This window comes from Amblyraja radiata, chromosome 22, assembly GCF_010909765.2.
Source record: "Amblyraja radiata isolate CabotCenter1 chromosome 22, sAmbRad1.1.pri, whole genome shotgun sequence".
In the NCBI taxonomy this organism is placed as follows: Eukaryota; Metazoa; Chordata; class Chondrichthyes; order Rajiformes; family Rajidae; genus Amblyraja; species Amblyraja radiata.
In genome coordinates this window covers 38,985,448-39,092,660 of record NC_045977.1, presented here as the reverse complement: position 1 = coordinate 39,092,660, position 107,213 = coordinate 38,985,448, and the positions used below count along the sequence as shown (strand labels likewise).

Sequence of the window (107,213 nt, the reverse complement as noted above, 5' to 3'; positions counted from 1 at the left end):
ACTGTGGGACCTCACATCGCGGGTAAGTCATCTGATTTCGCCACCTGATGGTAGATGTGATTGCTGTGCCAAAAAACTGATGAAACTAATAAGAAAGTTGCACTGGTAATGAATGATATCAAGTTGGATTAGTGAAAAATGAACATGCTTATTGCCATTAAGTTGAGTGAAATGCTTAATGATTTGACATTAATAGTTATCCAGCTGGTTCATATGATATTTCTGTACAAATGAGAGAAAGATCACCAGTTTTCATTAGACGATGACAAAGACAAATTGTGAATGGTTTTTATTTGAACAGTTAAGGTGGGAGTGGGGAAATAATAAGAATTGAAACTGGTGCCATCACATTTCTGTTGATCATTGAGAATATTTCCAGCAGAGATTTTTTTTTGGGGGGGGGGGGGAGGGGAGCAGTTAGATAAATACACAGTTAGATAGATACATGGTTGTGTAGCTGATAGGGTGTGGGTAATTTGATGGAAGTGTGGGGGATATAGAATGGGCCAAGTGTAAACTGGTGGTTTATGGCTCGTGTGGACACTGGCCTTGCTTCTGCACCGTATTGTCCTGACTCTGCTACTCTATCAGGGCCAGTGGTCGTTTGGCTTCAACACTGGTGAAGAAATTGCATAGAACAGTACAGCACAGGAACAGGCCCTTCAGCCCACAGTGTCTGTGCCGAACATGCCAAGACCAACTCTTGCCTGCCTGCCTGCCTGCATATAATCATTACCCCTCCATTCTCTGCATATCCAAGTCTCTTCAATTGTATGGTTGCCCGCAGGCATCAACTGTTTTAAAAAAAAAAAACGCCCTGCACATGTTTACATTTTGCCCCTCTCACCTTTAAGTTCTACCCTTTAGTACTTGATATTCCTTAAATCTAAAGACTCTCCACAGATGCTGCCTGACCCACTTAATATTTTTACTGCCCTCACACATTATAAGAAGCCCCCAACATCCCCCTCCAAACTACAGATACCAGGGTACTCATTGGGGCACATGACCACTGTATATTCCTCAAACAGAGCCCAAAGTGCTGGAGGAACTCAGTGGATCAGGCAATGTCTGGATATTTAATCTGAAGAAGATCCTGACTGGAAACGTTAATTGCCCATTCCTTCCACGAATGCTGCCAGACCTACTGAATTCTTCCAGCACTTTGTGTTTTGCGCAATGATCCAGCAACTGCAGTTACTTGTGCCTCCGCTGTATATCGCTTGCTGCTTTTGACACCCCAACCCCTGTAGCTCCACCCTGCAGGCAACCATGCAGTGTAGCACATTGCCATCCTTGAGAAGATATGTTTGCAGATGGCCCTCTGTGTCTCATTGAAATGACAGAAAGAAAATGGAATCTGAATCACGGGCAGGCAGATGAGATTAGTTGATGTTGGCGTCATGTTTCGCACAAACATTATGGGCTGAAGGGCCTGTTCCTTTTAGTATCTCGTGTTCTATTCCAATGGGGTGGTTGGTGGTAAATTGTCGATAGGATGAGTCTAGGATTAGTACAAATGAGTGCCTGGTAGTTGTCACCTGTGGGCCAAAGGCTCTTTTTCTACACTGCATTCCATTTGATTTTACAGTTCTATTGCCACAAGGTGGTGCAGTAACCTCAGATTATGGAGAATTACAATCATGAATGAAAACTGTACAATGGCCTCCAACATCTGAAAAATATTAGCAAAACAGTTTGTGGTTTAGACCCCTTGGTAGAATCAATAAATAAATATAAGGTCATTCAGTCATAGGAGCAGAATTAGGCCATTCAGCCCATCAAGTCTACACCGCCATTCAATCATGGCTGAGCTATCTCCCCCATTCTCCTGCCTCCTCCCCATAACCCCTGACACCCGTACCAATCTTCTTTCAAATATCTTTAAAAGATACAACTCAAAAAGCATGGATATGAGAACAAAAGGGAATACAGTTAATAATTTGATGCCCAGGGAAGGCTGATTGACTCTGGAGAATATTGGTTGCACTTTAAGTGAACTAGATAACTAAAGCAACACCTTGTTCTTTGCCTGTGGACCTGCAGTTAATCTGTGGGGAAACGGTACATAATGTCACCGCATAATCTGCCTCCACCACTCTAAAGGGCCTGTCCCACTGTACGAGCTAATTCAAGAGTTCTCCCGAGTTTCCCCTGATTCGAACTCAGAGAATTACGGTAATAGCCGCTCGTAGGTACTCGGGGCTCTCGTGGACATTTTTCAGCATGTCAGGGGGTATGGAGAGAAGGCAGGTACAGGATACCGAGTTGGATGATTAGCCATGATCATATTGAATGGCAGTGCAGGCTCGAAGGGCCGAATGGCCTACTCCTACACCTATTTTCTATGCTTCTATGTTGAAAAATCTTCACGAGCTTACCGCGTTTCCCGAGTACCTGCCGTTAGCGTTACGAGCCGCTAAGAGACGCCACGAGCTCCGACGTACCCGCTACGTACATTCTACGTGCTTACGTTTGATTTTTGTTTTAACTCGGGAGAGCTCTTGAATTACCTCGTACAGTGGGACAGGCAATGCATTCCAGACCATCATAGCTCATTGCATTAAGGAAGAAGTCCTTTCTGTCTATTAAATGCTGTGTTTCTTAATGTAAATTGATGATGTCTTCAGTCAGGCCACAAGAAGGCTTCACGAAGAAGGGACTGTGAACATTTAATGGGGTGGGCTGACACCACAGAATATAGACTGAATGTTCTTGGTACTTTGTCAAATGTGAACTTTCCTCCCAGTTCTCACTGCAGATGGCAAGATATTTTGTTTTTATCAACTTACAGAAAAGATAAAAGCCTCATCTGTTCAATGAAATGATTGCACAAATATTTTAAATTAGATTTAAGTAGAATTTAGACTATTAAGCTACTGAAAGTTAAAATTTCATTGTTCCATTGTCAGTACTTGTGATACTTGGGCAGCTTACAGTCCAGTGGTATGAATATTGATTTAAGTAACGCTAGCATTCTCTCTCTCTTTATCCCTCCCCCACCCAAGTCGCACCAGCTTCTCATTCTCACCCAACAAACAGCTAATAATGGCCTGTTTCCTTTATCATCATTACTTTTTTGTAGACGAAAAATGTTGGAGAAACTCAGCGGGTGAGGCAGCATCTCTGGAGAAAAGTAGTAGGTGACCTACTCATTTTCTCCATAGATGCTATGCTGCCTCACCCGCTGAGTTTACCCAGCATTTTTTGTCTACTTTCGATATTTCCAGCATCTGCAGTTCCTTCTTAAACATAACTTTTTTTGTATATCTTTCATTCATTGTTCTCTATCTCTCATTTCCCTTTCCAATGACGTCGGAAAGGGCCTCGACCCGAAACATTACCCTTTCCTTCTCTCCAGAGATGCTGCCTGAGTTACTCCAGCTTTTTGTGTCTATCTGACACTTAAATACTTGCCTCTCAACTTAAAAGGGAAAAAAAATACACATTTTGTTTAATGTTTTTTTTTATTATCCCAAGAGCTTTGAAACAGGTTTCATCTTATGACCAGCAAAGATAGCTTGAAAATGACTAAATAGCACAACTTTTTTGCTCCATTTGCTTTTCAGTTAAAAGGATAACATTGAGTTTAAACTGACAAACCCCTGAGGACAGTAACTGGGACTTGCCCAAGGCACCTAACGCAGCATTCAAATACAAGAGCACGGAGTCACTGCAAAGCAATTTGGTGGAATGTGAGATTTCTGTACCTTTTAGAGAGTACCAGGTTACACTTAGTAAAATTGTTAGGTAACAATTCCTAGAAGAGTGATCATCATTTCAACACAATTGGCCTTAACTTGGAAATAGTTGCATTGGTTTAAGCGGTAATTAAAGGCGTTGCAGATTGCTAGGATATTGGTCCCTTGATTCAGGCAATCTTCAGGCCTTTCAACTCTGCATCCAGGCTCTGGGGAAAAACAGAGGCGATAAATACACCCATTCAACAAAAGGTTGAGTTAAGGGCCTGTCCCACTTACGCGATTTTTTCTGGCGACTTGCCGGCACCCGTCATAGTCGCAGCAGGAGGCAGAAAATTTTCAGCATGTTGAAAATCCAGCGGCGACCAGAAAAAAGGTAGTCGCCCAAAGAGTCGTACTCACATCCATACAGGCGTCACTCACCCCGCAAAATGACGGCTGTAGGGTCGTGAGTAGTCGCTGCTGGAATTTCAACAAGTCGCCGAAAAAAATCGCGCAAGTGGGGCAGGTTCTTAATTGTAACAAAAACCCGTCACGGTGATGGGGCAAGATACAGTCTCTTTCAACAAAGAACCAGCGGAGCAAAGTTTCTTCACACGATATCTGACAAAGCCAACCCCACTGGTGAAATTCCTTCAACCCCGGACAAGTGTACAAGTATCTCCACTTTCCACCCACACTAAGGTTTTTGACCTTTTGATTTCAACAAGCTATTGGCAAGTAGCTGCTACTCGGACTAGGTGGGTTGCAGACTTGAGATCAGTACTTTTTTTCTAGACATTCTTTTGCCTTAGTACACCCCCCCCCCCCCTGCTTTGATTGTGTGACCAACTTCAAATTTAATAATTTCATAACTATAGATTAGATTTTAATGTTTTATGTGTACTCACTAACTGTCTAAATGTATTCCTAACTCTCACTGTATGTCATGCTGTCACTTGCGGGCAGAGCACCAAGGCAATTTCCTTGTATGTGAATACTTGGCCAATAAACCTCTTCATTCATTCATTACACATTTTTAGAATTTTAACTTTTCAGAGGTGCCAGTATTCCTCTAAATAAAGAATTGGTTGAGATTATCATCATATCTTCCACAACCGTAGCAAATGCTTGCGTTTACTTAAAGGGCTGTGTATTCTGCTCTTAATTCACAAGTCTGGGTTGTGGACTTATCCCCACGATGTAGTGACCTGATGGGGTCACTGAAGCTGGCCCTGGGTGCAGAATCTGCTCTTTCAATTGTGAATGTGAAAGAGACTCTGCTACCTCCTGGTGACCAGATGGTTGAAATCAGAACATTGGAAGATGGCTGAGTTGGTATTCTGGGGAAAAGAATCACAAGGTTCTCCCTCAACTACATGAATGAACCAGAAAATAAATGATATAGCCTGCATAACTGACAACAATATGATATGTAGTACCTGTAACCTTGGGACCTCCATCCACACTCACTCTGCATGGGAATCTTGCTGTATGTTCTTCCATCTTTCTGGACTTAAACCATTAATAGTGGGCACCAACAGTTTCCCACCACCTTGCTCTGCATTAAGAACCAACTGGTCTATATGGCCCCATTGTTACTGGGGAGTGCACTTGCATCTTGAGGCCGTAGTTTCCGAGCAAGGAAGTTGTTCCTGAACTTAATTAATTGATATGTGTTGGGGGCTAGTGGAGTTGGGAGGGGCATGGCCAGTGCAACAATTAAAAGGAGATGGTCGTACCTTTAAATCCCAGATTGCCATCCCACCATCCATGCCCGTGGTGCAGAAGCTGGTACAATTCTTCTTCCTCCATCAAGATTGGTGATTTGGCTGCAATGGAAATGTTACAGTAAAGTCTCCATCTTCCCTCCGCGTCTCCGAAACTACAGAATCAGATAGCTTTGTTCAGTGTCAGTTCAACATAATTGACGGAGTGCAGCGTAGGCTCATGAGTTTAATTCCCAGGATGGCGGGACTGTCATATGCTGAGAGAATCGAGCGGCTGTGCTTGTACACTCCGGAATTTGGAAGGATGAGAGGATATCTTATTGAAACATATAATATTAAGGGTTTGGACACGCTAGAGGCAGGAAACATGTTCCTGGTGTTGGGGGAGTTCAGAACCAGGGGCCACAGTTTAAGAATAAAGGGTAGGCCATTTAGAACAGAGACGAGGAAAAACTTTTTCACACCGAGGGTTATGAATTTGAGAAATTCTCTGCCTCAAAAGGCAGTGGAGGCCAATTCTCTGGATGCTTTCAAGAGAGAGTTAGAGCTCTTAAAGGTAGCGGAGTCAGGGGATTATGGGGAGAAGGCAGGAACGGGGTATTAATTGTGAATGATCAGCCAATTCTCCAGCATTTTTGTGTACCCAATGAAAGGTCATGGACGCAAAACATCTAGCAGGGGACTCCAGAAATATTCACTGTAACATGATCAGGAATGAGTTCCCTGGAAATATACATGAGTTAAACAGGAATTTGGACAGATATTGAAGATGAAGAACTTAGAGGATTCTGGGCAAAGTTCACAGGGCCATAGAATTCAACACGTATTTAGAAGATCTACAGGATTCAGATTTCCAGCTGCAGCTTTCACCCTAATTCATTATCACAAGGGGTCAGGAGGATCTCTTCCTCGGTCTTGGGTAATGGTCTGATGCAAGGATACAATTTTAATTCACTGCCAATGATGGAACAACGAGCATTTTTTTTGTGTTGTTCCCTCCCAGGGAGTGGAGAGCCTCCGGCATACGTTGCCACCTAGTGCACTAAATTATAATAGTGCACAATTTAACTCCTCGTGTAAATTGATTCAAGAGGAAGCTGCATGGGTGGTGGTTCAGTCTGAAGAAGGGTTCAGACATGAAACGTTGCCTAACCATGAGCTCTGGAGTTGCTGCGTTACTCCAGCACTTTTGAGTATCTTTTTGCACGGGTTTTGAGTGGGAAAGGGCTGCATCTTCTGCCACCTGGATGGTCTTCAATTGTTTGGTGATAGACAATAAGTGCAGGAGTAGGCCATTCGGCCCAGCACCACCATTCAATGTGATCATGGCTGATTATCCCCAATCAGTACCACGTCCCTGCCTTCTCCCCATATCCCCTGACTCCGCTATCTTTAAGAGCCCTATCTAGCTCTCTTGAAAGCATCCAGAGAACCCGCCTCCACCGCCCTCGGAGGCAGAGAATTCCACAGACTCGCCATTCTCTGTGAGAAAAAGTGTTTTCTCGTCTCCGTTTTAAATGGCTTACTCTTTATTCTTAAACTGTGGCCCCTGGTTCTGGACTCCCCCAACATCGGGAACATGTTTCCTGCCTCAACCGTGTCCAAACCCTTAACAATCTTATATGTTTCAATGAGATTCCTTCTAAACTCCAGAGTGTGGAAGCCCAGCTGCTCCATTCTCTCAGCATATGACAGTCCTGCCATCCCGGGAATTAACCCTGTAAACCTACGCTGCACTCCCTCAATAGCAAGAATAGCAATGATGCAGGAGAGGTCCCCCCCCCACCCAGTGTGTGACACAAAACTCTACACTGCTGCATTTGGAGGGTGGGTGCCATTCTCTGTACCTGATGCTGTTTTTGTGGATAGTGTCCAGCGTGACATTGTCATCGGCCTTGGCATGTTTGTCCAGGTTTTTGAACTTGTCCCGAGCGGTCATCCCACGTTGTACGTTCTGCTTCGGAATGTCCAGCTTCCGGCCAAACGTCACCTTGTCACCGTCATAGGTAAACAGCACCGGGTAGCAATCATGACCCTGTCCGAACAAGATGGACACTAGCTGAATTCTCTGTCCTATTAAATTGTTATTATTAAATTGCCATTTCATCCAAGCTGTAGAGAAAGACTATGCAGTGAGATACATGCAAAATGCTGGAGTAACACAGCATCTCTGGAGAGAAAAATAAAAAATAGGTGACGTTTCAGGTTCTCCAGAGATGCTGCCTGACCCACTGAGTTACTCCAAAATGTTGTCTATCTTCGGTGTAAACTAGCGTCTGCAGTTCCTTCCTACACAATACTTTACAGTAACACATGCTCTGTACTTTGAAAACTATATAAAAATAGAAAAAAAAAATGTGTCTCTCTAATATCCTCCTTTAAGTGGGGATCCCAGGGTTGTAGACCTTGGGTGGCCGTCCCTCCCAGTGGAGTTTGTTGTCCTCCAGTAACTGGAATCAACAGACAGTAATGTGGAGTGAGAACAGTTATACAGCCCAGAATTATGTCCTTCAGCCCAACGCGCCAGTGCTGACTAAGATGCCCACCTATGCTAGTCCCATTCTAAACCTTTCCTCTCCATGTGTACCTGTCTAAATGTCATGTAAATGCATATTCCACCAGGGGGCGCCGCAGGATGGCAGACTCACCAACAATCTGTCTGTCTTTGTTTTGTTATTTTTAGTGTGTTTTAAAAGTTTGTGTTAATGTCCTCTGGTTTGTTTCATGTGGGCGGTGGGGTCGGGGGAAACTTTTTTCCAATTTCTTACCTTGCCGGAGATGCGATTGTTTTCCGGATCGTATCTCCGATCGCTCTGCGGCCAAATATCGTGGAGCTGGAGGCCTTGCACGGGACTGACTTTGAGCCCCAACGCGGGGATGTGGATTTACCATCAGAGCCGATTCCTTGCCTGGGATCGACGCTCCAATATCGAGGAGCTGGCAGTCTCGGGTAGAGACCGATGTTGGGAAGCTCCAAACGACGCAGAAGGTTCGAACAGCCCCGACCCGGGATCGATCGCCCGGCACAGGGGAGCTGAGACCCCCCCCCACCCCCGAACGAGGAGGGCCCGAACGCCGCTGGCTACGGGAGCCAAGATCGTCCCGTCAACGGAAGGTTCGAGGCCCCCGACCGTGGGAGAACAAAGAAGGGAAGAGATTGAACTTTTTTTCGCCTTCCATCACTGTGAAGAATGTGGAGGAGTCACTGTGGTGGATGTTTATGTTAAAATGTGTTTTGTTGCTTTTTAATGGTACGACTGTACGGCAAATTAAATTCCTCATATGTTGCATAATAAAGTATGATTATGATTATAGCATCTACACACTATAATCCTACACGCCAGGGACAATGTACATTTTTTTTAAAACCAAAGCCAATTAACCTACAAACATGTACGTCTTTGGAGTGTGGGAGGACACAGAGAGAACGTGCAAACTCTGTACAGACAGCAACCGTTGTCAAGATGGAACCTGGGTCCCTGGCAGTCAGGCAGCAACTCTACCGCTGTGCTGCACCTATAGACTAACATTGGTTGCACTAAGGTGTGGTTTATTTGCACTAGTAGTGTGGTTATTCATTTACTGAATTTACTGTATTATCTACCCATATTGTGTTTACAATCCTGTTATGCTGCTGCAAGTAAGAATTTCATTGTTCTGTTGTTGGTATATAAAGCTCTCTTGAGAAACCAGTGTGTTTCTGCCAAGTTACTTACCGCTGCCACTAAACTGTTCTCTGTGATGAAGGTAACAGTCAGGAGAGGTAGAGACTCTGAATTGAGCGACGCAGTCCTGTAAAGAGAAAAGCAAGTGAAGATAAATGGAAAGGCTCACGTATTCGAGGAGATACAGAATTGCATTCTCCAGAAATAGTTTACTCTCCTTCCAAAAGAACCTTGTTCACTTTAAAATAAACTCTTGTGTTTCCACTCTTTGAAAATGGCGAGAGGTGGGAGGTGGGAGTTCAAGACCTGGGTCCAGCGACCCCGGTATAAACGTCTCGGAGACGTGGTGGGAGGGGCAACATTACTTTCACATTGCCGCTTGTGGGAACCTTGCTGTGTACCATCTGACATTACAACAGTGACCTTCAACAAGTACCTGTGGCAGGGCAGCACAGTGGAGCGACTGGATCACAGCACTAGAGACCAAGGTTCCGTCCTGACCTTAGGCGTTGTGTGCGTGTGCAAGAACGGAACTCACTATCAAAACATGGAAGGGACACAATTGTTTGGCGGCAGCGCGCGCACTCACAAATGCGCGCGCGCGCGAGGCTTCGGAGGCTCAACCCAGCGCTAAATGCAGCCCATCTCTGCCTGTCTCACCAGGTTAACTACAGCCCTGTCTGGACTGACGGGATACCAGCGCTGCTTCTCCACGCTGGCCATATTTCCCAGGCAGGTTAACCTGGCGGGGATGTCGCCCACCTCTCAAAACATGGGGGGGACGTGTCCCCTCTGGCCCCCCCGGGTTTTCCGCCCCTGCGCATGTGCATGTGTGGAGTTTTCACGATCTCTCTGTAGCTGCAGGGGTTTCCTCTGGGTGCACCAGTTTCAATAGACAATAGCCAATAGGTGCAGGAGTAGGCCATTCGGCCCTTTGAGCCAGCACCGCCATTCAATGTGATCATGGCTGATCGTCCCCAATCAGTACCCCGTTCCTGCCTTCTCCCCATATCCCCTGACTCTGCTATTTTTAAGAGCCCTATCTAGCTCTCTCTTGAAAGCATCCAGAGAACCTGCCTCCACCGCCCTCTGAGGCAGAGAATTCCACAGACTCACCACTCTCTGTGAGAAAAAGTGTTTCCTCGTCTCCTTACTCCTTATTCTTTCCTCTCCCGTCCGAACGACATGACAGTTTGTAGGTTAAGTGGCCTCTGTACATTGCCCCTACTGTGTAGGGATAACACAGAACTAGTGTGAATAGGTGATCCATGGTCAGTGTGGATCAGGTGGGCTGAAGAGCCTGTTTCCATGTTGTACCCTTTAACTCAGTTAATACTCGGGCAGTAAAGTGCTTCAGGATATTCTACCGATATGGAAAGGTACAATGTAAAAGCAATGCCTACTATGTTCAGTGTGCTGAAGCAAAGCAAGAATTTCATTGTCCTATCAGGGGCACATGACAATAAACTCACTTGAACTTGAACTTGAAGCGAGGGAGGACGGATACTTACACCGTCTTCTTGTTGGAGTCCGTCACGCTCACGGTGCTGTCATGGCTGACCCAGCCCACGCGGTCCCCACTGTCAGAGAAACAGACCCCGTGAACCCAGCCTCCTGTCCCGCTGGACTCGAACATCATCTCTCCAAACGGCATCTTCGAGCCCCAGGGCGTAGGCGAGGGCTTCTCCTCCACCTCTTTGATGTAGGCCGAGAATATCCTGGCAGAGAGAGAGAGAGAAAGTGCAAATATGCAATTAGACTACTTACAACATGATGAAGGGTCTCGACCCGAAACGTCACCTATTCCTTTTCTCCGGAGATGCTGCCTGACCCATTGAGTTACTCCAGTATCCGGTGTCTATCTTCCACCACTTACACTGACAGGCTGCTCACTCAAACTCAGCATTTGCAAAACTCCAACCTTCTAGTTTTAACACCAGAACCAGCAAAGGGACTAGGGCCAGAAGGACAGCATTACTGACGTGGACCAGAGAACAGTACAGCACAAGAACAGGCCCTTCTCTCCCCCTCCCCCGACCCTCAGTCTGAAGAAGGGTCTTGACCCGAAACATCACCCATTCTTTCTCTCCAGAGATGCTGCCTGTCCTGCTGAGATACTCGAGCATTTTGTGTCTGTCTTTGGTTTGCACCAGCAGCTGCAGTTCCTTCCTACACACAAGAACAGGCCCGTCAGACTAAAGGGCCCCGACCTGAAATGTCACCCATCTTTTTTTCTCCAGAGACACTGCCTGACCCACTGAGTTAAGGGCCTGTCCCACTGTACGAGGTAATTCAAGAGTTTAAAAAAAAAAATCAAACTTGTGGTAAGCGTGTAGACTTTGTGTCCTTTTCTGTGGATTTAATCTGGTTTCTCCAGTTCCTCTCACACACATGGAGGTGGGCTACTGACCAGCAGAAATCATTGTCGGCCAAAGCAGAAATGGATAATGTTGTCTGGTTGTATCACCCATCATCGTACTCTTAAAGCCTCAAACTAGTTTTAGTGACTCTAATAATGTCTTGGATAAAACAATATTAACCTGGTATAAACATTATTGTATTGAAAGCTTGATCACCAAACCTGATGCAAAACAACTCTCGAGGGAACAAATTACTGCTTAGTCTGGGTAAGTGGCAAAAAAAAAAACCAAAGAGAAGCTGATGAGAAGCATAAAGGAGATACAACGCAGAAACAGGCCCGTCGGCCCACCGAGTCTGCACCGATCAACGATCTCCGCACATTAACACTATCCTACACACCCACAGGGCAGTTTTACATTTACACTAATCCAATTAACCTCCAAACCTGCACGTCTTTGGAGTGCGGGAGGAAACCGATGATCTTGGAGAAAACCCACGTAGGTCACGGGGAGAATGTACAAACTCCTTACAGACAAGGACCCATAGTCGAGATCTCTGGCATCGTAGGACCCTAGCTCAATCGCTGCGCCACCGTGACACACACGTGTACGAGTGAGAGCAAGTTGCAAGGATACAAGAAAAGGGAGAAGTGGTAACTGATGGAATTGCACTAAGAGCGAGCTAGCATGGACCTAATGGGAGGATTGCCATCTGGTGTAGTGATGTTTGGGCATCGTTGAGGCAGATGCATAATCCTCGTGTACACATGGACTATTTTACAAGTCAATGGCCAATGGCAGGTGTGGTAACCTGGGTTCTGTTCAGTGAAACTCATAAAACAGAAACACAGTAGTGAGTCACCAAATAAGTGTGTACAGTGTTACTGATGTGGAGCACAGAACAGTACAACACAAGAACAAGCCCCTTAATGTTTTGAGGGCAGTGATAATTTCTGCACATCTTAAATGATGAATGAATGAAAGCTTGCGTACATTACCTGCACTTGAAGTCAGAAGATCCAGCAGCCAACAGGATGTTATTGTGATGCCAGTCCAGATTCAGTATAGTGGAGCGAATCGGTTTCTTAATATGTTTACAAACCCACCTGCAGGAGTACACATGGAAGGTTAAAGGTGCTGTGCTGTGCAGGCAACACAACTTTTCACATTCAACTCGTGATTTCCCTTCCTGACATTCACTGCCAAATCTGCCCCAATCAATGAGCTTTGTGTTAATGCCAACTCATGCGGTCAGTATCAATGTATGTACATGTTGTAAGAATACATTTCTGCTCAACAGCAAAATGGAGCATGGTTGCCGGGCTTGGTGGATCCTGCCATCCTTTGCCGAGGATCGCCCGTGAAAGCGTGGGGCCTGTGGACTTTAACACCGTGAAGCCCGCGGTCTCCGGTAAGAAGAGGCCGACTCGGGAGCTCCATGCCACGGAGTGTTCCGCTCCGTCCCGACGCCGGAGTTTCCATCATCCCGACGCGATGTCGTCAGACATCGGACCGTCGGCAGCGGCGAATGTGGAGGGTTCAACAGCCCCGACCATCACGGGTGAACGAAGGAGGAAGATGACTGAACTTTATTGCCTTCCATCACAGTGGGGAATGTGGATTCTGCTGTGGTGGATGTTTATGTTAAATTTGATTTTATGTGGCTGTGTGTCTTGTTGCTTTTCACATGGTCTGGCTGTATGCTAACTCAAATATCACTGCACCTTAATTGGTGCATGTGACAATACAAACTCCAACTTGATGCTGGACAAAGCCCCTTCTCTTCAAATGGCCCCAATCGCAACTATTAAACCATGGTGGCATTTCCCATTTTTACCCCCATGCACCCGTGCTCTGTCCGATTCACGAGACTATAAAGGGCCTGTCCCACTTGGCGATTTTTTCGGCGACTGCCGGCGTCATATCCGTGTCGCCAAAAGATTTTGAACATTTCAAAATCCAGCGGTGCCAAAAAATGTTGAGACCCTTGAAAAAACACCGCGCGTCGATATACGTCATCACGCCGAGTCACCGCCGCAACTTTTTCGGTGACTTGATACGTCAGTCGATGATGCCGGCAATCGCCGAAAAAATCGGCAAGTGGGACAGGCCCTTAAGCGAAATAGAAGCGTTGTTCAACCTGCCCCAGCAGCTCGCTACGTCAGCCATGGGGCTTTTCTCAGCTCATGATTCCAGCATCTGCAGTGCCTTGTATCTCCTCAGTAACACTGAGCTGAGCCTGTACAGGCTTTACTGTCCTCTATTTCCAATTTACTGCCCTCTTTCACCTTGAGCAATTTCTTCTACAGGAAGCATCCTATCAGGCAGCATCACAGCTTGGTTTGAGAACAGCTCTGACCAAGGCAGCAAGACATTGCAAAAAGTTCAGTTTAGTTTAAATATAGCACGAAAACAGGCCTTTCGGCCCAACGAGTCCGTGCCGCCCAGCGGTCACCCTGCACACCAGCACTATTCTACGCACTAGGGACAATTTTGCCAAAGTCAATTAACCTACAAACCTGTTCAAGAAGGAACTGCAGGTGCTGGAAAATCGAAGGTACACAAAAAAGCTGGAGAAACTCAGCGGGTGCAGCAGCATCTATGGAGCGAAGGAAATAGGCAACGTTTCAGGACGAAACCCGGAAGGGTTTCGTCCCGAAACGTTGCCTATTTCCTTCAGGGTTTTGACCTGAAACGTTGCCTATTTCCTTCAGGGTTTCGACCTGAAACGTTGCCTATTTCCTTCGCTCCATAGATGCTGCTGCACCCGCTGAGTTTCTCCAGCTTTTTTGTGTACCTGACCTACAAACCTGTTTGTCTTTTTTAATGTGGGGGGGAAACCACTCAGAGAAAACCCGTGCAGGTCACGGGGAGAACGTACAAACTCTATACAGACAGCCAGCCCCACCCGTAGTCAGGATCGAAACCGGCTCTCTGGCGCTGTGAGGCAGCTACTCTCCCACCGTGTCGCCCAAGTCAACGAGAGTGGTCTCATGCCATGAGCCATGGACAGTCCAATCATAATTGTGGGTGGTGATCGAACGCCTGTCACTGTAAACTCACCAATCATTCTCCTTCTCAAAGTAGCAGATCGAAATCAGCCGCGACCCACTGCCCACCGCAAACTTGTTCTCCTTTGGAGACCACTTGACACATCTGGCGGCTCGGTTGATTCTCAGGATGACCAGGGTTGGCTTCCAAACGTTGCTCTTCAGTGACCAGACGTAGGCATTACGATCGGTTCCACAGGTCACGATTCGGTTGCTCTCCGGAGCCCAGCTAATCCCTAATTCAAGACAAACAGCAATGGACTGAATCGATCATCATTTAGAAAGGAAGACAGAATCGTGAAAGTGTCCCACAGTCCCTCCTAATGTTTGCAACCAATTTATAGATGGCAACCTTGGCCTGCTGCAGGCAAGAACAATAATGGCTGAATGCTAAAGCGAAAGCCACTAATAAATCAGAAGAGGGGTCTCGACCCGAAACGTCACCTAGGTATTCCTTTTCTCCAGAAATGCTGCCTGACCCACCTGATCCATGCAGCACTTACTTCCGTTAGATGTGACCCTTTCCCACTCATGAACCAGTGCAAAACGGTGGACTCAAAGTGCTGGAGTAACTCAGCGGGTCAGGCAGCTACTATGGAGTACATTGATGGACGATGTTTCAGGTCAGGACCCTTCTTCAGACTGAAGAACCAGTACAGCTTCCTCACAAAATGGTGGAGTAACTCCGCGGGTCAGGCAGTATCTCTGGAGAGAAGGAATGGGTGGCATTTTCGGATCGAGCCCCTTCTTCAGACTAGGGTCTCAACCTGAACTGTCACCCATTCCTTCACTCCAGAGATGCTGCCTGTCCCGCTGAGTTACACCAGCGGCACAGCACCGACTTAGCCCCCCTATACATCAACGGCGAGTGTGTGGAGAGGGTCTACACCTTCCGGTTTCTCGGCGTCCTCATCTCCGCTGACATCTCCTGGACAGACAACATCACAGCGGTCATCAAGAAGGCTCAGCAGCGGCTGCACTTCCTGAGGGTCCTCAGGAAGCACAACCTGGACTCCAACCTGCTGCTGACCTTCTACCGCTCGTCCATTGAGAGCCTGCTGACATACTGCATTACAGCATGGTACGGCAGGTGCACCATGGCAGACAGGGAGAGGCTTCAGAGGGTAGTTAGGGCAGCACAGAAGATCATTGGCTGCCCTCTCCCCTCCCTGATGGACATTTACACCTCCCTCTGCCTCAGCAGGGTGAAGAACATCATCAAGGACAGCTCCCATCCTGCGTTTGGCCTGTTCGACCTGCTGCCCTCAGGGAGGCGCTATAGGTGCATCAGAACAAGGACAAACAGACTCAAGAACAGTTGCTTTCCAAAAGCCATAACCTCCCTGAACTCACACATGCACTGACTTCACAGCCTAACCCCCGGACTTCCATCTATCCACCTACTGTAATTTGTACTGTAACTGTAATTTTTTTTAATATGTGCAATAACCCATACTGTATATAGGAATCCTATTTATTCACTCTATTCACCCATTGTCTTTTTATAGATATGTATATAGCGCTGCAGAACTGTGCACCTTATCCCCCCCCCCCCCCCCCCCCCCCTTTGTTTTGTTTTTTGTTTTTTGCACTAATTACATGTCTGCACTGAGTAGGAGCTGCTTTTAATCTCATTGTACATGTGTATAGTGACAATAAAATGGCATTCTATTCTACTCCAGCATTTTGTGTCTATCTTTGGCATAAACCAGCACCTTCCAACACATAATAAATCAGGTAACAACTTAGGGGGGGGGAAACTTATCAAGGATTGAAGAACAGAACATGTTATCGCTAGGAGTGGTGAAGGAGAGTTGTACAGCTATTATTCATTAGGGTACAATCATTATGTTGTGTGGAGGATAAAGCCACCAGAGTTTGGATAACTAATGCTGAAAGTACATTTCTGTATCATCCTGAGCATCTGAAAAAAACAAACCACATTGCTAATCTACATTCACCAACAGTCTGAAGAAGGGTCCCGACCCGAAACGTCACCTATCCACGTTCTCCAGATATTCTGCCTGATCCGCTGAGTTATTACAGCACTTTGTGCCTTTTCTTCGATTAACTTTTGGAGCTCAACTTGATTAACTTACCAATAAAGGGCCTGTGACTGTTCAGTTCTTTAAAGCTATTGTATTAGAACAGAGAACAGAGTACAGCACAGGAACAGGCCCTTCGGCCCACAATGTTTGTGCAGAACATGACGGCAGATTTTAGGAAGAAAGGTCTCAACCCGAAACATCACCCATTCCTTCCCTCCTGAGATGCTGCCTGTCCCACTGAGTTACTCCAACATTTTGTGTCTATCTTCGATTTAAACCAGCATCTGCAGTTCTTTCCCACACATATGAAGCCAGATTAAATTAATCTCATCTATATGGTCCATATCTCTCGCTATTCCCTGCACTTACAAATGTACTTCTTCAACGCCACTATTGTATCTGCCGTCACCACCACCCGTGGAACCGCATTCCAGGCCCCAAATACTGTGTAAAAAAACAACCTGCCCCGCACATCTCATTTAAACTTCGCCCCTCTCACCTTATCGCTATGTCCTCTAATATTGGACATCTCCACCCTGGGGAAAATGGCTCTGACTCTCTATCACACAATATTAGAAGAACAGAACAGGGAAGAGAAAATACTTTTGCCTTCCATCACAGTGAGGAGGTGTTTGGAGATTCACTGTGATGGATGTTTGTGTGGAATTGTGTTAATTGTGTGTATGTGTTTTTTGTTGCTGTTATGACTGCAGGGAACAAAATTTCATTCAAACCTTTGTTTGTTTGAATGACAATAAAGGCATTCTAATTAAACCATACAAATATCATTAGAAGGTAGACAAAAATGCTGGAGAAACTCAGCGGGTGAGGCAGCATCTATGGAGCGAAGGAATAGGTGACGTTTTGGTCTGAATAGGTCTGATGAAGGGTCTCGACCCGAAACATCACCTATTCCTTCGCTCCATAGATGCTGCCTCACCCGCTGAGTTTCTCCAGCATTTTTGTCTACCTTCAATATTTCCAGCATCTGCAGTTCGGTCTTAAAAATATTAGAATGTACCCGTTTAAAATCCATTATATTTTGGAGTATATTCTTCATATTGTATACTTGTCTGCATCTTGCAATAAAGACATGTCTGTTTGTTGTAGAAGTAAATGACTTCATCTTGAAGTAAATTCTGCAAAACTCACATTTTATGCATCTAATATGTATGTGTTTTTTTTTACAGAAGTTAAATAAACCACATCTGAAGGAGACTGAAACGCTATCTGTCCATTCCCTCCATAGATGCTGTGTGAGTCACTCCAGCACTTTGTGTTTTGATGTATGTGTGTTACACCTGAGCCCCCAGAGGAAACCCACGCAGTCACATGCAGAACGTGCAAACTCCGTACAGACAGCACCCACAGTCAAAATCGAACAGGGGTCTCTGGCGCTGTGCGGCAGGAACTCTTTGCTGCCCACTTACTTCATAAGTAATGAGCCGTGACGATGCGTTTCTGCCCCAGAGATGGTACTTCAGTGTAACCGTGTGTGGCTAAACACCAGAGTGACGTCTGATCGCTCACCTGTCACATGTCCACTGTGCTCTTTCAGCTCGTGAATCCTACTCCACTTGGCGCCCTCCTTCTTGTAGATGTGAACCTCATGGCTGTTGGGGCACAGTGCAATTTCTGAGAAAACAATTAGAACATGTGAACCACAAGCCTGAGGCACAAACCAAACTAAAGAACCATATGTGCCTGGTTTTTATATATTTATCTAGGTGAAGTGTTCAAAACCCATGAGGATAAAGTGAGAAGAGAAGATTTTGGACACAAAAGGCAACAAGTGAAATGGGGAGGGAATGCAAATCATCGGATCCAAAATGTCATCAAAACACCTACTTAGTTTTAGACACATCGTGGAAACAGGCCCGTCAGCGCTCCAAATGTGAGGCAGCAGCTATCTCTGTACTTGTAGTTCATGAGGTTATAAGTCAAAGGTTCCCAACCTGGGGGTAAATTTCACCTCCCCAGGGGCTAAAATTGTTGATTCTGGATGCGTAATATTTGTTTTCACTGACTGACTGTGTTTGGTTCTGGTGTAGCGTTATAATATCTGTTCATCATTAGATGTTCATAAATAAGTGAAATAACATTGTTATGTGCTATTAATGTTGCCAGGGGTAAACGGGACGGAAAAGGTTGGGAACCTCTGCCATAATTGATAGGATCAGTATTAGGCCAATCGGCCCATCTAGTCTACTCCACCATTAGTTCATGGTTGATCTATCTCCCCCTCATAACCCCACTCTCTTGCCTTCTCCCCATAGCCCCCGACACCCACACTAATCAAGAATCTATCAATCTCTGCCTTAAATATATCCACTGACTTGGCCTCCACGGCCTTCTGTGGCAATGAGTTCCACAGATTCACCACCCTCTGACTAAAGAAATTCCTCCTCATATTCTTCCTAAAGGAACGTCCTTTAATTCTGAGGCTACGTCCTCTAGTCCTAGACTCTCCCAATAGTGGAAACATCCTCTCCACATCCACTCTATCCAAGCTTTTCACTATACTGTATGTTTCAATGAGGTCCCCCCTCATTCTTCTAAACTCCAGTGAATACAGGCCCAATGCTGAAAAATGCTCATCATTTGTTAACCCATGTATTTCAGGAGGTTTTATTACTATCACTCAGACCCCAAATCTCCAGACAATCATACTACCTTTAGTTTCCATCTGTAATAATTTACAACTAAAAGCAAATGGTTTACATATGTGAATCTCGCTACTTTTCTTGTACTCTCTCCCTTCCAGTGTTTCTGGAGACAGTGATTTGTGAATGGTTTGAGAGAACCTGGCAGCTTTCCTAATAACTATTCATGTTGTGTCCTGAAATAACGAGGAGAATTCACAGGGAGAATGCAGTCTTTTACCCGCAGAGTAGGGGGATCAAGAACCAGATGACATGGGTTTAAGGTGAGAGGGGAAAGATGTTAAACACTTTAACTCCCCCTCCTATTCCCACACTGACATTTCTGTCCTGGGCCCCCTCCACTGTCTGAGTAAGGCCCAGCACAAATTGGGGGAACAACACCTTATACCCAAGCAGTATGAATATTGAAGGTACACAAAAAAGCTGGAGAAACTCAGCGGGTGCAGCAGCATCTATGGAGTGAAGGTAATTGGCAACGTTTCGGGCCAAAACCCTTCTCCAGACTGATCATTCAGAATAGATCATCCTTCCCTCCAGCTCTACGACCACATCCTTACCCAGACTTGATACCACAGCCACATTTGCTTCCACGGGGCATGCCTGCGCCTCCATCTCATACCTCATGGCTTCCAGCTCCAGTTCCCTACCTCCCAGTTCGGGCCCAAGCCGGACTATCGATACCGACTGCCTATCTACCAGCATACACAACAATTCTCCAACTGGACAAAAAGGGTCTGAAGAAGGGTTTTGGCCCGAAACGTTGCCTATTTCCTTCGCTCCATAGATGCTGCTGCACCCGCTGAGTTTCTCCAGCACTTTTGTTTACGATCTATTCTACATGTTCCTCGATCTCCATCCCCTTTGTCTTATTTTCACACCTTACACTTCCTTATCTCTGTATCACCTTTTCCCCCGATTCAGTCTGAAGAAGGGTCTCGACCCGAAACTTCACCCAATTCCTTCTCACCAGAGATGCTGCCTGAGTTACTCCAGCATTTTGTGTCTATCTTCTGTCTCTGCAGAACATGGACAGGTGACGTTTTGGTAAAACTCCATTTTGACTGTGTGTTGTGACTTGCTAAATAAATATGTCTAAATCCCTGTGTTGGTTCAATATCATTAATCTGCTACCAATGACCGAGGAATGAGCATTCTCCCATTTTGGGATAAAGGACATGATCTTCCCCCTCGACCAAGGATGTTGTTGTGTTATTCATCAACATCCTGGTCGACATCCCCCTGTGCACAGAGCCTTGAGATAAGAATTCACATCCACCCTCTAATAGGAGGAAAGTTCATTCTCAAGCCCATTAACTCAGCCTATTCAATCAGACTACTTCCTCTTCCATTGCTGTCACTGATGGTTTTATGCCAATGCACACAACTCTGGAATAACCTTTTCTCTGGTGTGTTACTAATGACTTCCGGCTGTTTCAAACACAATGTGCAAAAAGACGAGCTCTGTAAACTTGGTCAAGAGTCTCCAGTAACTTATTAAAACTACCAGGGTTGTGAGGATGCTGCAACAAACTCTGGCTCACTGGGGTTTCAAAGACTTGTGTTCACCACTCCAGCTCCACCACTTGTTTACCAGGATGTGCCTTTTTAGTTGAGGCTTATTTGACACATCTATCAAGTACAGCTAAAAACTTTGTTTTGCATGTTCCCCCACTGAATCAGATATCTATACTAATACTATACATAAATAGAATAAAGCCAAACCCAATACAATAGGGGAATAGCAGAGTGCAGAATATAGTTCTCAGCATCACAGCACAGTAGCTCCAGAGACAAAGTGCAATGTCCACACTGGGGGTAGAAGTGTATTGGACAGTACCCTAGTTTATGGAAGGGCCATTCAGAAGCTTGATGACAGAGAGGAAGAAGCTGTTCCCGAGTCTAGTGGTGAGCATTTTCGAGCTTCTGCCTAATGGGAGTCAAGAGAGGGGATAGGGAGAGGCCAAATACAGGTTAAGTGACCATTATTTGGCAGTTGAAAAAGGAAGACAGAAGAGATTCTGGCAACCAAGAGAAAACAGAATATGCGGCCACTGTTTGACAGATGAGGTTGAAACAGAGGTGCACTTCCTCCTAAAATGCAAAAAATTTGACAAAACAAGGAAAGCATACTTTGACAAACTCAGTGTGGCAACCCCTGATTTTAAAGAACTAGATGATACATCAAAACTAAGAATAATCCTTGGCGAAGGAAATACGGCACAGCTTGGTGCACAATACGTAACAGCATGCCATAACCTGAGAGACGGTGAATGACCAACATGCACATATGTACGCACACACTAATTGACATTAACTAACACTAAGAAATTAATATAGAATTGCTAAACTTGCTATTGTGTTGTACTGCTTACAGCTGCAAGAACGTGTAGCATCAATAAAGGGCTATCGGCCTATTGCGAGTTTATGTACAGGGACATATCTATCCATGCACTGTATACTTGTATTTATACTTATGCGTTTTAAACATGTATGTCATGTTTTATACTTTGGCAATATAACAATGTTTTTTATCATGCCAATAAAGTTTTTTAATTGAATTGAGGGGGAGGGAGAGAGGGAGAGGGAGAGGGAGAGAATGAATCTGTGAGAATGTGAGAAGGGGAATGGGGCTGTGAATTGTTCTGCTGAGAGCCAGCATAGACACAATGGGCTGAATGGCCTCCTCCTGTGTCGCAGGCAAGCACAGTTAGTGGAATTCTGAAGTTTAAACCGCACAGACCATTTTATAGTGTAACATTTTGCCAGAGATTAGTCTGTACTTAGAACAAACGTTCTTCAATGATCGTTAGAGCCAGTTTTTGCGGTTATTTTACTGGCCGCGGGCCAGAATACAAATGGGGTTGTAATTAGTCAAATTGTGCAGTGTTCTGACATGTCGACTTGATCCAAAGACTGGAGTGCTTCAGACTGGCTGGCTGCTGATGTTCGAGGGAGATAACCAAGACTCCTTATGTCTTGCCTATCTCATGGTTGGTTGATCCCAGGGACATGTCTGATCCCAGTGTCCGAGTTATGAAGGAAAGCATTGCTTTAGTCCTTAAAGATGGAGGTTAAGAGATCTTCCCGATATAGATACAGAATATCACAGTTTTCACCCCAACTATATTCAGTCTGAAGAAGGGTCCTGACCTGATACATCTCCAATGTCCTCCAGGGACGCTGCCTAACCCACAGTTACTCAAGCACCACATGTTCTGCTCCAGATTCCAGCATCTGAAATTCCTTGCACCCAGTTGAATGTGTAATGGTCCACGTTTTCCATTACACAGAGGGTGGTGGATGCCGGGAACACGCTGCCAGGGTTGGCGGTGGAGGCAGCAACGATAATGGTGTTTAGGCACATGGTAATGCAAGGAATGGAGGGATATGGATTACGTGTAGATAGATGAGATAGACATTGAACATGGACATTGTGGGCCGAAGGGCATGTTCCTGAGATTAATAGATTCTTTATGAGTAAGGGTGACAGAGTTTATGGGGAGAAGACAGGAGAATGAGTTAGGAAGGAGAGATACATCAGCCATGATTGAACAGCGGAGAAGACTTGATGGGCCGAATGTCCAAATTCTACTATTCCTTATGACCTTCATGTGCTGTACTGATCCATGTTTGATGTTCTATCTGTGATATGGCAAGGACTGGGTTGGAGAGGTGAAACGTTGTTGGTGAGGCCACCTGTTTGGAGAGAGGGAGAGAGGGAGAGAGGGAGAGAGGGAGAGAGGGAGAGAGGGAGAGAGGGAGCGAGGGAGAGAGGGAGAGAGGGAGAGAGGGAGAGAGGGAGAGATGGAGAGAGAGAGAGGGAGAGAGGGAGAGGGAGAGATGGAGAGATGGAGAGAGGGAGAGAGGGAGAGAGGGAGAGAGGAGAGAGGGAGAGAGGGAGAGAGGGACAGAGGGAGAGAGGGAGAGAGGGGGAGAGGGGGAGAGGGGGGAGAGGGGGAGAGGGGAAGAGGGGGAGAGGGGGAGAGGGGGAGAGAGGGAGAGAGGGAGAGAGGGAGAGAGAGAAAAAGAAAAAGGAAAAGGAAACTGCAAAACACTACAAATAAAATTGTGACATCAGCTTCAGAAAGGGAACAGAAATCCAGTCAATCATTTCCAAATATGGTCAAGTAATCAGCGGTGAAACAGGAACACAAGCCCGAGCAAAGATAGAAGTTTAAACAGCGGCTGTTAATAAAAAATAAATAAAACTTGCATTCTAACCCTTTACACAACTTGCAGACATCCCAAAATATTGCACCTTTTGAAATGTAGTTTTAATGATTCCATGAAGTAAATCTGCAGCCAAACGCAGCAAACTTCCACTAACATAATTATTTAAATGATCTGGAGAAACTCAGCGGGTGGGGCAGCATCTATGGAGCGAAGGAAATAGGCAGAGAAATAGGAAATAGGCAACGTTTCGGGCCGAAACCCTTCCGGGTTTCGGCCCGAAACGTTGCCTATTTCCTTCGCTCCATAGATGCTGCCCCACCCGCTGAGTTTCTCCCGCACTTTTGTCTCCCTCTGATTTTCCAGCATCTGCAGTTCCTTCTTAAACAAATAATTAAATGATCTGCTGCTTTGATGGTTTTCATTGAGCAATATATGTTGGGCCAGGTCATCGGTGTTAACTTCCTTGGGCTTCTACTATCCATGTCACAAGTTATGGGAGTAGAATTAGGCCATTCGGCCCTACGAGTCCACTCCGCAATTCAATCATGGCTGATCCCCGCCTCCTAACCCCACTTTCCTGCCTTCTCCCCATCACCCCTGACACCCGTTCTAATCTATAAATTATCTATCTCCCCCTTAAAAATATCTACTGACTTGGCCTCCACAGCCCTCTGTAGCAATGAGTTCCACAGATTAGCTACCCTCTGACTAAAGAAGTTCCTCCTCACCTCCTTTCTAAAAGAGCGCCCTTTAATTCTGAGGCTGTGACCTCTGGTCCTAGACTCTCCCACCAGTGGAAACATCCTCGAATCAATGGATCATGAATGTCATTGAACCAACTACAGCATCTTGGTTATCAACTGTTTTTCGAATAACACTAACAAAAAAACACCGGCAAAAGGTCTATTTCTTTACATTCAATTCAGTTTCAGAGATGGAGCATGGAAACAGCCCCTTTGGCTCAGCGGGTCCGCGCTGACCAATGATCACCTGTTCACACTCGTTCTATGCCATCCCACCTTCTCATCCACTCGCTAGGGGCAACTTTTCAGAGGCCCATTAACCTACAAAACCCGCACATCTTTGGGATGTGGGAGGTAACCGGAGCACCCGGAAAAAAACCAGGTGGCGGCAGGGAGAACGTGCAAACTCCACACAGAAAGCACCCAAAGTCGGGGTTGAACCCAGGTCCCTGGCGTTTTAAGGCAGCAGCTTGACCAGCTGCACCACTGTTACAGAAACAACACCAGCAGTTTTTTTTACTAGATATTTGATCGCCTGTCTTACTAGAGAAAACTGATAAAATATTTGGCAACTTATTAAAATATCTAAATGTTTGGATTTATGGAGGTGTGAGGGGGGCAATGGGATGGAAGTATTTGAAAAACAGAGGGAACATTTGTTAAACCCCTGGGTGGAAAAATAAACTCCATGCGAAGTTGATAAGGTGAGGACATTATTCCTCGGAGTGCAGGAGGATGAGGAGTGATCTTATAGAGGTACAAAATCATGAGGAATAGATTGGGTAAATGCAGAGTCTTTTACCCAGAGTAGGGGAATCAAGAAAAAGAGGACATAGGTTTAAATTGAGGGGGGAAAGATTTAATAGGAACCCGAGGGTCAAATTTACTTTTACACAAACTAAGGGTGGTGGGTGTACGGAACAAGCTGCCAGAGGAGGTGGTTGAGGCAGGGTCTATCACTCAACATTTAAAACACATTTGGACAGGTACATGGATAGGACAGGTTTAGAGGGATGTGAGCCAAATGCCTCCTTCCACGCTGTATGACGAGGAAACAAAGTACACGAGAAAGAGAATTGTTTAACAAAGAACTGCAGATGCTGGAAAAATCGAAGGTAGACAAAAATGCTGGAGAAACTCAGCAGATCAGGCATTTAGATGCTGCCTCACCCGCTGAGTTTCCCCAGCATTTTTGACAAAGAGAACTGATCAGTATAAATGTTTAAGAAGGAACTGCAGATGCTGGTTTAAAATCAAAGATATACATAAAATGCTGGAGTAACTAACTCAGCGAGACAGGCAGCATCTTCGGACAGAAGGAATGGATGAGGTTTCAGGTCGAGACCCTTCTTCAGATCAGAATAAAACTCTAACAAGAGTGAAAATAGTTGTAGGAAGTAACTTCAGATGCAAAGATAGACACAAAATAGTGGAGTGACTCAGTGGGTCAGGCAGCATCTGTGCGGAGAGGGAACGGGTGATGTTTCGGGTCGAGACCCTGCTTCAGACAAAACAAAGTGGTGGCTCGGCAACTGTTGGGAGCGTGTGGAGAGCTGGTTCTGCAGCTTCCTCAGCCAGCCAGCCCCGAGACCTCGCCCCCATGTCACTACACTGCGGTTTCTGCAGAAAACATTTCCCCAACATCCTCTCAACGGCTGCAGACTGCTATCTGCAGAGGCAAGCACATTTGTACTTCACTGCTAGTAAAATACTAACGGCCTGCAGGCACGGTTAGCAGACAGGAAACCTTAAGTTACTGGAGGAGGTCACAACTAGGTCTAGTTTAGCTTAGCGATACAGCGCGGAAACAGGCCCTCCGGCCCACCGAGTCCGCACCGACCAGCGATCCCCGCACATTAACACTATCCTACACACACTAGGGACAATTTACATTTACACCAAGCCAATTAACCTACACACCTGTACGTCTTTGGAGTGTGGGAGGGAAACGAAGATCTCAGAGAAAGCCCACATGGTCACAGAGAGAACGTATAAAATCTGTACAGACAGCTCCCGTGGTCGGGATCGAACCCGGGTCTCTGGTGCTGTAAGCACTGTAAGGCAGCAACTCTACCATTGTGCTGCCCTAGAACCCACAAATAGCATTGTAATAAATGGCAAATGGTCCATGCCAACCAACGTGCCCCAACTGTACTAGTTCCATCTGCCTGCTTTTGGCCCAGATCCTTCAATACTTCCCTTCATGTACCTGTCTACATGTTCCTTAAACGTTGCAATAGTCCCTGCCTCAACTACCTCCTCCGGCAGCTCCTTCCCCACACCCTCCTCCCTCTGCATAAAAGAGTTACCCCTCGGGCTCCTGTTCAATATCCCCCCCCACCCCCCCTCACCTTAAATCTATGTCCTCTGGTTCTCGATTCCCCTTCTCTGGGCAAGAGACTCTGTGTACCGTTCTACGTTAAATGTAAAAAAGAAATAGGAGGAAGGAGCCTGGATGTTCAGCTCCCAGCAAGAGAGTTCACCCAGTAGCCAGTATCAGACGTCGGTCGGATTGTGCCTGTCAGAGATGATCATCTCTGGAGGAGAACCTTCTGCTTGTTTAATTTGGTTTGTGTTCAAGTCTAACTGGCCAGAAACTAAAAGACCAGGGAACTAAATCCATCCATCCATACATCACTTCATTCTCCATCTGCCAGCAGTTCTCACTCACACACAGTTTATTTTCTCACTACTACATGTTTAGTTTGACTGCAGAGTTTTTTTTTGCTGATGATTGATAAAAGACATCCTCAAATTTATTTCTGTTACTTCCTTATTTTTCTGACCATTGCCCCTTGAAAGAGCTAGGTAGGGCTCTGAAAGATAGCTGAGAGGGGATATGGGGAGAAGGCAGGAACGGGGTACCGATTAGGGATGATCAGCCATGATCACTTTGAATGGCGGTGCTGGCTCGAAGGGACGAATGGCCTCTACTCCTGCACCTATCTATCTATCTTTCTATATTATATATTATATATCTACTATCTATAAAACTCTGGTGCTATCCGTCCGGCTGCCGTCCGACTCCCTTTCTGCCTTTTGATTCGTGCCCGATACTCGCAGATGTCCAATCGGAATGGCCGATGCTCGCAGATGTCCAATCGGAATGGATCCATTTACATGTACGGCTGCCGGCTGCATTTCTTCCTTTGATTCATTGCCACGCCCAATCCAGACGCTCAATCTCCGACATCTTTTCCATTTCGGTAGAGATCTCGCTTTTCTTTCTAAGTATCTGCTCCTCATTACATTTCGTCGTGTTGAAGTACACGTTTTTAATCAAATCCTTCTCCCCCCCCCCCCCCACCCCCCAGAATTTCAACAATAAACTGGCTTCTCCATTTACATGTCAGCTTCCAACACACTTCGAGACAATCTTGCAAGACAGGAACACTCTGAACCTTTCACTGCTGCAGCAGGCAGGGGAGGTGCAATTGGATTTTTTTTTAAATCCACTGCTGAGGGAGGCAGGGGAGTGCTGGAATCTTACTTTTGGGGACGGCTTCAGTTCCATTGGAGGTGACGGGTGCATGGTGGAATATTGAGTTGGGGGATCACACCATTGGGGGAGCAGACCCAACGGGTCTGCACTTGGTCTAGTTGTCTATAAAAGTCACATATTCTCACTGTGACACTTTGCCAGGAGAGATGCCAGACAAAATTCAATGCCGAGGCACAGAAGGCGATGGATGGGAAGAGACGCCAACTGGACAAATAAGTTGTAAGGAAGGAAGGAAAGGAGGAGAAGACACAAAGTGCTGGAGTAACTCAGCGGGTCGGGCAGCATCTCTGGAGACAACGATGGCTGAAAGCGTGAAGAGGGATCCCGACCTGAAACGTCACCCATCCTTTCTCTCCACAGATGCTGCCTGACCCGCGGAGTTACTCCAGCACTTTGTGTCTATTTCTGGCATAAACCAGCACCTGCAGTTTTTTTTTTGTTTCTGGGATAGGAGGAGGGCTTGATGAAGAGAGATTCCAGAGGTCTCTGCTCGGCCTGCTGAGTTACTCCAGCACTTTGAGTGTTTGTGTATACCAGGATCTGCAGTTCCTTGTTTCTGCAGGGGTTAGCTGGCATCGTTAACGATATATGCGGCTTGCATGGTGAAGAGTTGAAAGATGAGAACGTAAGCCAATATGGGTGGGGAAAAGTGAAAAGGGAGGACAGGTTCCAACCCAACTTTACATGACCTGATCTCAACATGCCCAAACTAATTGCCAAATACGTGTTTTTCCTGAAGCAGCATTTTGTGAGCTGTACAAGTCTCAGCGAGACCTGGTGCTAATGGTTGAGCAATCCTTCAGCATACCAGCGCCTTGCACAACAGCCTGCTTTCAAACATGCCGCAACATCACCAAGTCATTCTGTACCCAGCAATTTGCATTGAAATGTCAGGAGGTACATTATGAAATGTGGACGTTCTTCATAATATCCCTTTAATCGTTCAACTCTCTCGTTAAAGCCGCTTTGGGACAATTTTCCCCCATTAACAATGATAAACACACATTTGCACCACAGTGTAATGGCCCTGTCCCACGGTACGAGTTAATTCCAAGAGCTCTCCTGAGTTAAAAGATAAAATCAAACTCGTGGTAAGCACGGAGAATGAACGTAGCGGGTACGTCGGAGCTCGGGGACGTCTCTTTGCGCTAACAGCAGGTACTCGGGAAGACTCGCTAACGGCAGGTACTCGGGAAGACTCGCTAACGGCAGGTACTCGGGAAGACTCGCTAACGCCAGGTACTCGGGAAGACTCGCTAACGGCAGGTACTCGGGAAGACTCGTGAAGATTTTTCAACATGATGAAAAATGTCCACGAGAGCCCCGAGTACAGACGAGTGGCCATTACCGTAAATCTCAGAGTTCGAGTCAGGGCAAACCCGGGAGAGCTCTTGGAATGAACTCGTACCGTGGCACAGGGGTTTTAGTCTTTGCCAAGGGTTGGTATCTCAAAAATAAAAAGTCACTGAAACTTTACGACTGAAACGAGAAGAAAATGCTTCTCTCAATGGAGACTTCTTAAAATTCACTTCCTCAAGAGTCCTTGGAGGTCCAGACATTAGTTGCATTCAATGCAGAGACTGATAGATTTCCAGATTTTCGAGGGAATCAATGGATATGATGCTACAATACTGAGAATAATAAGTATATTATTATTGCACTACATTTGTTATTTATTGAACTTTTTCTTTTTTTTTTCTCTTCCCCCGGTTATATACTATGTTTACATATTGACATATTCTGTCGTGCTGCAGCAAGTAAGAATTTCATTGTCCCATCCGGGACATATGGCAATAAAACACTTGAACTATATTCTGCACTCTGTATCTTCCCCTTTGCTCTGCCCATTGTACTTGATTGTACATGATCTGCCTGTATAGCGTGCATCACAAAACTATTCACTGCACCTTGGTACACATGACAATAATAAAACCACACCTAAATACTTGGGGGGAAAAAAAAGACACAAGATCCTCCCATGTCCTCATGAATAAAGTTGCCTGGGGTGTTCGGGATGGATACTTCATTCACTGCACTGTGACAGAAACGCCGCAGTAATCCCTGGAATCGAGCCGGTGGGGGGGATTCTGTCAAGAGACTGAGTTTAGAGACACAGCGTCGGTACAGGTCCTTCGGCCCGCCGAGTCTGTGCCGACCAGCGATCATCATCCCGTACACTAGCACTATTCCACATACACACCCCCCCCACACACACACACCCCCCCCACACACACACACCCCCCCCACACACACACACCCCCCCCACACACACACACCCCCCACCCCACACACACACCCCCCCCACACACACACACACCCCGCACACACACACACCCCCCCCACACACACACACACCCCCCCCACACACACCCACCCCACACACACCCCCCACCCACACACACACACACCCCGCACACACACACACACCCCGCACACACACACACACCCCGCACACCCACACACCCCCCCCCCCACACACCCCCACACCCCCCGCCCCACACACACCCCCCCCCCCACACATGCACACACACCCCCCACACACACACCCCCCACACACACACACCACCACACACACACACCATCTCACACACACACACACCCACCCACACCCCCACACACACACACACACACACACAACTTTACAAATAATATTGCTGTGGACTGCGGTTCTGTACAACTGCTGAAGCCAGTCACTCTGGATTAAGAGGAAGCAGGGTTTGATGGAGCAGTGAAGGGCATCGAGTGCCAAAGTGAACCTTGATCCATCTGCATTCGATTCACTTTATGCTCTCTCTCATCTTTTGCCCATCTGGGTTACACATCGCTGCACAGTCAGTTCCAATGAATCTCAGCTAAATACATACATTCCTGGGACCGTGAACTATAACTGGCACGCACCATAGGGTTCTTTTTGTTGGGACTTTTCAAATAGTCTCCAGGAAATAGAACAAAGCAGGTCTTTGAATTCTGTGTGGAAGCTGCTGCACGAGAATATACAGCTCACCCAAGTCAGGGCAGTGGGATCAAGAGTCAGTTACCATCCCAGGAGGCGCACTTTGATTAGTCAGTGTTGTTCTTATTACGTTGGCATGCACAGCAAGGAAGCCAACCAGAACACACATAGAAACATAGAAAATAGGTGCAGGAGTAGGCCATTCGGCCCTTCGAGCCTGCACCGCCATTCATTGTGATCATGGCTGATCATCCCCAATCTGTACCCTGTACCTGCCTTCTCTCCATACCCCCTGATCCCTTTAGTCACAAGGGCCACATCTAACTCCCTCTTAAATATAGCCAATGAACTGGCCTCAACTACCTTCTGTGGCAGAGAGTTCCACAGATTCACCACTCTCTGTGTGAAAAATGTTTTTCTCATCTCGGTCCTAAAAGATTTCCCCCTTATCCTTAAACTGTGACCCCTTGTTCTGGACTTCCCCAACATCGGGAACAATCTTCCTGCATCTAGCCTGTCCAACCCCTTAAGAATTTTGTAAGTTTCTATAAGATCCCCCCTCAATCTTCTAAATTCTAGCGAGTACAAGCCAAGTCTATCCAGTCTTTCTTCATATGAAAGTCCTGCCATCCCAAGAATCAGTCTGGTGAACCTTCTCTACACTCCCTCTATGGACTCCCTTTGCAAACAGGCGGCAGTGGTTGTGTTGGGATTTATATATAATTTCTGCCTTTCTTGTCAGAAGAAGCAGACTGAATGCAAACAGTTAGTTGCGATGCATTATGTGCCTGGCAACTCAATCAGTCACAGAGCACAGAGACAGGCCCTTCAGCCCAACTTGCCCATGCCGACCAAGATGCCTCAAGATTACGCAATTAAAAATCAATTCTTTCCTCCGACTCCCTCCAACAAATAAAATGCGTTCATTCCCGTTTCAGGGTGGTTAAGAAAAGAAGGGCCTCGACCCGAAACCTCACCCATGCCTTCTTCTCCAGAGATGCTGCTGCCTATCCCCGCTGAGTTACTTCAGCTTTTTGTGTCTATCTCAGGACGGTTAATGTTACTCTGAGGCTTCTATAGACAATAGACAATAGACAATAGGTGCAGGAGTAGGCCATTCGGCCCTTCGAGCCAGCACCGCCATACAATGTGATCATGGCTGATCATCCCCAATCAGTGCCCCGTTCCTGCCTTCTCCCCATATCCCCTGACTCCACTATTTTTAAAGAGCCCTATCTTCAGCAGGGACTTCACGACGTCAGTGCCCCCCAGCAACCCCGATAACATTCCAACTTGGCCACACGGAATGACGTCACTCACGTGCTAGATATTGTACATATTGTCCCGGGTGACATCGTTGGGCATTCCTTGGGCAACCTGGTCAGTATGGGTGTTTAAGAAGGAACTGCAGATGCTGGAAAATCGAAGGAAGACAAAAGTGCTGAAGAAACTCAGAGGGTGCAGCAGCATCTATGGAGCGAAGGAAATAGGCAACGTTTCAGGCCAAAACCCTGAAGGAAATAGGCAACGTTTCGGGACGAAACCCGGAAGGGTTTCGGCCTGAAACGTTGCCTATTTCCTTCGCTCCATAGATGCTGCTGCACCCGCTGAGTTTCTCCAGCATTTTTGTCTACCTTGTCAGTATGGGACAGATTGGGATGCGTGTCGGAACAGTCAATAATTAGCTCCACCCTTCAATCAATCTTGTTCCCCCCCACCCACCCACCCACCCCCGCTCTGCCCCAAGTCCAGTCAGACTCCCATCGGCTGCTGTATGATGTCGAGACCAGGGTCCCGGATTTATGTCACGCATTTCTGATCGTTCAATCCCCCCGACCGCTATCACTTCAACCTAATGACTCTCATCTCTCCCATCTTCTGCCCAACAATCTTCGAAACGCACGGATCAAATTCCAAAAACATGCTCTGGTTTAGTTTAGTTCAGAAACACAGCGTGGAAACCCGTGGAAAAAAGTCACTTTTGGGCCTACCTCCGACGAACAATTTTATCCATACTTCCCCTTTCCCTCAACTCTGCTCATCCAAAGTTCCAATCCTCATAATTTGAGGAAGGACATCCTTGCGATTGAGGCAGTGCAGCGTAGGTTCACGAGATTGATCCCTGGGATGGCGGGACTGTCGCATGAGGAAAGATTGAAAAGACTAGGCTTGTATTCACTGGAGTTTAGAAGGACGAGGGGTAGCTCTTATAGAAACATATAAAATTATAAAAGGACTGTACAAGCTAGATGCAGGAAAAATGTTCCCAATGTTGGGCGAGTCCAGAACCAGGGGCCACAGTCTTAGAATAAAGGGGAGGTCATTTAAGACTGAGGTGAGAAAAAACCTTTTCACCCAGAGAGTTGTGAATTTATGGAATTCCCTGCCACAGAGGGCAGTGGAAGCCAAGTCACTGGATGGATTTAAGAGAGAGTTAGATAGAGCTCTAGGGGCTAGTGGAGTCAAGGGATATGCAGGCACGGGTTATTGATAGGGGACGATCAGCCATGATCACAATGAATGGCGGTGCTGGCTCGAAGGGCCGAATGGCCTCCTCCTGCATCTATTTTCTATGTTTCTATGTAAAGCACGGCTGGCAAGAACGCTACCAGACCGAGAACACTCAACTTGAGAGCTTCGCAGGAAGCAAAGTACGAGGCAGAACTACATCAGAGGACATTCTCATTATGTGCTCTGACTTAAGGAAGTGAATAACAGTGCCAGAAATAGACACAAAGTTGTGGAGTGACTCAGTGGGTCAGGCAACATCTCTGGAGGACATGGACAGGCGACATCTGGGGCCAGGAACCTTCTTCAGGCTGATTGGAGTAAGAGGGCACCTGGAGGAATCGTCCTACCACAATCAGAGAGCAGTCCTGAACTACCATCTTCCTCATTGGTGACCCTCGGACTATCCTTGATGGCTTTACCTTGCACTAAATGTAATTGCTTATCATAGAAACATAGAAAATAGGTGCAGAAGGAGACCATTCGGCCCTTCGAGCCAGCACCGCCATTCATTGTGATCATGGCTGATCGTCCCCTATCAATAACCCGTGCCAGCTTTCTCCCTATATCCCTTGATTCCACCAGCCCCTAGAGCTCTATCTAACTCTCTCTTAAATCCATCCAGTCACTTGGCCTCCACTGCCCTCTGTGACAGGGAATTCCATAAATCTGTATCTATATAGATATAGATCATGTATCTATACACTGTAAATGGCTTGATTGTAATCATGTACTGTCTTTCTGCTGACCGGATAACACGCAGCAATGGCTTTTCTCTGTACCTCGGTACACGTGACAATAAACTGAACCTAGACTGGATGGCACCTGGTTCTCCCATTCCACTTCCACCTGTATTCCTTCCTCTGACTTCACTGTTCCTGCCTCTTCTATCCTTATCTCATATTTTTTGTCTTTTCATCTCCAGCCTTTGTCTAACTATCTTCCAATCAATCAAACTACCCCCCCCCCCCCCCTCACCTGCATCCACCTATCACTTGCCAGGCTTTGTCCCACCCTCACCTCTCTTCCAGCTTTAGCTCCCGCCAACTGTACAATCTGCTTGAAGAAGGGTCTCAGCCTGAAACGTCACCTGTCCATGTCCTCCAGAGATGCTGCCTGACCTGCTGAGCTACTCCAACACTTTGAGTTCCAATCCCACTGAGCTCCTTTTCCAGCTAAACCCCAATAAACCTGCAACTTATTCATTATCCAACCCAGAGTACAGACTTATTTCTGCCTCTAAGATCTGTTTTCTGTGCTGCACGATCTAAGTGGAGCAGTCTTTAGAGCTGATCTACTTTTTCTATTAGCAATGTGGGAAGTGTTCTGTTTCTTTGTCATCTATTAGATATTTTAAATGTAAACAACAGAAATCATAATTGCCAAATTGTCGGACCAAGCTGGAGGCTGGCATCCAAAGCTGGAACAAATATTGCAACTTGTGCAGCGATGATTCACAAGTTCCATTCAAGTAGTGAAGTAGTGACTGTGATGTGGCTCGTTGAAGAAAGATCAGCGTAAAATCTGTGGCGTTGGTTACCAGTGGACATGAAGACCGGCGGTCTGCCCAAAGTGTTTGATCTGCGGTGTGTTTGAAATACTCACGGGTCCTGTCTTTATTCCAGGCATGGCAGCTAATAGGTTCGAGCAAGAAGCTGTGGTAAGACATGGCTGATCTTCTGCAACTAAAACAGATGGAAACAATTAACATCGGACAGAGACAGAGACAGAGACAGAGACAGAGACACACACACAGTTACTGAACAACTGCGGCTCACACCAATGGACTTCCCACAGCCCCGGATGAAACACATTTATATCTATCCTTGCAAAGTCCATAAGTCAAAGGAGCAGAATTAGGCCATTCGGCCCATCGAGTCTACGCAGCCATTCAATCATGGCTGATCTACCTTTCCCTCTCAACCTCATTCTCCTGCCTTCTCCCCATAACCCTTGACACCCGTACTAATCAAGAATTCACACAAAATAAAACACCACGTCCTCTGCTGACATGGAGACACAAAGAACTGTAGATGCAGGAATCTTGAACAAAATACAAAGTGCTGGAGGAACTCAGCGGGTCAGGCAGCATCTGTGGAGGGAATGGACGGGTGATGTTTCAGATCAGTTTAGTTTAGTTTATGGTTACTTGTACCGAGGTACAGTGAAAAGCCTTTGCTGCGTGCTAACCAGTCAGCAGAAAGACAATACATGATTACAATCAATCCACTTACAATGTACAGATACATGATAAAGGGAATAACGTTGAGTGCAAGGTAAAGCCAGCAAAGTCCGATCAAGTATAGTCCGAGGGACACCAAAGAGGTAGATAGTAGTTCAGCACTGCTCTCTGGTTGTGGTAGGATAATTCAGAAGCCTGATAACAGGTGGGAAGAAACTGTCCCTGAATCTGGAGGTGTGCGTTTTCACACTTCTGTACCTTTTGCCTGATGGGAGAGGAGAGAAGAGGGAGTGGCCAGGGTGCGACTCATCCTTGATTATGCTCCTGGCCTCGAGGTATAATGAGTGATAGAGCGAGCTATAGACATTTTGGTTTGTAGGAAGGAGGCACACCAGCCACAAAAAAACTCACTTCACTTCCTGAAATACCTGGAGCATTTTTCATTAGTTTCTGGTTACAGATATGAGCCATTTAGTGAACGCTGAATTCAATATTCCACCTCCTCCCACACGCAATCCTCTGCCTACGATGTCTTTGAGCTTCACTTTCAATGAACACAGTGTTAATATTTCTCAAGCTGATGAATCCAAGAGAACTCATTCGGATTCTAGATGGATTCATGAACGGTCCCTCCTACGGCACCCAAGCCTTGTTAGCTCAGTTGTTATTTTCTGCATCCATGGTTGTATCGTTGTATCCTGTATTAGTTTCAGCCCAACAGCTCCACAGAGTGACACAGCATGAAAACATGCCCTTCGACCCAACCCATCTATGCCAACCAAGATGCCCCATCTACACTAGTCCCACGTGCCAGCATTTGGTCCATATACCCCTCTAAACCTTTCCTATCCATGTACCTGTCCAAGTGTCTTTTAAATGTTGTTATAGTTCCTGCCTCAATTACCCCCTCTGGCAGCTCATCCAAATATATCCACCGCCCTCTGTGTGAAAAATACCTAGTCCATAACAAAGCAACAACACTTTCAACATCTCTCAGTGGTGCAGCTGGTAGAGCCGCGGTCTCACGGCGTCAGAGACCCAAGTTCAATCCCGACCTCAGGTGATGACTGGGGTGGGAGGTTGCAAACTTCACGTGGTCCGCCCTGTTTCGACGAATGCAATCAACCTGGCGTGCACAATCAAACAAGATCAAATAGAACAAAGGTACACAAAAATGCTGGAGAAACTCAGCGGGTGCAGCAGCATCTATGGAGCGAAGGAAATAGGCGACGTTTCGGGCCGAAACCCTTCTTCAGACTGATGGGGGGTGGGGGGGGGGAGAAGGAAGGAAAAAGGGAGGAGGAGGAGACCGAGGGCGGGGGAATGGGAGGAGACAGCTCGAGGGTTAAGGAAGGGGAGGTGACAGCAAGGGCTAGCAAAACTGGGAGAATTCAACGTTCATGCCATCCGGACGCAAGCAACCCAGGCGGAATATGAGGTGCTGTTCCTCCAATTTCCGGTGTTGCTCACTCTGGCAATGGAGGAGACCCAGGACAGAGAGGTCGGATTGGGAATGGGAGGGGGAGTTGAAGTGCTGAGCCACCGGGAGTTCAGGTAGGTTATTGCGGACTGAGCGGAGGTGTTCGGCGAAACGATCGCCCAACCTCCGCTTAGTCTCCCCGATGTAAATCAGCTGACATCTAGAGCAGCGGATGCAGTAGATGAGGTTGGAGGAGATACAGGTGAACGTTTGTCGCACCTGGAACGACTGCTTGGGTCCTTGAATGGAGTCGAGGGGGGAGGTGAAGGGGCAGGTGTTGCATTTCTTGCGGTTGCAACGGAAAGTGCCCGGGGAGGGGGTGGTACGGGAGGGAAGGGAAGAATTGACAAGGGAGTTGCGGAGGGAGCGGTCTTTGCGGAAGGTAGACATGGGGGGAGATGGGAAGATGTGGCGAGTGGTGGGGTCACGTTGGAGGTGGCGGAAATGGCGGAGGATTATTTGTTGTATTTGCCGGCTGGTGGGGTGAAAGGTGAGGACTAGGGGGACTCTGCCCTTGTTGTGAGTGCAGGGATGGGGAGAGAGAGCAGTGTTGCGGGGTATGGGTAAAGCAGAACTAGTGTGAAAGGGTGATCGGTGGTTGGTGTGGACTTGGTGGGCTGAAGGGCCTGTTTCCCTGCTGTATCTCTAAACCAAGCTGCACAAATTAACCCTTCTTTACTCTACTTTTCCACCACATTTTCCAAATAAATCCTACCTACCCTTATTATACTGCTTAATCACCCTACCCACCCTTATTACACTGCTTAATCATCCTACCCTAATGCTTCTGTACAACGAGTCTCAACATTCACCTTCAAACACACAAACACAAAAATAAAATGCCTTTAACCTAAAAATTAAAAAAGACACAATTGACAGATTCAACCACATCTCTGGAACAATCTGGGGCTGACATCAAACTTTCAGCACACAAATGGCATGTTTCTTGGTTGAGACTAGCACAGAAAGCCGGACAAAGTAAAACAAAAAAACTATCTTCATTGTGCTCCAAATAATTGTTTAGTCCCCATCATTGTATTCGGGGCATTCTGTGGGACTCTGCCCTGCTTGTGGAGTACAAGACTCTGTTCCTTCGCACCCTAGACTCCCACAATACTAATTGCACAGAGAACTCTACAAAACGGCCCACTTTTCTCTCGCGATTTGGCATTTTCCAAGCACAAATTACATCATTTATCAGCACAAAAAGTTGCACAGACCTTGACAAGCTCTGCCCTATGAGTCAAGATCGAGAGGTTCCGCTTAAAAGGGAAGGGAAAAAAATCAGAAAGGGAACTTGCTAATCATTCTTTTTTTTAAGGGGGAAACATCTGAAATTTTGAACCTACCTGTAAACAATTAAAAGGCAAAAGATCCCAGTTAAAAAGTTGAGGGTTTTATTCTTTTTGGTGGAGAGGAGTTGCCTCTGTTCATGGACTCTGTTCCGTCAACATGAACGGCGGTGCAGTTGTAAGAGAGAAAAGGGGCTGAGTGCCTGATTCGCCCTCTCCTACTTCCCTTTCCTCTTGCAGAGATCCGACCACTTCCTGATGTGGGCGGTTGACTCGTTCACCAGCTGCCTCTCAGCTCTCAGCTCTCCACTAGTCCCCTCCCTCCTCGCGTCAACACCAAACAAGGTTAACACCGCTCCCACAGCCACTCTGACGAACAAGTTCAGTTGGAATAAATGGATTAACCCTCTGTTGGCCGTAGAATAGTTGAGAGTCAAGATTCAACAGAGTTTATTGTCATGTGTCCCAGATAGGACAATGAAATTCTTGCTTTGCTTCAGCACAATCTATGAGTAGGCATTAGTACAGAACATATCAGTGTGTCCATATACCATTATATAAATATATACACACATCAATAAATAAGCAGATAAAGTGCAAATAAACAGATAATGGTCTATTAATGTTCAGAGTTTTGTTCCAGTTGAGTTTAATAGCCTGATGGCTTTGGGGAAGTAGCTATTCCTGAACCTGGACGTTGCAGTCTTCAGGCTCCTGTACCTTCTACCTGAAGGTAGCAGGGAGATGAGTGTGTGGCCAGGATGGTGTGGGTCCTTGATGATGCTGCCAGCCTTTTTGAGGCAGCGACTGCGATAGATCCCCTCGATGGAAGGAAGGTCAGAGCCGATGATGGACTGGGCAGTGTTGAGCCAAACTGTGTCATGGAAACATTCATTTAAACCAGTCATTAATGGTTTATCTAAAGAGTTGTGCAGGGAGGAACTGCAGATGCTGGTCTAAACCAAAGGTAGACATATAAAGCTGGAGTAACTCAGCCGGTTCAACTCTTTCTTGAAAACATCCAGTGAATTGGCCTCCACTGCCTTCTGTGGCAGTGAATCCCTCAGATTCACAACTCTCTGCGTGAATATGATTTTCCTCATCTCAGTCCTAAATGGCCTACCCCATATTCTTAAACTGTGACCCCTGGTTCTGGACTCCGCCAACATCAGGAACATTTTTTCTGCATCTGGACTGTACAATCCCCTAAGAATTTTATGTTTAGATTCCCTCTCATCCTTCCCAGTAAATATAAGCCCAGCTATATAACATTGTGTGCTAAGGGCTGTTTTGAGTCCTGCATGCTAAGACAAAGCTCATCTACTGCTGGAAGTTCATCAACAGTGCAAAAACCTGTTTTCAAAGGCTGAAACTTGTTTCAAATTCTTCCTTCACTAGAATTAGGTATTGCACTCAAAGATCCAAGATCGTAGCTGAAGCTTGGGCAGATATCACAAAGGCTCAATTGGATAAGGCTACAGTTTAGAGACCTCACATCATTACACTGATAAGTTAGGAATCCGTAAGACAACTCCCACATGGGCCTTTGATCAAGGAATGTATGGAACGGAAACATTAATGTAATTCGGAGAATAATAGCATGAACACAATGTAGTATATATTTGTAAGTATTATGAACATGGATGGGGAAGGTTTGGAGGGGTATGGACCAAACACAGGCAGGCGGGAATGGTGTAGATGGGACATCTTTGTGTGTTTGGGCAAGTTGGGTCGAAGGGCCTGTTTCAAAGCTGTATGACTATGAATAAAAGTATATTTTGGGGAACATTTTTAAATTCATCCAATGTAAAATGGGCTCACTTAGCAACCATACTTGTTGTTAGTTCAAATTCCACTCCAGCCAAAATTGACATCATACCTGTGTACTGCCCAAGGTTGTTTTTAAGCAATTAGATACGATCTCAAGCAGTTTTAAGATACTTGCAAAAGATCCAAGAGTATACTTTAGCAAGGGTATTTTTCTAATGGCCTGCAATAGATTTGACCACGAACCAACATTATTAGAGACAATTTCCAATTTCTGAAGAAGGGTTTCAACCCGAAACGTCACAGTTTTTTTTTGTTTTGCTGTACAGGATTGGGAAGTCTTGTGCTTGTGGAAATGTATAGGTGTAAATCTTTTTCTTTTATCTCGAAATGTTCCTAAATATGAATTAATGACTGCAGGAAATGTCACGGAGCGAATCTGAATGATAGAACCTGGAAGACTTTCATCTGGTCTAAACATGCTGGAGGGCATTTGTTGAATATTTCCCTTTTCAAAGATGGTATATGGTACACAATTGGTTTCACATCAAGAGGAACGTTAGATCATTAGAAGAGCGCAAACAGGAAGCTGGAGAGAATTTAATGAAGATTGATGACCCAGGTTCAAGGGTTTTGAAGATGGCCACATAACTGGCTTGGCAGCAGCATTTGAGAGAGATTTAGAGTATACGACAGCAACTCTGTGGGGAAAATAAGTCATCATAGGACATTAGCATCAGAGTGAGATTGCAGGGGTGAAATTGAGTAAGTTCTATGGAAGACTCAAGGGATAGGGAGTCAATGAAAGTCAACAAGGTCATCTTTGTAGATAGGATTAACATCTTATTTTAAATCCATTTGAATTTATAAAAGGTAGACACAAAATGCTGAGGAACTCAGCGGATAAGGCAACATCTCTGGAGAAAAGGAATAGATTACGTTTTGGGTCAAGACCCTTCTTCAGACTCTCAGAATTTGTAATGGGTAAAGTTTAAATCATACAATAATGTAGGGATGGGTATGGGCTTCTGGGGCAGTAAAAATAAGATGGGGGAAACACCCAATTTAGCTGAAGTGGACGCAGGTAGCTGTTGGTAATGCAAGGTGGAATGTTCAAGAAGGTACAAAATCTGATTATTTGTGTAAAACTACTAGTCATGCTCCTTCCTGTAATTTTACTTCGGAGTCACATGAGTGACTACGTGAAGAACCCGCTCAGCGCGCATGCGCGGCATTAACGCCAGCAGTGCAACAGCGGCTGCAACGGGAGTTAGGCGCTCCCGCTACAGAATGAAACGGACCGTCAGGTGAGTACCCTGAGGTCGGGTTTCTATTACAGGGGAGCCTTTTTTTGCTTGTGTTTTACAGGCAGAGAAAAAGGCTCTGGAACAAAACTGTCCCCCGTTCGAGGAGGAACGTTTTCCGTCGGGGAGGGGGGCAGCAACAGGCGGTAGGAGCGTTTACCCGGTGTTCCGCTATTCCCCGACACCGTGCCGAGCCCAGCCCGCTAGTACCTGAGCGGGCTGGATGCATAGCCACCCAAAGAGGCATCCGGCAGGTGTTTTCCCGATTTCGGACGGGACGTCTCTCCACCCGCACGGGGGGAGAGAGAGCCGCCTGAGCCGCTGGAGCGGCTCTCGGAGCAGGTGCCTGCGAGACGCGCTGCTTGAGGGGCGCTCTCGCTTCTACAAGGCACAAAAGCTCTAGAAGAATCTGTCCCCCGCTCGACTCCAGCGGAGGAGCGTTCCATTGCAGGGGGGGCAGCAACAGGCGGTAGGAACAATTACCGGGCGCTCCGCTATCCCCATCACCGCGCCGAGTCCAATCCCGCTAGTGCCCGAGCTGCAGGCTGGATGTTTAGCCATCCGAAGAGGCATCCGGCCGGTGGCTTCCGACTTGTCGGAGGGGACGTCTTTCCACCCGCATGGGAGAGAGACAGCCGCCTGAGCCGCTGGAGCGGCTCCTGGAGCAGGAGCTCCTGCGAGACACGCTACGTGAGGGGCAGTCTCGCTGGAGGGTTCAGGCATACCCTCCACAGTGCCTAGGCACTGCCCATCGCTTCCTCCTTAGTATGGTTAGCTTTGGGGTGACCAGGGCTGGGCTGGTCATGAAGAGGGGGTCGCTGGCTGAAGAATTCGGGAGTATGCCAGGGGTGCAGGAACAGGAAGAGCTGCTGGGTGTGTGTGGACCGCTACGTGGCTACCCCACGTGCAGGAAGGCCATTAGAGCCTAAAAACTAACGGCCAGCGTTGACCACCTCTCCGACAGGCACCTACAGGAGCAGGTGGTTAATGAGGCTTTAAAATGTACAGCTCCAATAAATTATAGTCCTTCAAAGTGCCGGCAGTCAACAGCCAAATCTGGGGGCACGTCGGGACAAATACTCGGACCAGGAGCTGATTCTGCAGCGGATCCTCAGGCTCCTGACGTCAGCCATCACACCATTTGCTCGTTTTCTGTGGACAATACGGAGATGACCACTAACTAACAAATCACTCTCGCACTGTTGTGCAACACGCAGAGCGAGATAAATTACCTCTGTATATAAATCATAAGACCTGCCCTAAATCCCGAATTTGGGTTGTGCTAAACCCCAGCCACTGAGTCAGCCTCACTGCTCTTTGGCAAAAAACCTCATGGGAATAAAAACTTTCGGCCTCATGAGGGCAGGCCCCAGGACGAGCAAACCCCAAAAATACTATACCCAAGCGGCAGCACCCCATCGCGTCCACCAGTCGACGTCTACCATATGGGACTGGTGAAAGCTCGGGGACCGCATTTTGTTATGCCCGGGAGTCTTTTAGACCACGGCCCAGAGCAGGACCCCATGGAAAATGCGCCACCCCCCAACATCACCGCCACGTCAGACAACGCGCCAGACTCGCTGGTCTGGGAAGAGACAGAAGAAATGCCCATATCCATGGAGGTAGGTGGGTCTGGTGCCTACAAGAATATGTAAAATAAGGAATCTAATTTCAAAGGATACTTTATGGCAAGCATTGGCCTCAAATATGCTTACTATTCAGTACCCATTCAAAAGGATCTACGCAGATACCTAAAATTTACCTAAATAGAGCAACTATGACAGTTAAAGCAATACCCCATGGGGTAACGTCAGCTCAAGGTTATTCATCAAGATACTAAAACCAGCCCTGGCAAAACTAATAAGAAGACCATGGAATTGGCTATGTCAGCTGTTTTTCAGCTACAAAACAGTTTTCGAAACCCTGGGGTTTGTTTTACATCCAGATAAATCAAAGTTGAAGCCATCCACTATCATGGACTACTTAGACTTCACAATTAATTCAGTCCATATGACTGTAACTTTGCCAAAAGACAGAACGGTTGAATTGGCACAATTATGCCACAATTTAATGGTCAACGAGCAACCAACTATTCGACAAGTAGCAAGAGTAATTGGGAAAATGGTAGCAGCATTCCTGGCTACACAATTCGGACCATTGCATTATAAAATCTACAAAGAGCAAAGGTACAGGCATTAAAATATCATGCAGGTCATTATGATCGGGTCATGAAATTACCCACTGAAACTATATCAAAACAGTTGGCATAGTTTCAGCCCTATCATTATCTAACAGGTGGTAGATGGACTAACTAGGTATGTTGCAAAGCGTACCTGAAGCGTCGCTGAAAATCTGTCGCTGCGGGTGTGCGCGATTTTGGCGCCGTTTAGAGGGGGGCAGGTTTAAAACGCGATTTTCTCTAGGCTGTTCAAATCGAAGATGTTCAGCCTAGTTAATTATTAACGAAAAATCGCTGGAAGACCCCGTCGCAAAAGCTATTATTAGTTTTAAAGGCCTTGTATAATAGTTATAGCAGTTTAAAAATCAATTTCTAAACCCGCGACCACCGGCAGCTGTCAGGGTCGCATAGAGCAAATAATAGAAGGTATGCTGCTTATTTTTACATTAAAAAGGGCTTCTTAAGATCCCTTTATACAAAGTTTAATATTGCGAGTAGCTCATTTTGGGCCCATTATATCCCGCAGTATTTTTCTGGGCATTTGAGGGCACAAATCTAGCGCAATGTGAACGTTCTAAACCAGCGCGTTCACAGGATCCCACTAGAAAGCTGATTTAAAATGGACTTTAATTTACAGCAATTGAACACTAAATTCCTTCCATTTGGCCTATAAATTAATGTAAATGAGATTTAAAAATCATGTTTTATTGTGAATTATTTATGAATATTATTTGGACACTTAGGCTATTTAAAAATGTTAATCATTTATTAAGAAATGGATAGATGTTTAGATCTAGTAATTGAAGTTTGAAATTAGCTACACTTGGGTAACTAACTAATTATATGCTTTAATTTCAGGTCATCCAAGTAAGATTATTTTATATTTGTTTCAGAATGGTTCAATCTACGATAACTGAAAATTTCATTCAGTTCTCTTAATTTTTAAGAAGGTTATGGGCTTTTGACTGCACACGATCACAGCTTTTTTGTTATGTCCATAGAAAATCAATAGGGAACAAGATGCTAATTTCCGAGTATGAAAATGGCCATAACTTTTTAAATACTTGAGATATGAAAGTGAATTAGGTGTCTAAACTTATTTTTATGCTTTATCTGATGGGATAAATTACAGACTTGATTTTTTAAATCTCAAAATTTTGTGACATTGCTAGACTAACCTAAAGTCATCATTACTACTTACACGGGGCATTAATTATTTAGCGATGTTGGGTGCCTTTTATGGATTAAAAGCATATACATCAAATATGCATCACTGCATGTACGGTTACAAATGGATAATACTACGGTGGTGGCCTACATTAACCATATGGGAGGCATAAAATCGTTATCATGCGACAAATTGGTCAAAACAATTTGGCAATGGTGTGTCAAAAAGACATATTTGGCTGTCAGCAACTTACCTATCAGGTAAGCTAAATACAGTGGCAGACACCAGGTCACGCAAATTCAATGACAACATCGAATGGATGTAAAACCCAAAGTATTTGCAAAAATTATCAAGCTATATGGCACGCCAGATATCGATTTATTTGCATCAAGGCTAAATCACCAGATACCTATGCATGTCGTTTGGGAACCAGACCCAGAGGCAGCAGCGGTAGTAGATGCCTTCACGCTGGATTGGGGAAATTCCTTCTTCTATGTTTTCCCTCCCTTCTGCCTCATCAGTCAGGTACTACGAAAAATACAGATGGACTCTGCATCAGGGTTTGATAGTACCCGACTGGCCTACACAGCCATGGTTCCCAGTACTGCATGACATGTTTGTTGAAACACCGATGGTATTCCCCAGTGACCCAGAGTTGTTAACTCACCCGGTATCAGGCATAAGCCACCCATGCCATGAGAAAATCAAACTCATGAGTTGCAGGGTTTTAAACAGACCTTATCTGGAACTGGGATTGTCAGAACAAACCATCAACACCATGTCAGCATCCCTTTCGAACATCCACTAAGAAGCAGTACTTAACCAGCATCAAGAAATGGGAGAAGTACTGCCAGGAAACAGGGACCACGTACACAACAGCAAGTCACCAGGACAACAGCCGATGGGATCCCATCCACTGGTGGTCAAATTAATGAAGGGCATCTATAACATCAAACCCCTAGACCAAGGTATACCCATTTATGGGATGTCAGTGTGGTCCTCACGTACCTCAGGGGATGGCCACCAGCCAGATCCCTCAGCCTTGAACAAACTACTCTGAAAACGCTCATGTTCATGGCACTTGTATCCACTCAGAGGGTCCAGTCACTACATCGATTGCGACTGGACAACATGGTGACCACCCCAGACCAGATATCGTTCATCATCCAGGGTCTGATAGAACAGAGCAGGCCAGGTATAGCCAATCCAGTTGTGGTGTTCCGGGCTTACCCGCCAGAGCCGCGGTTGTGTGTCATGACCTATCTACTATATTATATAGACACAACCTATAACATCAGAGGGAGTGAAAAAGCCTTATGGGTCAGCCACAAAAAACCTCATGGCCGGGTAACGAGCCAAACCATTGCAAGATGGCTCAAGCAGGTACTAAAGGCTGCCGGAATAGACACTAACTTTTTTCAAATCTCATTCCACCAGGGCAGCGTCTACATCAACGGCCGAAAGAATGGACGTACCGGTTGACCATATTCTGACGACAGCAGAATGGTCGACGGAAACGACATTCAGAAATTTTTACAATAAGCCGTTGACGAAACCTGACTTGTTTGCAGAAATTTTTTACAAACTGCAAATATTTAATTTAAACCCGGGGGAGCAATTTAATTTGTTATTGTTACTAAATACCATTTTTGTTTCTCGAAAAACAGATTCATTGGTTGGTTACGATAACACACTTCCTCCCTCAAGAACTTCGGCAGTGAGTGAAATAAAACTTTTACACGGTTTGAAATCACAGAGCTTTGAAGTCTTCACGTAGTCACTCATGTGACTCCGAAGTAAAATAGTAAGATTAAACGAGAACTTATCAGTTTGAAGTTTGATCTGTATTTTATGAGGAGTTACGATGAGGGATTACGTGCCCTCCGCTCCCATCCTCATAATATAGGTCAAACTGATAACTGATGTCTCCTTTTCTTTACTATGTTTACTTCAATAACTGTGTCTATCTGTGATTCCACACCGCTGCTTGGAAGTATGCCGCGCATGCGCGCTGAGCGGGTTCTTCACGTAATCCCTCATCGTAACTCCTCATAAAATACAGATCAAACTTCAAACTGGTAAGTTCTTGTTTAATCTTACTATTTTATACAGTCGCATCTGATCGTAGCAATGTGAGACCCAAACGCTTCACGGCCTCGTTATAAACTTCAACTTTAATAACTTGAACTTAAACATAAGGGTTAGCACTACACGCTACGAATCCCAGCTGTGGAGACACTGGTATCGTTGTCTCGTTGTAGGACATTGATCATTCTTTTAATCTGGATATTTAAGTCATGTATTGTGTTTTGTTTTTTAATATATAATTTATGATGTTTTTATAAGTGATATACTAAGATTTTAGAAACATAGAAAATAGGTGCAGGAGTAGGCCATTCGGCCCTTCGAGCCTGCACCGCCATTCAATATGATCATCCAACTCAGTATCCTGTACATGCCTTCTCTCCATACCCCGATACCTTTAGCCACAAGGGCCACATCTAAAGGTACGTTTTATACGTATTTTATGATATTTGATATGCAATGCATTTTTATGTAATGTTGCCCCTTGTCTGGACCTTGAGTCCGCAATAAAGTTTATTATTATTATTAATAATAAGATTTTTTTTGACAAGAAGACCCGATCATACTGGCTGGTTGCAGAAGCGAGAGGCTCAAACCATTTTCTGCCAACACTCGACGCACATGAGAAACACAGTGGTTCCTCAATATAGTTGAGCCGGAAGTAAGAATGAACAGGGTGAGAGTGGAACAAGTTGCAGACAGGAAGCTAACATGTTGTTTCGGCAGACCAGAACCATCGTTTTGACAGCTTAACCGGCAGAGCAGCTGAGTGCAACAGCAAAATCCATTACAAGTTCTCATGCAAGGTGTGAGTTGCTCATCGAAAATAGGCATTGTATATACTTCAGTTGGGACTTGGTGCAATGGTTCCATTATTATAACGTATACCATAGTACAATGGATTTCTTTTTCCATACAGATCAGCGAGATTATTGCTTTACACAAGTACAATCCCCCGGATAGCACATCATGAGAAGAAACAGCCCACTAAGTCTAAATGCACTCAAATAATTTCTTCAGATATCTACAAATTAGAGATTATGTTAAATCTAATACACAAGTCTACAGGCATAGGGAATCAGAAATTCTTGATGAATGTCTGAACAAGCATCCTAATACTGAAAAACTAATAGCTTATATTTATAACACCCTACTAAATAACGAGGTACCACCGACCGAACCATATAGATACAAATGGGAAAATGAAATAGGTCATCCTATCACGAAAGATATGTGGGACGAAAGTTTACAACAAATACATCAATGTTCATTAAATGCCAGACATACTTTAATACAATTCAAGGTCTTACATAGACTATACTTCTCTAAAATAAAACTAAATAGAATCTTCCCACAAATCTCTCCTATTTGTGATAAATGTCTACATTTAGAGGCTAATTTAACACATACGTTTGCAAACTGTATAAAACTTAAACATTTCTGGACTGATATTTTTGAAATAACTTCAGAAGTTATTAATACAAAACTGGACCCAGACACAAAATTAATAATACTTGGAATATCAGAACAAAGCTTAACACTCACAACAAACCAAAGAAATTTCCTCAATTACAGTATAATAACCGGAAAAAAATTAATATTAAAATTTTGGAAAGGCCCTACAACCCCCACAATTAAAATGTGGATTACGGAAATGTCGGAGACCCTATACTTAGAAAGAATTAGACTTGTCTTAATGGACAAACAAGATCTTTTCCATAAAATTTGGGCTCCATTCATTAACTATCTGAAGGGATAGATTGGCACAGCACGAGGACCTGGCTGAAACTTGAACTCAGGAATAGATGAAAAGCTATACTTTATAACCTACGAACCTATCTCCATTGATGTATTACAGGTAACCCATTCCACCTCCCTTGTTTTTCTGTTGTGTTTTTTTTTTTTTGCTTTCTTTTTTATTTGTATCTTTCTACCCTCTCTTTTTCCCTCTTTCTATAAAAAATAAAAACACTAGAAGCAGAAGTAATTGATAATGGAAAATTTTAATAATGTATGACTGATGTATATGAATTTTTTTTTTACTATAATATGTAACTACATTTTATAATATGTCTACTTCTAATAAAAAAATTAAAAAATAAATAAATAAATGCAAGTTTTGGCGCAATTTCACATTCCCAACTGAACACGGGTTTTCTCTATTTTCTCTATTTAAGAAGGAACTGCAGATGCTGGAAAAATCAAAGGTAGACCAAAATGCTGGAGAAACGCAGCATCTATGGAGCAAAGGAAATAGGTGACGTTTCAGGTCTCAACCCGAAATGTCACCCATTCCTTCGCTCCATACATACTGCCATGCCTCACCCGCTGAGTTTCTCCAGCATTTTTGTCTACTGTGGGTTTTCTCTGGGTGCTCCGGTTTCCTCCCACACGCCAAAGACTTACAGGTTTGTAGATTAATCGGCCTGGTATCATTGCAAATTGTCTCTCGTGTGTGTAGGATAGTGTTAATGTTCGGGGATCGCTGGTTGGCACAGTCACGGTGGTCCGAAGGGCCTGTTTCCGTGCTGTATCTCTAAACTAAACTAAACGCAAGAGTCACCAGATTTTGGCACCATTTCACAGTCCCAATGGCAGCTGGCCATAAAGGCGAATTGTCGGCCCTCTCCTCGCCCAGTGATCTACAGCCTTCATGCCGCGAAACACCTCCCGCAGCCGACCTAGAGGGCGCGGAAGGTTAGACCTTAGTTCTTCTTACCGGTCCTCTGTCCAGCATCTGCAGCGTCGCCTACTCCTACCACCTCCACGCTGGTTCCCAGTCTACAGGTTTAGTTTAGAGATACAGCAGGCCCTTCGGCCCACCGAGTCCACACCGACCAGCGATCTCCGCATATTAAGACTATCCTATACACACTGGGGACAATTTACAGTTATACCAAGCCTATCGGCCTACGAACCTGTACATCTTTGGAGTGTGGAATGAAACCGAAGATCTCGGAGAAAACCCACGCAGTCTCGGGAAGAATGTACAAACTCCGTATAGACAGCGCCCGTAGTCGGGATCGAACCTGGGTCTCCGGCGCTGTAAATGCTGTAAGGCGGCAACTCTACCGCTGCGCCACCCTCACCATCACTGCTCCGGTTTCGGGGACTAATGAACGGGACATTCGCAAATCTCCATTTGAGGATGAATGGGGGCAGCGTGACGATGAAAATGCTTCTTCCCCGACTAATCTCCTCAGCCGGACAAATTCAACCAAGCGAATCTGTGCTTCTTTTAATTTATTTCACTCCTCACATTTTTCTTAGTGCCCTCCTCTTAATTAAAGGGGGTACTGTTAAAATGGTTTTACAGTCATCAAATAAACAGAGGTCTCGTTTATTTTGCCAGCACAGGAAAACAAGGGGAAAGAAAAAACAGCAAAATGTTTAGGAACTTGGATTGGTGGCTGCCTTAATAACTAGCTGTGGAGACAGTGATGAAGGTCTACTCCTGTAGGTTTCTAACCTGCCCACACCCTGTGGTTCACATTCCTCAGTCAAAATACAGACATACATTTCATGTTATGCTTGGTCATACTTCAGGAATGTCACAGGCGTATTTCCTCCACATCCCACAAGGCAACGCTAGATTGGTCTTGTGGTTCATGATGCAAAAACATTTGCAACAGCCATGGTCTGTAAAGTATTTGCTGCAAATAGGTTGCTTCTTGGGAAGTGACACAAACAAAGGGTTAAATCCATTAATCCACACAAGCCCCTGGAGAAGTTCACCAGAATGCTGCCTGGATTGGAGGGTTCTAGCTACAAGGAGAGGTTGGACAAACTTGGATTATTTTCTCTGGAACGTCCAAGGCCTTGGAGTCTCCCTCCCTGATAGACGCTTTAAAGATGAGAGGAGGAATAATCGGGTAAGACAGTCAGAAATGTCAACGTTTAATTTAGTTAAGATACTGCCCAAGAAACTGGCCCCTTTGGCCCACCAAGTACACGACAACCAGCGCACACTAACGCTATCCGACAAACTAGGGACAATTTAACCAAAGCAAATTAACTTACAAACCTGCCCGTCTTTGGAGTGTGGGAGGAAACGGGAGCATCCATCGAAAAGCACAAGGTCACAGAGATAATGTACAAACTCCGTACAAACAGCACCCATAGTCAGGATCGAACCGGGGTCTCTGGTGCTGAAGGGCAGCAACTCTACCGCTGCGCCACCTTGGTGCCAGAATGCTGCTTGGATTAGAGGGCACTAACTACATGGAGAGGCTGGACAAACTTGGATTGCTTTCTCTGGGACCACGATATACAGACAATAATAAACAGGAACCTTTGAAACTCTGAATGCATCTATTGAGTTTCCACTGAAGGTATTTAGTTTAGAGATACAACCTTTGGGCAGATCAATGATCACCTGTACACCAGTTCTCTCCTGCACAACAGGGACAATTTGCAGAAGGCAATTAACCTACAAACCTGCACGACTTTGGAATGTGGGAGGCAACCAGAGCACCTGGAGAAAACCAACACGGACATAGGGAGTTAAAGGAGGAACTGCAGATGCTGGAAAATCAAAGGTATACAAAAATGCTGGAGAAACTCAGCGGGTGCAGCAGCATCTATGGAGCGAAGGAAATAGGCAACGTTTCGGGCCGAAACGTTGCCTATTTCCTTCGCTCCATAGATGCAGCTGCACCCTCTGAGTTTCTCCAGCATTTTTGTGTATCTACGGACATAGGGAGAATGTACAAACTCCGTACAGACACCACCCACAATCCGGATCGAATCCACACGAACCTCCAGAATGATGAACATCTATACACTGTTTATGAAGGAACTGCAGATGCTGGAATAACCGAAGGTTCGCGACCCGAAACGTCACCTATTCCTTCGCTCCATAGATGCTGCCTCACCCGCTGAGTTTCTCCAGCAATTTTGTCTAACATCTAAACACTAACACTTTTTAAATGTTATAAGCTCTGTTGAGATTAACTTTTTTGATATTTGTTACTGTTCAGTACCTATTTACACATCAGTGGCCTTCTTAATTCTGTTTGTTAATATTTTGCCTTTACTATCATTCATTTATACAACAGCTAAATACCAACCCAAAATGCGTGCTATTTTCATGATATTTATTTTAGTTGTTTATCTTTTTTAATATTTTACCTTGTATGTATCGTTAGCTTTTAGAAATGTTTGAATGGTGCACTGACTGGCTGACATTTTTAAATTTTGTTGTACATGGTTCATGTTACAATGACAAAAAAGAAACTATTCTATTCTATTCTAAAATGTTTCTTTGGTTTGGTCAGAATATTTCCACCAATTCCTGTAATATTTCAGCAATTGTACGCTACTTTAAATATCTTTCTTTATCCCTTTAATTACCTCAGATTCAAATACTATCACTATTGTGCATGTGCCTTGACAAATAACTAATAGTAATATTAAGAAACCACAATTTTAGACACATTAAATATCACCAATTAAATGTTATATAGTAAAGTCACGTTATGCTTTAAAATATTCCGAAGTGCCTAGTCAGTAGCTTTGCAAAACATTGTAAAAGTTACCAGTCATAGATGCCACAAGGAAACAGGCTCTTCGGTCCACCAAGACTGCACCAGCCATCAACCACCTATTTACACTAATCCTATGTTAATTCAACATTTTATGCACCACACATTCTCTCACACTCGCCTACGTACTTTGGACAAGTTGCAGTCATTAATTAATCTATCAACCTGCACGATTGCGAAGCAGTGGAATTGCTGCCTTACAGCACCAGAGACCCGGGTTTGATCCTGACGACGGGTGCTGTTTGTATGGAGTTTGTACGTTCTCCCTCTGACTGCGTGGGTTTTCTACGGGTGTTCCGGTTTCCTCCCACACACCAAAGACGTACAGATTTGTAGGTTAATGACTTCGGTAAAAATTGAAAATGGTCACTGTGTAAGATGGTGCTGGTCAGCGTGGACTCGGTGGGCTGAAGCCCGTTTCCATGCGATATCTCTAAAGTCTTGAGAATGAGGGAGAAAACCAATGCACCCAGAGGAAACCCACCTGGCCACGGGAAGGTGGAAACATCACACAGACAGCAGGAGGCAAAGTATGAAATGGGGTTTCCAGCACAGAGACGGCATCTCCACCAGTTGTGCCATGTGGTGCCCTGCAGCCCACTTGAATGTAAATGATCAAATCTGCTTTAATTATTAAAAGATGCCAAACCCAGGTGGAAATATGCAAGGAGCTAAATTAATTCTCCTTATCAGCATCCACATAGCGTCAGAGACATACAGCAGGGAAATAGGCCCTTTGTCCTAACTTGCCCATGTTGACTAACACATCCCTTCTACACTAGTTCCACCTGTCCACATTTGGCCCATATCACTCTTACCTGTCCTATCCAGGTACCTGTCCAAATGTCTTTCAAATGTGGAGGGATTTGAAAAAAAAAACCCTGTTCAATGGAAAGGGAAAGTAGAGAAAATTGAAACAGATTACGTAACCCCAAGTAAGTTTCAAATGATCTAATGCACCATGCTAAAAATAAAAAATTATGGGATTGGGGGTAATATATTAGCATGGGTAGAGGATTGGCTAACAAATAGGAAGCAGAGAGTGGGGATAAATGGTTCATACTCGGGATGGCAACCGGTAACTAGCGGGGTTCCGCAAGGGTCGGTGCTGGGACCCCAGTTGTTCACAATTTATATAAATGATTTGGAGGAGGGAACCAAGTGTAATATATCAAAATTTGCGGATACAAAAATGGGAGGAAAAGTAGGGGATGAGGAGGATAGGAAGAGTCTGCAAAAGGATATAGATAAGCTAGGTGAGTGGGCAACAACTTGGCAGATGAAATTTAATACTAATAAATGTGAAGTCATTCACTTTGGGAAAAAAAATGATAGGGCAAGTTATTTTCTAAATGAGGAGGAGCTGCGTTGTAATGCAACGCAAAGGGATCTAGGGGTATTAGTACATGAATCACTAAAAGTTAGTATGCAGGTGCAGCAAGCAATCAGGAAGGCCAATGGAGTTTTGGCCTTTATTGCTAGGGGGATTGAGTATAAAAACACGGAGGTCTTGCTGCAGCTGTACACAGTATTAGTGAGACCACATTTGGAATACTGTGTACAGTTCTGGGGTCCATACTTAAGAAAGGATGTACTAGCCCTGGAGGCAGTGCAGCGAAGGTTTACAAGATTAATTCCTGCAATGAGGGGATTGACATATGAGGAAAGGTTAAGTAGGCTGGAACTCTACTCTTTGGAGTTTAGAAGAATGAGAGGCGATCTCATTGAAACATATAAGATCGTGAGGGGCCTTGATCGGGTGGATGCACCGAGGATGTTCCCAATGATCGGGGAAACTAGAACTAGGGGACATAGTTGCAGAATAAGGGGGGGCTCTTTTAAAACTGAGATGAGGAAGAACTTCTTCACCCAGAGGGTGGTTAATTTATGGAATTCACTGCCCCAGGGAGCAGTGGAAGCAGAAACGTTAAATATATTTAAGACTAAAATAGATGGTTTTTTAGCTGCCAAGGGGATAAGGGGCTACGGGGAGAGGGAAGGGATATGGACCTAGGTATGGTTAGTATAGTAAGACCTGAGTGATCTCCTGGACAAGTGTCGATCGCCTGGATTGGGGTCGGAGAGGAATTTCCCGGATTTTTTTCCCGAATTGGACCTGGGTTTTTATCCGGTTTTTTGCCTCCCCCAGGAGATCACGAGGTTCTTGGGGTGGAGAGGGGTGATAGCGGTATAAAGGGGAGGGTAGTGTCTTGTGTTCTGTGTCTTGTGTCTACTGTTTGTGGGTAAGTGTGTCTGTTTAGTGTTCAGCCATGAGCGAATGGCGGTGCGGGCTCGACGGACCTGGTGGTCTACTCTCGCACCTACTTTCTATGTTTCTATGTTTCTATGTCTTCCGGAAGGTATCACATTGTCCAAATGGGTTTATTTGGCCTTGATCTGCTCTGTAACAGATTGGAAATCCATCACTAATTCTTACAAATTAAACACAGAAAAGTCTGCATTACCATTTGATTGATACGAAACACCATTTGAACACTTTAGTGTTGTTGAGACCCACCGTAATTATTCAATGTTGAGCTCCGAGATGCCAAAAGGTTAGAAAGCTTTTGATAAGTATTGCTGAAAATTAAGGACGTAACATCAAGCCGTTCAACAACATCGAACAAGGGAAACCTCTCTGCTGTGTTGCGTACCTCTAATTAGGACATTAGCTTGTGGGTACTGAGGCATTGTAGAGGATGAGCAATTCCCAGCCACGGGCCACTTCTCCAGCACACGTTAATCAGCCATACTGACAGATTGAATCAGATTTTCTGCAGATCTGTGTATTGTAGATACAGGTACTGGATTAGTGAATCTGTCACAGAAGATTAATTTGGTTCTTGTTTATTACTCAGCGTGCCTTCTTTGTACAGCTGTAATCCAAGAAGAATGGCTATTAACTGTCCATAAGGATTGTGAACAACAAAGGATGAATGGAGAGAAACATATTGCATTGAAACACAAAGGACTATTTCTGCAGTACATCTGTACATTCTGTTCAGAACAGATTAAGGCTATAAAAACACAGGAGCAGAATTAGGCCATTCAGCCCATCGAGTCTCTTCTGCCATTCGATTGTGGCCGATCCATTTTCCCCTCTCAACCCCATTTTCCCGCCAAAGCACACACTTGGATTTTTTTCACTGCAATCAAAAAATGTAAACGAACAACAAAGAGGCGAGATAAGAGTGAAGTTTTGTAGTGTTTATTTTCTAGCAGACACACTACATAAAAGTCCCTTTAAATTAGTGTACATTATTACCCTCATTAGGGCAAAGCCCTCAGGGTGCTGCAGAAACTGTTTTGAAGGGAGCTTTAGCTAAGAAAAAAAAAGAAAAAACCCCACTTCAAAGCAATTCCTTTAAAATCAAATCAAAATTCCCAGAATGAAGTGGCGGAGCGTTGATTTCCGAATGTTGTCAGTGCTTTTCCTTGTGTTTGTTTTGAAGATTTGCTGCCCAGCTTCTAGCCGGTTGCATTTGGAGGTGGAGGTGGAGAGAGAGGGGGAGGGAGCAGGGCTCTTCCTTTCTCACGGTTTCATCGGCCTAGATTGCAGAGTTTCGTGTTCACATGATACGCATGCCTTGGATTGAGGATTCCAGAGTCTGAAAGCAAATTGAGAATGCTTAAGTGCTTGGTGGCCATGAAGAAAGTTAAAAGTTCTGGTGAAATAAATGTTGGCAACAGGTCAGACAGCAGCTTTGAAGAAAGAAAGAGTTAGTGTTTCAGTTTGATAAATGTTCGTCCTTCTCATCAACTTCTGCAATATTTTGGGCCGGCACTGCGGTAGAGTTGCTGCCTTACAGCGCAAGCGAACCCTGGTTCGATCCTGACTACGGGTGCTGTCTGTATGGAGTTTGTACGCTCTCTCTGTGACCATGTGGGTTTTCTCCGGGTACTCCGGTTTCATCCCACACTCCAAAGACGTGCAGGTCTGAGGGTTATTGGCTCCTGTAAATTGTCCCTAGTGTGTAGGATAGTGCTAGTGTACGGGGGCGATCGCTGGTCAGCTCAGACTCGGTGGGTTGAAGGATCTGTTTCGATGCTGCAACTCTAAAGTCCAAGGTTTTTCCTTCATATACTTCTGGAAAAATGTTGGAATAAAGCTTCATGTAGATTTTTCAGACAAAATTGAGAATCCTTTTTTTCGGATGGGTGGGAAGTGGGAGCTGGTGGGTGGTTAGCAGAGAACAGTAGATAATGTTGGGAAAGAATATAGTCACTTGGACTTGAAAGTAAATCATTTCCAATTAACTTGCTACACGGAAACAGGCCTTTCAGCCCACCCAGCCCATGCCAACCATCGATCACCCGGTTACACTAGTTCTGTGTTATCCCACATTCACATCCACTCCCGATACACTAGGGTCAATTTTACACAGGCTAATTAACCTACAAACCCACATTTTTTTGGACGTGGGCGGAAACATGAGCAACCGGAGGAAACGCACGTGGTTACAGGGAGAACGTGTAAACTCAACACTGACAGCACCCGGGGTCAGGATCAAACCCGGGTCTCTGGCACTGGGAGGCAACAGCTCTACCAACTGTACCACCTTGTTATTTAAATAACAACATGTTCAACAAAGACTGGATACTTAACATGCGGATGTGAACACAAATTTTAGAAACACTGATCCTTCCTAAAACAAGTACTTGAAGTTCCCTAAAGTTGTGAAGAAACTGAACACCAATTTAGACTGGTTATTGTTTAAAATATCATTAGACTGCAGTTTGTGTCAATGTACACAATTATAAATATGAATGAGAAAACACTTAAAAACATTCCATGCATTGTTGAAAACAGTCAACGTTCCCAGAATATTACTTCACCTTCAAATCCCAAATTGTCATTGCACCGTCAATCCCAGTAGTGCAAAACTTCCAACAATCTCTCTTATCGCCTTCATATATGGAGACTTGGCTTGAGAGAGAGAGAGAGAGAAAGAGAAAACACATGTTATATTACAGAATACAGTGTGCTTATGATTTCAAGCAGGTTGGGTGGGAGGGGGAGTTTGCAGAATAGAAATGAATCCAAGCTACATTAATATTCCACATGAGCCTCCTAACAGATTGCTTAACCCTGTCAGCATTTCAATACGGCAGTCTGGTCTGTATAGGAATTTTATTGTGGAATCTACGAATAAATACACAGCCCCCCTTCTGAAAGACCTCCCTTTATTAAACAATCTTGGTTATCGTTTTTTCTATATTGTAGATTGACCATTTAATTATAAGTGACATTGTCAGCCACAGTGCTAAGAAAGCGCTGCAGATGCTGGAAAAATCGAACAATCGATGCCTACTACACCCCAAAGCCGCGGCCTCCGGTAGGAAAGCACCGATTTGGGAGCTCCAAGCCGCGAAGTGTGTTAGACCGTCCCGACGTCGGATATTCAACCCTCCCGATGAGAGGGCCTGTACATCGGGCCGTCCGTAGTGGCGACTACGGAGGTTTATGGCCCCGACCACGGGTGAACAATGGAGTAGGACTGACTGTACTTTGTGCCTTCCACCACAGTGAAGAATGCTGTGGTGGATGTTTGTGATTAATTTTATTGTGTTCTTTTTTGATTGTACCACTGCTGGCAAATTCATTTCACTGCACTTATGTGTGTATGTGATGAATAAAACTGATTGATTGAGGTAGACAAAAATGCTGGAGAAACTCAGCGGGTGAGGCAGCATCTATGGAGCGAAGGAATAGGTGACGTTTCGGGTCGAGACCCTTCTTCAGACAGCCACAGAGACGGCAATATATTCTCAGGGTCTCTGTTGAAATCCCAAGTTGCAGTTAACGTTTAGTACCAAAATGTACTATTATACAGAATCCATTCTGTATCCTGTACACTGTGGCCAGCTTGATTGTAATCATTTTTAGTCATTTCACTGACTGGATAGAACACAACAAAAAAAGCTATTCACTGTACCTTGGTACAATAATAATAAACTAAACTCAACCATTCTGGATTCTGGCAGATTATATGGTTGAATTGAGTTTAGCATGGAATGGAATGCTTTATTGTCACATATGACAAGGCAGTTAAATTCTTTGCTCGCATATCCAAGATCCTCCATTGTTCTCCCCTGCCCCTCCCTCCTCCCTGTGGTCCCCCCACACCAGGTCCTCCATGGTTCATTGCTCTTCCCCCCCCCCCCCATGCCGGGTCCCCCTTTGTTCTCCCCCTTCCCCTCCTTCACAGCGCCCCCCCCCTCCCCTTACGGTAGTTTTGTGTCACATTTTTTTGAGCTAGAGCGAAAAGCTTTTGTTGCGTGCTAACCAGTCAGCTATGGCTAACCTTGAGTTTCCAATCTATCGATTTTCAGGATTTCTTCCTGAAGCAAGCAGGCAGGCTGCATGCTTCGTGAAGGTAGACACAAAATGCTGGAGTAACTCAGCGGGTGAGGCAGCATCTCTGGAGAGAAGGAACGGGCGACGTCGCCCGTTCCTTCTCTCCAGAGAAGCTGCCTCACCCACTGAGTTACTCCAGCATTTTGTGTCTACCTTCAATTTAAACCAGCATCCGCAGTTCTTTCTTACACATGCTTCGCGAAGGTTGGCCACTTACGTGATGCTGTTCTGGTGGAGGGTCTCGAGTGTGGCGTTTCGATCCTCTGTGGTCGCCCTTCGATCCAGATTGTGGAAACGCTGCATAGCAGAGATGTTGCGCTGAATGCTCTGCTTTGGAATGTCTAGCTTAGAGATGTAGTTTAAAGAGCCACGATCGTCATATACGAAGAGCATCGGACAGCAGTCATGGCCCTGAGGTGTGGAGAAAACTGTATAATGGACTCTACAATTTAATACTCACTCAAGTTGAGCTGAGGAAACATGCAGAATTTCATTATCTCAAACAATATGGTTCATTTATATTTCTAATTACTAATCAGTAAATAATTTACATTGAAAAATACAGAATGCAAAATTACTAAAATAATAACGCAGTAATCACATTTAAGCAGTTAACATTTAATTAGTATTTAGATGCAATACTTTTGGTAGGATGCGCGCGTATTCTTCCTTGTCCACCCTCCTCCCCCCCATTTGCAGTCTTTTTGAAGGCTTTTGCTCCTATGGGATGTGGTAGAATGCTGCTTTCAGCCCTCAGAATGGAAGCTTAGATACCAGCAGCCTCCAGACGCACACGCTGGTTCATCATAGCCAAGTCTGCCCCAGCTAACAAGCACAAATCACTGTTCACGACACACATCCGTCTTTACCTCGCTTACCAATCCCGCAAGCTGACAAGACAGCTTGGTGTAGGAAGGATCTGCAGATGCTGGTTTACACCAAAGATAGGCACAAAATGCCGGAGTAACTCAGCGGCTCAGGCAGCATCTCTGGAGAGAAGGAACGGATGACGTTCCGGGTCGAGACCCGAAATGTCACCAATTTCTTCTCTCCAGAGATGCTGCCTGAGCCGCTGAGTTACTCCAGCATTTTGTGTCAAAGACAACTTGATAATGAGTTATATCTCCCAAGGGTTTTGATTTGTCCCGATTTATTGATCCGATTATTTGTGGAATGAGATCAAGTGACATTGCGACAAATTCTTTATTCAGGACTAAACAGCAAATGTGGACTATCTCAAACAGGTTTGATTGATCTTAGAGGCTTTTGTAACATGAAATCAAGTAGTACTCACTGCTGCCACTATGCTAGTTTCAGAGACAAAAATCACACTCAACAGGGGGAGAAATTCAGTCTTCATTTGAGAAACCCTAGAAAGAAAGATTACACTTAAATTCTAACCACTTATCTTTCAAACATCCTTAACCAACACCATTTAATCACCTATTTCCCCATTGTAAAAGTGGAACCCCTGAAGCTGGAACGATAGAAATTTGGACAGAAGCAGAAGCCTCAATTTCTAATCAAGTAGTTTTAAAAACAATTTCAGAATCCAAACCACTATCAGAAACTTAGTTACCATTACGTTATTGTACTTTCCAGAGCAAGTAGAATAAACATTATTTCTCTTCGCCCTCAAGTTTTGATTTCTGGGACTTCTGGGATGTATGGAACTAGATTTCATAATGGCTCAGTGACTAAAATTAGACAAATGAAACTTCAAAGATGGCTTGCAGCCCAAGCAATTGGAGGCAATTTTCTAACCAGAGGCACACGTTTCTGAGCAACCCCTGGGTGACCTAATGTTCCACACACCACTGTTTGCAATGGATTTAGACAAGTGAAAGTGCGACTGCAAATATCCCCACGTACAGTGATTATAGAAAAATATTCACAAGAATGTTTCTGATGCAATGAGGAAAGATGAGCCACTCAACGTCATTTAAAGGAGTGAGGTTGGTCACATGGAACAAACGTTAAGAAAAAAAATGATTAAAATATTACATTCTATATTGCCGGAGTAAAGAAAAAACAAAGAAGATGACCAAGGAGAAAATGTTAGCAAAACTACATGAGAAGGCAAGGCAGTTGAGATACTGGATAGGGCCAAAAACAATAAAGAGGAGATACCATAGAGTCAAACAAGAGGCGGAGAAGCAGGTGGAAGTAAAAGTCTGGGGTAGAATCAAGTCACTGGGATGACTATGAATTATGTTTATTTAATGAGAAATTTAGCAAAAAGTATCAATGGAAAATCATTGACTACAAGGGGTCTTTCAAAAGGCACATAATAAGTTTGTCACCAAAACGGAATCATATGGAATGCAAGGGGAAGTGGCGACATAGATGTGAAAGTAAGTTAGGGAACAATGGCATAGTGATTGTGAACTGTTGTGTTCTGGAGAATGGACATCCTTCAAAGGGGAATAGTCACATTGATGGAAAGGACAAATACACAGCAGATTTAATTTAAAACACACAAAGTGCAAAATTACATATTCTGATGGAAAGTATAAGCCAGGAAAATGTCATCTAAAATTTCCAACTGTAAAGGGGGGGAAGTTCTGGGGCCACAGTTGCACAGATTATTGAAAGTGATATGACAGGTCAATAATGTTGTTCATAAAGTGACGGTGAATTTTACATGCAGGATAGAGTACAAAACAAGGGAATTTTGTTAAACCTCTTTTAAACCAATTGGCAGTACGGTTGGATGCATCCATTCTGTATATTGAATAACGCCTCTAGTGTGTGCATTTCAAAGAGAATTTTACAGGGGATATTAAGGTCTTACAGGAAAGATTTCCCAGAAAGATTCGAGGACGTTAATTTTGTGCATACTTTGTTTAAACAGGGGCCGTTAGATCAAACTCCTTAAATCAAAGACACTCGAGAGACTTGATAGAAGTACTCAATGACATTAAATATCTAGTCAGTAAATAGGGAATCACTCTAAATTATGGCACATGCCAGAGATTTGAAATATAAACAGGAAATACTCCAACACTCAGCAAGTTAGGCTGTATCTGTGTGGCAGAAAGAGAATTAACGTTTCAGGTTTACAGAGTTTAATATCACTGAAATTAAATCATATATATACACCCAGTTCCCATTGATAGAAGGATCAAGAAATGAGGAATAGAAATTTCAGATGATTTGCAAAAAGAACCAAATGGAGACTCAAAGATTGTGTGGTTATTTGAAAATGCTGATGGGTGCCGATTTCAATAAAGAAATAGATAATTCAAAGCACGACAAAAATTATCAGCTTTTGTGGGGAAAAAAACAAACTGGATTTCTCGTTGAAAAAGACATCTTGTAAAGAAGAGTGTTTTAAAAACTACTACTGTAAGATGAATGCCAAATTTGGATGTAGGCTTACATGATGTTACACTGACACCATGTGGTCCAAACATGCATTACATGAGAAAGCATTACTTAAAATGAATTGGAATATTTTACATTCATTCGAATTTAAAGTGAACGGCAATATGGAATAATTCACTTTGTACTAAAACTATTTTCATTTCTGTTTAGCTGACGTGAGAAACCAAGGTAATGCATCAAATTTAAATGAGTACAATAATTTTGAACAAAAATAGCCTGAACTTGTCATAAGGTCATAAGTGATAGGAGAGGAATTAGACTATCTGGCCCATCAAGTCTACTTCGCCATTCAATCCCGGCTGATCTATCTCTCCCTCCTAACCCCATTCTCCTGCCTTCTCCCCATAACCTCTAACACCCGTACTAATCAAGAGTCTATCTCTGCCGTACAAATATCCACTTACTTGGCCTCCACAGCCTACTGTGGCAAAGGATTCCACAGATTCACCACCCTCTGACTAAAGACATTTCTTCTCATCTCCTTCCTAAAAGAACATCCTTTAATTCTGTGGCTATGACCTCCAGTCCTAGACTCTCCCACTAGTGGAAACATCCTCTCGACATCCACTCTATCCAAGCTTTTCACTATTCGGTATGTTTGCCCCCTCATTCTTCTAGACTTGTACAGGTGAATGAATGGTAGAGAGCATACTGACTGGTTGCATCATGGCCTGGTTTGGCGACTCAAACCACCACGAAAGAAGGAGATTGTGGAGAAAGGCTTGGATAGTGTCCGCAGCTCTCTACAATCTCCTTCGTTCATGGTGGTTTGAGTCGCCGAACCATCATCTAAAAGGGATCTACAAGAGGTTATGCCTCCAAAGAGCAGCCAATATCAAAGACCCACATCACACAATCAATTCACTCCCACCATCGGGAAGAAGGTCCAAACCTCTGAAAACCGTAACCACTTGGCTTAAGAATAGCTTCTTCCCAGCAACCATCAGGCGGTCGGACACCAAACAACACTAACCTCAGCTGCAAGGACGTCTGGTTTGTATTAGTATTATGGTCATTAATTTACTGAATTTTTAAAAACAATCTGTGCAAATTGTATTTATGGTCTGTTAAGCCCCTGCAAGAATATTTTGTTCCATTGTCTGTACATATGACAATTAAACACTCTTGACTCTTGAATCAGTAGAGCATTCAGTAGCAAAACTGAAATCTTCTTGAGATATACCCATGCATCAATATACTGTAATAAGTTGATACATTCTAGTAGTAGAATTAGGCCATTCGGCCCATCAAGTCTACTCCGCCATTCAATCATGGCTGATCTATCTTTCCTTCTCAACCCGATTCTCCTGCCTATGCCCTATAACTCCTGACATCCTTACTGATCAAGATAACACTGAAATTAAATGATAAATATACCCAGATTTAAAAAATCAAAAGCAATCTTTAAGACTCCTTAACTTAACAAAAAAAAATTAAGGCCAGCACGAGCCTCAATTCACTTGAAAAATAAAGAACAATACTTACGTCATATTTCTACCAGTGTCAACAACAGATACAGTGCTGTCGTGACTGACCCATGCCAGGCGGTTTCCTGTGGCAGAGAAAGAAACACTGTGGACCCAGCCACCACTACTGGCACCACCAAACTCTGCCATCACCTGTCCGAAAGGCATTTTGGAACCCCAAGGTGTGGCCGTAGGTTTTGTGTCTACTTCTTTAATGTAAGCAGAAAAAACTCTAAAGGAAAGATAAAATCGTATTGTCAGAAGCACAGTTTGGTTGAGATATTAGGGGAAAACTGCACAAAAGTACAATTTAATTTAGTTTAGAGATACTGTGCAGAAACAGGCCCTTCGGCCCACCGGCTACTGTCCGACCAGCGATCCCCGCACACTAATGCTATCCAACACACACACACTAGGGAAAATGAACAAATATACCAAGCCAATTAACCTACAAACCTGTGTGTCTTTGGAGTGTGGGACAAAACCAGAGCACTCAATGAAAAACCACGCAGTTCACGGGGAGAATGTACAAACTCCATCACGGGGAGAATGTACAAATGTAATATTTATCATAGCTTTTTTACTATTCGGGTCAAAAGAAGTGAGAAGTGGAGATCTTCATTGTGTTTAAATGTTCACAACATAAGCAATAGAAGCAAGAGTAGACCTACATGGCTTTTCAAGCTCCTTTAACATGCAACAAGATCATGGATGAACTGATATTCATTCCCGTACAAAGCCCATGAATAAGTCACTGAAAAAGATTTGCTGCCCTACAATTTCCTTTGGGTAACACAATTAAATAAAGTTTAACGGGATTTATCTTCTATCTGAATACATTGGAAGTTTGTCAATTCAAATTTTCCTGACAATTGCCATTATATATAAAAAATAATTTAATATTTACAATGAACGTTTTTTGAAGAGAATGCATTTTTCTTAAATTTACTTTACAATAATTTGTGCAACTGAGAGAACTTTGTTGTGAAACCAACAAGACCTGCAGTGGATCTTACCTGCATTTGAAGTCACATGAACCTGCTGCCAGTAAGACATTATTGGGATGCCAGTCAAGGCTAAGGATAGTAGAACGAATTGGCTTCTTAATGTGTTTACTCACCCACCTAAACATGAAAAACACAGCTGGTGAGATTATGACCCAACAGATGCATTTGTTCATTCAGAAAAGATTTTAATTACACTTTATTAACCATTTTAAATAAATTTAGTTGAAAAATGTATCTTCATTTCTGCAAACCCCCTACTTCTCGATTTTAAAGTGCATTGCTTCAAGGCAGATGGACCCAGTTTCCAGGCCTTGATCAGACTACACGTGACAAGACATTGTGACAAGACAGTGCCTTAATAGCTTTATTGCACCTTCTTTAGAGTTTTGTGCTGACAGCAAACTTGGATTAATTAAACTGTGTTTCCTTATCTAAATCACTAACATTGATTCTAAAATATTGAAAACGTAAAACATATATATTAATTATATTACTATACTATAACTCAATTATAACCATAGCATATATATATATATACTCATAGACACATTATTATATATATAGTATGGGTATAGTCGATATAAAATATAAAATATATATATATATATATATATAATATATATTTTTTTTTTTAATCGACAACCCCACAAACGTTATAATAAAAAACAATGTTCCTATGAGTATTATAGACATTTATGCAAGAAAATAAAACTACAAAACTGCCAATTACCCTAATACAAATAGTGGTTGAAAACTTAAATTGCCCTCAAAGGCACTCTTGTTTTTTTTTTTTAAACCAAGAATTCCCTTACCAATCATTTTCTCCTTCAAAGTAGCATACTGAGATCAGCCGGGCACCACTGCCCACAGCAAACTTATTTTCCTGAGGAGACCACTTAACAAATGTGGCAGCACGGTTAATTCTTAGAATGACCAAGGTTGGCTTCCACACACCATCTTTCTGACTCCATACATAAGCATTACGGTCAGCACCACAGGTTACAATGCGATCACTCTGGGGAGCCCAATCAATGCCTGCACAAACAGTAGCAAATGTCAGTGTAAATTCATCATGGACACCAGTATCCAGAAGAACACATCCTGGCAGTAAAATGTAAACGGAGACACAAGGAACAGCAGACGCGGGCTTACAAATAAAGACACAAAGTGCTGGAGTAGCTTGGTGGGTCAGGCAGCATCTCTGGACAAAATGAATATGGGAGATCCAGCAGGCCTTGGCGGACTGACACAAGTGTTCAGTGAGATGGCCGCCTAGTCTACGATTTGTCTCTCCAATTTAAAGGAGGCTACATCAGAAATACCAAATGCAGTAGATGAGGTTGGAGGAGGTGCACTTGAACCTCTGCCTCACCTGGAAGACCTGCTGTGGATGTGAGTGTGGATTTATAGGGACAGGTATTACATCTCCTGTAGTAGCAGGGGAAAGTTCCTGGGGAAGAGGGGTGGTTTGGGTGGGAAAGGGTGAGTGAACCAAAGAGTTGCGGAGGAAGTGGTCTCTGCAGAATGGAGAAAGGAGTGGGGATGGGAAGATGTGACTGGTGTTGGGATCATGTAGATGTTAGCGAAAATGTTGGAGAATGATTTATTGGATAGGGAGGCTGGTGGGGTGAAATGGAAGGACGAGGGGAAATTTAATCTTGAGGGTAGGGTGAAATGAGAGAAGAAATACGGGACACAGGAGATGTAGGCGAGGGATCAGGGAGATACGTTTATCAAAGAAAGAGGACATCTCAGATGTCCTGAAGCCTCATTTCGGGAGCAGGTGTTGCGGAGACAGCAAAAGTGAAAGTAGGGGATAGCGTTCTTTGCAAGAGGCAGAGTGGGAGGAGATGTAGTCCTGATAACTGTGGGAGTCAGTGGGTTTGTAGGAGACGTCCCCTGTGATGGAGACAGAGAGATCAGGAAAGGGTAGAGAGGTATTTATTTCAAAGAAGAACAAGAGGGCCTCAAAGGCTGAAGAAGGGTCCTAACCTGAAACATTGTCTGTCCTTGCCCTCCACAGATGCTGCCTGACCTGCTGAATTCCTCCAGCAATTTGTTTCTTTCCCCCCCAACATATCCCAGCAGCGTGGGGTACATAAATTATTCTATGCCAGAATATTTGTTTGCTTGGATTTCAAAAGAGCCCAAAGAAACCAATGAGAATGTTAAGAATACGTTCAGTTTGGGTTTCAGATTTTTCAGCAGCTAACAATGAAAACGTGGTTTTACTCCAATACCTGTCTGACATTTAGTAGCACCATCGAATTAAAACACTTTGGCTGAGACAGCTGACTGAAAATTGTTAAATATATTACCATTTTCACAACATTGGATGGCAATCCCAATTACAAACGAATCTCAAGTGTAAATATCTCAAACTAATAGAAACAAAGTTGTTTTTGTACCTGTTATTCGACCATTATGCTCTTTCAGTTCATGAGTCTTGATCCACTGATTTCCACTTTTCTTATAAATATGAACCTCGTGGTTATTGGGACTAAGTGCTATCTCTGTGGAAAACAGGAAAATTGGAAAATTTACAATATACAAATTAGTGATATTTGTGTGTCAAAAATAAAAATGCATTTGGGCATTTCAGTAATGATGCCATAAGTATATTGTCAGCAACCAATCTTGCAGCCCAATATGACAGCATATAGGGTGTGGTTCAGACTCACAGTTGCCAGGGTGAGGTATGATGGATCAGGGTTGAAAAGGCCCACCATCTATTAGCAATTTACAAAGTTAAAAGTCACAAATGGTCTGAAAACAGCGATGCCATTTTCGATCGAGTTAATTAAATCAGGATTCTCTTAAAGGCATTTATTAAGTGGCCTTTGAGGACTAAGAAATAAAACTAAGCAAGTGAAATCAAGAATTGTTGAGGAGATAGGAAAGACAAATGTCACGAACCCGAGAGACTCCAGAGGCCAACACCATCACCTACTGCTATATACTTAATCTTGAACCTATAAGCTCTCAAACATCTTCAAAAACTATTGGTAATCAAAGAACTGTTTCTGACAAAAACCATAGAGGTCACAGAGAGAAATGGCCCATTTGACTCAACCCATGTTGATGGCCATCTCTACACAAGAAAATACATCTCAATTACCCTCTATCCCTTTATGCACCTTATTCATCATCAACATTCACTGTTGCTGCATCAAACGCTATATGAACATAGATTGCAGAGCTTCTCAAATCTGCAGAAAGATATCCTTTAAGTGTCATTCATTTACTATTGCATCTCCCACGCTTTGTTCTAAATTCATGAGGCTACTGTAAACGTCTCCATTTTATATATCCATAATTCTCTCTTCTGAAAGCCTTGCCTCCCACTTCACTTTTATTTTACCTTTGTCTAAATATATAACGAAACCAAATTTCGTTTGAACCTCAATGAGGTTCAAATGACACAAATAAATTGTATTGTATATTTGTTAATGAAAATATAGTATATTGCCCAATTATCTATATTTCAGATATAAGGCTAACTAACCCACTAAAACAAACATGTTCATTGGCTACTTTCTATACTCTGGCAATATCAAGTTTCTGGATCATTGGGACTTCTTTCTGGATCATTGGGACTCCAAAGGTGGGACCTGTACAGAAAGGATGGGTTGCACTTGAACCTGAGGGGGACCAATATCCTGGCGGGGAAATTTGCAAAGGTCACTGGGGAGACTTTAAACTAGAATGGTTGGGGCGAGGGACTCAAATAGAGAAAGCTAGTAGACAGAATGGGAGGCAGGAAGCAGAAAAGGGAAGCACTCGGACACAAGAGGAGAAAGAAAAAAAAGGAAATAAACAGAGAAGAGACGCGGGGTTTCTTAAATGTGCATATTTTAATGCTAGGAGGTGGATGAGCTTAGAGTCTGGATAGACACCTGGAAGTATGATGTTGTGGCGATCAGTGAAACATGGTTGCAGGAGGGCTGTGATTGGAAACTAAATATTCCAGGATTTCGTTGCTTCAGGTGTGATAGAATTGGAGGGGCAAGAGGTGGAGGTGTTGCATTGCTAGTCAGGGAAGATATTACAGCAGTGCTTTGGCAGGATAGATTGGAGGGCTCATCTAGGGAGGCTATTTGGGTGGAACTGAGAAGTGGGAAAGGTGTAGCAACACTTATAGGGGCGTATTATAGACCGCCAAATGGGGAACGAGAATTGGAAGAGCAAATATGTAAGGAGATAGCAGATATTAGTAGTAAGCACAAGGTAGTGATTGTGGGAGATTTCAACTTTCCACACATAGACTAGGAAACACATTCTGTAAATGGGCTGGATGGTTTGGAGTTTGTAAAATATGTGCAGGATAGTTTTTTGCAGCAATACATAGAGGTACCTACTAGAGGAGGGGCAGTGCTGGACCTCCTGTTAGGAAATGAGACGGGACAGGTGGCGGAGGTATGCATTGGGGAGCACTTCGGGTCCAGTGATCACAATACCATTAGTTTCAATATAATTATGGAGAAGGTCAGAACTGGACCTAGGGTTGAGATTTTTGATTGGAGAAAGGCTAACTTTGAGATGCGAGATGATTTAAAAGGAGTGGACTGGGACATTTTGTTTTATGGGAAAGATGTAGAAGAGAAATGGTGGACATTTAAAGGGGAAATTTTAAGAGTACAGAATCTTTATGTTCCTGTTCGGTTGAAAGGAAACAGTAAAAATTGGAAAGAGCCCTGGTTTTCAAGGGAAATTGGACATCTTGTTCGGAAAAAGAGGGAGATCTACAATAATTATAGGCAGCATGAAGTAAATGAGGTTCTTGTGGAGTATAAGGAATGTAAAAAGAATCTTAAGAAAGAAATTAGAAAAGCTAAAAGAAGATATGAGGTTGCTTTGGCAAGTAAGGTGAAAGTAAATCCAAAGGGTTTCTACAGCTATATTAATAGCAAAAGGATAACGAGGGATAAAATTGGTCCATTGGAGAAACAGAGTGGGCAGCTATCTGCAGAGCCAAAAGAGATGGGGGAGATATTGAACAATTTCTTTTCTTCGGTATTCACCAAGGAGAAGGATATTGAATTATGTGAGGTAAGGGAAACGAGTAGAGTAGTTATGGATACTATGAGTTTCAAAGTAAAAGAAGTACTGACACTTTTGAAAAATATAAAAGTGGATAAGTCTCCAGGTCCTGACAGGATATTCCCTAGGACATTGAGGGAAGTTAGTGTAGAAATAGCCGGGGCTATGACAGAAATATTTCAAATGTCATTAGAAACGGGAATAGTCCCCGAGGATTGGCGTACTGCGCATGTTGTTCCATTGTTTAAAAAGGGTTCTAAGAGTAAACCTAGCAATTATAGACCTGTTAGTTTGACTTCATTGGTGGGCAAAGTAATTGAAAAGATACTTAGAGATAATATATATAAGCATCTGGATAAACAGGGACTGATTAGGAACAGTCAACATGGATTTGTGCCTGGAAGGTCATGTTTGACTAATCTTCTTGAATTTTTTGAAGAGGTTACTAGGGAAATTGATGAGGGTAAAGCAGTGGATGTTGTCTATATGGACTTTAGTAAGGCCTTTGACAAGATTCCTCATGGAAGGTTGGTTAAGAAGGTTAAACTGTTGGGTATAAATGCAGGAATAGCAAGATGGATTTAGCAGTGGCTGAATGGGAGAAGCCAGAGGGTAATGGTGGATGGCTGTTTGTCGGGTTGGAGGCAGGTGACTAGTGGGGTGCCTCAGGGATCTGTGTTGGGTCCTTTGTTGTTTGTCATGTACATCAATGATCTGGATGAAGGGGTGGTAAATTGGATTAGTAAGTATGCAGATGATACCAAGATAGGGGGTGTTGTGGATAATGAAGAGGATTTCCAAAGTCTACAGAGTGATTTAGGCCATTTGGAAAAATGGGCTGAAAGATGGCAGATGGAGTTTAATGCTGATAAATGTGAGGTGTTACACCTTGGCAGGACAAATCAAAATAGGACGTACATGATAAATGGTAGGGAATTGAAGAATACAGTTGAACAGAGGGATCTGGGAATAACCGTGCATAGTTCATTGAAGGTGGAATCTCATATAGATAGGGTGGTAAAGAAAGCTTTTGGTATGCTAGCCTTTATAAATCAGAGCATTGAGTATAGAAGCTGGGATGTAATGTTAAAATTGTACAAGGCATTGGTGAGACCAAATCTGGAGTATGGTGTACAATTTTGGTCGCCCAATTATAGGAAGGATGTCAACAAAATAGAGAGAGTACAGAGGAGATTTACTAGAATGTTGCCTGGGTTTCCCTGGGTTTCAACAACTAAGTTACAGAGAGATAGGTTGAATAAGTTAGGTCTTTATTCTCTGGAGCGCAGAAGGTTAAGGGGGGACTTGATAGAGGTCTTTAAAATGATGAGAGGGATAGACAGAGTTGATGTGATCAAGCTTTTCCCTTTGAGAATAGGGAAGATTCAAACAAGAGGACATGACTTCAGAATTAAGGGACAGAAGTTTAGGGGTAACATGAGGGGGAACTTCTTTACTCAGAAAGTGGTAGCGGTGTGGAATGAGCTTCCAGTGGAAGTGGTGGTGGCAGGTTCGTTGGTATCATTTAAAAATAAATTGGATAGGCATATGGATGAGAAGGGAATGGAGGGCTATGGTATGAGTGCAGGCAGGTGGGACTAAGGGAAAAAAGTTGTTCGGCACGGACTTGTAGGGCCGAGATGGCCTGTTTCCGTGCTGTAATTGTTATATGGTTATGGTTATATCCATATTCAGTGGAACTATAATATCTGATTTAGAACTGTATCAATATTACTCCTATATTCTGTCAGCGTTAGTCTGTCTTCAATCTAACAAATTAATCTTTATGAAAACCCATTCATAACAATGTCACTCATCTTACTTTCAGCTGTCACTGATTTACCTCTGCGTTGACATCCTTCGCTTCGGAAAAGGAGAATGTGAAATACTTATATTGCAGAATATTTTAGATTTTTGTTTATGGATTGCTCATTTTCTCATCTCAGAGATACCACCTTGTCTAACAATAAGCGAGTTCGGTATTCCGAAAAACATAAAGAATCATGGGATTTGTCAAAGGTCATTCGCGATAAAGAAAAAGCGAACAGAGTGCTGGCAGTATAAACTGTGTATAAATTCTTATCTTTAGTCATAATTTATGTGTAAAAATATATTTAATAAAGAGGAACAGGGGTGACAGGTAGCGGGAGAGCAGGGTGTAACAACGAGAGAGAGGGGGCAGGCGAGTGGGAGACAGGGAGAGACTGGACTGGCAGAGAGACATTCTCAGCAGCTGAACTGCTGCCTGTGTACTGACCTGCGTTTCATCTGTAGTCAGGATCGAGCCCAGGTCTCCGGTGCTGCAAGCGCTGTTGAATTACTACTGGACTGACCCCGTCCCCTCCTGAGTGTCCCATCCCTGTCCGGGCGGCCGGAGATGTCCGGGGGGGACACCTGTCCGGAGCAGTGGCGGCCCCCAGGCTTACAGCCAGCGCGGAGAAGAAGCGCTAACTCCAGCTCAACTCTGCCTGTCCCGCTGGGTTAACAGACAGCCCTAGAATGATGGGACACCGGCCCAGAGTAGTGGCGGCCCCAGACTTACTGCCAGCGCGGACTGTCAATCCAGGGCTGTCGGTTAACCCGGCGGGATAGGCAGAGTTGAGCTGAAGTCAATGCTTCTTTTCCGCGCTGGCTCTGAGCCTGGGACCGCCACTGCTCCAGGCCGGTGTCCCGTCAGTCTAGGGTCACCCCGGACATCTCCGGACGCTCCCGGACAGGGATGGGACACTCGGGAGGGGACGGTCCAGTAGCAATTCAACAGCGCTTGCAGCTCCGGAGACCCGGGCTCGATACAGACTACGGATGAAACGCGGGTCTGTATATACGCAGCAGCTGAGCTGCCGAGAATGTTTATTGCAAATAACTTATGACCTGGGCATGCGTAGTCAGAATACCTAACTCGCTTATTCAACTCAACTGACACATTTGTGAAATAGTTATTCCTTCTGACAAAAGATCCTACAGATACCACTTGAAAAATGCTGTAAGACAGGTGTTACAATGTTTTTTTTAGTTTGTAGATTAAAAGATCCCTGGTTTGAACACAATTATAAGGGTATCCTTTTAAGTTTGCTATCCCATGCAAATGCAACCACAAATTTTTCTCGGGGGCAATTTATCACATTCATGAGCAGTAAAAATATCCTTAACATGTGATTAACCTGTCATTCATCCATCACTGGGCACTCCTAAAGCAAATAAAGACACTTGAAGAACTTCTCAAATTAAATTGAGACATTTGGTTCTTTGGAATAGCCTCAAATAACTTGTCAAGTGTGCAGATTATTTCTAATCCAGTTATTTTGGTGGAAATTGTTTTACAATTTTGGATGAAATTTGACACGCTTACAGTACAAGCATGCTTGCTATCTGTGGATCTCAACATTATCACAATAGCAACATTTTTAGATTTACTGTTCTGTCATAGAATCTAAGATATGGCAATGATAATCAGGAGTCAACATGGACACCAGACCCTGGAAACAGGCTTCACTGACGTACAAACAATTTGCAAAACAAACCATGATTATTTCCCACAAAGTACTGACCATTCTTGCCAATTTGCACGGACATCACAAAGTTAACTTACGTGTCCGATCTTGATTCCAGGCATGACATGTAATTGGTTCAAACAAGAATTGATGGCGAGACATTCTACTTTCAAAACTTCTTTATGACCTTCACTAAACCTTGAAATATTATAAAAGAGGGAAATAACATTTCAGTGTTTTGAACATTTATTCAACAATTAAAAAACTTAAAATCAGTACAATTATTTTCAACAACTATTTCCAAATCACTAACAAGAAATAACCCAAGTTCTTTGGCCCCTTCCTTTGTTTATGATGGACTAGCATGTACTTCCTAAGAGAGTCGTTCTTTCTGGTAACACACCTTATACTCCTTCCTCGTTTAGATCAATCCTGGACCAAGGACTTCCACAGGTCAGCAAGTAGACCATGAGAGAATAAAGCAATTTCCTCTGCCCTTCTGCAATTTCTTAGAGAAATTTCTTATGAGAATTTGTAACAGAATAGGTTTTTTTTTTACAAGTTTGGTATCCTGCATCAAAACAATCTTTAGAGTGGCCAAGGAGGTTACAATCCCAATGCTGGGGCCAATGGCCTAGGAGAAGATGCTAACATTGGCCCACTTATCATGACAGTGGAATTTGACTCATTTTGCAGGGAGACCTCTCTGGGGATTTTTGTTACCCATGTTCCACCTACATCTACTGTGTTCAGCCAAGACAGAATCTCAGTGCAGAATGGTGTCACCATTCTCATTATTTCCAGTTGTAATACTGTATTGCATCTCCAACAAGCTTCCCACTGGAAGAGTTTTAATCTACAACTAAATGGGAAGTTGTCCACCATTTCCACCCCAGTACCAAGCTCACTTCAACTTCAGCAATTAAGTTGCAGTTCATATAAATGTGGAGTCTAAGCCCTTGTTAATTCATTCAATGCAGCATGCACAAGAACAGGTTTTAAACAAACATCCATTAAACAATTCACTGCTAGCTTCCTCCTGACAAAAACACCCTTAGAAATAAAAGGAAATGTTCAGTATCTCTGGAGGAACTTTCTAGCAAAGGCAGACATTGCATGCAACACTCATCACCAGCTCCTGCATGACAGAAAGTAAATGTACACTTTGGAGAACAATCTTTCATAGCAATTACAGTTAGAGTGTAACTGAGTTGTCAAAAGTTAGACATGAACTCAACATCTTGCCATGTTTGCACTGTGGCACCAAGGTTAAAAACATTCAGAATAAGGGTTAAAGGGCATGATTCAGCCAAACATTTGTAAAACAATGTCTAAGTGTTAAATATAGCAGAATACACAGTAACGCCATTGTTGCACCTAAGCGTACTTTCCAAGTGTCAAAATGAAAAAATTTTGAGATATTAAATTCAATCAAATTATGAAATTCAATCAAAACACCAAGCTGATGGAAAAGAGATTCAATCAGGAAATGAATATTAATAATATGGAAGCAAGTAAACAATCCAGATTTAAGATTGCCTGGATAACAAAGTATGTAGCAACAAAGAGGTTAGATTCATGTAGCTGCCTTGGTGTGGCAAGTTTACTCAGACTCTTGTAAACATTCCAGCTGATTAATTATGAAAAATGGAATCTTAGCACATGGAGGTACATGGAGAAATCTGTATTTAGTTTTGTTAGTCTAGTTTAGAGATACTGCATGGAAACAAGCCCTTCAGCCCACCGATTCTACGCTGACCAGCGATCTCTGCACATTAACACTATCCTACACATACTTGGGACAATTTACACTTACACCAAGCCATTGACCTACAAACCTGTATGTCTTTGGAATAACCTACAAACCTGTCTGTCATTTGGGAAGGTGACCAGTATACCACTTACCAAAACAAGCGGAAAAACCCCCCCTATATTTTACCATCTAGCTGAATTAACATTCACCCATAAGAATTTCAAGAATTTACGTTTTGCCTAGGGGTAAACTGCTGATTTTAGCTAAAGTAAACGGGCTAATTGAAGCACACATTTTAGATTTACGGAGAAACTAAAATTTATTTCGAGATATTGATGCCACACAACTAACAATACTGCAATGCAAATAAAACCCAATCAATTTTTTCTTCCTACTCCAGTAAATGATCTATCAGTAACCTGAGTAAAATGGACCTAATCATTTATTTGTTTTATTCCTGGTACCAAGATTCATATGAAGTGATTATGCATGGTCAAAGTGTTACAATTCAAAATTAGAATTTGTATTATTTGATGAAAATTTGAATTATTTAATAATTTTTATGTTTTAAGATATTGCGAATTTTCCATCCTAAAAATTAAACATGCCAGAAATGTTTGAACCGAGTACATTGTTTATTCGCATGTGTATATATTTTCTCTTTAAAACAAAAGTAATTTTAGTAACAATATTTTAAAATTTGTATGGCACATTACAGGAGTCATCATTCAACACAAAACACCATGTATGTTTCCTAATCCTCTGACTTTAATGGCATGTCAAACATTCTTTGAATCAATGTCTCATTTACAAGAAGATCTCGGTTGCAGTGGGATACAGGTAACAGCATCTGCAACAAAAGGGTGAAGAACATCAATGGAAATTAGCTTTGCCATTCAGAGAATGGCACAATGGTGTCATTTGCAGTTGAATTAGTCAGCAATTATTATAATGCTGATGCTGCCTAGAAAGAGTAGTTGGCAAGATTTTAATATTGCTCTAATGTGCATTCTGCTCCCCTAGATCAGTTTTAGATTTCAGTTGGAGGTTTCTTGAAAATACAAAATTGTGTACCAAGAAGCATCAATAAATTAGTAGAAACTGCAAGGAACTGTATGTAGCTGCTGGTTTACAAAAAAAAGACAGTGCTGGAGTAACTCAGCACTTTAGGCAGCATCCCTGAAGAACATGGATAGGTGACGTTTCGGGTTAGGACTTTTCTTCAGACTTGCTAGTGTATATAAACGTCATTATGTTCTCCAGGGATTCTGCCTGTTCCTGTGAGTTACCAGCAATTTGTGTATTTTGTTTAGCATTAATGAATGAAATGTTTGGAACTTCCATGGGTCAAATATACTTCAGTCTGAAAAGGACAAACCGATATCCTGATCTGGGATGATATTCATCGAAAAATCATGGAATCAATCTGCAATGCTTTTTCTCGCCCACCTGCAGATTGTATTGCAATATTTTTGATTAAATATTACATTCCATTCTGTTGTTGCTCATCAGTGAAAGGAACATTTCAGGTCAATGATTTTGCACCACAATTAGAGAAAGTTAGAAATCAAAAAATTTCAAGGTTGCAAAGGGGGAACTGGAGTTCATGAGAGATTGAAAAAAGGCTCTAGCATTGGCTGAGAGAGCACAGTAAAAACCTGTTGATTGCTGCTGATCTGCCAGGAGATAGAAATAATAGGAGATGAATAAAGACAAGGGAGAAAACCAAGTGCTTGAATGCAAGATATTCATGTCTTCACTCAATCTCCTATTTCACTAACCTTTCAGGGGTTCCCACTCTCCATCTCATTGCATTTTTCCCTTCTATCTCTCCATCTCCCAAATATTGTATTTCTAACTTTTGCTAGCTCTGATAAAGGTCATTGAATTGAAATATCTGCGTCTTCCTCTCCACAGATGCAGCCCGAGATGGTGCGTGTTTCCTGCATCTTCTGCTTTCATTTCAGATTTCCAGCATTTGCAGCTTTTAGTTTTTAGTTTCCATTTCCGTTTCCATTGCTGTCCCAAGAACATCAAAATGATCTTGAGTAACATAGAGAAAACGGTGGGATATGACATGATTACTGGAGTCAATCACATCATTTTTAAATGTCCTGTGAATTTGAGAAAGGTCAAGCTTTAAAAAAAAAAAAATTTGAGGCCATACGATTGAGGAAAGTTTTTTTTTTCCATCTCTCCAGACATCTCAAAACAAATCTTAGCCAATTACCAGCCCATAAACATTATTGGTTTGGTCAGAAAATGCAGATGCCACTTTGCAAGCTCCAAGATCATACAAACAATAGTAAAAATAATTGAGTTGGTAATCATTAGTGTGATTATCTGCAGAATAGTGATAAAGTTTCGGCTTTTCAAACAAAGCCATGGGGATTTTTTATGTTCACCTACCCTAAAAACAAACAAGAGGTCTTGGTCAAATAGACATGAAAATTGGTACCTCTGCTAAAACATCGCTCACTATTACATTGAATTATTGGTTTATATATCTTGCCCTTGATGAATACCAGAAATACAATTCATAAAAGCTATATAGACTAATAGGACATTTTCAAATGTGATTCTCAAGTAATTTTGTAATAAACCTTTGGTCTGCAGTATCAATTCGTGTAATTCTATTGAGACTCTTTTTTTAATCTTTGACCAGAACACTTTACATTCCTACCCTCATACCTCATTGCTTCCCCCACCCTATTTGTACTTCAACCTAAAGAGTCACATTTCAGTACACTGATGTGAGAGATTGTAGGAATCTTTCTTTAAAGGCTGAACAAATTTTTGTGCAACCTTTTGGCGCAATATGGTATCCAACCCTCACTGTATGTGGAAATAAAACACACCTTAAAGGAATAGGTTTTGAGTCATTCATTTAACAATGCATCCTTGAAGTGCAGTCATCCTGGAAATATCTTTAAAATCAATAATGCTTAATATTATATGCATAGAAACATAGAAAATAGATGCAAGAGGAGGCCATTTGGCCCATCGAGTGATCATCCACAATCAGTAACCCGTGCCTACCTTCTCACCATATCCCTTGATTCCGCTAGCCCCTAGAGCTCTATCTAACTCTCTTTTAAATTCAGTCAGTGAATTGGCCTCCACTGCCTACTGTGGCAGAGAATTCCACAAATTCACAACCCTCTGGGTGAATTATAAAAAAAGCACAACAGTGACCGAAAAATCACCTTTCAGGTTTTGCTGATTGGCAATTCTCGGACCATCAGAGGACTATGTCCAAGTGCCAATCAACGTATCCGAACACACCTTACTGCAGAGAAGATACATTCTTCATATGGCAACCTTTCAGCTTCACGAAAACTGAGACCCAGTACTTTGTCAGCTAAAGTTATTGGCTCTTTGGAGCACGACCAGAAAATCCTGTTCCTGACCAACATTTATTTCTCGTCCTACACTTACAAAGCGGATCATTTACCTTCTAACCGTTTATTAACTGAACCAATGTTAAACTGGTCGGCTTGCTAGGCTTGTCTAAAATACAAAAAATAACTGCAATTATTAATTGGATTAACAAAGCACTTTGCTGCATCGGTGGGAAAGTACTATATAAATACTGGTCATTTTAAAACGGGTCACTTGCAGAAAGATAATTTCTAAAAAGAAATGACTAGTAATTATATGGTATATCATTTATATGTGGTACATATTGATTAAAATAAAAACTTTTGACTATATTAACAGAGTTACTGGAACAATATAAGTTATCACAACAACTAACTAATTCACTTTATTGCTATAACCCTTATCATTCGCTATCAAGACACGACCCAAATCTGGTTAAAAACGTACACGTGAGAACATTACATGCGGCAATTGTGCTACATTGAAACCCCTGGGGCAAAACCTCATGTCAAGTGTGAACAAATTAAAAAGGAGAATATTTATCCTAGATTAAAAATATTCAAAGAATTCTCCTAACTTGATGTACTATTTATTGCACAAAACAAATTACTGAATTATTTACCCGATTAGCTCCTAGAAGCATAAACCCCAGAGGGAAGACCACTTCAAACACCAACCTATATATCTTTGGAATTTAGCTTGAATATGTCAGAAAATATAGTGGTAGTATTAATATAGGTGACAATGACAAAAGGAAATATGTTCTCTTACCTGCCTGGCCTACATATAATGCTAGACACTAATGTGGCTCATTCATAATCAGAATTACCTGGTAAGATAGGCAAAATTGAGGAAAGTCAATAATCGCTAGTCTTGTCAGCATGCCAACATCGTGTGAATAAAGGAAGTATCACCGCTAGTAGTGATATCTTCAGTAGTGTCACCGATTTGATCATAACCTTTTCTGGATACCTTCCCTGAAACAAAGGATCGGCAACCTGAAACATTAGGCTACTTTGTCTGCCCTGCTAAGAGATTCTAGTATTATCTTTTTTACTTCAGATGTCAAAGTCATACAGGACAGAAACAGGCCCTTCAATCCAATTTATCCATGCCAACCAAGATGCCCCCTCCATGATATCCCCATTTGGTCAATTTCCCTCTAAACCTTTCCTATTGAGACAAAATTATAGGCCTGAAAATTCTATACCTAGAGCTTTCTCTCCCTTCAAATAAAGTGAAAACACCAAGTCAATGGATATTTTTAGGGCAGCGATAGATAGATTCTTGATTAGTGTGGGTGTCAGGGGTTATAGGGAGAATGGAGTTAAGAGGGAAAGATAGATCAGCCATGATTGAATGGCAGAGTAGACTTGATGGGCCAAATGGCCTAATTCTGTTCCTATCATTTATGAACATCTCCCCCCATAATTGTTCGAGGAACAAAAACACAGTAAAGACACAAGGAATCTTAATTTTCATTAGTTCAAATGATTACGACCATGTACTAAATGACGAGAGTTTGGGCCAGGATTCAGATAAACTCCAGTGGAATATGTGAGCGTTCCCAGAGAGAAATAGCAACTGTGAGCTGGAGCGTCCTGCTCAGCGTGTTTCATTGTTCTGGTTGCTAAACACTTTATTTAACTCCCCCTCCCATTCCCATACTGACCTTTCTGTCCTGGGCCTCCTCCACTGTCATAGAGCGAGGCCCAATACAAATTAGAGGAACAGCTTTTCATATTTCGCTTGGGCAGTTTGCAACCCAGCGGTGTGAATATTGATTTGTCCAACTTCAAATTACCCTTACTTTCACTCTCTCTGTCCTTCCCCCACCCTTGTTCCCCGATTTTTACTGAGTGATTGTATTCCATCTTGTCACCTTCCCCTCAGCTAATACTGAACCACGGTGGACAAAAAAGCTGGAGTAACTCAGTGGGTCAGACAGCATCTCTGGAGAAAAATAATAGGTGATGTTTTGGGTCGAGACCCTTCTTCAGACAATACCCCATTCTACATTTCCTTATCAACGTCCCATTTGAACTGTCGTTTTCACACCTTACCCTTCCATATCTCTATGTCTCCCTCGACTCTCAGTGTGAAGAAGTCTCTTCTCGAAACATTACCTATACCTTTTCTCCAGAGACGTAGTGTGACTCGTTGAGTTACCCCAGCATTTTGTGTGTCTACCTACAGTGTCCCATACACTTGTTCCTTCTACACGGCACACCTACAGCCCCGGGGGTGTCGCCCCATTAGATGTCGGTCTTTCTCTCTGGTGGGTCATTTCCTCGCCTGTCCCCATGGTGTTTGAGCGGGGCACTTTGCCTCAGACTCGGCGCACAATCACAGCCGCCCTCCTCCTCCTCCTCACCCTCCTCTCCTCTCCCCTTCCCTTCCCTTCCCTTCCCCCGGTTGCCGGCATGTTTCCAGCCTAGGCCTCAGCGCTTCCATCTCCCTCCCCAGGCTCTCCCGGCATCTCTTTTATTTTCCAACCCTCACCTTTTACCCTGTGAATGAACCCTCTGGGCCTTCCCACCTCACGGCCGCATCTTACCTGTCGGCCTTTGAATTCGCGGACTCTGGTCAGTCGACACGAATTCGGTCACCAGGCGCTGGCGGGCGTTACGGGAGCGGCACCGCGAACCCGCCCGTGCGCGCGCGCGCTCCCTCCTTCGCTCCCTCCCGGGCTGCGTGCGCGCACACGCCCCCGCCCCCCCCCCCCCCCCCCCCCCCCCCCCCCCCCCCCCGACGCACAGCAACGGGGTCGCGCACGCAAACGGTTGCCATGGTGCGCCCTGCTTCAAGTTTCGCTGCCTGGGCTCAGCGGGGCCTCTCGGTTAATAATAGAAACAAATGTTTTCTGCAGCTGGTGGAATCCTGGAATTATATATATTTTTTTGAAAAGCAGAAAATAACGGAAATTCTGAAGTTAATAGCAGAAAATAATGGAAATTCTGATGTTAAAAACAAAATAATGGAAATTCAGATACATAAAAGCAGAAAATAATGGACATTCTGAAGTTAAAAACAGAAAATAATGGCACTGAAGTTAAAAACAAAATAATGGAAATTCTACAGTTAAAAGCAGAACATAATGGACCTTCCTGAAGTTAAAAACAGAAAATAATAGGAATTCGTTAACAGCAGAAAATAATGGCAATCTGAAATTAAAAACTGAATATAACGGAAATATGAAGTTAAAACAGACAACGATGGAATTTGTCAAAAGGGTGAGGCAGCATCTGTGAAGATAAATGTTATTTCATATCATATCATGCTCATAGAGCACAGAAACAGGCCCTTCAGCCCAACTAGTCCATGCCAATCAAGGTGCCCCATCTAGCCAAGTACCATTTGCCTGCATTTGGCTCATTTCCCTCTAAACCTTTCAATATCATGTACCTGTCCAAGTGTCTTTTAAACGCTGTTATAGTACCTGCCTTAACTACCTAGACTGCACCCTATCTATGCCCATCATGATTTTATGTACCACCATAGAATCACCCCTCAGCCTCCTGTGCCCTAACAAATTGGTTAGTAGTCAGAGGTTATGGGGAGAAGGCAGGAGAATGGGGTTTGGAGGGAGAGATAGATCAGCCATGATTGAATGGCGGAGTAGACTTGATGGACCGAATGGCTTAATTCTCCTCCTAACACTTATGACCTAAAATAAAGTCCTAGCCTGCCCAACCTTTCTCTCGAGTCCTGGCAACATCTTCTTTGCACTATTCACTGACTATCATATTCTGTAGTTTGTTACAAGGTAGGAAGGAGGTCATTAAGTCTATGCTGGCTGCCAGAGCATTCCCATCAATCCCATTGCTCCATGTGTTTCCCTATTACCTATGTCCTTTCCAATGCCCATCAGCACCCTTGTCTCTCCTTCCCACTCACCCACATTAACAGACAATTTACATAAGTTTCCAGGAGCTAGGTAACTGCCCAGTGAGCAGGACCTCAAATCTTCTATGCCATTAGCTGGTGATTATAGGAATAGAGAGGTGGGTCAGATGAGTGTAGTTGAAGGCAAGGTGCAGAGGGATGGACTTTAGGTTGCTGAAGAAAAAACACAAAATGCTGGAGTTACTCAGCGTTTCTGGAAAATATCGACTTCAGACTAATTATAGTAGGGGGAAGAAAGCTGGAAAAGAGTTGGAGGGCAGGGCAAAGCCTGGCAAGCGAGAGCTTCTCTCCAGTGATACTGCCTGTCCCGCTGAGTTACTGCAGCATTTTGTGTCTATAAGTGATAGGTGTGGGGATTTTGATTGGCAGATTGGTGGACAAAGGCCAGAGATTAAAAGATGACAAAAGGCTGTAAAATAAAGATAGAAGAGGCATGTTCCTGGATCATTGAGATTATTTCAGGGGACGGTACAGGAGGAACAGATTGTACCTAAACCAGATTGGGACCAACGTTGCTGTGGGAGGATTTAAGTACAATGGGGGAAAGTTTAAACTACGTTGGCACGAGAATTGAGCTGAGTAGATGTTCAAATGTAGAAACAAAGAATGCAGAAGCTGGTTAATACACAAATAAACACAACATCCTGGTATAATTCTGCAGTCTGGAGAAGGGTCACGACCCAAAAGGTCACCTATCCATGTTCTCCAGAGATGCTGCCTGACCTGCTGAATTACTCCAGCACTTTGAGTACTTCTGAGTAGATGTTCAGATGGGGAGGGACAGTGACCTAGAAGAGAAAAAAGTTAGTAAGTCCAGTAGGCAGAGAAGGAGGGTAAACACACTTGAGGGAAATGCAAAGCTAAATTGCATCCATTTTAATACAAGGAGTCTAACTAGTAAGGTAGATAAAACCGAAGCTGTAAATAATATGTGGGACTGTGATACTAGTGCCATCCTTGAAACGTGGTTAGATTGACGTCAGGTCTGGAAACTCCATCTACAAAATATTCAGCTGGGACAATGAGTGATGTAAAAGGGGAGGCTGAATTGAACAATTAGTCAAGGAATGCATTACTTAAGCTTTGAGGGGGCATAGCCGAGAAGGCACCTCAAATTAGGACATTTAGATGGAGATTAGGAACAAAATTGGTGTTGTCACTTTGCTGGAGGTGTATTACAGACAATCTCTGTGTTCTGTTTCACAGAGACATGGCTCACCCCCAGCTCCCCAGACTCAGCCGTCCAGCCTGAAGGTTTCTCCATCCATCGTATGGACCGCACGCAGGCATCTGGGAAAGGGAGAGGAGGGGGCGTCTGCCTCATGGTCAACTCTTCGTGGTGCTCAGACGTGGCAGTTCTGTCTAACCCCTGCTCTCCGCATCTGGAACATCTGGCAGTGAAGTGCCGCCCCTTCTACCTCCCGAGGGAATTCAACATCATCCTGACCGCAGTCTACATCCCACCCCAGGCAGATGTCCGTCTAACATTGGAGGAGCTGCATGCCGTGGTCAACAAGCACCAGGCAGCTTACCCATAGCCGGGGACTTCAACAAAGCCAATCTGAAAAAATCACTCCCAATCTACCATCAAAATGTCTCCTGCAGCACCAGAGGATCAAACACCTTTGACCACTGCTATACGACCATCAAGGATGCCTATCGCTCTATCCCTCGCCCTCACTTCGGGAAATACGACCATTCAGTGGTACTGCTTCTAACAGGCAGCAACTGAAGAGCGCACCCCCAAAGGTGAGGACTGCACAGAGCTGGTCTGGGGGGGCAGAGGAACAACTACATGACCGCTTGGAGTCTGTAGACTGGGCAATGTTCAAGGACTCGGCAACGGACCTAAATTAATACGCCAGTCGTTACAGATTTCATAAGGAAATGTATGGAGGACTGCGTTCTTACAAAAACCTACTGAGTGTTTCCTAACCAGAAGCCTTGGATGAACCAGGAGATCCGCATTCTTCTGAAGACCAGATCCCGGTCATTCAGGTCTGGTGGCACAGAGGTCTATAAGAAGTCCAGATATGACCTTGACAAGACCATAAAAAAGGGCAAAAGGGACTTCTGCTCTAAGCTGATGGATGGGGTGGATGTTCGGGAACTGTGGCAGGGCTTAAATGCCATCACCCCCTACAAGGCGAAATCAGGAGGCTGCTCAAGCGACAGCGAAGCATCACTCCCTGACGAGCTCATTGCGTTCTATGCACGCTGTGATAGGGAGAACACTGATGTGCCTTCCCGAGCCCCCAGACATTCTGATGATATTACTGTCACAGTCACAGAGGCCGACATCAGAAGATCCTTCAGGGGAGTGAACCCTCGGAAAGCGCCTGGACCTGATGGTATAACCAGTCGAGTTCTCAAAACATGCGCAGACCAACTGGCTGGGGTTTTTACGGACATTTTCAACCTCTCACTTTTGGGGTCTGAGGTTCCCACCTGCTTCAAGAGGGCATCAATAATACCAGTGCCCAAGAAGGGTGAGGTGACATGCCTCAATGACTACCGACCAGTGGCACTAACGTCTGTGGTGATGAAGTGCTTTGAGAGATTGATTATGGGGCCAATAAGCACCTCGACCCACTACCGTCACGATAGGTCCACGGAGGATCTGCCCAGCCCATCACCGGCTCTGACCTCCCCATCATCAAAGGGATTTATCAGAGTCGCTGCCTCAAAAAGGCTGCCAACAACATCAGAAACTCACACCATCCCGGCCACACACTCATCTCACCACTGCCATCGGGAAGAAGGTACAGGAGCCTGAGAACTGTAACGTCCATATACATAAGTATTCAGACCCTTTGCTATGACATTCAAAATTGAGTTTAGGTTCATCTTGTTTCCATTGATTATCTTTGAGATGTTTCCATAACCTGATTGGAGTCCACCAGTGGTAAATTAAATTGATTGGACATGATTTGGAAAGGCACACACCTGTCTATACAAGGTCCCACAGTTGACAGTGCATGTCAGAGCAAAAACCAAGCCATGAAGACGAAGGAATTGTCCGTAGACCTCCGAATCAGGATTGTGTGGAGACAGAGATCTGGGGAAGGGTATAAAACAATTTCTGCAGCATTGCAGGTCCCAAAGAGCATAGCGGGCTCCGTCATTCTTAAATGGAAGAACTTTGGATCCACCAGGACTCTTCATAGAGCTGGCCGCCCAGCCAAACTGAGCAATTGGGGGAGAAGGGCCTTTGTCAGGGAGGTGACCAAGAACCCGATGGTCACCCTGACAGTGCTCCAGAGTTCCTCTGTGGAGATGGGAGAACCTTCCAGAAGGATAACTCTATCTGCAGCACTCCACCAATCAGGCCTTTATGGTAGAATGGCCAGACGGAAGCCATCCTCAGTAAAAGGCACATGACAGCCCACTTGGAGTTTGCCAAAAGGCACCTAAAGGACTCTCAGACTAGGAGAAACAACATTTTCTGATCTGAAGAAACCAAGATTGAACTCTTTGGCCTGAATGCCAAGTGTCACGTCTGGAGGAAACCAGGCAACGCTCATCACCTGGCCAATACCATACCTACGGTGAAGCATGGTGGTGGCAACATCATGCTGTGGGGATGTTTTTCAGTGGCAGGAACTAGTCAGGATCGAGGGAAAGATGAACGGAGCAAAGTACAGAGAGATCCTTGATGAAAATCTGCTCCAGAGCATTCAGGACCTCAGACTGGGGCAGAGATTCACCTTCCAACAGGACAACGACCCTAAGCACACAGTCAAGACACTGCAATAGTGGCTTTGTGACAAGTCTGTGAATGTCCTTGAGTGGGCCAGCCAGAGGCCGGACTTGAACCCGATCGAACATCTCTGGAGGGACCTGAAAATAGCTGTGCATAGACCCTCCCCATCCAACCTGACAGAGCTTGAGAGGATCTGCAGAGAAGAATGGGAGAAATTACCCAAATACAGATGTGCCAAGCTTGTAGCGTCATACCCAAGAAGACTTGAGGCTGTAATCGCTGCCAAAGGTGCCTCAACAAAGTACTGAGTAAAGGGTCTGAATACTTATGTAAATGTGATATTTCAGTTATATCTTTCCAATTACTTTGCAAAAATTTCTAAACACCTGCTTTCGCTTTTTTATTATGAGGTATTGTGTGTAGATTGAGGATACAAAAAATGAATTCAATCCATTTTAGAATAAGGCTGTAACATAACAAAATGCGGAAAAAGTGAAGGGGTCTGAATACTTTCTGAATGCATGTTACAAATGGCATTGCCCTGGTGCAAAGTGTGTGTGTGGAGGATTTATGCCAAGGAGGAGAGACTGGAGAAGCTGGATCTAATATTCCTAGAACAAAATAAGATAAAAAGGAACATCATCTGCAGTTCCTTCCTACATAAAAATTGATTGATTGAAGTATATAAAATTTGAGGGATATAAATAGGGTAAACTGCAAGAATTTGTTCTCCTTCTCAAAAGTAAATGAAATCAGAGAACGTAGATTTAGGATAATGGGTAAGAGATTCAGAGGGGATCTGAGGGGAACCTTTCTACCCAGAGAGTGGTAAGTATCTGGAATGTATTGCTGAGAGAATAGTGGCAGAGATGTCTAAATGAGAATTTGAATTGCAGAGGCATTCAAGACATTGTGCCAAGTGCTGGAAGATGAGATGAATACATGTAGTGTCTACTGATCAGCATGGAGGTGGTTGGTTTAATGGTCTATTTCTATGTTGTATGACTCTATAATAAGCAATTTACCTATCACCAGATCTTTGGCATGTGGGAGGCTACCAGAACATCCAAAGGAAGTCCACACAGTCACAGGAAGAAATGCAAACTCCCTACAAAACAGCACCCAGGTCAGGATGGAATGTGGATCACTGGAGTTGTGGAGCCTCAGTTGTAATTACTAGGCAAAAGGACACAAAGTGCTGGAGTAACTCAGCAGGTCAGGCAGCATCCATGGAGAACATAGATAGATGACATTTTGGGTCAAGACCCTTGCTGAGTTCTTTGTTTCTGTGTAATTGCTAGGCAACCATCAAATGAATGAAGAGATGGTGGATTGGTCTCATGTCATCAAATCAAAAAAAAAAATCTAAGAACTTATTTTCGAGATGAACACCAAGTGCAAAGCATAATGTGATAAGATAAATAGAAACAGGAGTGGGTGTTGTGATCTCAGCTTGTAAAAATATACATAATATAATCCTCTGCAGTGGAAAAATTCAAAGAAATACCAAGATTATGTCAAGCCAATTTTCCCTATTTTATCCTGAATGGCATCTGTATTTCTGTTCATGAAGTCTTCTGCAGACGGTGGTCATTGACAAATCCACACCTAACTCCTGAAGGGTGTTTGGAGATTTTTCTTTATTATAGAGAAAATTCTTCTGTCATCAGCTGTGGAGGTCTCCCTTGGCCTGCCAGCCCCTTTGCGACTAGTAAGCTCACCAGTGATCTCTTTCTTCATAATGATGTTCCAAACAGTAGATTTTGGTAAGCCTAAGGCTTGGCTGATGTCTCTAACAGTTTTATTCTTGTTTCTCAGTCTCATAATGGCTTCTTTGACTTTCATTGGCACAATGGTCCTCATGTTGATAAACAGCAATACATTTTCCAAAGGTGATGGAAAGACTGGAGGAAATACTAGGTGCTGAGAGTTCTGTTATACCTGCATCAAGGAGCCAATTAAACACACCTGGGCAATTGCAAACGCCTGTGAAGCCATGTGTCTCAAATATTATGATGGGCACTATATATCAAGCATATCTTGCCCTCCGATTTTTAAAGAAATTACACTGATTAAATTTGACTAAAGTGAAGCTAATGGTAAACATGAAATATACGACCAAATAGAAAAAGATTTGCACACAGTGATGTATCTATATCCTATGCATTGAGGTTGGAGTTAGGTTGTCAATTTCTTTTTTTAGGGGTACAGGTAGATCTAGGATTATGCCTCCCCCCCCCACCACCCCCTCCTAGTTCTAGATACCCAATCTATGGAAATAGTTCATTTTCATCTATCCTATCAATTCTCTTAATAATGCAAAGCCTTAATACAATGAAAATTCCAGGGAATGCAACCCTGGGCTATTAAATCTCTCTCTTTGGAGGTCAGAAATGTCTGTTTTCTTGTGATTTAATAATTGGAGCCCAGTTTTGAGGTGAAGAATGGAAAAGGGTGGAAGCTCGGAATGGTTTGCAACAAAAGTGGAGATGATACAAAGCAAAACCATGCCAATTAAACATATTAAGAAGCAATAGGCTTCCGGAGAAAATGAAAATGAGCTTGCTCCATGAAAAAGTGTGAGCAATATTTGCCAGCTGAAATTTCTGAACTCAATGTTGAATTTGTATTTTGAAATTATAGTGTGATTGGGTCTTTTATACCCAACTGAGAGAGAACAGACAGGAGTCAAGTTTAACATTTCATTTTAAAAGCAGCCCCTGAAGATAGATATCAGGGTGGAAACCGGATATTAAATGGCCAGACATGCAAGGTTCAATTGGCAGATCGAATTGACAGTTTTTGAAAAGTGAATATTCAATCTGCTTTAATCTCCTCGCTGCTAGAAGTTCCACCATAAACACTGATTAAAGTCTAGTATCTTGATAGTAACATAAGTTAGTCACTAGAATGCATGTTTGAGGTACTGGACTGTGGAAGCTCATTGCTTTAATCAAATTTAGGTGTATATTTGATCTGGAAATGAATGGTGAGAGTAACTGAAAAATGGTGTTTCAGAGTTTACGGTCCCTTTATAGGGCTGTACATATTTATGAATCATAATCATATTTTATTAGCCAAGTATGTTTTGCAACATACGAGAAATTTCATTTGCCATACAGTCATGCCAATAAAAAGCAACAGACCACACAAAAAACATTTTAACATAAACATCCACCACAGTGACTCCTCCACATTCCCCACTGTGATGAAAGGCGAAAAAAAGTTCAATCTCTGCCCTTCTTTGTTCTCCCGTGGTCAGGAGCCTCAGGCCTTCCATTGCCGGGGCGATCTTGCCTCCCATAGCTCGGGGCGATTAAGCTCCGGGGGGGGGGGGGGGGAATTTCAGCTCTCCCGTGCCGGGCGGCCGGCCCCCGGGTCGGGACTGGTCGGAACCTTCTGCATCGTTTGGAGCTTCCCAACATCGGTCTCTAACCAATACTGCGAGCTCCCCGATGGTGAAATCCGCAGGCCGCGATTGGAGCGTCGATGCCAGGCAAGGCATTGGCTCCGATAGTAAGTCCACATCCCCGCGGTGGGGCTCAAAGTCAGTCCCGAGCAAGGCCTCCAGCTCCGTGATGTTAGGCCGCAGAGCGACCGGAGATACGATCCGGAAAACAATCGCATCTCCAGCAAAGTAAGAGATTGAAAAAAAAAGTTTCCCCTGCCCACCTCCCCCATCATCCCCCACATAAAACAAACCAGAGAACATTAACACAAACTTTTAAAACACACAAAAAAACCCCCAAAAAAGACGAAAAGACTGTTGGCGAAGCTCCATCGTGCGGCGCCCTCTGGTGGTCTATTTATTTATTTTGTTATTTATTCCAGGTTGCAGAGTTGTACAGTAGAGAAATAGATACTTCTCCCCACTGCTTCAGTGCCAACCTTTTTGCCCATCTAAACTAATCTATTTGCCCACAGTGGGACCATATCCTTCCATAGCTTAATTTAATTATTTAAGTGGATAAAAAGTGGGAGCAATGTAATTGTGTCTGATTCCATCACATTCTAGACATCAACCACTTTCTACATAAAAAAACTTACCCCTCATATCCCCCTTAAAATTCTACCCTCTCAACTTACACCTACTGTATGTCCTTTTCCTTTTTTACCCCAACTATGTGAAAAAGGATTTTGGTTACGTGCTTCTGTATCTTCTGCCTGATAGGAGCAGTGAGAAGAAGGAATGGCCCTGGCGGGAAAGGGAGGAGGCAGAGTGAAGTTTAGATGGAGTCAATGGTGGGGAATCTGGTCTGTGTGATGGTCTGGACTACGCTGCCCTTCCTCAACATCCCTTGTGTCTGTACGAGATGTAAGAGATAATATTTATATTATTTGTCAGTACAGATTTTTCGCTCATGTTAACTTTATCCTCTATATTCAGCACTATCTTTGAAATAATTTCCGTTTTCCTACAATGAAATGCTATAAAGCCTATTCAACGTTCTCAGATCATACCTCTGAACTTATTCTTTGGATAGGCACAGTGTGCCGCTTGTGTTCGGGGCAAACGTTTCCTAACATATGAAATGCTACCATTATACACAGCTCCTTAATGCATCCAGCTGTCTTGACGGCCACAATTACACCACATAATTACAGGATCGGTTCCAGAACAACTTATTAGAATTAAAAGATTTTAATTTGCACAATCATTAAATTCCACGTGCTGCTACTCTTCATTTGTGCAACTGGTATAAATTGGTTCTTTTCTTGTTCACTTGGTGGCTGTCAAATAATATTTTTCACAAATTAAAGTAAGGATGGAAACTGTTTAATTGCAGTAATCAGGCAGTGCATATAAACATGCACAACCCCTGGATGCATCCAATATATATAGTGGGTTTTATATTTAAAATGCATAAAAGGATAGAGTGAGTGAGGACAGATGAGGTCCAGCAGGATTTTGCCTGGGTTGGAGTGTATTTGCCATAAGGAGAGTTGGGGAAAACTTGGATTGTTTTTTCTGGAGTGTTAGAGGCTGTGAAGCGACCTGATAGAAGCATTATATTTAGAAGTGGCTAAAGGGATCAGAGGGTATGGAGAGAAGGCAGGGATGGGATACTGAGTTGGATGATCAGCCATGATCATATTGAATGGCGGTGCAGGCTCGAAGGGCCGAATGGCCTACTCCTGCACCTATTTTCTATGTTTCTATATGAAAATTTGAGAGTCATAGATGGGGCAGATAGAGTCCTTTTCTCAGCGTAGAAATGTTCAATACTAGAGGGCATAGGTTTAAGGTAAGGGAAGTGAAATTAAAGGAGATTCCAATGATATATAGATCCTCAAACAATAAACAATCAAGAAATGGTATGTTGGCCATAATTGCAAGAAATATTCTGGAATATTATGTGCAGATTCGGTCTTCTGGCTAAAGAATGAAATAGAACACCACTTGCTGGAGACAGCATCTCTGGAGGACATGGATAGGTGATGTTTTGGATCAGGACCTGAAACGTTACCTGTCCATGTCCTCCAGAGATGCTGCCTGACTCTCTGAGCTACTCCAGTACTTTGTGTTCTCTGCAAGATTCCAGCATCTGCAGTTCCTTGTGTCTCCAAAGAATGATACACTTGTGATGAAGAAAGCGTAGCAGAGGTTCACCAGACTGATTTCAGGGAGAGTGGATTTGTGACACGAGGAGTGGTTCTAACATTGAGCCTGTTCTCTGCGGAGTTTAGAACTATCTGTATCCATCTCTAGAATGAGCTGCCAGTGGAAGCTACAGAAGTGGATAAAATTATGATTTGTATAAACCATTTAGACAGATGTGTGTAATGGAAGGGTTTAGAGCAGGGGTCGGCAACCTACGACCCACGGGCCGGATCTGGCCCGTAACCTGAAATCATCCAGCCCGCAGGCGTATTTTTTTTCAATTAGTTTTTGTGACCTGGGAACTGTACCTAGTCCCAGGGATGCGAGCTGATCTGGGAACTGCAGATTGTCCCGGAGCATGCAGGCGACCTGGGCTCTACAGCCAGTCCCGGGGCAGGTGAGCCGACCTGGGAACTGCAGCCAATCCCGGAGCTGGGAACTGCAGAAAACTAATTGAAAAACACGTGAAAACGAATGCGAAAAAATAACACCAAGTGTCACACTATGGCGATAGACATGGCCCGCCATCTGCTCACAGTTATGGGTCCTGGCCACCTATGCAGAATAAGGTTGCCGACTCCTGGTTTAGAGGGCTATGGGCTGAATACAGGCAAAGGGGACTAGCTCAGTTTGCCAACTTGCTTGGCATTGACATTGTGGGCCGAGGGGCCCGTTTCCATGCAATATAGCTCTACGACTCTAGAACTCTTTGACACTAAGAATGAGAGGTGATTCATTGAAACATGCAGAATTCTTACAGAGCGAGAGAGGGCAGATATGATGTTTTTCCCCCTAAATAAGGGGTTGGCCATTCAGGACGGAAATGAGAAAACGTTTCTTAAAGCACGTGGTAAACCAGCAATAAATCTATGGAAGAGGGCTGTGGAAGGCTCAGTTGGTGGGTATATTTCAGGATGAAAGTTCGAAAGGTCTTTGCATATAAAGGCATATAAGGTTAATAGGTAAATGATCAACCACGATCAATGTAAACACAGAGCTGGAAAGAGGAGACAAAGGCTCCATTGTTCTGGCAATATATTAATAAATCTCCAGCACATCCGGTCCATTGCAATCACATCTTTCCTGTAATGTGGTTACCAAAACTGAATTCCATACTCAAAGTCGGGTCGAATTAGTGTCCTGGCATCACCTTCATGCTCTTGCACTCTATGACTTAGCAAATTAAAGAAAACATGACACGTATCTTATTGATTTGTCATATTAACAGTAAGGATCCGTGGATATATATCCCAAGGACTGTTGGGTCCTTGTATAATGTTGAAGGACCATTGGTCCAACATTATACAATATTCTCCTCTTTATCATATATATTTCTTCTACCTGAATGCACTATCTCATCGATTAAATACTATTTTCCTTTTTTTTTTTAAACCAGTGATCTGTTGATCAATAGCCTCCTATATTCAAAAGTATTTCTGTCCTTTATCAACCAATTTTGATATCATCTGCTGAGTTCTATATTTATCTTGGTTATTAATATTCATGACAACATATAATGGGACTAGAATGAGGCCCACTATTAGAAGCTTCCCCTACACAAAACCAGGATCAGATATTGCCCTTCAAGGATCACACAAGGATTGACCACTGTGTGATTTGAAAAACCTAAACAATAATGAAACCTATCATCATTGAAGGTCCAAGACATTGGAGACTACATTTGGAGTACTGTGTTCAATTTTGGCCACCTTGCTATAGGAAAGATGCTATTAACCTCGAGGGAGTGCAGAGAAGGTTTATGAGGATGTTGCCAGGACCTGAGGGCCTGGGAGAGGTTGGGCAGGCTAGGACTATATTCCTTGTTTTACTGAAGAGTCTGAAGAAGGGTTTCGGCCCGAAACATTGCCTATTTCCTTCGCTCCATAGATGCTGCTGCACCCGCTGAGTTTCTCCAGCATTTTTGCGTACCTTCCTTGTTTTACTGTTGGTCATATTTATGTTCACAGTGCCATTTAGAATTCCTTCTTGCTTTTAAAGTTGATCTATTAATAATTCCTGTTCACCACCAGGAGGCATAAAAACTAAACAATTGCAGTACAGGTACCTGCTTTTGGCCTGACTGTCTTTCAACCGTTTCAATGGAATCAGTTTGTAGCTCCTCCCTAGTCGTTGTTCAGAAATGGTTTAATACTTCGCCCTTCACGTTTTGTCATGAATATTAATAACCAACATAAATTTACGAGGCATGATATGCAACTTTCAGATGAAAGCAAAATTGTCTGAAAAGGCTGTGACCTTATTTTCATTAAAGAAGACACAACATGCTGGCCTGCTCAGCAGGTTGGGCAGCATATCTGGAAAACATGAAGAGGTGACCTGAAACGTAACTTATCCATGTTCTCCAGAGATGCTGCCTGACCCACTGAATTACCCCAGCACTTTGTGTCTTTTGGTGTAAACCAGAATCTGCAGTTTCTTGATACTCTGTCTTATTTTCATTTTCTGTCTCATGGTTTGCAATTTCTTTGTGTTGGCTGATAACAAAACAGGAGGGTGTGAGGGTGGAGGGTTGGAAAGATGATTTGGTTGCTGTGTATGGTAACAATGTGAACTAATTAGCATAGGGATAATTTGTGACCATGGTCAGTTATCAACCTCTGTTGATACCAATAGGACATGCAAAATGATCAAGTCATAAAATTGTTGAGTATTAACCTCACTAACTTGCAGCTCATCTGTCCAATCCTTGTTCTATACAAACAACTGAACCATTCACCACATGTCTTTTGGATTCAATAATGCACTTTCATAGCTCTCACCAGCTTAAATATCTGCCAGAGAAACATCAGTGCACATAAAGCAGAAAGCTTGTGAACCTTATCTCTTTTTGCTTATTTTATTTACTATAAAGAAAAGCCATGATCAAGTCCCCTTGATGTGCACCGGTAGAAAATGAGTTCCACCATGTTGTTTAAAACACTCAGGTCAAGAAAGCACTTGACTATTTCTGAAGTGGGTTAATGAAATAAGAATAATAGCAAATGAGTGGGATGATCCATGTTTATGAATTTTCTTGTTTTCATTATGTACACAGATATTTTGCACAACTTTTGACGGAGTAAATCAATGGTTGACACAGATTTATCTCTGCTATGTATAGTAAGTATATAAATCATGGGAGACCCCTTCCACCCCTGCAACGGACTGTTCCAGCTGCTACGGTCAGGCAAACGCCTCCGTTGCCATGCTGTGAGAACGGAGAGGTTGAGAAGGAGTTTCTTCCCAGAGGCCATTCGGACTGTAAACTCCTATCTCACCAGGGACTAACTATACTGAACGTTTTTCCTTCCAATATTTAATATGTAAAAGAATATGTGTGTGTTTATGATTGTGTTTATAGTTTGTTTGGTTGTTTGTTTGTTTGTCTTTTTGCACAAAGTCCGCGAGCATTGCCACTTTTCATTTCACTGCACATCTCGTATGTGTATGTGACGAATAAACTTGACTTGACTTGAAAGAAGTGCAGATGTTGGTTTAAACCAAAGATAGACACAAAAATCTGGAGTAACTCAGAGGGACAGGCGGTATCTCTGGAGAGAAGGAATGGGTGACATTTCGGGTCGAGGCTCTTCTTCAGACTGAAAGTAACGGGAAAGGTAAATGAGGGATATAGACGATGATGCAGAGAGAGATATAGAACAAATTAATGAATCTCTGCACTAATGTAATAGTTGGAGGGAAAATTAGCTTTGCATTATTAGAAAATCTGGGCATTTTACATTTTATTTCGGGATTTTTACTATTTATAACATGCTGAATGGACATTTACATGACTTGCTTTTGTTCTGACTTTGGATGGATGGCTGCCAAAGTCTGATACCAAAGGTCAAATCAGCTATCTAGTCCTTTGTATTTCCAGGTAGCAGCTATACCAAAACAGATTAACTATACAATAGGCTGTTTTGCTTATCATTGGATCACAATTTGGATCACATCATGACAAATTGTTTTGAAAGCTTTCAAGTGTGAACTGCAGTTTGGAGCCATGTTTTGTGGCGATTGGCGTTTGATCTTAATTGGAAGGGTTCCTATGACATAGGATTAGAGATTGTCATGCCGATATAAGTGTAAGCAAGCATGTTTTGGAAGGAATCAAAGGAAGTATCAAATAAAAGCATTGCACAATAAAACATAATCTCCACTTAATCAAAGTGAAAGCCAATTGTGCTGCGTTACAGAATGGAAGAGATTTGAACACAAAAATATAGGCTGAAATTCCAGTGTAAAACTGAGCCTGTGTGGGAGGTGCCTTCTGAACAATGGGGTTTCATGAAGGGAAAATTGTGAGGATAGATAATAGGGGGGATCAATAAATTTAATTCATATGGATTGTAAGACTGTTGATATGTTACCAAATGAAAGACTGTTTACGTAGAAGTGATGGGCTGGAGGTAACGTGGAGAGAGGACAGAAAGCAGATTAAGAATAAATGGGGATTTTCACGTTTGCAGGTTGTTGCAAGGATTAGTACTGAAACTCAGCTACACACAATTATACGCTAGTTATCTAGAGAGAAAGATAAAGTGTAAATAGAAACATAGAAAATGGGTGCAGGAGTAGATCATTCGGCCCTTCGAGCCTGCACTGCCATTCAATATGATCATGGCTGATCATCCAACTCAGTATCCTGTACCTGCCTTCTCTCCATACCCCCTGATCCCTTTAGCCACAAGGGCCACATCTAACTCCCAGATGTAATTCATATGAATGTCCAGATTTGCTCATGAAGTAAAGCTAGTTCTGAGACAAGGATACAGAATTTATAAAAATAATTTAGAGAGCAGGCGGGCAAGAAGGTGGCAGAAGTGTACAATGTGGGAACATTTGAGTCACAGTCATAGAGCTGTACATGAGCTGAAACAGCCATTTCAGCCCACCATCTCCGCGCCAACCAAGTTGACATGTTGGGCTAGAAACAGGGAACTGCAGATGCTGGTTAATACACAAAAGGACACAAAGTGCTGGAGTAACTCAGCAGGTCAGCCTCTGATTTGCTCAAAAACTACATAGGAAATGCAGGGGATGTAATTGTAACGTTGAGTGAACATTGAGAGAATATTGGCGTGGATGTGCAGTTTACCAAGGAATACAAACACCTTGGAGTGTGCCTGGAGTGTCCAGGAATGCTGAGGCCCTGTACAAGAAGGGACAGAGCCGCCTGTACTTTTTGAGATGGCTCCGCTCCTTCAATGTCTGCAGTAAGATGCTGCAGATGTTCTACCAATCGGTGGTAACCAGTGCCATCTTCTTCACTGCCGTGTGCTGGGGCAGCAGGGCGAAGGCCGCAGATGCCAACAGGATTAACAAACTCATCAGGAAGGCCGGCTCCGGCCTGGGGACAGTTGGATTAATGGGAGGTGGTCTCGGGGGGGGGGGGGGGGGGGGGGATGTTATTTAAACAGCGGAGCATCTTGGACAATACAGCTCACCCCCTCCATGACACACTGGTCAACCTGAGGAGCACCTTCAACAACAGACTGGTTTCTCCAAGATGCAGCACAGAACGTCACAGGAGATTATTTTTCCCTGTGGCTATCAAATTGTACAACTCCTTCCCCTTCTGCCGTGGGTAGAATGAAACCCTCCCCCCCCCCCCCCCCCCCCAATCTATGCACACCCTCAATCCTTTCCACTCGTCACTTTAATTTAATGTTTCATGTATTTGTGCTATACGACTGTTAGCTGATCAATTTCACTCCTGGGATAAATAAAGTTCTATTGTATCGTATAACAGTGATAATCTGGACTGGAGTAGCCAAGCCAGAATGTATGGAATGTACGCCGAACACCTCCGCTCGGTGTGCATTAACCAACCTGATCTCCCGGTGGCTCAGTACTTCAACTCCCCCTCCCATTCTGAATCCGACCTCTCTGTCCTGGGCCTCCTCCATGGCCAGAGTGAGCACCACCGGAAATTGGAGGAGCAGCACCTCATATTCCGCTTGGGCAGTCTGCACCCTAGCGGCATAAACATTGAATTCTCCAATTTCCGGTAGCCCTTGCTGTTTCCTCCCCTTCTCAGCTCTCCCTCAGCCCTCGGGCTCCTCCTCTTCATTTCTCCTTTCTTCTCCCCGCCCCCCCCCACCCCCACCCTACATCAGTCTGAAGAAGGGTTTTGGCCCGAAACGTTGCCTATTTCCTTCGCTCCATAGATGCTGCTGCACCCGCTGAGTTTCTCCAGCACTTTTGTCTACCTTAGATTTTTCAGCATCTGCAGTTATTTAGGCAGCTAGAAAGATGGCGCTCCTGAGAGGGCGACGTCGCGGAGCTCTCAGAGTCAACCTGCTTTTTTGTCTGTCTCTTGTTATTTTGTGCCATACTACGGTAACAGCATGGTCAGCAAACGGCGTCTATGACCAGGCAACCCTACTACGGCTGAGAGAGTGCAGTCCTTTTGGACATTTAGACCCGAGCGCGTTTAACCCCTACCCTGAGCTAATACGCTACGGCGACTCGACGCTAGGCCGACACCCGGACAACGACAGGCCCAGGCGGAGACGCGGCAGACGGGGAAGGGCCGAACGACGACTCCGGCGCTTGGTTAGCAATGGAAGGCTAGCCCTCCCGGTCATACTGTTTGCTAACGTCCAGTCTCTGGTAAATAAGATGGATGAGCTCCATGCTCGGATCTCCACGCAGAGGGACTTACAGGACTGCTCCATGCTGTGCTTCTGTGAAACATGGCTGGGGGAAAGGACACCCGATGAGGCGATAACACCAGACGGCTACACGGCCTTCAGGGAGGACCGGAGCGCAGCGGACAGCGGCAAGACCCGCGGCGGAGGAACGGCCGTCCTCGTCAAACAAACCTGGTGTACCGACTGTAAGCTTATTTCTAAATCTTGCTCTGAGAATGTGGAGTATCTAACTGTGAAGCTACGGCCGTTTTATCTACCCAGAGAACTGCAATGTATTATTGTGAGTGTCGTGTATATTCCCCCTTCCGCCAAAGAAGAGGCTGCACTCAGGGAGCTACACGACATGATCAATGAGCATGAAAACAAATATCCTGATGCTGCTTTTATTATTCTGGGAGACTTTAATCATTGCAACCTCAAGAAAAACATACCAAAACTGTATCAGTTTGTGACTTTCCCAACTAGAGGAAATAAGGTACTGGACCACTGCTACAGTAATATCAGAAATGCTTTTATAGCTGAACCAATACCCCACTTCGGCAAGTCTGACCACCTGGCAATTCGGCTCAAGCCCACCTACACCAAGAGGCTTAAGGCACAGCCAGTCACAGTCAGAACTGTTAACACCTGGACGGACAGTGCACAGGCTAGCCTGCAGGGATGTTTAGAGGCTACAGACTGGAACATCCTTAAGGTGCGCCACAGATGACATTCATGAATACACAGAGGCTGTGAGTGACTACATCAGCTGGTGCACATCTATATGCGTGTGCGTGTGTTTCCAAACCAGAAACCTTGGTTCAATGGAAACATAAAACAGAAGATCAGGAAAAAGCAGGAAGCTTTTAAGTCAGGAGATCAAAGGGAGTACAAGAAAGCCCGGTACGAGCTACAGAAGTCCATCAGAGCTGCAAAGAGGGCTTATTCCCAAAAACTTGAAAGCTTTTACCTAAGTAACAACACACGCAGTATGTGGCAGGGAATCCAAGCAGTCACAAACTACAAGAAAACAGTACCAACCACAGACCTCCAGGATGTCACCCTCCCAGACAGCCTTAATACCTTCTACACCAGGTTTGACAGACTGAACACAGACACCCCCTCAAAAGCCCCCTGCAACCCCACTGACACTGTTTTTCAGGTGACACCCACACAGGTCCTGAAAGCTCTGCGGCAGGTGAACCCCCACAAGGCTGTGGGACCAGATGGCGTCCCTCCTAAAGTTCTGAAGGCCTGTGCAGAACAACTCACTGGAGTGTATGTAGACATCTTCAATCTGTCTTTAAACCAAGCAGTGGTCCCCCGTATTTTTAAATTTTCCACCATTGTACCAGTTCCAAAAAAAACCAAACCCATCCACCCTGAATGACTTCAGGCCAGTGGCACTCATGCCAGTTGCCATGAAGTGTCTAGAAAAACTGGTTCTCACACATATCAATCACATGGTCCCGGGCACGATCGACCCCCTCCAGTTCGCCTACCGCCCCAACCGCTCAGTGGACGACGCAGTGGCCATTGCTCTGCACCACATCCTGCAACACCTGGACAGCAGAGGAACATACGTCAGAACGCTGTTCCTGGATTACAGCTCGGCTTTTAACACCATTCGCCCAGGCAGGCTGACTGAGAAGCTGACAGACCTCGGCGTCCCGACTCCCACCTGCAACTGGATCTTGGATTTCCTGACTGAAAGACCACAGGTGGTGAGGATGGGAAGGAGGGTGTCTGCAGAGCTCACCGTCAGCACAGGATCACCACAAGGCTGCTGTCTCAGTCCCAAACTTTTCACCCTGTACACACACGACTGTGTCTCCACCCAGGAAAATACCATCATTATTAAGTATGCGGATGATACCACCATCCTGGGCCTCATCAAGGGGGGGGACGAGTCGGGCTATAGGAGTCTGGTGAACGACATTCTTGCCTATGGTGAGGTGAACGACCTAAGCCTCAACACAGACAAGACAAGAGAAATAATAATGGACTTCAGAAAAAATCCACCCCCCCTGCAGCCCCTTATCATCAAGGGGACTGTGGTGGAGAGGGCTGACAGTTACAGATACCTGGGATTACAAGTAACATCAGATCTGAACTGGACTTTGAACACTGCAGCCACAGTGAAAAAAGCCCAGCAGAGACTGTACTTCATCAGGCTGCTCAGAAAAGCTGGTCTGCACTGTCGCCCTCTCACCCAGGTCTACAAAGGACTGATAGAGAGCATCCTCACCACAGGCATCACGGTGTGGTATGGAAACACCACACAGACAGAGAGGAAGGCTCTGCAAAGAGTCATAAAGACTGCAGAGAGGATTATCAGAATGGAACTCCCCTCCATGGACACAATCTACACACAGCGCTGTCAAAAAAGAGCAGAGAGAATCATCAGAGACACACTACATCCAGCTCACTCCCTGCTCAAACACAAAAACTGCACATACAACCTCAGGCACAGACGAGCAGACAGCATCGCCACAAACAGAACACGCTTTTTTAAGAGCTTCTTCCCTGCAACAGTGAGACTCTTGGTCAAAACAAAATGAACTGATGTCCTGATATAGGGTTTGTGCAAGTTACAATGCTCTCACTTTCCCCTTTATATAGGGTTTTAGGCACTTCCTTTTTTATTTCTAGAGTAGTATATGTTTTTATGGATTATGTGTCTTCTGTGTGTCTTTTTAATTTTTAATTTGACTTGACTTGACTCTCTGAACAACCGCACAAGAGTTCCTATGTGTGTAAGCACAAATGGCAAATAAAGTTTTTGACCTTTTTTTTTTTTTTTTTTTTGAGTTCTTAAACAGAATGTATGGATGTTACCACAGACATTCAGGAGACCACTAGACTGAGAAGGAAGGTTTGACAGAGGCAAAATAACTATGCAAAAGTGCAGGTACAAAGGTTTCAATCTGTGTGACTTTTGAGGCATTACTCCCTGAATGCTTGTCAATCTGGACTGAAGAACCCGCTTCACCTGCATGGCACCAACATCTTTTACATTTTCTTCAGGGTAAAAAGTTCAGTCATGGCGTATGTATTCAATGGCAGAGCAGGCATGAGGGACCTTTTGGTGCAGTGGAGAGATAAGTTTTTTTGGCCTTCCATCACAGCAATGTGATGGATGTTTATGTAAATTATGTTGTGTCTTGGGTCTATTTGTTTGTAATGTATGGCTGCAGAAACGGCATTTCGTTTGGACCTCAAGGGGTCCAAATGACAATAAATTGAATTGTATTGAATTGTATTGTATTGTATTTGGTCTAACCTTAAACTCACCTTTCTAGTTCCATTGCATAGTTTTGGTTACATAATTAACAAAATTGCTTTTAAGAGCAAGCTGGAGAAACAGATGAGGGAGAGAGGAATAAGGTTGCTTGAAGAAGAATGGGGTTAGGCTTGTGAGAAATATAAAATAAATTCACCTCTTGGGCTGAATGATCTGTTTCTGTGCAGAATTGTGTCAACATACAGGGGAGTAGGTTTAACATTTTATTTCATTCTTTTTACAAAACCACTGTGAGCCTCCATCTTCGCCATTTGTGCTCAAGATTAGAGTCTAAGCATTTATGACCTCATTATAACTCTGGTACTCGAGATTGGGCCCAAAGTCCTTTTCTATACCAATGATTTTTCCAATAGACGTAGAAGTTGTCCCTCTGACTCTAGCCAATGTTTTACATTGAGAATCACGCGTTAATCTGATGGTATCCACATTGCTGGTGGAAGCTCCACTTGGGACTGACGTGGAAAATGTTTGCATGTAACTTGTCCCCTTTCACATAGGGTGAGTAGCTCTAGAAAACATGAAAGAACTGGGAGCCATCATACAAATCTTAAAACAAGGATCTTTGAATGTCCATATGATGTTCTGTATCCAGTTTGATTTTTGTGAATTCTAGCCATTCAAGGTCTGTTTTAAACAAAATTATATTTGAATGATATTTTAAGGTTTTTGTATACGCCTATTGTAATTACGCAATATTGCAATTGTACGCTGCTGTGGATCTAATGATGTCAAAAGCAATTGGGTGGATCCTCAACATTGTAACACGCCTTAAATGTTTTGTTTGAAAAATGAATGCAGACAGACGTGAATGATGAAGGATGGAGCAGCCTCAGGGTATTTTGTTGCCAGTGGATGTAAATATTAGGATTACCTAATCCCATCGTTTAAGAAACAGTTGTATAGGTACATGGATAGGACAGGTTTGGAGGGTTATGGACCAAGCGCAGGCAAGTGGGACTAGGGTAGATGGGACATTGTTGGCCGGTGCGACGAGTTGGGCCGAAGGGCCTGCTTCCACACTGTATCACTCTGTGACTCTATGACCTGTTCCAAAGAAAAATCAATGGTACAGGAAAGGAGACCCCAGTCTCGAGTACCAGAAGCCTGAGTTATAATGAAAAACTAATTTGGAGCACAAGTGGCTAAGATAGAGGCTCATAATAGTCTTATAAAAAGGATGGAATAGAATGTCAATACTGAGAACCATGCCAGAAAGTGTGTATCGAAATAAAACCCCCAGTAGTGCAGAATATCACACGTCACGGATGCAGTATAGAGATAGGAAGCTTTGTTATATTTGCAGCCTAGCGTGAACAGTTACATCTAGAGCTTTCAACGTTTTATTGATGATAAATGTTTGCAGGGGATAGGGCTATGAAATGGAAGTTATTTCAGGTTTCAGCTCAAATGAGATAGTGAGTTATGATGTAGAGTTGTTGTAATGTAATGTAAGAAGTATTCTTTGCTTCTGTCCAATAGAAAAGTATCAGGTCCAATGTAACAACTTTCCGAATTATGTATTATTGCTGTATATGTTGTTTTTGTTTCATTTTATTTATATATTTGTAATTTGCTTGTTTTAACTGCAAGGTGTCCTTGAGTGTTCTCAAAGGCTCCCATAAATAAAATGCATTATTATTATTATTATTATTATTATTATTATTATTATTATTATTATTATTATTATTATTATTATTATTATTATTATTATTATCTTTATTATCTTTATTATCTTTATATCTTCATTTCCATTCCCATTTACTCTTGAACATATTGTAACTATTTACTCTGGATCTATCTTTATTCTTTCCACTATCCATTCTTTTGCCTTGCACCATTAACTCTTTATCAAAGGACCTTGAAAAAATCATTTTTTACACAAGAGTGGTGAATCTGTGGAATTCTCTTCCACATAAGGTAGTTGAGGCCACAGTTCATTGGCTATATTTAAGAGGGAGTTAGATGTGGCCCTTGTGGCTAAAGGGATCAGGGGGTATGGAAAGAAGGCAGGGATGGGATACTGAGTTGGATGATCAGCCATGATCATATTGAATGGCGGTGCAGGCTCGAAGGGCCGAATGGCCTACTCCTGCACCTATTTTCTATGTCTATGTTTCCACACATGTTTGACCTGCTAGATATTACCAAGAGTTTTTTTTAATTACAGATTTCTAGCATTCTTAGTTTTCGACTTTCAAACACAATATTGAGATCCTAATCTATATTACTAAAAGTCTGATCTTGACCGCTTTTGGCCCACTGTGCTGCGATTTCCGAGAGAACGCCACCACCAACGGCCATCATTATGGCCACCTCGCTCAGAGCCCCCCTCCGCCATGGGACCAGAGGATTTTTCCCTTCGATGAAAAATCAGAGAGATATTAATGTTTAAAAAAAATTCCCCATTCTCTCTGCTGCCCCCGCTGACGGCAGGGGGAGGGACTATAAAACCCGGAAGTGTAGTGCCTCACTCAGTCTCTGCCAGACCCAGGAAGCGAGAGGGTCACGGCTCTCTGAGCTGCGAATAACACTGAATGCACGTCTACTCCACGGTGAGTCCCCTCGATGCGGCTGTAAAGTAGCTGCAGCCCAATTGTTTGCCTCGCCTTTTTTAAAAGTTTGTGTTCACAAAATGAATTTTGGTTGTCAGGTGGCTGCAGCCCATTTGTTTGCCTTGCCTTTTTACCAAGTTTGTGTTCACAAAATGAATTTTGGTTGTCAGGTGTCTGCAGCCCAATTGTTTGCCTTGGCTTGGCTTTTAAAATCATTGCAACAGTTGGATGCCAGCCCAAGAATCCATTCGGCCCACAAAGTCTATACTAGCCCTCTGGAAACCAGTAACTTTGGCCCGCAACACGCATACTAGCACAACAGACCGCCCACCCCACTGGCGAGCAATATTAGAATTGGTGGAGAGGTGGAATATTGTGTTGGTGACCAGCCCTCTCATGTGATGCTGGGACCCAACGGGTCCCACTTAGTCTAGTTTATCATAAATTCTTCTACGTATACATTTCGGCAGGAGGCATCAATTGTACATTGAAGCAACATGGTGGCTTCAAGTGTGGATCGGTGTTACATATTAGCTAAATGATCATTAAAAATATATATATATCATGCCCTGCACCACAGTTGATATGCTGTAGCTGCAATCACACATGGGGCACTGTATCATTTTACTATTTAGTTTGTTCAACATGCAACATGGAAACAGGCCCCTCAGCCCACTGAGTCCCATTTCATTCTCCTAATGTTCACCTCAACTGTGCTCAGATGTTACCTATATACTAGTTATAATTTATAGTGGCCAGTTAATCCAACCACCCACATATTTTTAGAACTGGGACACCTAGAGGAAATGGATACAGTCACGGGGATAATGTGCGACTTCCACACAGGCAGCACCAGAGCTCAAGATTGAACCTGATCACTGGACTGTGAGGCAGCAGCTCTACTAGTGAGCTGGTCACTAAAGCCACTACTGATTACAAGCCACTATACTGATGTTTGTGTAGCAAGTGACTGAATCTTATTTGACATATTCTCAAACAGTTTGAGATGATTCAGTTTTTCTGACAAAAGTTCCAAGGGCGGCAGAGTGTCAGCGGTAGAGTTGCTACTTTATAGTGCCAGACCTGGGTTCAATCCAGCCCACCAGTTCTGTCTGTACAGAATTTGTACGTTCTCCCTGTGACCTTGTGGGTTTTCCCCCAGGTGCTCCGGTTTCCTCCTACACTCCAAAGACATTGGGGTTTGTAAAGTTAAATGGCTTCAATAAAAATTGTAAATTGTCCCCAATGTGTAGGATAGTGCTGGTGTACGGGGTCATCGTTGATCAGTGCAGGCTCGGTGGGCCAAAGGGCCTGTTTCCACGCTGTATCTAGGTATGTTGCAAAGCCTACCTGAAGCGTCGCTGAAAATCTGTCGCTGCGGGTGTGCGCGATTTTGGCGCCGTTTAGAGGGGGGCGGGTTTAAAACGCGATTTTCTCTAGGCTGTTCAAATCGAAGATGTTCAGCCTAGTTAATTATTAACGAAAAATCGCTGAAAGACCCCGTCGCAAAAGCTATTATTAGTTTTAAAGGCCTCGTAAAATAGTTATAGTAGTTTAAAAATCAAACTCTAAACCCGCGACCACCAGCAACCGCAGGGTCTCATAAAGCAAATAACTGAAGGTATGCTGTATATTTTTACATTAAAAAGGGCTTCTAAAGATCCCTTTATACAAAGTTTAATATTGCGAGTAGCTCATTTTGGGCCCATTATATCCCGCAGTATTTTTCTCGGCATTTGGGGGCACAAATCTACCGCAATGTGAACGTTCTAAACCAGCGCGTTCCACAGGGACCCACTGGAAAGCTGATTTAAATGGGCATTTATTTACAGCAATTGAACACTAAATTCCTTCCATTTGGTCTATAAATTAATGTAAATGAGATTTAAAAATCATGTTTTATTGTGAATTATTTGTGAATATTATTTGGACATTTAGGCTATTTAAAAATGTTAATCATTTATTAAGAAATGGATAGATGTTTAGATCTAGTAATTGAAGTCTGAAATTAGCTACAATTAGGTAACTAACTAATTATATGCTTTAATTTCAGGTCATCCAAGTAAGATTATTTTATATTTGTTTCAGAATGCTTCAATCTATGATAACTGAAAATTTCATTCAGTTCTCTTAATTTTTAAGAAAGTTATGGGCTTTTGACTGTTCACGATCACAGCCTTTTTGTTATGTCCATAGAAAATCAATAGGGAACAAGATGCTCATTTCCCAGTATGAAAATGGCCATAACTTTTTAAATACTTGAGATATGAAAGTGAATTAGGTGTCAAATTAAACTTATTTTTATGCTTTATCTGATGGGATAAATTGCAGACTTGATTTTTTAAATCTCAAAATTTTGTAACATTGCTACTGTATCTCTGAAGTCTGAAGTCTAAAGTTAACAGCATAATGATTTCTTAACTCTAGTACGTCATACCTTTAGGATATTTTTGAATCAATTTGGCCACTGAATAAAACATAACCCCCTGCAGGCCAGGCAGTATCTGTGGAAGGAATGGATAGATGACGTTTCACATTGGGACCATTCTTCAAAATCAGTAATGTAATTGTGACGCAGTCTTGTGCATGAAGCTGTGTTGCCCATCCAAAATTCAGGAGGGACCAAATTCCGAATGACAAAGCTGTTTGCAGCCCATTTGACGAGCACAATGTCCTCGGCACAACCACTGACATCAGTTTATCAATCACCCTTTCTTCCATCCTAACGTCAGAAGTACAATGCTCATTCCAATTTGTGACTCAGCATATCATGCATTTGGGGCAGATACTGAGTTACTTTCCTGCCCTAATACTGCCATGTAATGACTAACCACAATGAGAGGGAGTCTAACTTCCCACCATTGAAGTTCAATGGCATTACCATTGCTGGGATCCCACCATCAACATACACCTGGATGATAGGAATTTTCATTGACCAGATACTCAACAGGAACATCTATATAAATACTATGAGCACACAATCATGTTCATAAGTTGTAGGAGCAGAATTAGTCTATTCGGCCCATCAAGTCTACTCCGCCATTCAATCATGACTGATCTATCTCTCCCTCCTGACCCCATTGTCTACCTTCACCCCATAACCCTGACACCTGCACTAATCAAGAATCTATCCATCTCCACCTTAAAAATATCCATCGACGGCCTCCACAGCCTCCTGCGGCAACATCAGGTTTGAAGCATTATAAAACATGTCATTAAAAAATTATCTCTTGCTTGGGTGTGGGAAAGAGAAACTTTAACTGGTTTAAAAATAATTAATTGGTCCTTTACCATTTCTTAAACACCGCAAAGGGTGGGGAGGGCGATGACAGGGTGGAAGTGGAGAATCAACTTTAGCAGGATTTTAAGTTTACTTCAGATGCGTCTCATTACTGTCATTATGCTGGTGTGACATAATTGAGTGTTTGGGATTGGCATGCAGACAACATGCAGAGAAATAACAATTGTTGAGAAGAAAAATGATCTAAATGTATTTTCTCTGACCATTAATAGCCAGTGGTACTAATGGAATGTGCACTATCAAGGACAA

At 43.7% G+C, this 107,213-nt stretch overlaps 2 protein-coding genes and 1 long non-coding RNA gene across 10 annotated transcripts; 1 reads left to right on the top strand and 2 right to left on the bottom strand.

Moving 5' to 3' along the window:
- Window positions 1–3,448: 3,448 nt before the first annotated feature.
- LOC116985971 (actin-related protein 2/3 complex subunit 1B-A-like) lies at window positions 3,449–38,288 on the bottom strand. The gene is given in 11 exon segments (XM_033041120.1): window positions 3,449–3,910; window positions 5,423–5,490; window positions 5,493–5,512; window positions 7,258–7,445; window positions 9,127–9,202; window positions 10,587–10,793; window positions 12,434–12,541; window positions 14,499–14,721; window positions 18,064–18,168; window positions 34,681–34,760; window positions 38,087–38,288. Coding segments are annotated over 10 exon segments (1,098 nt in total). The 5' UTR covers window positions 34,745–34,760; window positions 38,087–38,288; the 3' UTR covers window positions 3,449–3,871.
- Window positions 38,289–47,213: 8,925 nt separating this feature from the next.
- On the top strand, window positions 47,214–55,411 carry LOC116985969. The gene is made up of 2 exons (XR_004415378.1): window positions 47,214–47,340; window positions 54,934–55,411. It is a non-coding gene; the product is annotated as an uncharacterized LOC116985969 (long non-coding RNA).
- arpc1a (actin related protein 2/3 complex subunit 1A) lies at window positions 55,268–80,645 on the bottom strand. Of its 8 annotated transcripts, none has more exons than XM_033041118.1 (11): window positions 80,516–80,638; window positions 78,788–78,935; window positions 72,923–73,022; window positions 66,702–66,806; window positions 65,106–65,328; window positions 64,303–64,410; window positions 63,306–63,518; window positions 59,728–59,803; window positions 58,651–58,844; window positions 56,912–57,002; window positions 55,268–55,683 (listed from the first exon to the last, which is right to left on the bottom strand). In XM_033041118.1, exons 3-11 carry the CDS (start codon window positions 72,984–72,986, stop codon window positions 55,645–55,647), a joined length of 1,113 nt encoding a protein of 370 aa, XP_032897009.1. In that variant the 5' UTR covers window positions 72,987–73,022; window positions 78,788–78,935; window positions 80,516–80,638; the 3' UTR covers window positions 55,268–55,644. The 8 variants fall into 8 exon arrangements, with proteins under 8 accessions (XP_032897009.1, XP_032897010.1, XP_032897008.1 ...); XM_033041114.1 differs by lacking the exons at window positions 55,268–55,683; window positions 78,788–78,935 and adding exons at window positions 56,052–56,162; window positions 78,730–78,787 and having other exon boundaries at window positions 80,516–80,645; XM_033041113.1 differs by lacking the exon at window positions 55,268–55,683 and adding an exon at window positions 56,052–56,162 and having other exon boundaries at window positions 80,516–80,632.
- Between the last annotated feature and the right edge of the window lie 26,568 nt (window positions 80,646–107,213).

What these genes read in the sequence shown, in the direction of transcription:
- arpc1a (XM_033041114.1), bottom strand. Translation starts at nt 72,986, where the DNA reads ATGTCTCGCCATCAATTCTTGTTTGAACCAATTACATGTCATGCCTGG. An exon ending in TCATGTGACTTCAAATGCAG is followed by an intron (nt 63,519 to 64,302) that starts GTAAGATCCACT and finishes TCTTTCCTTTAG; the next exon opens with AGTTTTTTCTGCTTACATTA. An exon ending in CTCCACCAGAACAGCATCAC is followed by an intron (nt 57,003 to 58,650) that starts GTAAGTGGCCAA and finishes CTCTCTCTCAAG; the next exon opens with CCAAGTCTCCATATATGAAG.